At 38.0% G+C, this 131868-nt stretch overlaps 2 protein-coding genes across 4 annotated transcripts; both read left to right on the forward strand.

Moving 5' to 3' along the window:
- The first annotated feature begins 17447 nt into the window (after window positions 1-17447).
- On the forward strand, window positions 17448-93823 carry CD2AP (CD2 associated protein). 2 transcript variants are annotated; one of them, XM_026679085.2, is made up of 18 exons: window positions 17448-18129; window positions 36410-36570; window positions 49929-50076; window positions 54243-54343; window positions 56418-56538; window positions 60341-60522; window positions 66680-66773; window positions 67759-67853; window positions 69044-69148; window positions 70894-70930; window positions 71889-71945; window positions 72827-72986; window positions 73531-73673; window positions 84369-84484; window positions 85716-85805; window positions 87020-87207; window positions 87870-87933; window positions 90652-93823. In XM_026679085.2, the coding sequence occupies exons 1-18, from the start codon at window positions 18126-18128 to the stop codon at window positions 90691-90693; spliced, it is 1908 nt and encodes a 635-aa protein (XP_026534870.1). In that variant the 5' UTR covers window positions 17448-18125; the 3' UTR covers window positions 90694-93823. The 2 variants fall into 2 exon arrangements, 1 of the variants encoding a protein (XP_026534870.1); XR_015746427.1 differs by having other exon boundaries at window positions 17708-18129; window positions 84369-84488; window positions 85725-85805.
- A 16199-nt stretch (window positions 93824-110022) lies between these two features.
- On the forward strand, window positions 110023-123243 carry OPN5 (opsin 5). 2 transcript variants are annotated; one of them, XM_026678994.2, is made up of 7 exons: window positions 110023-110105; window positions 112004-112149; window positions 115812-115931; window positions 119195-119365; window positions 120693-121027; window positions 122301-122545; window positions 123078-123243. In XM_026678994.2, the coding sequence occupies exons 2-7, from the start codon at window positions 112011-112013 to the stop codon at window positions 123139-123141; spliced, it is 1074 nt and encodes a 357-aa protein (XP_026534779.1). In that variant the 5' UTR covers window positions 110023-110105; window positions 112004-112010; the 3' UTR covers window positions 123142-123243. The 2 variants fall into 2 exon arrangements, with proteins under 2 accessions (XP_026534779.1, XP_087805348.1); XM_087949222.1 differs by lacking the exon at window positions 110023-110105 and adding an exon at window positions 111616-111690.
- Window positions 123244-131868: the final 8625 nt, after the last annotated feature.

The following is a 131868-nucleotide window of genomic DNA, read 5'->3' on the forward strand; positions in this document are numbered from 1 at the left end:
GTGGCCTAATTTGTGGGCATGGCTTGGTGGTCATGTGACTGGCTGGGCATGGCTTGTATGTAAATATTATACATATTTATATAAATATTGAATTTTTTATATAAAAAAGCAACTTTTACCCAAAATCAGGCAAAGCAGGAAGATTGAGTTGCTCACAGAATCACAGATTCATTCAGAGATCTATCTATCTGCCATTGGCTAGCTCAGTCTGTCACATAAAATTTGCTTGCAAGCAAACTCACAAAATTAACTCACAGCACACCATGTATGTAAATATTGAATTTTTTTTATAAAAAAGAACAACTTTTACCCAAAATCAGGCAAAGCGGGCAGATTGAGTTGCTCACAGAATCATTCAGTGATCTATCTATCTGCCATTGGCTAGCTCAGTCTCTCAAATTTGCTTGCCATGAGTCTGCACTGAATTTGCTTGCAAGCAAACCTTCAGTCCTAAGGGAGGTTTGGCTGTGCTGAGCCGAAGATCTAAAGACTAGCTAGAAAGCAACAAATGCAACCATTTCCTGCTTCCTAGCTAATCTAAATCTCCCGGCACAGCAGAACAGCTGATGGTTGGAAAAAGGAAAAACAGCAATTTAGCAGGCAAGTTTACCAGGTAAGGAGTGAGTGGGCAGGGAGGGTTCGCATGGGCCACGTGGGCTGAGCAGCCTTGTGTTTCTATGCAGCCGGATTAATTGCTTTGGGGGGGGGCTCTGGGGGTGAGATTTCTCTGCGGCCCACCAAAATTTTCTCATGGCCCACCAGTGGAGCCAAGACCCACTGGTTGGCGACTGCTGCTTTGGAAGGTTTCTCACCTGTTCCCAAAGAAGTCTGATAAAGGGATAGTTGCAACCTCACCAATTTATCATATGGAAAAATGGTGTTGTGTGAATGCTGTGCCCCATGGTATCCCTTTTGTAAGGATGTTGTCAGATCCCTAAAAGTGATGCTGCCATTCAACTGGGAGAATCAATTGAATTTGATTCATTACTATTGCCTGTGACAACTGGTATTTTATAACTTGTATCCTGGTGCCCTAAGCGCTCTGAGATATCCTCACCTCTTGGGGAATGTGGTGGTGGTGGGGGCCATGTGGCTTGTTTCACTTTGAAAGGCAGAGGAAGATGGCCATGGGAACGTATGCTTATCTGTTTCTCAGGTACAATAACAACTTCACACCTGTGGATTAGCTGAATCCACATCTGGCTAAAGAGAGGGGTCTCTACTGCTTTAATTCTGCTTGTCTTGCCTAAAGGTATTCAGACGTTGCTTTGAATGTATTGCTTTCCCTTCTGCTTAATAAAAGATTCCTTTTGAAATACTTCATTTCAAGAGTCTTCCCTTTCTTAAATTAGGAGGAAAGGCACTCCTTATAGATGTCCCCAGTGTGTTGTCAACATTCCAAAAGTGCCCATTTATTCTACCCACTCATCCAAATTCCCTACTTCTGGTTTAGAAGTGCCCACCGCCTTTATTTTAAACAATAAAAAATACGCACATTTGTTCCATTCATATAATTAATGCCAACATCTGCTTTGTCTGTCAGTCAGTTGAAACAGGAATAAACCCTAAGCTAACTTCTTAAATAGAATCCATAAGATCCATAAGAATATATGTGAGATTTTTGTTGTTGTTTAGTAGTATGATTGAGAATTCGAAATGATGAAACTAGGCACCTACAAGTTAGAACAGATAGATCTAGTCATAAAAAAAACATTTCTTATAGACAAAACACAACGTTAAAACACTCATCCCATTGTTTTTGCATCATAGTAGATAGAAATAAATGTTTGTGTTTCGGAAGGTGTGATAGCCTAGAGGTGAAGAAACTTACCTCCCTGCTCAGAAGGTTGAAAGTTCAATCTTCACGGCATAAAGAGAAAATATCTGCTGTGAACTCCCTGTAGACAGTAAACACTTTGTTCCATTCAGATCCTACCCGGATTACAGGGTCATAAAAAGAAAAAAAAGTAGATACAAACAAATGTTTGTGTCTCAGAAACTCTGCAAGATAATGAACCCTATACTGGGTACTGGTGACGAAATTTGTTGTGCTTCTGTATATGAAAGCAAAAAATGGTTTTGGCTACACAGAACGAAAAGTTGTTTGCTGCTTGTTTGTTCTGTTCCATCCTCTTACTTTGGAACTAAATAAATAATTTGATAGTATGCAAAACTCAATCCTAAAACATGTTATACGATGAAAACCAGTCTTTCTTAACTGGGTTCCTGAAAACAGTGGAGATGCTGTGAAAAATCCATGTTTACATCAGATTTAAGGTGCTAAGTACCTGTCTAAGGACTCTAGTCTTGAAAAGAAAACAGAAGAACTAATTAGTATTATGTGATTCAGCTCTCATAATTAAACATAGTTTTTTTTTTTATGATGAAAGCTGGAAAGCTGGATTTTAACTATGGAATATTTATGTTCACAATATGCCATCTCAGATTGTTATCAAAGCATTAAAAACAGGCATTTCTGTCTGATTAGTTCTCATGCAAGAGGAAAGCCAGCTATCATGAGGCGCACAAGAGGAAATTAACACAGAAAACAAAGAAACATCAATAGTGAAGGGTTCCCTTAGATATGGTTCCATAGTTCTGTTAGAAATTAGCATTCCTCCATGTAGTCAATTGTTCCTTCTCATTTCCCAAGGTGTACAAAACTATCTTTTAAGCCAGTGATCCCCAACCTTTTTTATGGCGCGGCCCGGTACCGACATCAGCTGGGCGCCGCCATCTTGTTTTGATGAAAAAGTGCTTCCGGTGAGCTTTCTACCCGGAAAAGCTCACCGGAAGCACTTTTTCATCAAAACAAGATGGCGGCGCTCAGCAAGCCAGCGCCCAGTAGGGACTTGTTCCACGGACCGGTACCGGTCCGCAGGACCGGTGGTTGGGGACCCCTGTTTTAAGCTATTGTTAGATGGGTGCGGTGGAGAATCAGAAGGCAATAGCGAAAAGAGGAAAGTGGGGGAGGGAGAAGATACCATTGTTGGAAAATATGATGAATGAAAGAGCAATTCATTCTTTATTAATGTATAATAAGTACCAAAATAAAATCATTGTATATTTACTGATAGCTGATATCTTCAATACTTCCATTATCTATGTTGACTAAAAGTAAGTGCTACTATAAATATTTGTAAAACAAAGGAGAGAAGAAAATATTTTACACAGTGATTAGATTATAGATTTTCTAATTGCTTACCTATCGTTTCAAAGAGAAATGTAACAAAAAAAGCATTTCAGTGACCTGTTTAACTTATCTAGATTTTTATCCGTAACTAGGTGAAGTGTTTCAAATGAAATCTTTATTAAAACAATTATCAAACTGCCAAAATTTAAAAATCTAAGAGATCATTGCGTTAAAACAGTTTAAATTATTTCACTGTATTTGTCACTTTTTAAGGTCTCAGCGTAGTATATCTCTACTTCCATTTCCCCCATTTTCAGGCTTAAATTCTATGAAAGTGCCAGGGAAATTCAGTTCTTCATGAATACAAAAAATTTAAGAACCTATAAAATACAATTTTTTATTTAATATGTATAATGTGATGGTTAAATCAAAAAGTAACTTTTTAAAAATTGTGTTATTTATATTAAAAGAAATTATCTAAATTTTTATGAAGCAATTCCTTTTCCAAATTATTCAAGAGCTGAATTATTCAATAAAACATACTTCATGGGAACATTTTATTAATCATTATGTGAAATAATTTATATCAATTCAAATCAAACCTTTTTAAGTATAGAGGCCTCACAGGATGTTTTACAAGCACTTATTTCCCAAATACTGCCATTTAAATACAAAAAATATTTCTCGTAATGTTAAAAAAAAAGAATATATTAAAATTACTGCTAGTTGCTTTTCTTTTTCCTTAACAGTGTTTGTGAGAATTGCCCTTTTAAAATGTATTGTTGGTCCCAATTAATTAGTTACCAAATGCCGTGAATTTGCCCTTTTGAAGAAACAGAATTTTCAACTTCCCCCATACCTCACCTGTTTCATTTTTCATCTCTTTATACCTTAATAATAAAATATTGCAACATAAAAATATATTTCAGTATCCAATTTGCTTTTCCAAAATCTGACTATCACTATAGTGACCTCTAGTGGCTACATTAATAGAATAGAATACTTTATTGGCCAAGTGTGATTGGACACACAAGGAATTTGTCTTGGTGTAAATACTCTCAGAAGAAAAGGTACATTCGTTAAGAATCAAGAATCATAACGTACAACAAAAATCATAACGTAATGATAGTCATAGGGTTCAATCAACAATCAAATCATACTAGGAAACAGTCAATATAAATCGTAAGGATACAAGCAACAAAGTTACACTCCTACAATCACAACTGGGAGGGGATGGGTGATAAGGAGTGATTAACATAATGCAGTAGAGCACCTAGTAAGCAGAGATGGAAACAAAACTATTAGTAAAAATGAATTAAATGTAAAAATTAAGATACATAAGAAATAGAAAACACAATGGGTTTGGGAAAGTGACTATGTGACTACAGTAGTGTTTGTCATCTTTAGCAACTTTAAGATGTGTGGACTTCAATTCCCATGCTGGCTGGGGAGTTCTGAGAATTTTAGTCCATTCTTCTTAAAATTACCAAGGATGGGAAACATTAGACTAGACACATCCTCATAAAATATGTACTAAAAACATACATGTGAATGCTAGAAAACTATTTATTCTACTCCTGCCCTTATTTTGTTGCCTCTGTATCCAATCATTGCCAGGTACCTCCAAGGTGATAAGAGGACTAGTCCATTTTGGCATAATATACTTCGGAAAACAGACTGTGATGACCAGAGAATAAGTATGAGTTCCTTTATTGGCTCCAACTTTGCCCCCAATGTCCTAGTTACTCTTCAGTCTGGAGAAAAACTCACCCACGAACCTGCAACAGCCTTTGGCTGCAGATACTTCAGACCAAACATTGTAAACAGAAAAGTTCAAATTATAAATCCAACAAGGCAAGATAAGGTAATAAGTCCAGAAGACCAGGATAAGGAGTTCCAGAATTGAAGTAACATGGCAATAAATCAAACCAGTTGGGAGGATGCCAGGAACTCAGATAACAGCAGCCAACACTAGGTGAGCTCAGTGTTTGTTCCCGACAACTCCTTTAAACTCCATCACAAGTGTGCCTTGTGAAGGAAATCAGGTCCCTTTCCTCCCTCGTAAGCCACGTAACCCACTTTGCTCTCTTCTCTGTTTTTCCCTGCATGCCCTAGGATGAAGAGAGGGTGGGCCTTGGTCTTCATCTGAACCCCCTCTCCCTTGTTCTACCTCTTTCCTACTCTGCCCAGCCTGACTTTACCCTTCCCCAGTTTTCTCCACAGCCAATGGAGCCACTCTCACACTCTCTATCATCTCTTCATCTTTCCCCTCAGATTTAGACTCTGATGGTGGCATGACACAGTCTCAAGATTCAGAGGGGTTGACAAACATGAGCATTGGGCTCTATCCAACAAGATGCAGTTCAATGGAAATGAAATTTAGTCCTGCACTTAGGCAAGAAAACCAGCTGCACAGGGAAAGGCAATAACTAACTCAACAGTAGTGCTTATGAGAGGAATCTAGATATCCCAGTGAACCACTACTTAAATATAAGTCAGCAATGTGTTGCAGCTGCCAAAAAATCCAATGCAGGCCCAGGCTATATTAACAGAAGGATAGCATCAAGATCAATAGAAGTGATGGAGTACTGTTTTATACCACACTGGTGAGACCACATTTGGAATACAGCATCCAGTTCTGGTCACCATAATACAAAAATGATGCTGAAGCTCTAGAAAGAGGACAGAGAAGAGCAATAGAAATGATAAGGAGTCTAGAGGCTAAATTATACAACAAACAGTTAAAGCAATCAGGTATGTTCTCTTAATGAAGAGAAGACTCAGGGACTGATGGCAGTCTTCCAATACTTGAAGGTCTGGCACAATAGAATAGAATAGAATAAAATTATTTATTGGCCATACAGTCATACAGTCACACGTGGGAGGGGATGAGTGATAAGGAGAAGATTAATAGTAACAGTAGTGCAGACTTTGTAAATAGTTGAACAGTGTTGAGGGAATTATTTGTTTAGCAGAGTGATGGTTTTCGGAAAAAAACTGTCCTTGTGTCTAGTTGTTCTGGCGTATAGTGCTCTATAGCATCATTTTGAGGGAAGGAGTTGAAACAGTTTATGTCCGGGATGTGAGGGGTCTGTAAATATTTTCACAGCCCTCTTTTTGACTCGTGCAGTATACAGGTTCTTGATTGAAGGCAGGTTGGTAGTAAACTGTTTTTTCTGCAGTCCTAATTATCTTCTGAAATCTGTGTTTATCGGGTTGCAGAACCAAACCAGATAGTTATAGAGGTGTAGATGATAGACTCAATAATTCCTCTGCAGAACTGTATCAGCAGCTCCTTGGGCAGTTTGAGCTTTCTGAGTTGGAGCAGAAAGAACATTCTTTGTTGTGCTTTTTTGATGACATTTTTGATGTTAGGTGTCCATTTTAGGTCATATGATATAATAGAACCTAGAAATTTGAAGGCCTCTATTGTTGATACTATGTTGTCTAGTATTGTAAGAGGTGGTAGTATGGGAGGGTTTCTCCTAAAGTCTACCACCATTTCTACGGTTTTGAGTGTGTTCAGTTCCAGATTGTTCCAGTTATACCACAAGGCAAGTTGTACAACCTCCTGTCTGTATGTGGATTCGTCGTTGTCTCGAATGACAAGTAAGATACATTGATGTATTCATCATAGAACCTGAGGGTAGAACAAGAGGAAATTGGGTGGGAGCTTGACAAAGGGAGATACAACCTGGAAATAAGGAAGAATTTCCTGGTAATGGAAATGATCAAGCAATGGAACAGCTTGCTTACCTGAGTTGTGAATGCTCCAACACTGCATGTTTTCAAGGAAAGATTTGTCTAGGATGATATGAAACTTCCTAACTTGCACAAATGGTTGAACCAGAGGTCTCTTATAATCCCATAAGCAGTGGTGGGACTCAAAAAAAATTACTACCAGTTCTGTGGGCATGGCTTGTTGGCATGGTGTGGCTCGGTGGGCATGGCTTGGTGGGTGTGGCAGGGGAAGCATATTGTAAATCTCCATTCCCTCCCCACTCCTGGGGGAAAGTTACTGCAAAATCCCCATTCCCTCCCCACGCCACTAACCTGCTTTCCAGCTCCATTCTCCTGTACAGGGCAACAAAAGAAGACCCAGCTGATCAGCTGGGACTCAGGAGACAGAGAATAGATGGGGAGGGGCCAGTCAGAGGTGATATTTGCCGGTTCTCCGAACTGCTCAAAATTTCTGCTACCGGTTCTCCAGAACTGGTCAGAACCTGCTGAATACCACCTCTGCCTGTGAGTCTATATTATTATTGGACAAATGTTTGTGTCTGAGCTTTAACTGTTATATGACTTAGAGGATTTAGAAGATGGATGAGTTAGAACTATAACTTTATGAATGCTCAGTTGGGAGATATCACTCAAGACTTCTATAGGCCATCACTCTGAAGAAGGATGGGAAATTAGAAATGGCTTGGGAGCTTCAGCTCACAATCATTTAAAACTCTGAGTTCAGGCTTCTAATATCCATCAAATGGAGTAAATAGAGATAAATAACAAATCCTTCTGTTAGGTAACAAAGCCAGTGTACTTTCTGAAATCCTTCTGCAGAAAAATATTCTGAATCTCACGAAACTGAAAGGATGTCTAGAGTTGGATTCTTCATTACAAAAATGTGCCCCTTTTATTTCTGCTCTTGTGTTTTTCAAATAGCAAATGCAGCAGCAATGACAGCTCAATTCATGTCAGTTTACAATGGACTATGAAACGTTTTATGCCATTTTTCTGGTAGCACTCATTTTTCTTCCCTATTTTCTTCCCAGATGCAAGTTGTATTCACACAACACACTCCTCCATAGTTAACTGAACTTTAGCATACTAAATTAATCAAGATAATGAGTTTGCACATCATAACAAGTTATAAACCAATATATCTGCCTATCATGCTGTCTCAAGCCACCCATGGCCACCCCACTCTGCTGGAGCAGCTATTTGATCCCTTGCATTAATACATACAGGCATTGGTCAACTTACTCTTTGAAGCAAGGAATTGGAAAAACATGGAGGGAAAGGTTTAAAGTTACTACCAAAGTTATGATGCCACTTCTCTATCTTCTATAGCCTCCTAAGTGTCAGCCCTAAACACCATCTTTTTCTGTGGATCTTTAGGGCTGACATATTTAGTGCCTAGACTTACTGTGGGAAACTGGGAGAGGGTTTGTATGGAGTGAGTAGAGTTAGTTAGTCACAACAATATTCCTTTCTCCAAAAGTCAAGGATGTTCAGCCTGCATCTGGAAAGGCATGACTGGGATGAATCTCCAATTGGGACTGTGGATTGATTGGACCATGTGATGGACATGTGAGGGCAGGGGAAGGGACTTTCCTTTGGGTGGGGAAAACCCAGGGGACTTTCAGATTCGGGTTTTTGCAGATGTGCCACTATGACATATCTAATAAAGTATAGCTTTGAGGAATTGCCTGCCTCAGAGTCTTGCTTGGTTGGGATTGTTACTTGGAACCCTGACACTAAGTTTATATAGTTTCCTCCAAAGAGTTGCAGCTGTGTTACCTGCTCCAAACTCTGATGACTGTCTTTCAAAGCACTAATTACCGTGTTTCCCCCAAAATAAGTCCTATCCTGAAAATAAGCCTTAACATGTTTTCTGCACGTGTGCCCAATATAAGCCCTACCCCAAAATAAGCCCTGCTTAAACACCTGTGCAGCCGGACAGCAACCCATTCCATCTGGTTGCTCATGGTGCCACCAACACAAAGGTGAGGGTGAGGCAAGGCAAGGCAAGGGGGGGGAGTGGAGCCCCTCCACGCTCCCTGCACCAGCTTACATCAGGGCCCTGCAGCCAGGTCATCCTCACCCCAACAACTGCCTCAACTCACAGTGGTGACTCCAACAGCCCCATCCCGCAAGACCCCTCATAGCTGCTAGTCCACTTCTTCTGATTGCTCACAGCCGCAATGGAGCAGGAGGTCGAGCAACATGCATGGATGGCCTTGGCTGTGGGGCCCTGAGGTAAGCCGGTGTGGGGTGCATGGGGCAGCTCCACCACCACCTTGCCTCACAGCGGCAGCACTCAAAGGAAATATGTCCTTCGAAAATAAGCCCTAGTGCTTATTTCAGAGCCCAAAAGAAAATGGTCTTATTTTCAGGGAAACAATGATAACAGTGATCTTCTTGAAGTCGGTGCCATTTAGGAAAAAGCAGCAACCATCATGGACCATTAACCAACAATATGCCTAAAAATGGAATCATCAGTTATCAGCATAATGCTAATTATTTTCTGTAAATGGCAAAGATTCACAAGATGTATTCTTTACATGAAAGTTGTTGATTTGTAAAATTATACAATGAGATGCAGTCTCATTGTAATTATTCATATTTCTTCTTCATAGTCATAAATTATTCTGAAGTATTTATTAACAATGCATTTTCATTGGAGTTGTTACTGCTGTTTTTACTAATGAAAGAATAAACCTGTAAACTACTCTGCCAAGTAGCTAGCGATTAAAACTTGATGTTCATAATTTTAGAATTATTACTCTATAGCATTCATAAGAAGTCTTACGCATTTTATATTTCAAGATTTCTCATGTTTATACGTTTACAGTTACGCAATGTACTAAATGTTTTACACTGCTCCACTTTGAAGACAGAGGTCTGAACATCTGTCTGAAAAGCAGACAAAGGGGATGATAAGCAGAAAAAGGATTTCTTAATTGGCTTCCTTTCTAGCTGGTTTATACCTGATAGTCCAGCAGCTTAATCTTGCAACCAAGGCTAGCCCAGAGTCATAGTTTCCTCAAGGTAGTGCTGCCTTGCATAATGATGGTGTGGGATTCTCCTGAATGTGTAAAATTATTACTGAGTGAACAGTGATAAGAAAAATAAGCTGACAAACAGGTTTTATGAATAGAGTGCTGGTCCTCAGAGGGACTAAAACAGATAGTGTTTTTAATACAAAGCTGTCCATCTATTATTTCCTATCTATTGTGTTTCCCTGAACAACACACAAATGGTGTCCCCAGAAGAGGGAAAAAAGGAGCATCATAAACAAGGGACTAGTTTGCAGTACTAACATCTAAGTAATATCCCTGGCACTTCATAAAGCATCATAAACAAGGGACTAGTTTGCAGTCAAACATCTAAGTAATATCCCTGGCACTTACCTGAAATAAACCACATTTAAATTTCTTAGGTCAATATAGAAGTCATCTTGGCAGCCTACTTCTGGAAGTTTGTGAGGAAGAAATTCAATTGTAACATTTTGTTTTGGAAAAGATTGTAAAGCTTTCAGCAACATGCCCAAACTTGTGTACTTTGTATTATACTTTGCACTTTGTATACTTAACATATCTATTCCTGTTTAGCTTCTGTAGGGGTATAGTACTATTGGGTTTTAAATTATTTTACAGAGTCTAGTGTCTCCTTTCCTGATAAAAACAATCTGTTCATTCAGATAACATTTTGAGACATATCTATGGCCATTCCCCCCACTATGAACCAGCCTTATTTGATTAAGAGCAGGGATCATTGGTGGTGTCCAATCAAGCCATCTTACAACTGTCAAAGATAGCTGGTGTCTTAGAAGGTATTGACATGGCTTGCAGAAAGTCACATTTTTAATTTAGCATGTTCAGTTGAAACACCCTGAAATCTGATGAGCTAATCATGCAACATAGTGTTCTAAGTTCCAGGAGCCATTGCAGCACAGGGGGGAAAAAAAAGCAAAGTGAGGGTAGAGAGAGATGGAGAAAATAAAGAACAGCATCAATGCTCTGTTTAAAAGTATTATGTAATAAAAGATTATAATTACAACTTATTCTGGAATCTGTCTTAAAAATCATCCAAGAAAAAATATGTTAGCTGATTCTACATTTTGTTTTATTTAAAAGCATGAGATGTCTTACTTAGAGCTTGCTTAATTAGTAAATATCCATGTCGATACGATTTTTAAAGATTTTTTTGTTGTAAAGCTGTACAAAAGTCTTTTTCCTACAAAAAATTATGCAGTAATTAGATTCCTGCATTTTCTTGATCCCATAGGCAGTAAGCAATACCTCTGAAAAGTATAGCAAACATCCTGCAACTACTTGTTGCTACTATTTGTTTAATGTGAACCTAGTTTTTAAGTTTTTAAAGAAATATTTCTGTGTATTTTTAAATGTTTTTGTAAGAAATTTGAACACATACAGACACAAATCATACTAAAAAAGATTGATTCATTTAATACAACTGTCAACAGACAAATGCTGGAAATTCAATCAAGGCCAAATTTTGAAATTCTTGTTTTATTCCCCACTGGACCGCTAGGAGGCAATATTATTCCAGTTACTATTCAGGTATCTCAAGAAACGTTTAAACTGTTGGGGCAGATAGCTTTGCACAAAAAGAATGTGTAGAAACTAAGCTACGAGTACTGTATTTGTAGAAACCTCTGAAGAAAAAAAATTCTGGAAGTAACATTGATATAAGAAAGCCTGAGTTACCTAGCGTACCTAGGTTAAAGGTAGCAAGGAGCATCTGCAAAGGGTGTGGGCAGAGAGTGTATCAAGAACCAGGGATTGTAAGTGATGAGATGAGACATCAGTTGGAGGCATATTAAATAAAAACATGTAAAGTAAGCATACCTACACTGTTCCATATTAGCAGGCTTGAAACCCTGCATTCCTATTGGTCCACAAAGCCAACTACCTGATTGGACAGTCAGAATGGCTGTGATTGGCTCGCTAAGAGTTTACCGCGATTGGATGAAATCAATCGCGGGAAACTCAAAGCAATGTCATTGGCAGCCGAGCCACGGCCAGCTCTATAAAAAGAGCCACCGCGAGCGCTTTACTTCACTTGGGACTAGCTTATAAAATCAAGAGCTGTTGTTCACTTAACCCGAGTCTCTCGCTCCTATGCGCCTATCCTGCCGAACTTAACATACACAAAGAGCATAAACCTGCAGATTCCCTTTTCTGATCATCTGTCCATCAATTTACCTGGATGGCCCATGAATCTGTGAATACAAGCTTGAATCTTCTAAGAGCATTCTTCTCTCTTGTTATAGCCACTTCACTGTTATCACTCAGTATCTGGAAATAATGTAAAGTTGTAGCTATGTCTTTTAAAATTCCATATGGCTTGGAACTAGGCAATTTGTAATGTCTGTTCTCCCATACGAGCCTGCCCAAGTTTTAACATCTTGGGAAAATCTCTTCTTGGGCCACATCTTCAGAGAAAACGCAAAAGGGGCTCAGGCCCTGGAATGCCTTATTGTCAGCTGCAATACAAATATTTTAGTAACAAAGAGATGAATCATTGTGTTGAACCATACTTTTAATGGAAATAACAGCTGTATTTTAATGTGCCTTCATTGTCTCTTTGGGAATCTATACATAATATAACACGAAGTATTATATTAGGCGCGAAAACAAAAGATAATTGAGTAGGTAGCAGAGATTTAAGAGCTTCTAATATGCGGACATCTTTTCTTCCACTATACTCTGATCAAAGCAGTTTCACAAGCTTTTGAAGTGGTTCATTTCTCTGAAAAACCTGCTTGTTCAAAACAGATGACCAGGCTGGAGGGGGAAAAGATTTGCTCATCATTAACAAGTTCCTGGAAATCTTCCAGCCATCTTAAAAAATCCTCTCCAATAAGTTTGAAATATATTTTCCATAGTATTTTTTTTTCCTGGACACAAAGCAGAGAACATTGAATGTTGCAAGAATCTATAACCAAAGCTTGACTGAATCCCAAATGCACCAAACATTGCACAAAAAAGTATGCAAATAATCCAGTCACTTTCTTTGTGGTTACTTGTTATCAGCAGTAATAGCCAGAGTGTTTGTAGTAAAACAGTACCTGTTTTTGTTATCAGAAATTCATCTTTCAGCAAATCCACTCCTGCTTTTGAATGGATTTAAGGAAGCTTAGTGCTGGGTGTCAATATTAAAATAAAGCAAGAAAGGTAGATACTTGGCATTCCTGAAGCATAATTACAGAGCAAGACTTTGCCTTCTCTTGTCTTCCTGTTGGGACAGCCACATTTTTCTCCCTTCTAATAAAAGATTCTATAATTACAGTTTGGAAATGTTTCACTATAAACTCACAAACAATTTATTTTTAAAGTCTAGAAAAACATTCTGTAAATTGAAATGCCTTGCATCACAGAAGCTTCAGAATTTTATTCTATAGACCTGTCCTTGAATGTGCCTTTTGTTTGCACACAAAGGAATACCCAGCTGTTTCAAATTATTACATTTAAAATGAAAATATTCAAAGGAAAGCCTTAGAAGAAAAATAATTTTTAATGAAGATTTGTCACTTTAATTTAATTTAATTCAAGCTAGCGAACAGTTCTCAAAGCTGCTGAATGATCTGTATACCTCAATGTAATTTATTTTTTAGAATAATAACACTAAACTTTCTGATCTTTGCTTTGCCTCTATTTTCTGAGATTTATGGCTATATATAGTTATTTCCCACAAATATTAACTTTTTCTTTGATTTATTTACATACTTTTTTTATTCCAAACATTTGATCAATAGATGGGCCAACCAACAAATAGTAATTTAATTGCAGCTTAACTAAAATATATATAATTAACAAAAGTTAAAAAAACAAAACGAAAATAGAGTAACAATAAATGTGTCCAAAATCCAGGATCCATGACTCCCGTGGAACTGAAATTTGACAAATTTTATAAAACATTTTATGATACCAAATTATTAGTGAATCACATAATTCAGAATGTGATATTTCCTGTGCTGATTTCTGACTGTGCTATGGTTTTTCAACACAAATGTATCCCAGTTTTTCCTGTAAAGCAGTTCATTAGAAACTCTGTCCCTGTTGAAGGCACTGAGGAATCTGATAACGAAATACTTCTGAAAGGACGACCCAAGGGGTCACATGTTGTCTACACGAGATACTAGGTTTCAGGAGAAAGTTGACTTGAAGCTTTAGTTTTTTTAAAAAAAAATGACATCACAAATGTGGGCTGGAAATATTTCAAAGGTAATAACTACATTGAACATTTGCCTGATCTGTGACTTTTGAGCAATTCCCTCATGGCGCCATAACTGCTATGCTAAGGAATGCGCCAGAATTTCCTTCTTTCATTTTTGTGAGACGAATTATCTAAATGTGGAGCATCTCTTGAGATAAGAAGAGTGCAGCGTTATCATCAGATTTCAGAGAAAGTGAGCTTCACAGCTCAACTGCTGCTTCTCATGGCCGAGTACATGTTTGATAAGGGCAGGATGACAAAACTGGGCATGTCCTACTACAGGGCTGTCATCCCACAGGCTGGATGCGTCACACTTTGGCCATGCCCAGTTTAGCAAAGGGGTTGCATCACATGAAGATGAAGATGCGAGTTTGACACCCCTGTCCTACTATTTCCTTTGTACCTAAGATCCAGCCTTTTTATTTAGCTTGAAAATGAACAAAGGAGATCTCGAGTAAGGGAAGTATGGGAAGCTTAGGGACTTGCAAAAACCAGTTTGTTATCTATGCATTTGGGGAATATAAATGGTTCTTAATTTTTATTTAATAGGCATAACATCTCTGGAGAATAAACAACTTATCCTCTCCTGATTCCAAACAAAACATGCCTCACTGTTGATTTGGGGACTTCTCAGAAAAAGCTAGGACTGCCCTAGAACTAGCGAAACTGGTTTTTGCAGCCTATATCTGCTAATCAAGACATGGTTTGATTTACTGATTGCTTTTCTTTGGCTGTATCATGCTGGGCATGGCTCTTCTGCTGGTCTCATGATGAAATCGTTGTTGTTTTTCTTCACCGAAAGAGCTAGTCACTCCTGTGATGTTGCTGTTAAGATCTTGCGAGAGGCCCCACAAATTGCTCTGAATCTGCATCTTCATGACCCCCTGAAGATTATGAAGAGAAACATCTGAAAAACAATGAGCAACAGCTGGACCTACTGTTTCTCTGCTTATTCCTTGAGATGTATGTGGGACAGAAAGCAGTTTTAGAGTTGGAAAATATGGATGGAAGGATGGGCAGATAAGGCCGAGAGTGAATTAGTGATGAAGAGAGCATTGCTGCCCTCTCTCCGCCCTGCCCACAGCTCTCTTGATCCTATGCAAATTGGAGAGTTCACCCCTTGGGAGAAGGGTGCAATGACCAAGCTCATTTGTGCATATTTAAATATCTAAATAATTGACAGTTTAACTGTAGAGAGAAATAGTGGGATCAGTGATCCTCATCAAACAAGGTGAGGATTAGAACAAAGACACCTTTTGCTAATTAAAAGAAAATAACTTTGCTAAAGGCACTCCAGGGACTAATCTGTTTGAGGAATTTTGGTTTGACCCCATCCCCATTATTTCTACATACTGCATATTTAGCCAGTGCCTTGGTTTGTGCACCATGCTAAAGATGATTGACAGGATTTTCACACTTATCTGTAAATCATGATTTGCAGTCCAAAATGACTGTCATAAAATATATCTTTATGGTGTGATTTGCATGAACCAGGGTTCTGCATGTAGTATATGATATTGGACAGTGGTGGGATTCAAATTTTTTTACGACTGGTTCTGTGGGCATGGCTTGCTGGGCATGGCATGGTTTGGTGGGCATGGCAGGGTAAGGATACTATAAAATCCCCATTCCCTTCCCACTCCTGGGGGAAGGTTACTGCAAAATCCTCATTCCCTCCCCACCCCACTAACCTGCTTTCCAGCTCCGTTCTCCTGTGCAGGGCAACAAAAGAAGACCCAGCCGATCAGATGGGACTTGGGAAGCAGAGAATAGATGGGGCGGGGCCAGTCAGAGGTGGTATTTGCTGGTTCCCCGAACTACTCAAAATTTCCGCTACCTGTTCTCCAGAACTAGTCCAAACCTGCTGAATACCACCTCTGATATTGGAGCATAAAGCAGTTAAATTTCATATTTTGAAAACTTACAAGAAAAATTGCTCATCTCTCACTTTCATCCAAATAAATATATGCAAATCTAATCTTTTATTAGAGCCATGCTGTTGCAGTGATTAGAATGCAGTACTGCAGGCTAACTTACTGCTCATTCCAGGAGTTTGATTCTGAGTGACTCAAGGTTGACTTGGCCTTCCATCCTTCCTGTCCGTAAAATGAGGACCCAGACTGTTGGGGGCATATGCTGACTCTGTAAACCTCTTAAGAGAGGGCTGTAAAGCAATATGGAGCAGTATATAAGTCTAAGTGCTATTGCTATAAAGTGAAAATGTGAGGGGCATCAGAAGTTATTCAGCAGTAAGTAGTCACTGAAATTTGATGGCATTTCTAATATAAATAGTATGTATGCAATCATATACTGTACAGGCTGAGCACAAAGATTGGCAATTTTAACATTCTAATAGTTTCTGGTTCTGTATCTCCTTTTTAAAAATCATTAACCTCATAAGATTTGCCATGAAAGCAGCTCACTGTCTGCTTTCAGTCTCAGTTCCTCTATAGGTTGTTTTTAAAATTACAGAAAAGGCTAGCCTAATACTTGATTCCATAAGATTTTTATTAGAGTAGTAGTCATATTGGATCTCCTGAGCAAAATGAATGAAATTACTCTACCGAGTTACAGTTTGGATTTCATTAATATCCTTATTCAAATTTTTCATTTGGGGGCAAATGGGGGGGTGGGGGGTGGGGGGAAATCACAGCCCCAGGACATTTTGATTCCTACAACGAAGGCTTCCTTGTATTCAATTTAGAAAAAAAGTGGCTGGATTGGCAGATGCATTTCAGTTCAACACCTAAGCAGTAGGATGAGCTTCTTTATTCCTCTTAGCTACTTTGAAGGGTTTAGAATAGAACATCTGGTGTACACTATGTGCTTTTTTCTTGAATGGCTGGCTGTCATTTCCTGCTCTACGCCTGCTCCTGCCTTGCTTTGTGTAATGAAAGGCCCTACCTACTCTCCTTGTTAAGTCTTAAAATGGATGGCCTCGAAAATCACAAACTGAAGATTGACACAGTGGGCAGGGAACCTGTTATTTATATGCCTGCCCCAAACAGTAACTTCCTGTATCTATCAATCCACACGAAAGGAACTCTTAAGAGGGTTAGTCTATTTTGTCTACTGAGCAAGTCTAAGTGCTGTTTTCTAAGCAAACAGGAAACAGTTGATAGATAACAGGTTGGAGTTTTAGTTCCAACCAGCCCACCATCGTCTTCAGAGACTCATTTCTTTCCCATCGCGGGCTACACCGTACTTTTATTAAAGAGGCCCCAGACTGTCTCTAAAACCTTTCCCGTGCAAATGATGTTACATCCCTCTCGCCCTCATCCTCCCATGCAGGTGGGGCTGTCTCATAAAACCCGTATGGGAGCTCTACGCTCTTTCCCATGCTGACGTTTCACTGGAGGATGTCTGTGTAGCCTCTCAAAACAGGCCCCTTTTGCCAGACAGGGCTACTCTTTACAAAGTTACTTTGAAGTTAATGTGCTGACAGGCTGGGTACAAAATTAGGCTCAGCGGCGAATCGACCCTCGCACGTGCACTTCCTCGTGCCGCTTTCCGTTTAATCCCGAGCGGACGGAAAGGCCGGGACACGCCAAGCGCGCCAAGAACGGCCTCCCGTCCCCTCCTCGCGGAGGCGGCACGGGTTCACGAGCGGGAGGAGCAGCCGGCACCGCCCGCACCTGGCAACCGCAGGCAGCTGGCAGCGCTGCCCGGCGCTACGGGAGGGGACGGGGAGCGGGCCCGCCGAGGTCTCGCGGGATTTGTCGCCCCCAGGCCGGCCCCCATTCCCGTGTCTGGCGGGCGGGACGCAAGGAAGAGGAAGCAGGAGCCGAGCAGGACCAGACCGCCAGCCAGCGCTGCGGACGGCGCAGATTTGGCTGGCGGCTGCTGCTGCCGCCGCCGCCAGCACGAAGCGAGCCCGACTCCTCCTGCCCGAGACGCGCTGTGCGAGTGCCGATGGGGAGCTGCCGAGTCCGGCCTGAGCTTGGCGGCTGCTAGAGCGTGAGGCCCGGGAGGCTGAGGAAGGAGCGGCGGCGGTGGCGGGCTTGCAGCCCAGCCGGGCTCTCACAGCATGGGTAAGGCCGGGAGAGGAGGGAGTCTTCGCCCCATTAACTCCGATGGAATGACCTTTCCTTCCTGGCCTTTGGGGCGGGGGCCGCCCTAGAAGTCCGCCTCGTTTCCTCCTGGGAGTGGAGAACAAATGCCCCGCGAGACGGTCCGTCCCTCCACCTCAGGACTGGTGGGGGGTTGGGGGGGGGGCACAGGAACCCCTCCCGGCGCTCCATAATATGTTAAGCTGGTCTCTTCCCCCCCCCCCCAATCGGGCATTCTTGGCTGGTTTCGCTCTCTCCCCACAAGCCAGACCTAAATATGATGGGGAAAGTGGCTTTTTTTGCGGTTCACACCCCTCCGCCGGCATCAACGGTTGCAACTAGTCCCTGAGCGATAACGCTGGCGGAGTCGCATATTTTCTCATCTTGGAAGACTCCAGAGGGTCCAATTAGTCATAATTACGTGAACAAGTAGGATACGGGACGGGAAGTTTGAATGGGCTTCCTCCCAAATTAAGGCTAGAAAACTGTAGTTGACTTCCTGGTTCTTCTAAACTTTTCCCTATATTTGGAAAGTAAGTAGGAACTTCGATATCCTACCGACTGCTATTGGAAAGTGATGGGAAAGGTAACCCATTTATTCAGGTGAGCGTGCTTTTTAATATTACCGCCTAGTTTTTGTTTCAGGTGGAAGCATGTTTGGACTAGTGAAAAATCTGTTACTGTTTTGCAAGGCGCTATGATGGAGAGACTAGATTTTTGTTGGATTGCAGTTGAGACATTATGTACATTTGCCTTCTGTGCTACGCAGGTCAGAGTTATGATAGGTTGTATGGCTGAGTATATTATGCTTTTATGTATTGGAGGTTTTTTTATATTTTTGTAATCTAATTTATTCAGTGGGACTGTTCCTGAGTATATGGTGTGTTGATTGTGGAAATAAATAAATCAATTGCCAGAAATTACAACACCTCCCCTTTTCATATTGAGGAAGGTGTGTACTGTGTAAATTGCTAAGTAATGCACGCATTTCAAAGTTGATAGAAACAAAAAGTATACACAATTGAAACAATATTAGATCTCTGGAAAGATCTGCAATGGACCAGATGGATTTGTCACTTTATTTTTATTTGTGTGAAATAAAATTCTATGTAGATATTTTTTTCTGATGAATGAAAAATACAATTCATTTAAATGAGAATCTGGATGTTTTTTTTTTAAAAAAAAACCCAAAGTACTTGATTTATTGCTACATAACAAAAACCAACAGTGTTATTATAATTGGAGGAAGTGGTAGTGCTGCTAAAACCTAAATCCTGTTTTCGTTATTAATTAGCAATTGCTTCAGGTCTACTTTAATAGTTGTTTTCTCAGGAAAAATTATGTAATGTTGCTTGATAATATTTCCTGAAGGGTTTTTTATTCCCAGTTAGGAATGACGTGGTTGCCTATGGACTTTACTTTAAACATTACTGTTTATAAATTGGTATTGGTGAAGCAAAACCTAAAAATTTTATGATAAATGCTATAGATATTTGTTTATTACAACAGTAGTATTAAATGCATAAATGTTTTGTAGTTACCTGTTGTTTTTGAAGGGTTTTTTTCTTTGCAAAAACAAAAGTTTCAATCCAAAAGTATTCATATGTAGAGCTGTGTTACAATCCATTTATGGCTTAAGATACCTGGTTCAGAAAAGTCAAATCCTCCACCATGATGATTCTTGTATAATATCCTGTAGTTGAATATATACAGTATGCTTCCATACATGGAAAGAAAAACATTCTGTAAATATATACTGATGGGGGAAGTGCTTTCAAAATGCATTTAAGCTTGTTTGTCTGGTCTCAAAATTAACTTATCCTGCCTTATTTGAAATTGAGTAACATCTGGCTCTTACACTTTCTTCAGTATCTTAAACATGATCATTATTTTGATTGAACACAAAATGAAAAACACTATTCATTTTACCTAGAATATGATATCTCGAAAGCCCTCCTGCTTACTTGTAGTAGCATGAATTGATACATTTGATAAGAAAGACATCAGTACACTTAAATATAAAAGTTGAGGGAACAACAAGGCAAATCCTTTACCCTCGGTGGCAAAGACTAGAATAGATGGTTTGGGATAGCCTAACCCTAACCTATTTTTCTTTCAAGTATTATGTATATATTAAGAACAAGGACGACCAGATTTAAGAACAGTTTTTATCCAAGTGCAGTTTTGAGTTTGAATGCAGGGTCATAAGATTTTTGTGGAATTTAAATGGCTGAGAGTAATGGGGTATTTACATTTTTAAATTGCATAGAGATTATTGTATGGTTGGTTGTGTTTAGTTCAATTTTTTTTTTCTTTTAGTGGTGTTTGTCCAGTTTTACTTTGTGGAAGAGCACCTCATTTCGTTGCACCCGCTAGCGAGTGTAATGACAAATAAATTCTTATGTCTTATGTCTTATATATACATTTTACAATTATTGATTTTAAGGAAGGAAGGTGTGTTTACCGCTGTAAAATTGCTCTATGTCACAGATCTTACCCAAAGCCACTCCTTTAACCCTAGTAAAATGCATGTATACTATTTTCATGAATTTTAACTGGAACCTTTCAGATGGCCATTCAACTTACTCTCTTCCAATGCTAGAATCCTTTTGCCTTATCTTAATGCTCATCAAATAATGATAAATTCCATTCTACTGAATTCAACCCACTACTTAAGCCTGTCTAAATCTTTCTCTTCCAGTTTTGTGTTTAGAAGTAGTTTAAAAGCACGTTATTTTTTAAAGAGTTTTTAATATATTGGGCTTTTAAATGCACTGATATTAATTTAAACCTCTAAATCTATGCTAAGTAATAATGCTGAATTTTACTTTTTATAAAATCGTTGAAATTTGATAAATGGGTTTCTGTGGGAAAGTTTCAGTTACAAAGAAAATTTGTCCCCCACTGTCCCAAATGGTTTTGCCCATGAGGCAGAAGGATGGAGGTCCCAAAACATTGTCTTCCAGAAGCTTTTGGGCCTTTCACATTCTAGTCAACCCTCTTCACTTTGATAGCAGCTAGTGATTTTCTGAAGAAAAAGTTCCTCTTCTTTATTTACTTGGATGTCCTCCAGATTCCTGGAAATTCAGAACTTTAATTAAAGGACATGGGGAACAATAGTAGTCCTATGCTTTTCATATTTTAAAGGGGTCAAACCTTGTTTTATTTCTGTAAGAAGGAGGGACTTGAATATTTTACTATTGTAAATGACCCAGTATCTCCCCTGTGGAAATGTGGATTGGCAATCCTGTCATGAGAATCTGACTAGTGTGTGTTAAGTGATAATGAAATAGAATTTTTGAAGTTTAGAACATGAGACAAAACACTAGGTTTGCAAAATAGGTTAATTTCCTCTGAAAATATGTCAAAAATGGTGCCTGAACATTAGGTATCCAGGAGAATGTTCAAGAACTGTGGTATCACCAGTGTTAAGACTTGTTTCTTGCTATCTTCACAGAGAATATCAGAATAGTTTTCTGATCTCAAAAACATAGACAAATGCACATAGGCATCAGCTTAATAGGACATTATAGGCAGTCCCAATTCAGTGTAGGCCACAAATAGGCTAACTGCAGTTCCTGAACTATCTTTACAATTAGTTTCATGTATCAACATTAGCATTGGACAATTCCAGTGCTCAAATCTGAATAATCAGCAGGAGTTCTGGGAATTTTTTTAATCTAGCAAATTCTGCAACCATCTTGGCCATGTTTATACAATGTTGTAAAGTTCTGGTGATAGAAAATTGTTTACATTTTAATGATTTTTTTATCCCTGATCTTTCAAGTTTTCATGGAACCTTAGTATTCCATAAAACACAATTTAAAAAATGTGTAGGGCCATGCCAGTTTCAGATTTCAAAGATGCTTATATTGAAGAACATCAGTCACCCATTTAATATTCATTGACAGTGAAACTTGAAACTTAATATTATTATATCCAAATACAGCATAGAACAATGCAATTTTTTTAAAAAAAACTTCACCTAGTAAGAAGGGGGAAGGGTACAAAACCGATCACAATTATAGCCAAGATTCCCATAATAGATACTAACATCCAGAATAATAAAAAGTCTGTACTAGTGGGAATATAAAATCCATATTGCTGCTGTGCAGTTATTTTCCTTCTCCATCTGGGCAATATTTGGTGTTTGGCCTAAGTGGGATCCAGTTTCCACTGCCAGGATCAAGAAGGTGAACACCTCAGAAACAGCACAAGAATCAGAAGTAGAGGAAGAGCCTTAGTATTCGGCGAATAATCAGATGTCAGGATTTTTCCTATGGTTTAGGCTTGTTGTAATCTTGTCATACACTTCCCTGCCATCTTATAATTCAGAGGAAAGTTTTAAAAACTTTTTTTAAAAAAAACCTTTCTGCCCTATATACATTCATTTCCTGCTTTTCCTGTTTCTGCGCATGCTTTTATCTACTACTCTCCCCTGTTTCTTTATCGGGGTAGTGCTCCCTTTTTAAGCTACTGAGTTAAGCATTCAGCGATCTGGTGTCTTCATCAGGAAATAGAAAATAGAACAATATAATTAGTAATAGTGGAAATAAGAATAGAATAGTGAATGCCAGAAACTACACTTGATATTTATTTAGTTTCTGAAGTTTCTAGAGAGTTAATACAAAACAAGATCTTTGGGCAGATTGGTAATTGCCTTTGCAGTAATATTAACTGGTTTCCAAGAAATACATTAGCATATACTTAACTGTATTTTGTGGGAAGAAAATTAGTATAAAAATGAATGGGTTCATTGATTCTAGTTGGAGAACAGAAGAAACGGGAAAGTGTGAGTTGGATTTGGCCATATTTAGTCTTAATCAGGCTTATCCGGGAAATATCGAAATGGGAAATGATTGACTTGAAACCAGAACCTTCCTTAGCTTTATTAGAAAATAAGGAAAAAAGAGCACTATTTCTGTTCCTATTCTTCTCAATGCTTAGAGTTTGGTTATATAGAGAAATAAAAATTCCATAAATTGGATGTAAAAAACGTTCTGGACAATATGCTTCTGAAAATATTAATATGGGCTGTGTTGTCTTAGTCCTTGATACTTTCAAACAAATCAGTAGAATATTAGGTTTAAATTGTCTAGGAATTACTACTACAATTATTCCTGTCTCTTTTTGTGATATAGTATAAAATAGATGCAGTTTTGTTCACGTGTGGAGGTGAGTTTATTTTAGGACAACTGTTGGATTATGATACCATTTCCTGCGCTAATGAAAAAATATCTTTTGTTGCAACCCAATGATAATACTCTACTGTAGTTTAACATTGTATTGTAATATTTTAGTTTGGAACAATGACATTTTCAACAGAGGTATTGTATTGTAATATTTCAGTTTGGAACAATGACGTTTTCAACAGAGGTATTGTATTGTAATATTTCAGTTTGGAACAATGACGTTTTCAACAGAGGTGGTATTCAGCAGGTATCTTTCTCCTGCCATGCCTACCAAGCCAGGCCCACAAAACTGGTAGTAAATTTTTTTTGAATCCCACCACTGTTTTTCAACTTTAGAGTCATCTAATTTATTAGAAGTGATCACTTCGTGATATAAAAAGAGCAGATATATATATATATATATATATATATATATATATATATATATACATATACATATACATATACATATACATATACATATACATACATACATACATACATACATACATACATACATATATATATATATATATATATATATATATATATATATATATATATATATATTCTGAGGTTCTATGGTATTTGTATGTGGATCTTTGGTTATTCGGGTTTTCTCCCGCGTAAGATTGGAAGTATCTAGGCAACGTTTCGATGAAGTCTCATTCATCATCTTCAGGCTTGTGTCTTCGGCTCTGTGCTTCTACAAAACCTAGCCAAATTTCTTGCCAAACAACTACAGCCCTATGCAGAATCCATCAACTCACATGTAAGAAACTCATTCCAGTTCATCGAGATCATAAAGAAACAAAACTTACAACCCAGTGACCTACTAGTGAGCTTCGATGTCATATCCCTCTTCACCCAAGTGCCAATAAAAGAAGCCTTGACAGCCATCCAAAACAAATACAACCCCCCCAAGCACATCCTAGATCTGACCAACCACTGCCTATCCAATACATACTTCACCTACAACGGACAAAAATACAAACAAATAGAAGGAGCACCCATGGGATCACCCCTCTCACCTGTCATCGCAAACCTCTACATGGAACACTTTGAAACACAAGCTCTAGAAAAATCTTAGCACAAACCCAAACTCTGGCTCAGATACGTAGATGACACCTTCATAATCTGGCCACATGGGAAAGAAAAACTGAACAACTTCCTCACACACCTCAACAGCCTACACCCCAAAATACAATTCACCATGGAAACAGAAGCTAACAATCAACTTCCCTTCCTAGATGTCTTGGTATACAAAAAACCCAATGGCTCCCTAGAACACACCATCTACCAGAAGAAAAAACATACAAACCGCTATCTACATGCACTCTCACACCATCACCCAGCACAGATCAATTCCGTAGCCGAGACACTCATCTCCAGAACAAAATGCTTAGCCGACGAACAACACCTAGAGACCGAACTACACACTCTCACCAACGTACTAACAGCCAATGGATTCCAAAGAAAGAAGATTACCCATCTAATCCAAAAAGAAACCCCAACCAAAATCCAAGACAGAGAACAAGAGAACGGCAAAGCCCTCCTCCCATATATAAAAGGCACTACAGACAAAATCAGCAAGATCCAAAAACACAACATTAAGACAGCATTCTGCACAAACAGAAAGATATCCACCATCCTAAGAAACCCTAAAGACAAAATCGAGTTAGAAAACCAAGGAGTATACGAAATCCCTTGCACTGTCTGCCCCACCACATACATTGGACAAACTAACAGAAGAATAAGTGCACGCATTGAAGAACATAAGGACTCAATCAAAAAAGAAGAACCGACCTCTTCCCTGGTTCAACACCTCAAAGCCACAGGACACGAGATTGACTTTAAAAATACCAGAACTATCGCCAAAACCGAACACTTCAACAACAGAATAATTAGAGAAGCCATAGAGATAGAAAAACGCCCACACGGCATGAATAAAAGAGATGACACCTCCCGCCTACCAGCCATTTGGAAACCCGCCCTCATGAACAGACGAGTACCTAACATGAAGAATGACACCAGACCCACACCCATGCCACCACCACACTTCCACGTAAAAAGCAGACCCACACCCACACAGAAGATGAGACACGACCACGGACCAGAAGCCGCATTGCAGCTGCATCACTACCCACTTCAAGCCCCTCCGAGCCATACATGATGAACTGACCCCCACCATGAAGATGCGGCACGACCACGAACTCGAAGCCAAACAGCAGGATCACAGCTCACCAGCTCAAATCCCCCAGCAACTAAGACTAACCTGAGCACAACCAAGCCCCCACCTGAACAGAACACGCCTCCAGCCAATCAGAACATGGCCAACCCCCAACCAATCAGAACACAGCCAAACCCCTACCAATGAGAACACACCCCCACCCAATCAGAACACAGCCAAGCCCCCACCCAACCAAGTCACGCCCCCAGCAGTTAAAAGGAAGAAGCAGCTGCAAGCTCACATCACTCTGAGAAGCACAGAGCCGAAGACACAAGCCTGAAGATGATGAATGAGACTTCATCGAAACGTTGCCTAGATACTTCCAATCTTATGCGGGAGAAAACCCGAATAACCAAAGATATATATATATTTATATTTATATTTATATATATATATATAAAATTCAGCTTGTAGTAGCGTTTGAGAATCTCATCTGCCATCATCAGGCTTCTGTATGATGGCAGATGAGATTCTGCAAACGTTGCTACAACTTTAAAAGCACAACTACAATGACATGGGAAAATACCCGAACAAAGCTGAATACCATACATGTAAGTACCCACGAAAACTTAAGATTTTAGTCAGGGTGCATAGTTCAGTCTTCCAGCCAACGGCTTCCACAAAAGCAAAATCACCAACATGATCCACAAAAACACACTGAGACATGATAGAGACCCAGAAGATGAACAGACCCATGGAACAGCTGTCCTGCCCTACATAAGAGGCACTACAGACAAAATTAGTAAGATACTATACAGACACCACATCAAGACTGCCTTCAAAACAGACAGAAAAATAGCAGCCATCCTCAGAAACCCCAAAGACAAAATTGACCTGGAAAACCAAGGCATATACGAAGTCCCTGTGCATCATGCTCGGCCACATACATTGGACAGACCAATAGAAGAATAAGCACCCGCCTGGATGAACTGAAAAATGCAGTCAAAAAGCTGGAACACACTTCCTCACTAGTCCAACACATGGAAGCCACAGGTCATAGCATCAACTTCAATGGCACCAAAACCCTAGCCACTATAGAAAACCCTAGCCACTATAGAAAACCCTAGCCACTATAGAAAACCCTAGCCACAGAATCATCAGAGAAGCCATAGAGATTGAAAAAAGACCAGAAAGCATGAATAGAAGAGATGATTCCACCAGGCTGTCAATCATTTGAAAGTCTGCACTCACAAACAAAAAATCTCCACACCACAAGCCAGGCAAACACCTGGGCACAAACAGATCCCCCCTGATACCTCCAGCTCAAACACATCCCAACCAGGCACCCAGATGAAACCCAGCTTCCTAACTAATGATAGCCGTCCATTTACCCGAAGCCAAGCTGCACTAAAGGCCTCCAATAAAGTAACACAATGCTGCCAGCCAATCAAGATACAAAAGAGCCAAAAACAGACAGAAGATATTAGAGACACCAATCAAGCAGAACACAGCAAACTCCAAGACCAATAAACACAGACCAAGACTCCCAACCAATCAGGATGAAGAAAAAACCATTCTGGCACAGCAATAGGCTGCCCCAAATTTAAATCTGAAACCACTGTAAAAGTCTGACTCACAGACGGACACAATACAGAAGCCTGATGATGGCAGATGAGATTCTGCTGAAACGTTGCTACAACTTTAAAAGCACCACTACTATGACGTGGGAAAATACCCGAACAAAGCTGAAGGCCATACATGTAAGTACCCGCGAAAACTTAAGAATATATATATATATATATATATATATATATATATATATATATATATATATATATATACATATACATATACATACATATACATACACATACACATACACATACACATACACATACACAATACACATACATACATATATATATATATATATATATATATATATATATATATATATATATATAGTTGTATGCTGCCCAAAATGATTTTCTGACTGACTGACCAACAGACAGACAATGTACATTAAATTGATAAGCAAATTTTAACAAACAGCAAAGGGAACAGGAAATGCCATTTATTTTACATAGTATGAAACTGTCTTAATTTAACAAATTGTCTTAACAAAAATTTAAGCAAATCTTATTCAAATAAAATAATTTTAATTTTATTGTGTTTTTATATAAAAGAGGAATGAATAAATCATGTCTTTGGAGATGCAGTGACAATAGTGCTTTATTAAAACATAATTTTGGCTTTGTTTTACGTATATGCACAATAATATATAATAGTGACAAGATTAAATACGTACTGATGTCCAGAGTTATTTTTACCTATGTACCTATTACATGGAAATTAATGACTATGTTCTCTTCTTATTGTTAAGAAATTAGTCCTTCAAAATAGAAAATGTATGGCTTCAATTATTGAATAAATAGAATACAGCATGTTACTTGCCATTTATGTTACTGCAAGGGTCAGCATATAAAATCCTGGACAGTATCCATAACATTCCAATATTAAATAGATGAACATTGACTTTTTTAATGGCAAAAATCGCAGATGTCTGTAGTTTCATATATAAGGATGAAAAAATAGAATATTTTCATGCTCTTTACACAAGATCTCATGTTATTTCAGACATTTTATTATTTATTTGGATACCTAAGAGGATGCACCGAAATCCTGCTAGATTCTATGGTATTTGAAGCATTGCCTGTACATTTACAAGCTCAACTTTGCCTCCCCAAGGAGTAGAATATTACAGTCGTCACATCAATTTTATACCCAAACCAAATAAATCACATACAGATCTGCAGTCAACTGATTTGACCATTGTTTCAAACTATAAACTATATCTCCTTTTTCAATATACTGCTAGATCTTATATATTACTAAATGTAGTGATCTTTTATTTATAATAAGTATTGATGTTTTTGTACAGTGATAAATCTTTAAAATGAAAAGTTCGAACTGTGTGTGTGGTGTTGTTTTTTGAATGACTAGTTTACTCCAGGAAAACTAAGTACAGTGTTTTGCACTGGATGTAGCAAAAGTCATTTCTTCATCCTCCTGGTATTGATAATTGGATTCATGTCTTAATTCTTTTTCTGGAGAAATCTGGCATGCTATATTGTAGGCAAGGTCTTGAAAAAATGGTGATAATGAATGCTGTTGTCATTCTAAGTAGGACTAGTCCACTGGTCAAACATAGCCCGATGGCAGCCCCAAATCTGATTCAAGATAGCCAAATTGTGTTGTTGGGTGGTATAAAAGTTAATGTGTTGAAGTAGCAGAGAGTCTGGAATCATTTTGGGAATAGTAGGTAAGCACATTCCAACCAGAAGCGTTACTTGGCTATCTTAGGATGCATATTTCAAGCTATTTTCAACAAGCAAATTATATAGTTCAATTCATGTGGAAATTTACTAGCTGATTCACAATTAAATAAACATTTCAGCCTTGAGATATACATTAAAAGTATAAAAGACTCACATATTATCTACAGGGAAGATCACATAGGGAACAGTGGAAATTGCTTCTGAGTAAATACAAATAGTATGCATTGCAGTATTAACAGTAATTTTGGAATAGGGTGGAGTGGAGTTTCAAAAAGAGATCTACAGATTGTCAGGCACTTTATCAAGCTAGTTTCTTGGGCAATATTATTTCATATAATCTCAAAGGTGGCACTAACTCTGTGACAGAAATACCTTCACACTGTTGTATTACTGCCAGTGAGTAGTAAATAATCCCTTCAATTAACGTAAGTGGGAGGAAATTCCATGCATCAAACTTTTCTTTGTACAATTTTCTCTCTTTCAAGGATCATGGATTTGTTTAGCTCTTGGTTTTAAATGATTATTAAACGTTATCACTTCACATCTGTACCCATGCTGCTGCTTTCCAGAGTTTGACTTAATCTAGATTATTCCAATGGCATAATTTTATGAATAATTCAAATTCAGTGTAATGGGACTTCAGCTCTGTTGATGGTTTTTCTGCTAGATAATTCAAGTAGAGTTTTATTTTTGACAACATTTTACAAAATAGTGCATATTAATTAAGAACACTTGAATACCAGTATTATTAAGATGCTTGTACTTATGCCTATAACCAGACGTTGACTATTATAGCATTAGTGTTTGTATTACCATTCAAGTTTTAGCAATCAACTTCGGTTGCTTTTTTAAAATTGTGTTTCTGTCTTTTAAGTATGAAAAAATCCATATTTATATAAAATTCCTGGAAGCTTCCTTTAAAAAAAAAAACATTGCTTATTGCTTGAACAGGAAACAGTAGCCTACACAGTTAAATGTTTGTGGCCTATTGTGTGGTAGAAAAATGGCAGATGCTCAAAGACAACTAAAATTAACTCTTGATTATTGACTTCCATAAGCAGAATAGTTCTAAGGCTATGATTTGGAACTGAAGTACCTGCCGATGATGACTTTTGTTTTACTGCTGTACAAAGTTTATCTATAGAATTCAGTAGTGAAGTCTCATGTATATATGATAGAGTTAAAGCTTGCTTTCTTCTTGGCCTTTCTCTATAAGCACAGTGTTGGGCTCTAAACTTGCACAGGGCAATATTTTGAAACCGTTTCCTACTGGCAAAAGTTATGTCAATAAGCCCACACCAGTGCTGTGGCTTTTTTCATTTCCTAAGAAATTATATCCAATAATTTAAAAAATACAGTTTCTGTGCACTGATAGATTTTGAGCACAATAAAAAAGCAGTACTAGAAACATGGGGATCCAGGGGCTAGAGTAAATAACTAGATAACTTTAGGATCATTTGGAGGTGCTACAGCACAGGAGTTAACACTAAAAGATATTTTGTGATGCGATATTCAGTACCAGTATCGTATAAAAGAAGTAGTCATAGCATGTCTTCCAGAACCTTTGCAACATTCAGTATATGTCTTTTAAAATAATTTGGCAAATTCCTTCATATTTCAATGCAGTGAAAGCTATTACAATAGTACACCTTTTTCTCAGTGTTTCAGTTTTAAAAAAAGTTTCCCAGAGCAGTTAATAAAGTTTAGAAATAAGAAGGCTTTGCCTATGAAGGAGAAGAAGAGATCAGTTTTGTACAATAATTTACACTTAACAGATTTCCATAAAGGTAAGAATGTGCACAAATTATTAAGAACTAATGCTTCCCTCTCCCCCCTCCCCTTGCATGGCTTCTTTAATAGCAGATAGTGAGTAGAGAGAGGCTTGACTTTTCAAGTACTTGTTAATACAATGGGAAGGATTTTAGCAGGGACACCAAGTTTTTCAAACAGGTGACTTTGATAATTTTGAATGGGAGAAATAACCTAAAATACTTTGTCTAAAATTCTGGTGTTTTTAAAAAATATTATTTTAGACAAAGAACTAATTTGGCTGAAGTCTTACAAGAGAACAGAAACATTGCAAAATTTTGGCATTTAAAAATCTGTTTTCAAAAACTAGGTCAATGTGTACTACTGCCATCTAGTGATATTGCTGGTGAATGTTTATGGCTGTGGAAATAGACTTACAAAACTTGCTCATACAATTTGTAAATCTAGCTAATATTGGTTTGTTGATAAACTTGAAGCAATTGAAATATAGTTATTGTTAGGGATGCCCAACTCAAAAGAGAACATTTGGACTTTTTCCATTGAAAAAAATAATTTTGGAAAGAAAGTTGAGAGAAAATATACAATTAAAGAGAAATAATTGTTTCCTATTCCCATGTTTATCTTCATTTAACAAAAAATTGCTTTCTCTGAATATTTGCAGAATAATACTATTGCACTGCTGGGAACTTAATTGTAAAGAAAAGAAAAAAACATGCTGTTTTCAGAGGTCATCCATGAAAAAAAGAATCTCAGCTTCCAGCTTGGCCCAAAGAGGTTTTGGCCTGCCTGTGTTATAAGTTCTGAAAGGGAATTGCCCCACAATTTAGTTTGGCATAATGAAACAATGAAAAAAGCTGATTTGTATGAAAGATTCCATGGGTGAAAATAAAGAGTTTAATTTAACTTTCTTTAAACTGTTGTAATTCATCCTTTAGAGCAGGGGTCCCCAACCACCGGTCCGTGGACCGGTCCCGGTCCGCGGAACAACTCCTACCGGGCCGCTGCTGCTTGCTGGGCGCCCATCTTTTTCATGAAAAGTGCTTCCGCCGAGCTTTTCGGGTGAAAGCTCACTGGAAGCACGTTTTCATCAAAAAGATGGCGCCAGCCTCGTGAGCTTTTCCGGGTAAGCGATTTCTACCGGAAAAGCTCACAGGCATGCGCGCCATCTTTTGATGAAACGTGCTTCGGTGAGGTCACCGGAGCACTTTCATCAAAAAGATGGCGGCACCCAGCTGATGCCGGTACCGGGCGTGGCGCCCAGCTGATGCCGGTACCGGGCGCGGTGTCAAAAGGTTGGGGATCACTGCTTTAGAGCAAGGGTCTTCAAACTTGGCAAGTTTAAGACTTGTGGACTTCAACTCCCAGAATTCCTGAGCTAACATGACTGGAGGAGAAATTCTGGGAGTTGAAGTCCACAAGTCTTCAAGCTGTCAAGTTTGAAGACCCCTGCTTTAGAGTATCCAAATAATTGAGGAAAGTAATCAAACATTGCTGAATTCTTTTCCTAATCTCTCATTTGTGATATGTAAACAGAATGAATTTAGAAGTTTTAAATGTTAAAACTGAAATTGAATTTATTTATTTAGTAAATTTACAGGGCCACCAACCTTACATAACATGATTCTGGATTTCCTTTCAAAATTGCCAGGATATATTCTTAAGAAAGTCAAGATCTGCCTTTTATTTCTTTTTCTTGGGAGTAAACTTATAAAGTTATCTTATAGTATTCATTTTCTTGTAAAGTGATTGATTTAGTTTCCTGTAACTTCCATTGGTTTGAATTTGAGTTATTCTGTTATAAATCTAATTAATATGCTCGAAGAAGCTTTAATGAGTTATCACTTCATTCATTCTTCATATCAGGAGGGCCTGCCTACACTGTAAACATCATGGTGGTGTGCATAAGCGCACCAACGTGCCTACCATCCTTGTTCTATTGTTCTCCTCCATGCTGCATGGAGAGTCCAGGATGGGTTGACTCCTTCCTATGATGTCATAGCTGCATTGGTCTTCAAACCTACTCTCTTCAGACCATTACTCAGCAAAGGCTTGGTCACTGCCAAGCTGTCGCCAGAGAAAGTGGCTCCCCAGCCACAAGGAAATCCCTCTAGCCAAGGGGATTCGCTCTTCTCCAAGCCTGTAGTGCATGCAGAGGTTTTGCCTTCTCCCATTTTGTTCCTGGACATGGTCAAGGAACAGTGGGCTTCTCCTTCGGCAGGTCCTGGTCCATCTTCTCTAGATAAGCATTTCTACAATGTCAGCGCAGCTCTGGACAATGCCCTGGCAGTGTCTTATGTTGACATTCCGGTTCTGGCCTCATTCTCATCTTCTGGCACTCCCACGGAGCCAGAAGATATCTTGAAACCAGATGATAAATGTTCCGAACAGACCCTCAAGCGCAATCACCAGGCTGCTGCTTGGGCTGTTCGGGCTTCAACAGCAGCATCCTTCTTCAGCAGGGCATCCATACGGTGGCTGCGCCTGGTTTCACAGGTCCCAGGACATTGTTTTGCCTGACTTCTGTCCTCTCCTGCACCATGACTTAGAGCAGCAGTGGCACACGCTAGATGTAAGAAGGGCTCTTAGAATATACATTAAGTGCACTTCCTCCTTCAGGAAGTCGGAAGCCATGTTTGTTTCCTTTTTCCCTTCTCACTTAGGGCACAAGGCCTCTTCTCCTACTATTAGCAGGTGGGTCAGGTCTTGTATTGAGCAGGCCTACAAAGCTGCGGCCCTTCCAGTTCCCCAAGGTCTGACGGCGCACTCTACCAGAAACGTGGCCACTTCTGCTGCCTGGGCGACCCAAGCATCCTTGGAGGAGATTTGTCGTGCGGCCATGTGGACATCCCCGTCTCCTTTCATCAGACACTACCGTCTGGATGCTTTTGCCTCGGCAACTGCAGCCTTCGGCAGATGGGTGCTTCAACGAGTGGTTCAACAGTCGGTGTGATGAGCCAGACGAGGACCCGCCCATGGACATGCAAGCTTTGGTATGTTCCATCCTGGGCTCTCGATGCAGCATGGAGGAGAATAGGTGTTGGTAGAAGTTATCCTGAATGCCCTTTCTATCTATGCTGCGAGAGAGCCCAGCCCCTCCTTGATTCGTCCGGACAGGGTAAGACATATTTCTGTATTTATTTTGGGCTTTCAGAGACACCTTTCAGTCTGTCAAGTATCTTCGCCAAAGCTGGGGTCTCTCCCGGGGGCTGGCTTTTATATGTTAGCACAGACTCAGCTATGACGTCATAGGAAGGAGTCAACCCATCCTGGGCTCTCTCGCAGCATAGATAGAAAGGGCGTTCACGGTAACTTCTACCAACGCCCATTTCCTTTATTTATTTTTCTTATATGTATCCATGTAATCATAACTATGTTTTTACTTGTACCTATTATCTTGTAAACAATTGACAAAAATAAATAAATAAATAAATAAATGGTGATTGGTGTTTTTTCACTCAAAGATAACAAGATTAGGTGCTCCTTAAGTGTTTTCTGATGAAGCACCTTAGAAAAGTGTGATGACCCAGGTCAAGGCACAGAGGCAACACTGTCAGCTGATAGTTCAAATCGCCCCTTTATTGCTCCAACTTTCCCACAAACGCTCCCATGTTGATGGCAAGTCCCTGAGCAAAGTGATCACACACACACAACACACACACACCCCTCCAGCAGCCTCTGGCTGTAAGTAGTCCAGTGAGCACAATGACTGCAAAGTAAGGAATCCAGTGTGGCAAGGGATAAGTCAATGAGTCCAGGAAGCAAAGGAACAAGGCAATGGTTTCGGGACTCAAAGGAACAAGGCAATGGTTTCGGGACTCAAAGGAACAAGGCAATGGTTTCGGGACTCAAAGGAACAAGGCAATGGTTTCGGGACTCAAAGGAACAAGGCAATTAATCCAGGAAACAAAAAGTAAAGCCAGGAAAGTCCAGGAAATTCCAAATGTCGGCAATGGCACACGGCATTCCATGAATTCAGCGTTTGTTCTCGACCAATGCCCATCCCCACATCATCTTAAAGCTCAGCTCCCAGGTGTGCCTTGTGAAGAGGTGCTGGGCGCTCTCCTCCCGATTTGTCGGGTTAGCCTGTGCTGCTCTCGCCTTCGCTCCATCTTCGTGCTCGGGGAACAGGATGGGGTGGTCCCTGCTCATCGCCTGAACTCTGTCGCTCCTCATGTTCACTGCTTGCCATCTCTTGGTCATCCTGTCCCTGTTCGTCTCTGCCTACAAGCCGTCCCAATCCTGAAAGGCCCTGGCCTGACTCGGCCTGCTTCTCCTCACATTCCTATGAAGCCAACAAAGCCCCCCTTCGATCTCCGTCAGTTTTACCTCAGGCTTTTCTTCCTTCGCAGATTCAGGCTCTGATAGGGGCATGACAGAAATGTGTGCTGGGTTTTGGCAATGGCTATCTTGATAAATAAATGCTTAAAAGAAGAAAACAAGCCAATATTTACCTTCAAATATATACCTATCTCAGGGGAGTAACTATTGAATTCAACTGTATGGTGCAATATTAATGCAATATCGGGTTTTCAATTCAATTGCATAGAATGTGAATGTATGTTTTTGTTGTATTTTTTTATAGTTTTCTTATGTATAATGTACACTGAATATGGCATTTAATTTATACAAATCACATTAACTTTTTTTATTTTGGGATTTTTTTTCTCTTCAAACTTGTCCTTCAAGTTTTCTTTCACATAAATTAAAAGTACCAAATCTATTCCTCATGTTGATCTTACAGTCTAACTACGCTCTAAGTCAAATCTTTCTAGCATATCTACTTTTTCAATTTTCTAAGTTATCTGATACCAATCATTTGTGGTCTGTGCTGCAATCTACACTGGACAGCACCCTGGCTGACTTGATCACACTTTTCCATTTTCTTGATCCAACCTTGTCCATATAAGTAGTGCCCAGTTCCAAAATAACTAGAACAACATATAAACACTGATGGCATTGACAAAATCACAATCAGTTAATTATAAAAGGTAGCTTTACTTGGAACAGCTTCCATCCTGCAATAATACTTTTAACACCATCAGGCAGCAACATCTACCTACCTTGGGTCCTTGGGAAGGACTTGATAGGTGGGGTAAAAACACCAAATCCAGTCTAAACACTTGGCTGATTGTGTGACAAACTATAAAAATAATAACAACTTGTTCATGACAGGCAGAAAATATTTGCCTATCCTCTGTTGGTTTGCCAACTAATTAACAAGCAGCTTATGTGGGGATATATTGAGGAATTAATACAGTAACATTTCTTTTTATATTTTGAATTTTAAAAAGCTATAATAAGGCTGAGATGAAAGTGTTCAGTCATCAAAACAAAATCAAAAGGACTCATGACTGGAGAAGTTCTTTTGCTTATACCTGTGTGATTGTAATCTTTGCAACAGTGATTATATTGTCTCCTGATGACTGTTTTAAAATTTGGGATATCCAAGAAAAGGAGAAGAATTACTTCCCACTCTGATTTAGTTTTATGATTACGGAATAAATCCCTTAGAACAGAAAAGATGTGGCCCTTTCCTTTTGGTATATATTGAACTTCCAAAAAGATGCAGCTGAATGTGTTCTGTGTTGGATAATTTATACAGAAATAAGTTGTACTTTTCTTCATTTTCTAACAACTAAATTTACTGTTGCAATCATAATCTAAGATCAGGGTAATTTGTAAGAGAGACTTCATAAAGTACAGTTGTCAGGGTTCAGGGTTCATTTTCACTTTATATTTTTTAAAATGTCAATTTTTTTTTTACATTTTATAGGTTTTATTTAACTAAGCTGACTTCTTTTTTTTTACCCCAGTTGAATATGTTGTGGAATACAATTATGATGCTGTACATGATGATGAGCTAACCATTCGAGTTGGTGAAATCATAAGGAATGTGAAAAAGCTTGAAGAGGAAGGATGGCTAGAAGGAGAACTAAATGGGAAAAGGGGCATGTTCCCTGATAACTTTGTTAAGGTAAGCATTCATTCTTCATTAAAGTTGTTGGGTAACTTTATTTATTAGATCTATATTAAGAACCGTGGTGGTGCAATGATTAGAATGCAGTACTATAGGCTATTTCTGCTTACTGCCTGCTGCCAACAGTTTGGCGCTTCGATTCTGAGTGACTCAAGGTTGACTCAGCCTTCCACCCTTCCAAGGTCGGTAAAATGAGGATTGTTGGGAGCAATATGCTGACTCTGTAAACTGCGCAAAGAGGTCTGTAAAGCACTGTGAAGCGGTATATAAGTTAGCTATTGTTATACTGGTGAGAATTTAGCTGAGAGATCAGAAAAGGGTATTTGAAGAGTGGTGTAACATAGCATATTTACATAAGATATTTCAGTGTGCTTTTTTTTTTTAATCCTGCCTATTATTTTTATAAATAACTCAAGGCTGAACATACCTAATACTCCTTTGTCCTCCTATTTTTCCTGGAGCAACAACCTTGTGAGGTGGGTTGGGCTGAGAAGTGAGTAACTGACCCAAAGTTACTTAGCCAGCTTTCATGCCTAAGGCAGGACTGATAGCATTTCCTTTGGTTAATATTTCTGTAGTGAGTAATCACTACATCCTTTCTATATGTAGATGCTAGTTGTGCATTGAACGGCAAGTAGAATAGTAGGTATTCAATTCATGCCAACTAGGTCATGATAAAAATATGTGCTTGCCTTCAGTGGCCTTACATGCTAGTCATGACCTTCCCATCTGAAATACTTAATAGAGTGCAGGAAATTGTGACATCAATATGTCCTGGTAGGTAATAAAGAAAATGATATGTTTTACTAGTGGATACTATTTCACTGATAGGCAAAAATTAATTTTTAAAATTGATTTTCTGAGCAAAACTAGAAATATACCCGGATAGCTCCAAATGTTATTTATTCTTTCATAAAAATTCAAAAGTCTATTTCTACAATTTTAAGCCAGGAAACATGATTTATGATTTAGGCTTCTTTGCACATATAGCATTCAAAATATGAACACAGTCACCCTGTTCACATAAATATTGAAAATATTGAAATAGGAGCAACCAGGAGCAAACTACCGTATAATAATGTAATTATTCATTACTTCACCTAAAAATAGTGTAATGAATAACTTAAAAACCAGTGATGTTGCAGCAAGAAAACTCATATACAAAATAATGATGATTATAGCTGAGGAGGACTCAATTCTCAGTCTTGCCTAAAAGACTTCTGAAGAAAGCCATGTCATAATGGCCTTTCTAACTGCCAATAATTTTGGCACTGACCTGATCCAAGGAGGAATGCTGATCCCTATCGGACCATTGTTTTCCAGAGTGGGGACCAAACCTGAGCCCTCAGTCCTTAATCTTATTAGATGAGTAGATACCACTGAGATCAGGTCACCCCAAAAGGATCCAGATAGCTTTAAAGTTGACAAAACAATAAAATGAATGTACCCAGAAACCAACCAGTAATAGTGCAACTCTTGAGTTAAAGGTGCTACCTTAATTCACATAGAATAAATTCTCCATATTACACTGTTAATATGTTTCACAAGCAAAATTGTGCTTCTTCCTTGTAGAGTCCAGAATTTATCAATCTTATTTAGCCAAAGAATCCCTCCCTGTCTTCCAAATTCCAAATTTGTATCATGACAGTAAGAACCATAAAATATATTTGATTTAAAATACAATATTCTGCTTTCATTACTGGTTCTAAAATAGAATTAATTACTATTTTTAATAGAATCCATTTTAAAGAATCCTCAGACTATTATAATCTGGATTTAATTAGATGTGGGAATCTTGAATGTATCAAGAGCATATTATTAAAAATAATAATTTATTAAATGTATATGCCATCCAACTCCCAATGACTCTGGGTAGGTACCATCAATATAAAGCACGTGAATAATTCAGTATTCTCCTCCATGGTGCATCGAGAGCCCAGGATGGGTTGACTCCTTCCTATGATGTCATTTAGCTGAGTCTGTACTAAGATATAAAAGCCAGACCCTGGAAGTTACCCCAGCTTTTTTTTTTGTAAATTTTATTTGAGTTTTCACAAAGAGAAAAGAAATACAATTAAAACATCTTTTTTGAAAGCAGCATAATCCCGGGTTACATTTCTTCGTATAGACACAAATTCAGGTTCATGCTCATTTTTATATTCTATTCCATATCTTATTACAATTTTACATTTTCTACATGGCTTCTCCCCTCTTTTAATTTCCTCAATTTTATTGTATTTAATCTCAATTCAAATCATTATATTTATATTTTTTATCTGTCCTGTTTCAATTGTCTATTATCTTTTCTCATTAAACAAAATTTCTCCTGTAGTTACTGATTGGAGTATGACGCCTTTATATCTTTCCCCTAAAGTTATAACACTCAATATAATACATAACTTCCATTCGGATTCTGCTTGGTACATTCTTAAACTACACACAGTATTCTTTAAAAAAAGAAAGAAAAGAAGAAATTATAAATGTATATAATTAAAACAACATTCCATTCCAATTCAATTCTATCATTAATATTAATATTCATTACAGTCTTAACATTTTTCACGTTACTTTTCAATTAAATATCATACTTCTATGGGAACAATTATAAACTTTCCATAATCAATTCCCCCCCTCTTCACTTATATTTTATAAAACATTGACTAGTTAAAATGTTCCCATTCCTTCCTAATTCAATTTTCTCATTTATTTTATTTCATTTACTTTATTCACAAACATTTCACTAAGTTACACTAATCATTCTATCCCTCATTCTAATCATATGTTGTTTCCAATTTTCTAAAATTATTTCTATTTCAAATATAACAACACAATCTCATGTACCTTTACAGAATCCCCCTTTCAGTTAAATTTTCACCCATTATCTCTAAATAGGTCCTGTTTCTTTATATCTTGCTCCGGACCTTTGTAACTTCTTTTCCTTTCCTTCTTCTCTCTCTTCTTCTCTCTCCCCTTTTTACCCCTTTGTCTCTCTACCTCTATTTCCCTCTTCTGTATTCCCCTCTTCTGTTGCTTTCCAGTATTATACTTATTTTTCGACTTATTTTTCTTTTCTTTGGTTGTTTTTTAAGTCTTAAATTCTCCATCCTCTTCCCCCCCCCCTTTCCTTTTTCTTCCCCATAGAGTTACCGTATTGCCGGCAGTATAAGACGACTTTTTGCCTGAAAAAAAGATGCCTCCAATTGGGGGGGCGTCTTATATGCCGGGTCGTCTTATCACGCCGGCAAATAGTAATTGGGAAGCTTGCTGCGGCTGCCAGCGGCTGAGGCACTTTGCGCACCGTGGTAGGCTGAATCCCGTGAAGCCGAAGGAGCAGCCAGCCTTACTCCCCGCTCCCAGGAAAGCGAGGCTCGCACCGCCCGAGCTCCGCTGAGGTATCCGGCTGGGGCTGTCAGGAGTTGTTACGCTGGCGCGGCTCCTGCGCTCCAGTCCGCGTTGCCTCGGGAAGGGAAAGGCAAAACCAGGAGCCGCTGCTGCCATTGCAAAGCGCCGCCGGCTCTTCCTTTTGCCTTTCCCTTCCCGAGGCAGACGGACCCAGCTGAGCCGCGCCAGGATAACAACTCCTGACAGCCCAGCCGGATACCTCAGCGGAGCCCGGGCGGTCGAGCCTCGTTTCCTTGGGAGCTGGGAGAAGGCTGGCTGCTCCTTTCAGCTTCACGGGATTCGTTTCCATGGTAGACAAAAGTGCCTCCAAAAAAAAAATGCAAAAGTGGAAGGCGTGCGGAAGAGGCGGTATATAAACAAACTATATTTTGAGTGGAAATGTTGGGGGTCGTCTTATACGCCGGGTCGTCTTATACGCCAGCATATACGGTACTTGTTCATTAAAGATGGCTTCTTCTTTGTCCCAGTCTTCTTGTTTTGCAGTCTTTTCTTGTTGTCTCATAGTTCCAAATCTCCATTTCTAGAAAGTGAAAAATGAAGCCAAAGGAACCCTTCCCTTCTTGTGCATCTTCTTTGTACTTTTTAAGTTCCATTTTCAATTCATCCAAAAGTAATGCCATTGTAGAAATTTTTAAACAACCACCCGATTGATTTTAGTCATTCAAATATAATAGCCAAAAATCCAAAAGTCACCAAGTAATCCAAATACACACAAGCTGTTTCTTTTTGCTCTTTCTTTTTTTTCCACTTTCTCTTCCTGGGGTTACTATATAGTTGCAAAGTTTCAGTTAAAATGTATCTTTTAGAAGTCTTATTGAAATTTTACTTTAGATTCTTTTAAAGTCCAGGCAGTCTCCTCCCTCTTCCAAATCCTGCACTTATTCTTTTTCTCTCCCTTCCTGCTTATAGAAGAAAACGTTTTTAATATCCAGAAATCTTTATTGTTCCTTTGGCATTTAGTTATATTTTCAGCTTAATTGCCTATTGATGCCAAAGCGGATTTTTCCAATTTCTTATTCTTAGTTGTCAATATAAGGAAGGAGAGAGAAAAAAAAAAAAGGCAAACCTTTCCCTTTTCACTTTCTTTCGCTGCTTCTGACTCTTCTTTGGAAGCGATGTTATTTCTTGTAAAATTTAAACTCCAGGGTACTTTAGTTATTGCTTTTCAACTTAGCCCAGTCAGCCAAAACTTTCACTACTTATCTTCCTCCTGCACATTTTTTTCCGGTTGAGTTCTTTGAGGCGGCCATTCTGACCACCACTTCTACCGCCTTTGGGAAAGGGAGTAATGGCCAGCTGAGGAGGAGAGATGCGGCTCTCCTCGACCCTGCTGGCAGTCTCCCCCTTCACCACCTCTATGGGGTGGCTTAGCCCCGAAGCCAGCCGGCTCGGGGCGCTCCAGCGGCGAGCCCAGGCAGAAACCGTGCACGATCGCAGATTCCTGTCTGTCACCGAAGCCCTTCAAACCGGAAGTCGGGTTAAATAGAGCACCAAAGAAGACTAGGCAAGCATTTTGGTTGAATTAGCTTTTTTAAACAAATATTTTTAATGCTTCTTTAATAATTCTTCTATATTCACATATCCTAAATTCACAGACATAAAAAGCAAGAAATACAAAGCATATCTCTCTAGGAAAAGAGATGGGAAAAGATCTGAGAGGTATAAATAGCAGGTGCCTCACTGATGATGGACATTATTACTTTTGTAAAAAAAATATTTTTGGAAAAGAGTAATGGCCAGTACAATAAAGCTGCAGATAGTTATTCTCTTAGGAGAATTGTACCACTGAGTACAAAGGGATAATAACTTTTTGTGTGGGGTGGAGGATTGTTGATCTTCCTTAACAGGTATAAATAGGTATTGCTACAAGCGTAGGCGAACCAGGAAATATTTGCTTAGTTAATATTTGAACTTTGGCCACTGCAACAACTAGGTAAAAATTTCTGCAGCACATACACCTGGGTGTGTTGAAGCAAATATGTCTTTAGAGCCAGTAAGTTCTTTTAAAACATTTCTTGCTAGAAGTTACTACCTAAACCTTGTTAAATCATGATGGTTTTATTTTTAAAATGATTTAGGTGATTATGTAATGTTATAGCATTGTCTAAAGGACTGTTTGCAAATAATATTTTTTTTCGGGCTCAGAAAACTGTATTTATTTGGATTTAGATAATGCTATAATTGGGATATGGATTGAGATATTCCATTTTTATGGACTTTAATGAATTTAGCAAGGTAAAATTAAGCTGCAAAATTTAGGTATTGATTATATCGTGCATTTCTTTTTTAGCCTTGCTGAAAGGAAAAAACAAAGCAGGCTATTTTTAAGATGTTTCCAAATAAAAGCTCTTTTGAAAAAAAAACCTGACCAACTCTCTAACTTGTTGCTAAGACTGAAACAAACAGAATACTTTTTTTTTTTTTTTGCATCCAGTTATTTAAATCAGCTTCCTTGTGGTAACTATCCTGGGAAACTTATTTTTGGTGAGGAATTTTTATATTGTTGGTAACTGAAATTAATGTTATAATTTCTAAATTATTTTTATTCCTATATTAGAGATTTTTGTTTATCTCTTCCTGAGCTCTAATGGAGAAAGGCATTGATGATGGGTTTGCTGGTGTCTAATGCACAAAGTAATAGAATCCATACTGTGAATCAGTGTTTTATGTAGGTGATATCGGCAATTGTGATGCCGTCCATAGGGAACAATATTAATTTAAAATAATGCAGAGGAAATACTCAAACGTTCTCTGCTAAACTGCTTACATGCTTGCACTAGGATAACCTTAAATTGTTTTTACCTGCTGTTCGCTATTTGTTACATAGCTTCAATTTTAATAATTCGACTTGGATGTCATGTAAAGATATAAATAGTACACAGAAATGTATAGCTTGAGATGGGGAAAGCATTTCCTATCAGGAAACCCAGATTGTTTATGCAGCCAAAAGAGTAATGCAAAAATATTTGGGAAAGTACTTGCAAATGCTACAGTCAGAACTGAGCATGTATTGCTCAATGACTAAGGAATATTGAATGAAGGTCACTTGAGAACTGGGTTACTAACTTAATACCTTCAGTGATTCACTTAACAAGTGTGGCAAGACAGGTCATAAAAGGGAACAAAACTCACTGAACATCTGTCTCGCCTAGCAACTGAAATTTTGGACTGGATTGTAGTTGTAAGTTGAGAATCTGTATTATTTGAATAGGCCTTTGAGGTTGCCATAAAATACTCAGACAGCATCACCACCAGATGGATTTGAAACTGGATGGTACACCCCAATAATTTGGACATAACAAAAATGATTAAATATAAAGATTTATTAGATCCGCAAGGAAAATTAAAAACTCGACAAGAACTACAGGAACAGGGATTTAAAATTGATCAGTGGTTATATATACAAATCCATAGCAGATACAAACAAGATATAAAAGACTTTGGAATTTATAAGAAACTGCAGTATTTAGATAAAATTTTACTAGGATCAAACAAAAAGAACATATCCAAATTCTATAAATACTTACTGGAAGTAGAATTAGAACAAGAGATAGTCAAAGGGAACATGATAGCCTGGAGCAGGAATGTCGGAAGAAGTATTACATTATCAGAATGGGAAAAGATTTGGAACAGAAATATTAAGATTACAAAATCGGCAGCATATAAAGAAAATACATACAAAATGTTTTATAGATGGCACTTGCCCCTTCGAGGTTGGCGAAAATGAACCCAAACACGAGTCCAAAATGCTGGAAATGTAAAAGCATAGAAGGAACCTACTTTCATATGTGGTGGTCTTGCAAAGAAACCCAGAAATATTGGCAAAAAATCAGAAAATGGTTGGAGGAGATAACCAAAGAACAAATCGAATACAAACCAGAGTTCTTCCTACTAGGGATCTCCGATAAACATTTACCCAAAAAGATGAAATATGTAACAATTCATATCCTAACTGCGGCCAGATTAGCGTTCGCCCAGTGTTGGAAATCACCCTATGCACCTACAGAACAAATGGTCATCCAGAAAATATGTGATTGTGCAGAAATGGATAAATTAACTATAGCACTTAAAAACAAAGAGCCTTCAACATTTTACGATAATTGGAACTCTTGGTATAATTGGTTAGTCAGAGATAAACTGCTTAATGGACAATGGGTAATTAAGCATAGATATCAATAAGATGTGTGTATTCAAATTAAGGTAGGAGAATTGGATCTTGCAGACTGTCAAAAAGGATATTGGCTGTTTTTAACGCATCTTTTTTTTTTTTTTTCTCTTTCTCTTTGTTCGTTTCTTTCTTTCTTTTACATCTCTTCTTCTCTTTTCTTTCCGGTTTGTAAGACCGAGTGTTCTTTTTTTTTTTTCCCTTTTGTGTATGTAATGTTGATATGTTTTTAATTGTAAATTTAATAAAATTTATTTATAAAAAAAGAAACTGGATGACACATTTCACTCAATGTGTAGTCCTTAATGGAACTACATCTACATGGAGGGAAGTAAGCAGTGGGGTTCCCAAATGTTTTGCCTTAATACTCTTCAATATATTCATAAATGATTTAGATGAGGGAGTAGAAGGGGAACTCATCAGATTTGCAGAAGACACCAAGCTGGCAGAAATAGCCAGCACCCCAGAAGATAGGCTCAAGATTCAGAAGGAACTCAACATATTTGAACACTGGACCCTATCAACAAAATGAAATTCAATGTAGAGAAAAGAAAGGTTTTACACTTAGGCAAGAAAAACCAAATGTACAGGTATGGAATAGGTGGAACTTGGCGCAATAGCAGCAACTGTGAGAGGGATCTAGGAGTCCTAGGAGACAGCCAATTAAATATGAGCAGGCTGTATACTACAGCCACCAAAAAAGCCAATGTAATCCTCGGCTTCCTTAAATGGAGGGATAGGAGCAAGATCACATGAAATGTTAGGTCCACTTTATAATTGTCTTCATAAGACTACACATGGAATACTGCATCCAGTTTTGGTCATCACAATATTAAAAAAAATGTTGAGACTCTGGAAAGAGTGCAGAGAAGAGCAACAACGATGTTTAGGAGACTGGAGGCTAAAACATATGAAGAAAGAATACAGGAATTGAATATTTGTATGTATGTATGTATGTGTGTATTTATTTATTTATTTATTGTAATTTGTCAAAACAGAAACGAAAACGGAAATATTTTTTTTAAAAAATGACAGAGACATTAGGCACGTTTTCAGTGCACTTATGCCCCCTCTATGGACCTTTTAAATAAGAAGTGAGGTCCATAGAAGTCAATTTGTGACTAAAACTGTGAAAATTTGTAGCTGAAACAATTGAACCAGATAGAGCATTCCAGATCTTGACAACTTTATTACAAAAATCATATTTTTTACAGTCAAGTTTAGAACAATATGTCTCGCCTAGTGAAAAGAAGGGGTAGCATGATAGCCATGTTTCAATATTTGGGGAGTTGCCACAAAGAGGAGGGGGTCAACTTATTTTCCAAAGCACCAGAAGGCAAGACGAGAAACAATGGATGGAAACTAACCAAGGAGAGAAGCAACCTGGAATTAAGGAGAAATTTCCTAACAGTGAAAACAATTAACCAGTGGAACAGCTTGCCTCCAGAAGCGGTGAATGCTCCATCACTGGAGGTTTCCAAAAAGATATTGGACAGCCATTTATCCAGAATGGTACAGGGTCTCCTGCTTGAGCAGGGGGTTGGACTAGAAGACCTCCAAGGTCCCTTGCAACTCGGTTATTCTGTTACCTGCACTGTGTGAGTGAGGGCTTGTGCTTCCCTGGCTCAAGTCACATAACTCCAGCCAGTGGCAGGAGACAAGCTGGCCTTACTCTTGCCAAGAGACAATAGCATAAAGAAATTAAAAGAGTACATTGTGCTTTTTTGCTTTGACATTATATTAATGTATTTAACATAGTAGACTGTTATTGCATAGCTTTCTTTTTATGTGGCGAGAATTGGTAACTCCTGATGATATAGTCATATATATCAAAAGGTATTTCAAGACAATCTCTGAAATCAAACCACAAGGATTACTTAGCTGCATGATTGCCATTTGTGGGAGAATGGAAATGAGAAGTTCCAGGAATCATATTTTTTTCCTGCTGGCATAGAAATGACTTTCTTCCAGAGGTCAAATGTTATTTAGCTTGCTGCAAGGTTTCCATATTTTTGGGCAGAGTAAAAAAAATTGTCCAATAGAAATAGAGAACTCTGGAAATTTTCTTAATATGCTTAAAATAGTTAATATGAAATTAATTAAGTTTTAAGAGCTTAATTAATACTTTATCTAGTTTGCTAGTAAACTATGATGGTTATGGTATATCTTGTGAAAGGGATGGGGATATATGTCTTACTTTGATTATTTGGAAAGAGTTTGAGCCAGGGAATCCAGAGCAAGTGGACAGGATCCTGGCTCTACCACCTGTGTTCTGGATCCATGTTCTTCCTGGCTGTTTAAGGGTTCCAAGGAGATGACACATGAATGGATCCAAGCCATAGTTAATGCCTCATTGTGGGAGGGGGTTGTTCTCCCAGCTTGGATAGGGGTAGTGATGCACCCCTTTCTTTTTTTTCTTTTTTTTAAACAAATTTTTATTAACTTTTAAAGACATACAAAACATACAAAAATTCAAGACATAAAAACATAAAAAATCTCTTTTCTGAAAGTTGCTTAATCCCGGGTCAAAACTCTTGGTACAGACACACATTCAAATTCATATTCATTTTACATACCATTCCATATCTTATTACATTTTCATTTTTCTATATAGCTTCTCCTTTCTTTTAAATTTTCTCAATTTTATTTTATTTATCTCCTTTCAATTCAAATCATAATATTTATTCTTTGTCTGTTCTATTTCCAACTATCCGTTTATCTTTCTTCTTAAAAGAAAAAAAAAGAAAAACCTTCTCCTGTACACTGATTGGAGTGTGACGCCTATGTCTCTTTCCCCTATATTTATAATACTTGATTTAAAGTACATAACTTACGTTGGGATTCTGTCTGGTACATTCTAACATTATACAATATAATCAAAACCAATACAAATCTATTCATTAATATTAATATGTATTCATATCTTAAACATCTAGCACATTTCTTATCAATTAGATCACATATTTCTATGGGAGCACCTATTTGCATATTAATTCCATCCCCCACATCACATATTATAAATCATTATTACATTACATGTTCCCCTCTCCTTCTTCAAACCTCTCATTTCACGAATAGTTTCACTATTATAACATAGCCTAATCATTGGTATTAACAATCATTTATATCTTTAGACATTTTACACATTTCAATTAATTATCATACCTTTATGGGAACACTTCTTATACTTTCCAAAATTATTCCCCCCACATTACCGATCTTAAATCATTATTTCATTAAAGTACTCCCCTCTCTTAACAAAAAATTTCACTGAATTATACTAAATATTTATCACATTTTAAATTACATATTATTTCCAATCTTCTGTAATTATTTCTAAATACAAATATAAAAATGCAATCTTATGTACCCTTCTAGAATCCCTTTTCCAATAAAATCTATCCATTATCTCTAAAAAAAACTTTTGTTTTTTTGCATTTTGCTCCCCACCATTAAAGGTTCTCATTCCTTCCTTTCTCCCTTGCTTCTTCTTCTCCTTATCCTCTTTACCCCTTTGTCTCTCCACCTCCCTTTTATCCTGTTTTCCCTCTTTCTGTTGTTTCCTAACACGATATCCTCTTTTCACCTTATTCTTCTCTTTTTGGATTGTTTTCCCAGGTCTTAAAGTCTTCTTCTCCTTTTTCTCCTCCTTCTTTTCTTCTCCAACCAAAGTCACATGTTCTTCAAAAATGGCTTCTTCTTTATCCTGCTCACACGATTTTACATAAGCACAGACCGCCATTTCTATAAACTGAAAAAGAGTGCCAAAAACATCTTTCCCTTCTTGCTTTTCTCTTTCATATTTTTGATGTATAAGTTCTAGTTCATCCACAACTGATGCCATTGTACAGAGAATTTTTTTTCAAAACAACCACCCAAGTGCTTTTAGTCTGAGATAATTCTCATAAAATCCAAAGTCATCAAACAGTCCAATCAGCTGATTCTTTTTAATACTTTCTCTTTTTGGGATAAAGTTTGATCACAAAGTTCTCTTTAAAATATATCTTTAGGAAATCTTATTGCTGTTTAATAGCTCTTTAAAATTAGCTCTTTAAAGTTTTAGGCAGTCTTCTCCTTATTTTCAGGTTGCTCCAATTTTTATTTTTTTTTCCTCTCCCTTCCCACTCACTTCATCTTCTCCCCCCCCCCCCTTTGAATATTCAGAAATCCTTGCTCCTTCAATATTCATTTACCTCCAGAACAGATTCCCGGATTCTCTTATGGTTCCACTGCTGTCACGTTAGGGAGGAGAGTGAAAGGCAAGGAAAAAAAACGTACTCTTTTAAAATGTTCGCAGCTTGTATCTCTTTCTTGAAACAAAGTATCCTTAGCAGCCTTCGAGGTTACAGGAACTCTCTCTCTTAACTTTATCCCAGTCAGAAGCAACTTCCACAGCTCTTCCTCTTCCTCCAGCACAAATCTTACCCGGCTGCTGGCTTCTTTGAGGCGGCCATTACTGACCGCCGCTCCACCACCTCAGGAAAAAGGGGTTATTCCGGCTGGAAAGGGAGTCTGCGTTACCCCCAAACCTCTGTCCGGATGCCCTCTCTCTTCGACTGCCTCTACAAGGCAGCCATAGCCCCCAGACCTATTTAGATCGGGGGCACCTTGGCAGCGAACGCGGCCGGGATCGCAGAGGCGCGAATTCCTGCCGCTACCGAAGCCGCGCAAAGCCGGAAGCCCTTGATGCACCCCTTTCTTAAAGAGACCATCCTTGAACCCAAGATCAACGGATAATTTTTGTCCTCTCTCCAATGTTCCATTTTCTGGGAAACCAGCAGGAAGTTTATTTGCCTAACAATTGGGATTCAGTTAATGATGGCAACTGAGACTAAAAGCATTGCTATCAGTAAGCAGTGTAGTCATGCTTGAGGACTGCATCCCTTAATGATGGGAAATCCAGTGCCAATGTCGAGGACTATCTGTTAATCACAATTCAGGCCAGGCTGATATAGCATTAGTGTGGTATATGCAGATGACTTCTGGAAAGGTCAGACTTGGGCTAGTACATCCATCCTGGCCTTTCTGGATCTCTCAGCAGTGTTATGTGCTACGGTAAGGTTGGAGGCCAGCAAATTTATGGCAGAGTGCTTTGTGGGTGGCAGGGCAAGGTGTAGTTTTTTTGCTGTGAATATTATTGAGTGGTGCTGTGGCCTAGAGGATGGTCACCTCCCGCTTGGAAGGTTGCATGTTCAATCCTAGGTAGCAACAGATGTTTCTCTATCACGGCACAAAGAGAAAATATCGGCTGCGAACTCCATGTAGGTTTCAAGAAGGGCATCTGGCCAGTAAACACCCAGCTGCATTCAGTTGCCCTGACTTCCCCCTGATAAAAGAGATTAAAAGGGTCGTAAAAAAATATTGCCCCCTTTTGTGCTTTATTATTGTTGAACTGCTCGGGGTTGTTCTTTACAAGTTAAGAAGCCAAGTATTTTAAACAAATAAAATATATTCATAAGCAAAGTATTAATTTAAAAAAAAAAGCAGTATTCTAAAGCATGTCATGCAAAAGCAATACTCCTTTCAAATGGAATTGCCTTTATTATGAATAAGTATTATATAAGGGAACCTGAAAGTGACTTTGGAATATAGAGACATGTGAACTCAAAATCCTTGGCTAAGTTGCTTCCGCTGAACCTGCTTTCTAGGTGTGTGCCTGTTAAATGGGCTCATTTTTGCAAGTTTATATTTGTATGGCAGGGAAATTACACTAAACATATTACATTTATTTTACTGTGAACAAAAATAGCTAACATGGGCAATTAACTTCCCATTTTATATTTACCAGGAGGTTAAGAGAGAAACTGAATCTAAAGAAGATGGTTTGCCAGTCAAAAGAGAAAGGCATGGAAATGTGGCCAACCTTGTTCAGCGTATGAGTAATTACGGGCTTCCAACCGGAGCATTCCAGCCTCAGGGTAAAGGCTTCAGAAGAAGTATGTATTGCATTTGATTTCTGCAGTATGGTACTTTTTAATTAATATATAAATATTAATTTATTTTCCTGAAGTCACAAAGAAGTGGAGAGAGGTTTAATTTGACCTTTATTGGGTTAGAAAAAAAGTGCTATTGTATTTTTGAATTGATCTCTTTATTCATAAAGTAGGAAATTTAAAATCTCTAATTAAAGAAACCTTTAAGTATCCATCAGTTTGCAGAAACAAACAAGTCGGAATGACCTATCTGCTTCTTTCCTGCCTTCTAGGAAAAAAACAAATGGGATGCCCCTTCTTACAGGGTACTCTGAACTTGCATTATCCTTTGCTAAGGGTAGGTTCTGAGTAGCGATAGCAGTGTGATATTAAACATTCCCGTCAGTCTGTGTGTCTGCCAGTCCATTGAAATGATTATTCTAAGAAATGTAGAGTCCTTGGTGCTCTCTGAGCTTGGTTGTTTGCTTGCAGAATTTTTATTATCCAGCTAGGTAACATCATCAGTATGAGTGAGTGTAGAGTTTGCTCCCCTGTTAACTACATTAGCTTGCCATCTGTCAGGCCCAAACCCAAAGGTTATGCAGCGTGATCCAGTTGAGTCCGAACCTTTATTTCCTTAGATGTAATGGGCAGAATCTTGCCAGACTAAAATTATATATCTTTTAGTCTACTAGACATATCTTGAGAGATTCTAGGGCAGTGGTGGCTAACCTTTTTGGGCTCCTGTGCCGAAAATTGCGAGCGTGCCAGCACCCAGAATGCAATGCGCACCGCCCCTCCCCACGCCCCCTGCACATGCGCATGCAATCCCCACCCCCTTACCTGCACTGCGCCTCACAGCTGATTTTTTGGTTGGTTTGAGTCCTTTTTCAGCCTCCCAGAGGCTTGGAAAAAGCCTCTGAAAGGTTTCTCAGGCCGAATTATAGGACTCTTTCGTCACTTCCAGTATTACAGGAAGTGACGAAACGGGCCCATAATTCGGCCTGGGAAGCCTTGCAGAGGCTTTTTCCAAGCCTCTGGGAGCCTGAAGAGGGCCTCAAACCAACTGAAAAAAAATCAGCTGTGAGGCGCAGGCATGCGCAGTGAGGTAGGTTTGCCTGCAGCTCGCGTGCCAGCACAAATGCCTCTACGTGCCACTTGTGGCACGCGTGCCATAGGTTCGCCATCACAGTTCTGGGGTGTGGTTACCCTCATTCCCTTCCCCCCTGCCCCATCCAGGACTGCATAGTCTCTTCATCTGGGCCTCTGTCTTGGGAAAGCTCTTTGTTTACTAAAACTCCTAATCTACTGATGCGCCAGTGCATGTTCTATCACACCCTGCCAGTTTTGGTGGGAGTATGGTTTTCTTCTTAGTAGTTCCTTGCTTCAAGTATTTTCTACTTGATTATTTGTCTGTTGCTAGTCCTGCTTGTTTATCTGGGCGTTGCCTGCTGGAGAGAATACGTTCTGTTTTTATTGTTGATGTTAATTTTCTTTTTGGTTTTTTTAATTGCTCTTTTGAATAGTGCGTAAATATGGTTTATCTCTACAGTTAGTAGGTGGCTATTGATGGTTCATTTATCTGAATGCCAAACTTCCAGTAATTCGCTAGCATTTAGGGATTTAACTTGGTCCAAGATGCCTCTACAGTTTCTGAGTTGTGGTTGTGTCCGTCCATGTGTTGTGAGATTCAAGAGTTTTCATTGTGTCTTTTGATTGCTAGTTGGTATTCATGGATTCACTCAGCTAGTCTTCTGTCTGTCTGTCCTACACACAGGTAGTCCTTGTGCTACCAGGATTGGGATCAGAATTTAGGTCACTAAACTATGCAATCATTGAGTCGTCATATGACTGGACCTGGTTTTATGACCATTGTATATGGTTGTTAAGCAAATCACCATGATCATTAAGTGAATCATGTGGTCTTTAAATAAATCACATAGTTGTGTGACTCTGGCTTCCTCATTTGACCTGGCTTGTTGGAAGTTTGCTGGGCAGGTTGCAAATTGCAGTCATGTGACATCCCCCAGGCACTGCAACTGTCATAAATGCACACTAGTTGCTGTGTACCCAAATTGCAATCACATCATCACAGGGATAGTGTAAGAATTGTAACTTTGAGGATGGGTTGCCAGTCACTTTTTCCAAAGCTGTTATAACTCTGAACTATATGGGGACTAACTATAGTAGCTCTTGCAGTCCTTCCACTGTATGTTGCAAATGACTCCTGATTTTTCTTCTTGGGCTACTTTCTAAGAAAGGAACAAATGTAAGAAGAAAAAACATTCCAAAATTCATTCCCTGAGAGGCAATTGGTAGCTCTCTTTAAGCTAAAACAAATTGATGAAATAGAGCAGGGCTGTCAAACTCGCGGCCCACAGGCCAGATGCATCACATGCTGGCCATACCCGGTTTAGCGAAAAAAGTCCCTATACGTCACGTGATGCTGGCGTGACGACATGAGTTTGACACACCTGAAATAGAGGGACTTCATGGATATCTGGTAATAAAGCAGACTGAGAGTATAAATAAAATTACTTTGATAGACCTTAAATCAGGATACAAGTTGATAGTGGTAGATTAGAAAATGGATTAAAAGGTGTTTTTTTTGTCAGGACCAGACTTTTATTCTTTATTTTCCTGCATGTTAGATTCAAAATATTGTAGTTGTTAATACAGAATGCAGTGTAAATTTAAATTGGAGAAATAGTATTGGAGTTTGGAACTAAAAAGTCCAGATATGAAAGAAAATTAGCTCTAATACTTCAAATTAATTAACCACGACTCTCTTCAAAATTTGTATTCATGTTGAATAATCCTAACTCATTGGTTTTTGTTTTTTTTAAAAGAACGAAACTGTATTTTCCAACATGTAAAACTTTAGGCACTTAGCCTTCAAATTGTAGATTTCTATGAATTCCCTAAGTGAAATGATGCAACACCACCTTTGCATGGTACGGTGTTAAGCCTTTTTGAATGCATACAGAACTTTTGTGTGAAGTTGTTTACAGATGAAAAACAAAAAAGCAGTGACTTGCAGCAAGTTGGTTCCAGCTGATTCAGTGCTGCTGAACTAAACTGAATATGATCTGTTGAGGTAATTCCCCGTTAGGAGAATGAGCGCATACAGGGAGACGTAGTGAGAGAAGTGTTTGAATAATACACACACAGCACACAGATACACTGTACAGTAAATGTAGGTTTTTACTTTCAGAAACGTTAAGCAAAGTTCAAACACAATCCAAAGTCATTCACACAGTGAGTTTTTAGTCCAGGGATAATCCAATAACAAATTCCAGTATCAAAAACAGTTCAGTAACAGACTTACATCAAATCCAAGAATATAGCAGTCAATTAGGAAAAATGGAAGAACGGCAATACTCCCCAACAGAAGGAAAAAGAGACTCACTGAGACACACTCTCTTCTGAGACTAAGACTAAACAACCCAGGTTTCTGACTCCATCTTATGGCTGTTTGAGAAACCACACCCAATTACACTTTTAGGATTCTCTTAGAGAGACAGTATTAAAATGTCTATCCTGGTTTATATATTTCTAACCGAAATACCTGTTAGGTGATTTATATTCCTAACATGATCCACAGTCCAAATTCTCTCCATACATCTCTGATTGATTAGCTGACATCTCTGGTGGGATTTCAAGAAGGAAAGTCATTCCCTAAAGTACTTCAGTCTTTTTCCTTGCAGAATGAAAAAGGAATTCTTTCCATGTGCCTGAGGTTGTTCTGCCCTTCATTGCTTATATTATGCTTTTCTCTGTGTCTGCATATTTGGGAGTGATAAGCTCCTTAATATATCCTGCATGGAGTTACTTCTCTGGAGGGAAAGGAAACAATCATCCACAATTCTTTCAACACAACACAGAACATTGTGTTGGAGAAAGGGGCTGATACTTCTTTAGGTTAGGAGCAGAAGCCTTTTACAGTACTTTGTACCCAGCTTGCTGCCAAAGACTCTAAATTCCTGTGTTAAATCTGGGAGGATAGTATGCTACAAATTTTATGCCAAAATATATGTATAATTTTAAAGGAATTACAAATCAGTTTATTTGTTTTATATAGCAATGAACATTCTACATCTATTCTTACCATTTAAGTATCCTTAATCTTAAACAATAGAAGATGTTTTAATGAAACTTTTATTTTAAATATCTTTTCTTATTATCAACAGGGTCAAAAAAGCGACCATGTAAAGTTCTGTTTGAATATACTCCTCAGAACGAAGATGAGTTAGAACTGAAAGTAGGTGACGTTGTAGATATGAATGAAGAGGTAAGTTACTTTAAATATTTTTTATGAAAAATCTGAAAGTCATAATTGAATTAAACTCTAGAAATGTTTGTTTTGCTATTACAATTCCAAACTATCGAAAAGACAATGCTTGAAGATTTCTATCTTACAATTAATGACAGTTATTATTGTCCTTATTTATGATATATGCTTGAAGGACTCTGAAAAATTGAAATAGGAAAGTTTGGTCTGATAGTGTTATTATATACAGATTTACTATAGTAATTAAAATACTAGAAATGAGAAGCTTATTAAGACTTACACTTTTTAATAAAAATGTATTAGTCTCTAAAGGTGCCAAACGCATCTGATTTTTGTCTGCCATTGACTTAATATAGTTCTCCTTCTACAATGCCTACTGTTAAGTCTAGGGAGACCCAAATATCTATTTTGACCTAGAAGTATCTCTCAGTTTAATTTAAAGAACCACATAAACCAAATTCAAGTTCATACAGTAGTATAAATGAAGTAAAAACTAATTGTTTTAGATATTTTTCATTTCTGTGTTGCTTTCACTGTGAAAAAGATAAAGACTACAATTGATTCTATATAAATAGCTTGTTTATCAACTGCTTGTGTGACTTCAGAATTACAACGGTGCTGAAGAAAAATAACTTTGTGACCAAGGCACTGACCAACTTTGTGACTAGGGCACTGACCATCTTCAATATGTTTGTCTTGGTCAGTGTTTGCTATTATAGTTAGTACATATTGTCCTGCACCTGATTCCAATCCCCGCCCCCAGTGAACAGATTGCTTAAACAATTGATCTCTTCCTGAGCTGTTTTTCTCTGCAGTGCTTTCCCAAAAGGTGCTAACTGCAACAAGCTCAGCTCTCTTACCTTAATTATCTGGCTGCCAGCTGCTGCCTGTAACTGACAATACATTAATCATTTTCACACCTTGGGCTTTTGTTTGCCTCCTAACCATGGGTACTTGAAGCCACAAATGCATTAGGCAGATAGCTGCTGCTAGCACATTCCTTTCCATGTGTATTCCCCATTGTGTGCCTGTTTACTCTCTTGTAATCCCTTCCTCTCCAGTGAATGTAAATACCAATATTAATTTCCTTCTTGCTAATTATCCTAGTGCTGATTTGAGCATTCCAAAGGGCAGGGAAGTAAGGAAAAATGCAAGAAAGTAAGGAAAAAGGAATGTAAGAAAGTAAGGAAAAAGGAAGTAAAATTGTAAGCACAGAAACAGTCACATACTTTTCTTTTTAGTGACTGTATCACTTAGTCACTGAGTTGCCAGTGTGCTAATTGTGGTCACTAAATTAGGAGTACTTGTGTTGCAGATTTTTCAAAAGCACTAGTTACACATCCTCAGGAAAAACAAACGTGCTACAGATTTTACAAGTCATTGAAACAGTTCTCTTCTCAGCCTTCTAAGAGTTTTCATTAAGCTTACCTTCTAAACGTTCTGCTTAGTAGTTTTCAGCCTCCTTAGAACTTGCAGTCAGTTACTAATCTAAGGCAGGGGTCTTCAAACTACACAGCCTTAAGACTTGTGGACTTCAACTCCCAAAATTCCTCCTCCAATGTTAGCTCAAGAATTCTGGGAGTTGTAGTCCACAAGTCTTAAACTTGCCAAGTTTGAAAACCCTTGATCTAGGGGAAAAGAAAATTAAAGATCATTCTTTTTTTCTCCAATTTTTATAGTAGTATTTTGTCTCTTCTGGTTGCAAGACATTGGCCCAGAATGTCAGTTTTTCTTAAAATAGTCTTTGCTTTGTTATTTGTAACATACTTGGTCATACTTTATGTTCAGTGTAAAGTTGAACAGAGTGGTTATCACCCACTGCTCTGTTTTCTTAGTGTCATATGATTATGTAGAGCAATTTCTATCCATTTGTGAGTGATTTATTCCTTGTCCAACATCACTATTCCTTGCCTCTCATGGTCTGACCATTTAAGTATATATATACTAGTCCTGCATATTCAGTATACTCCTGATTTCCTGCATATCTCTGATGGTATTTTTGCTCTAATGGTGAGAACAGTGAGCTTCTTTACATTTCATGTTAGGGATAATTCAACATCATTTTTCTCCACAGGTGGAAGAAGGCTGGTGGAGTGGGACTTTAAATGGCAAGACAGGCCTTTTTCCTTCTAACTTTGTAAAAGAAATAGAGATAACAGATGATGGAGAAGCACAAGAAAGCTTAGAAGACACAGGTAATAAAATGCAAGCAATCAGAAGATGGACTAATTGTCTGGATTTCTTTTTGTCAGTTTCATGCTGGGATTCAATACAAAGACGGCATTGGTCATACTTGCTGATGACCTGGTGGAGCCAGGATGGAGTGTTGTATGCATCCTTGCTGCCCTTGATCTTCTCAGTATCTTATTGATACTGTTGATCATGATGTCCTTGTGCACCAACTGTAGCGCTTAGAAGGTGAAGGCCCTGTAATGTGGTGATTCTCCTCCTTTACTTAGCAGTCACTTCCAGTTGGCGTTGACAGGAATCATAGCATCATAGGGCTGAAAGAGACCTTGGTGGCCTTCTAGTCCAACCAAGATGGCACCCTCTGCCCCTCAACTATGAGATGCCTTAAGAATCAATACTTTCTCCTTCTGTTTACCATTTACATGAAACTGCACGGAGAGGTCATCTATCAGTTTGGAGCCTGGTACATGCAATACTTTACTGGTTAGCCATTAGGCAGTACAAGATACAGAATACTAACAAGATCATGTGTTAAAAATACAGTAAAATCCATAAGTAAAATGGATCACTGCAGTGTGTTTCAAGGGGCTGCCCTTGAAGACCACTCAAAAGGTTCAACCGGTCCCGAGTGCGGAGATGCACACAGTATTGGATGTTGCTAGGTTTTGCCCACATTGCACCTCTGTTTCATGAACTGAATTGATTTCCAGCTTCCTCTGGGTGCTATTCAGCATGCTGGATATCACTTTTAAAGGGCAAGGGATCTGACCATTTGCAGGACAACCTCTCTCTAAAAAATATTTGCCTCTATCTCCAGATTAGATAGGAGAGGTACCCTCCAGGTTCCTTTTCTGAAATCCTGCCACAGTGGTATCTCAAAAATATGCCTTTTCCACGGCTGCCCTGACCTTATGGAACACCTCCCCCCCGCTGATTATTTGGCAGCCCCCACCCTTTTGAATTTTTGGAAAACTATCAAAATATGGCCTTTTACCCAGGTGCTGAAGTAGAATAGAATAGAGTACATAGAATAGAATAAGGGTAATTGGAATTGGCTGCAGGGCACCCTAAGGGCATGATCAAGGTGGTGGTTTTTGTTTGACCATTTTATGGTCTTACGGTTATGTTTTGTAGTGATTGGATTTTATTGCTGTTGTGACCAACTCGGATTTGTTTAACATGGACAGCCATACAAATCCTTTATATAAATAAAAGAAAATGCAAATCATATTTCAGTGCACCCATATAATTCACCCCAATCACATCCTTCATCAATATGAGTGGTCAATGTCTGGAATACTCTACCTGACTCTGTGGTTTCTTCCCCAAACCCCAAAAACTTTAACCTTAGACTGTCTACTATTGACCTCACCCCTTTCCTAAGAGGTCTGTAGGGGGCGTGCATAAGCGCACCAATCGTGCCTACCGTCCCTATCCTATTGTTTCCTTTTATTTTTTCTTATATGTATCCAAGTATTCCTAACTATGTTTTTATTTATACCTATTATCTTGTAAGCAATTGACAAACCAAATAAAATAAATAAAAAGTTTAAAAAAATATTTAGGTGTACATTTCTAGCCAGCCAAGTGAGTTTCAGTGTCCTGGCCTTGTCTGGATCGGGAAGAAGACATCCAGGCTCCCTTATGCCAGGATTGAGTAGTTGTGGATTTTTCCTTTTCCCAGATCTGGAGTCTTCTTTAGTCTTTTAAAAAAAAAAAAAATTATTGATTTTTTAAACACAAACATAAACAAGTCTTCTTTAGTCTTAAGTAGACTTGCACTAGTGAACAACTTGCGGTTTTCTTGGACTCACATCTTTTGCTCAGAGAGCCAAGAGGCTAGCAACCACCTATATCTGCATGGCATAGGACCAAGTTATTTGAGAGACTGCCTATTTCCCATGGTTTTCTCAGCCTGATTGGATTGATCTCAGTTAATTCCATCTATTAGGACCCATACCTTCTTTGTTGCAGCACCTGTCTCCTGAAATGCTACTCCCCCAGCGATCCCCATAGTTCCCATTTGGATGATGTTCTGGATGTCTTTAAAAGCATGGCCTTGGAGTAAAGTGCTTGTGAGCTCCTGATAGGTGTATGTCTTGGCTATAGAATATGGTTTGTCCAGATGCATATTATTTTTTAAACTGTTTTCTATTTTTAAAGAGTACACTTCATAGAGTCATTCTGGAATTGGGCAGTTCTAAACTACTATTACTCTAAATTAGCAATTGTATCATTTATATGGAGTGCAGTTAAAGAATAATTTTGGTTAATTGCATGTGATGCTTAATCTCAAGCACATTTATTAGTCCATTTAGAGATAGAGTTTGCTCAAAGCTAAACATATGTAGTATTTGAAGAATTCGAATTTATATGAGGTTCCTCATTGTTTGGAAGCAAACTTGCACATGTTACTGTATAGTCTTAGTGAGATCCACCTTTTTTTGATCAACAGCCCTGTCATGATAGCATAATTAAGGATTACTACATTTGATTAAATATGTCAAGGATAGATAGACTCATCTGTGGTTAGGTTATTCCTGGATTGTCTCCAAGCGGCATTCCTGAATAGGTTAATTGCAATTATTAATATTTCTTCCATATCACATATAGCCTTGGGAGGGGAGAATCACATTTGCAGAAGATAATCAAATGGAAGTAAGGGCTATAACTTTATTCACTTTGGGCTCTGGATGTACCAACATATAAAATATGGCCTGTCACCAGATTTAACCATGATAATGAGATTTTAATTAACTTGTGTACCTCTGATTGAATGGCCCTAATGAAATATATATATGTATGATACAGTTACTGCCAAATAAATATGTTTGTGTTAGGGATGTTAAGAATTTATGTATACGCTTGTAGAAATATAGAAATATTTTAATGCTCCTACATCTTTATCCTTACAGTATTTGAATAGTATGTCTAATTTTGTCCTAATTGATGTAAACTATTAATACTCAGATTGAAGACATCAATCAAAAAGCAGAAAAATACAAGTTATGGTGAAATTTTCTCTTCCTGTTATCTTTATCTGTTCGCCCCATTCTAGTGTTTCATTTCTTTGTACAAGTAATAAGGAGAAAGGTTACAGTCATCATGTAATGCAGGGCCCCCCAAACTTGGCAACTTTAAGACTTATGGACTTCAACTCCCAGAATTCTGCCAAGTTTGGAGACCTCTGATGTAATGGAACCTCAACAGTTAGAACTGAGACAAAGCTGGAGATCATGGGCATCCTTGTGAAAAACACCCTGATTGTCTCAGAATAGATAACTTTTCATTCTCATGCCTTATGTAAGCTTTGGTTTCAAACTTCAGGCCTCCCTGCACTTGCACAATGCTGCACCCTCTCCCCTCCCTGTGGTTCTGCATGGCCTGCACTGGGCTTCCTGGCCCCCATACCTGCTTCCCATTTAACAACCTGCACTTCTTGGGGTTACAGTGAAAACTGCCAGGATTGCTACTGAGTGATGCTGTCACCTGATGTGCTTTGCAACCACATCATTTAGCAAAACAATCCCAGTCCCTATTGCCATCGCAACTTGAGGACTACTATATACAATACAAAAATAAAGTCAAATGGTTGAGCTAAAATATGAACATAACAAAGAGCCTCCTTAATAAAAGTATAATATAAACTAGGTACCATAATGAGACCTATAATTAGTTTGTTGAGGTGGTTAATTTACAATGTAATATATCCTGCACTGAAAATCCCAATGCTAACACATACTTAGTGGGTCCTGTGTGGATGCTTAAGCATAAACATAAGTGCTAACCTAATTTTTCCATTTTTAGAATCTGTTTTTCATGGACCACAGTCTCCTGCAACCTCACCAGGGAATGGTAGTGAGTCTCCACAGATAGCACAACCAAAGAAAATTAGAGGAGTTGGGTTTGGAGATATTTTCAAAGAAGGCTCAGTAAAACTTAAGCCAAGATTGTCTAGTAATGATTCAGAAGAAAAAAAGCAAGATAAGGTAATGGAGCCTAAATGATACACATTTAAAAATGGAGCGATTGTATATGTTGTGATAAAAAGCTTGGTACTTTGTGCACTTATAAAAACAAGATTGTTTATTTTTTGAAGAAGTTTATTCTGCCTCCTCTTAAGAGTTGCTGTTTCATAGGTAACATTATTCTGCAGCAGTGGCTGTAAAAGGCACTGATGCCTTTTACGTTAAGCAGTTTGCCATGTTCTCCAGATCTTTAACATTCTATTCTTAAGCATAATTTGGGAAAATTTGAGAGCCAGTATGGTCTTTTTGCTCAGGAGTAGGAAGATCTATGTTCTAGTCCAGCGGTGTCAAACTCTCGTCATCACGTCATTGTCACATGACATATTGGGACTTTTTGCCCCTTCACTAAACTGGGTGTGGGCGTGACCAGCACATGATGCATCTGGCCTGCAGGCCAGGAGTTTGACAGCCCTGTTCTAGTCCATCCTCAGCCACAGAAGCTCTCTTAACTTTGTCACAGTCTCTCTTAGCCCAAACCCTCTTGCGAGTTGCCATTGTGGATCCTACTTTCCTGTGGATACCTATTTCCTCCCTGAGTTAAAAATAGGATACAATTTTTAAAAATCCAGCTGCATAAACTATCATTTGAAAACTTTATCCTAATTAAAAAGAGGTGGTCTGAAGAAAATGGCATGCTGCAGCAAAGAACACATTGGGAGTCAGGCAGCATACAAATTGAATGGATAAGTCACTAAAAGGAAGCAAAAGCTTCCAAATGCCTGTTCATGTCTGTATCAGTAAAATAGCACATGAGCATGGCAGTAGAAATGGCTGGGGGTGGGTGGGTGGGAATCATCCATAGTTTGACTAGATTTTTGAAATTCTAAAGGAAGAATATGAAAGCACTCGCCTAGTCTGATTATATGTTGGGCACTTCAGGCAGCACAGATTTCTTCTTAGATGTAATCTATTTTTTAAATATGTTTAAGTCTTCAAGTATGTTATTGGGATTTATTATATATAAACACTTTATACAATTAAACCAGTGAAGACTTGGTCGGATGAGGCAAAGCTGAAACTCCAGGCCTGCCTTGATTGCACTGATTGGAATGTTTTTGAAGATGCCTCTGCAGACCTAGATGAGCTCACAGATACTGTAACATCATATGTTAGCTTCTGCAAAGACTTATGTGTACCAACAAGGAACCTGCAAATATATAGTAACAATAAACCTTGGTTCACAGCTAAACTTAAGCAGCTGCGTTGTTCCAAAGAGGAAGCCTACAGAAAAGGTGACAGAATGCTATACAACCAGGCCAGAAACATATTAACAAGAGAGATCAGAGCAGCAAAAAGAAGCTACTCTGAAAAGTTAAAGAATCAACAAATGAACCAGCAAACATGTGGAAAACTCTTAAAAACATTACTGGCTTCAGCAAACCTCCTTCCCAGGCAGAAGGAAATCAACAACTAGCAGATGACCTGAATGTGTTTTACTGCAGGTTTGAAAAGAAACTACAGCCACCTATCTCCACAACCCACACCTCAAACACACCAACAACAACCAAGCCTCCTACAACTGGCCCCAATCCATTGGGCTCACAACCTCTGGTGATCACAGAAAAAGAAGTGCAAGATCTATTACACAGACAGAAGCCAGGAAAAGCACCAGGGCCAGACAAGATAACACCTTCTTGCTTAAAAGTCTGTGCTGACTAATTGGCCCCAATTTTCACCCGAATCTTCAATAGATCACTAGAGATGTGCTATGTTACTTCCTGCTTCAAACGTTCTACCATCATCCCAGTGCCAAAGAAGCCCTCCATCGAGGAACTGAATGACCACAGACCAGTTGCTCTAACATCTGTAGTTATGAAAATCTTTGAAAGGCTTGTGCTGTCCCACCTGAAAACCATCACGGATCTGCTGTTAGAACCCATGCAGTTTGCATACCGAGCAAATAGATCGACAGATGATGCTGATAACATGGCTCTGCATTACATCCTACAACACCTTGAATCTCCAAATATCTACGCAAGGGTCCTCTTTGCAGACTTCAGTTCAGCATTCAATACCATCATTCCAAACACTCTTCTAATTAAATTAAACCAACTAGCGGTACCTGAACACACTTGTAAGTGGATCATAAGCTTCCTAACAGACAGGAAGCAGCAGGTAAAGCTAGGCAGAATCACATCCTGTACAATCAGCACAGGGCCCCTCCAAGGCTGTGTGCTCCTCTTCTCCCTATATACCAATGACTGCATCTCAAACGATCCATCTGTTAAAATACTGAAGTTTGCTGATGACACAACAGTGATTGGTCTCATTCGAGACAACGATGAATTTGCATACAGACAGGAGGTTATACAACTTGCCTTGTGGTGTAACCGGAACAATCTGGAACTGAACACACTCAAAACCATAGAAATGGTGGTAGACTTTAGAAGAAACCCTCCCATACTACCACCTCTTACAATACTAGACAACACAGTATCAACAGCAGAGACCTTCGAATTTCTAGGTTCTACTATATCACATGACCTAAAATGGACACCTAACATCAAAAACATCATCAAAAAAGCACAACAAAGAATGTTCTTTCTGCTCCAACTCAGAAAGCTCAAACTGCTCAAAGAGCTGCTGATACAGTTCTACAGAGGAATTATTGAGTCTATCATCTACACCTCTATAACTATCTGGTTTGGTTCTGCAACCCGATAAACACAGATTTCAGAAGATAATTAGGACTGCAGAAAAAACAGTTTACTACCAACCTCCCTTCAATCAAGAACCTGTATACTGCACGAGTCAAAAAGAGGGCTGTGAAAATATTTACAGACCCCTCACATCCCAGACATAAACTGTTTCAACTCCTTCCCTCAAAATGACTCTATAGAGCACTGCACACCAGAACATCTAGACACAAGGACAGTTTTTCCCCGAAAGCCATCACTCTGCTAAACAAATAATTCCCTCGACACTGTTCAACTATTTACAAAGTGTGCACTACTATTACTGTTAATCTTCTCATCACTCCTTATCACCCATCCCCTCCCACTTGTGACTGTATGACTGTAACTTTGTCGCTTGTATCCTTACGATTTATATTGACTGTTTCCGTTGATTGTACCCTATGACTATCATTAAGTGTTGTACGTTATGATTCTTGATTCTTAACAAATGTACCTTTTCTTTATGTATACTGAGAGTATTTACACCAAGACAAATTCCTTGTGTGTCCAATCACACTTGGCCAATAAAGTATTCTATTCTATTCTATACATGTTTGTGTATCTATATTTTGGCAGGTGTAATTGTGGTTTCTAATATAAGAACATTTGTAAAACAGACTTTAGAAGTCTTTCGCAGGTAGTAGAGCTTTGTTGTATTGTCATGTGTAATTTCCTTCCGGTTGTATAAAGGTTTTTTCTACCTTGTCTGTTTTGTATGATTTTTTATATTTAGTGTTCCCGTCTGTCATTAGATGAAGCTGTTGTTATTCTAGTAGTGTTGAAGCTTTAATATACATTAATAACACCTAATGTAAAAAACTTGGAATGCTAATAAAGATGAAATATACTAATGTGCTAAATTTGGAGAAGATGAGCTGATATCAACAGAAATCTGAAGTTTAGCTCAGAAAATTGATTAACGTATATACTTGAGTATAAGCCGAGTTTTTCAGCACATTTTTTGTGCTGAAAAAAAACCCCTCAGCTTATACTCGAGTCAGATTCCCCTCTGAAAAAAAAAATGGTGTGGAGCTCCGGAGCTGGGCAGCTGCTTCCCTGCTTCCGTGTTTCCTTTGCAACTTTTAAGCATGGGGGTAATTGGAAGCAGAAAAGTTCTTGCATGAGGATATATTGTTTTTTCTTTTTTTAACTGTTTTTAGGGGGGGGGGAAGACCCACCGCCATGTGAGAATGCTCAGACACGAAATCTATCCGCCCGAAAATAAGTGTGTGTGTGTGGGGGGGGGGATTTTTAACAGAGGGAAGACGTAGGGAAAAGGCAAAGGCGACGGAAGATCCTTCATGGGAAACTGAGGGGGAGACTCACCCTTGGTCCAGATGAGCCCCCTTCCCCGCCCCTAAGGAAGCAGAGGCAGCCAGCAAGGGCAGGCAAGCCCCACTTCACGGACTCCATCCGTCCTCGCTCCCACCCACCCACCCAAAGCCACGAAATCCTCCAATCGCGCAGCCCAGAATCGCCCTCCCCTCAGGGAGCAGCAAGAACGCCCGGTGTTTCCCGAGACAAGAAGCTCCGGCGTGCAATGAAAGCGCCCTGGCTCTAGGCTCGCGGGCTCAGAAAACAACGCGAGCCGAGGTCGCTTCGGCTCGGCTCAGCTTCGTTTCCTCAGCCCCAGCTGCTTTCAGTCCGCTCGGGAGGAGGGGAGAGGTGGTGGCGGCGGCTCGCGTTGTTTTCTGAGCTCTAGGCTTGCAGGTTCAGAAAACAACGCGAGCCGAGTTCGCTTGCTCTGCTCAGCTTCGTTTCCTCCTCCCCCACCCGAGCGGACTGAAAGCAGCTGGGGCTGAGGAAAGCGAAGCTGAGTGGAGCCGGGCGATCTCGGCTCGCGTTGTTTTCTGAGCCCGGAGCCTAGAGCCTAGAGCTCAGAAAACAACGCGAGCTGCCGCCACCACCTCCTCCCCTCCTCCCGAGCGGACTGAAAGCAGCTGGGGCTGAGGAAACAAGCTGATCGAGCCAAAGCAACCTCGGCTCGCATTGTTTTCTGAGCCCGCGAGCCTAGAGCCAGGGCGCTTTCATTGCACGGCGGAGCTTCTTGTCTCGGGAAACACCGGGCGTCGTTGCTGCCCCTGAGGGGAGGGCAATTCTGGGCTGCGCAATTGGGGGACTTCGTGGCTTTGGGTGGGTGGGTGGGAGCCAGGACGTTGACTTTAAGCGCTGCCGACCAAGTGTTTCACAAATACCAGTGGGACCTCCGTCCACCACCACCCCTCCCTCTTTTGCCTCCTTCCTTCTGATCAATCAGGTTTTCCCAGTATTTGCTCACAGCTGTGTGCTAGGCGTTGAACGCGGGGATTTCTGATTCCCCTTACACGCGCGTGGATATGCCGCGGGGCGTTTTCTTCCAAACGCCCCACGGGCAGAGAACACTGACTTTCATGATAGTGAGATCATTTCCCAAATTAATTGATTCACTAACCCAAAAGAAGAAGAAGATGATGACAGTGGGAGGCAGGGGTCACTCTCCCTTGCAGAAAAAGCAAGAGCCGTTCTTATGATCTCTCTCTCTCTCTCTCTCTCCCCGTAATACAGTCAAGCCCTTTCCAGCACGCGGGATCCGCCGCCGCCGCTTGCACCTTGCAAATACAAAATCCCGGGGTTTTGCATTTGCAAGGTGCAAAGCGGCGGGGCGGATCGCGCATGCTGGAAAGGGCTTGACTGTATTACGGGAGAGAGAGAGAGAGAGATCATAAGAACGGCTCTTGCTTTTTCTTGCAAGGAGAGAGTGACTCCTGCCTCCCACTGTCATCATCATCTTCTTTGGGTTAGGGAATCAATTAAACCTTTCATGATAGTGAGATCGTTTCCCAAATTTCCCTTAAATCAGGGAAGAAATCACAAAAAACCTTTGGACTGAGAATAAGCCTGTTCCTACGATGCCATTTTTGTTCACTGCAGTGTGAAAAGTGTGAAAAACACACTTCTTTTTCTTCATTTTCTTGTTCCCTATTTACTGGTCTCTTTCAAAGAGGAAATTGTGAACATCAAACTTATTCTCAACTGTCCTAGTGAAAGTTTTTATTGGTATCTATTTTTATTTTTGAAATTTACCAGTAGCTGCTGCATTTCCCACCCTCGGCTTATACTCGAGTCAATAAGTTTTCCCAGTTTTTTGTGGTAAAATTAGGTGCCTTGGCTTATAATCGGGTCGACTTATACTCGAGTATATACGGTATATCTAAATAAAATATGCTTTGACTTGCAGCCTATTATTGGTCTTTCCAATAGTTAAGATAATATTTTCATTTAGAAGCAGTATATATTTAATTGCATTGAAATGCATTGAAAATAAAAGAAATGTGTGTTATTAACTTTTTGTTCTGTAATTTTATAAGTTACAATTTATTTTTCTGAGGTGATTCAGACATCACTAATTAAAATACATTTGGCAATTGCCTAATTCTTGTTTTTATTTCTGTGTTCTTGTGTAGCCATTACCTAATCTTCCATCAGGACCAAAAGTAACCTCATTCCACTGCACATCAAAATCAGAAATGGCAGCAGAAATGGAAAGCAAACAAAAAGGTATGATTTTATATCTACTTTATTTTAATTTTAAAACATTTAATATGAAATATTTGATAAAAATTGATTTCTCAGAAGGTAGATAATTCATTACTGGTTTTTTGAAGAAAATATTCTTACAACCAGAGTGAGGAATATATATCCTAAAAGTAACTTTCATATGACTTTGCTATGTTTGATTGGTATAATCCTGCACATTTACCTTCACAGCTGAAATACCTTAAGCATGACGGCATCAAAGCAACAGTCTCATTTTAGTGATGGTGAAGATAGTTGACAGCAATTTCTTTCTTTACTGCTTGTAAATATATCACATTCTGCTGCATAAGACTCCCAAGATTATTCTATTAGCTTGTGTAGCAAAAATGTAATCATGATTTTCCATTATAAATCTTGGTTTATTTAGTAGAATGTTATATTTTCCTTTGACTTAGCTCTCCTTTGTCTTTTCGGAACTAAGGACTTCAATAAATCATTTCAATAACTTAATTGCTATTGTTCCTCAGCCACTTCCTTGTCTTATTTCAATTGCTCATAAGGCTAAATGCATACTCTTCCTATGTCTTCCTAATTATTTTGTGGAGTGATTCTGTATCCTTTACTAGTATAGCTTTTAAATAATTGATAGTAATTAAAGTAATACAAATTAAATACATAAAATATAGTAAACCCTTGATCGTGGTTTTAGTGGACTGTGAATGCAATGGGCAGAATCTTTCCGTGACTCATGTCTGCAATATGCATTACCACAATTTTATCAGTGATTTTATGCATGAGTAAAATATGCATGCATAAAATCCATATACATAACATTCAATAACTTCCATATGCATATGCAGGATCCCATTCAGATTCAATAGACAATCCACTTTAAATGTCACCTGCGCTCCCCATTAATTACTTCTTATGAAATTTAGACATTTGTATTCAAGCAACAACTATTGGAATGTGCTCAGTGTTCACAATTTTCCTTCCTTCCTTTAAGCTAAAGAATACTGCAAAACCTTGTTTGCTTATGAAAGTACCAATGGGGATGAACTTAATTTTAAAGAAGGTGATGTTATCCAAATAATAAGTAAGGTAAGTTACAATGGTCTAAAGGAGAAAGCCTCGGAAATTAAAGTAGCTTAATTTTACCAAAATTGGATCACTAATAAAGGAAAATTAAGTCCTGAGTATTAATTGGCTCCAATTTCCAAGATACAGCTTCAGGTCAAAATTGCATCAAAATAATTCAAAATTACAAGGCTCCATAACTTTTCTGCAAAATGTGGTATAGCAATGAGAATGGTGCCAAATTTATCATTATAAATTTGTCTTTTTATTAATACCACTTTCCATTTGTTTATTGGTTTTTCATGTAACAACATGCTTTTTGCATGAAAAACTGATAAGCTCTAACATCAGATTAAATGACAAGGTTCCAACTTCATTCAGTATCTAAACTGTGCAGTTTGGCTTTTCTCTTGTGAACTGCAGTAGGATCATCCCTGGAGAGATTCCAGCAATAATCATTGGTGTGAGGATATTGCTTTTCTACATATAGTGAGAGAGTTCCAGCACAATCCTTTACTGAATTAGAAATGGTTATCAAAGGAAGTTTTTGGTTAGCTGTTACATTTTAACATTTGAGAAGGAAAGAATCAAGTAGCAAGAAAGTTACTTAAAAGAATAAAGCATTGGCTTGGCATTAAGTAACATGGGATGCCTTCCAACATAGTATAAATATTTGCCATACCTGTGATGAACATTTTATAGCTAAGCACACTAATACAAAGTTAGGGGATACTTTTAAACCATGATTTTTGACCAAGCCATGATCACTCAAGTCAAAAGCAAAGAAACCAAGACAAATCAGGCTTTAGATTTATAGGCAGGCAAAAGTATTCATTATTTATTTCACCTATTCCTTATTTATCCCTTCATTCTATGCAAGGATATGCTCATGGCAAAAAAAGAAAGAAAGAAAGAAACCAGGAAGCACAAACTACGCATAATCATTTGCACTGCTTTCAAAGTAACATTTGCAGCCAGTAAGCCAACATCAAACCATGTCCAATCTGGTTTACGGTCCTAGAGCAAATTCTTGCTTATTCAGTGATCATGCGCGTATCTTATATTATTAAAAACTAGCACATAATTAATGGCTTAGTGTGATATGTAACTCAATTTTTAAAAAACTGAAATTTAATGTAAGCTGGGTTGGTAGATGAAGCCTGAACATTTATTTGTTGTGTAAAATGAATATACATTTAGTAATTTTGTTTTAGGACACTGGGGAGGAAGGATGGTGGAGAGGCATTCTTAATGGTAAAGAAGGAGTTTTTCCAGACAACTTTGCAGTTCAGATTCATGACTCTGATAAAGATTTCCCTGTAAGTACTTATTGCAGTTTTAAAAAAGGTTTAAGCTTTTTTGTGTTTTATAGATTCATATATATGGTGTCCCAGGCTTTTTCCATAATTCGACATTCCATTTTCCTCATTTAATTTTTTTGGCCTTGCAATTGTTCTGTTAATATAGCATTGCCATAACAATGGAGCTCTTTAGAGAAATCTTATTTCGGTGGCATAATGGTCCAGTCATTATCACGTGGTTTAACCTTTCTCATAGGCTTGTTATGAAGAGCAATGAAGTGATCTTGGAAGATTGAGACAAACACTATTACTAACACTGTTCAGCATTTCAAGTTCAGTGTTCAAAAATTGCTTCAAAATGTGCAGGGCTATGGATGCAACCCATCTTCAACTTTTGAAAACAAATGCTCTTGATCTTAAATCATACATCTGTACTGCTTTGAGGTCATGTAGACAAATGCTACATTTGCACTCCCATTACTCTGAAGCTTCTTTTGGAAATGTGAACCAAAATGATGCATACCTATAATAATGTTAGTACTTTCATTTTTGGCTCTGAAATATTTTAATATTTCAAATAAAGATCCTGCTTGGGTTCTTAAAACCCTCAGCAAAATTAAACTTATGAAAATCTAAATTTTCTTCTTGGCTTATTAGTAAGCCATAAGTTACTTTTGAACTGCATGTTTGAGTTATCAGAAGATGTGGTGACTAGGGATTATGGAAATCTTTCTAAAGCATACAGAGCAATGTATATATGTAAAGAATTAATAAATGCAACGTATACTAGTGATGAGAAGTATTTGGTAAAAGTGTTACAATACATATTGTATACCTGGAATTCTATGAATGACTTTAATAAACTTACAGAATTGCAAATTTTGACAGGTACCCCAGAGACAAGTGGTAGAGTAAGAATAAAGGAATAAATGAAAAATAATCACATCAAAGAGAGGTTCAGGGTAATCTCATCCAGGATCTGGTATCAAGAATAATACTAATTAAGTGTTTATAAGCAATCTAAAGTTAGAGGTAAAATGGCATTAATGATACCAAACTGTTCAAGGTAGTTAAAAAAATCACTAAGGGCAAAATGTCTTCAAAATTCTTGATCTTTTAATCAGTCTAATTTGTTCAATTTCTTAATTGCATTTCACCAGCAAGTTGTAGACAAGGCCCAGGAAATGTTCTGAATGTTGTGTTACAAGGGCTTTTTTAAAAAATTCAAATGGGTTTCTAGTTGTTATTGTAGATACAATTCAATGAACTTGAAAAAGTGAATTCATTGTTCTTTTGTTCCTGGATAGCTACCAATTTTTTTGATTATCTTTGTTATGTCAGTTGTACCCTTTTCTGGAGAAGTATAGATAACAATAGTCACCTGTACCTTACCTCTGCAGATACTCTCTTATTTCCAAATGAGTAGTAATAAAATTTCTGCTTATGGAGAATAAGAGATTTCTGAGAAAGAAGAGTCTCCTTTGGCAAGATGGATGGCATACAATTTTGACAGATAAATAAAATAGAGGAGAAAGAGAATTACTAGTGGTTGTTTATTCCTCCTGCCTTCTCTGCTTCCTCTTCCTTCTCAGCAATCATTTTCCTGATCATTTTCAAAAACTTTGGTCTGTCTAAAAAACTATTTGTAATCCTTGCACCAGTAATTTATAGACAGTACAATCGAGTTACCTGTTGCCTTCTGGATCTTAATTCAAGAAATTCTTGGCATGAATATTAGTTATTATATTTTGTCCTCTTTGCAGAAGCCAAAGAAACCACCACCTCCTGCAAAAAGTCAAGGTATGTAAGATAGGGTTTTATTTAACCATAATTGCAAAAGAGAGTGTAGTTGATTGGAAATTATTAATCTATTTTGAGTGAAAAAAAATGTATCAATCAGAATGATTGTTTTTTAAGATGCTGCCTATCAGATGAAATCCATTCATACCTAAAGTGTATTGAAACAGTTCATTATTGAAAACAATGATGTGTCTTCTTGCGAGCCATCACCTTCTGCTATGTATACAGATACTGTAGGTCTCAGTGCAGTTAACAAAATCCATGAAATGGGATTTCACCAAAGTAATAGTTGCATGGAAAATAAGATAATTGGTTCCAGTTCAACAGAAATCACCACTAAAAATTCTAAATATATTTTATATGTTTATTCATGAAACACTATCTAACAGCAAAAGAGAGTAAGCCCATACCCAAAGTATACATGGTATCTCTTGTATTCTGCTGTAATTCTTCAAAATGAGCATTTTCTTTTCTGAGCTTTTCTCAAGTAGAAAACGTCCTCTTCTGTATTTTGCGCACACAAAGATTCATATCTACAATCTCAGTGGTAACTGCTCATATGTTAGTCACAGCCTAGTATCATTTTATAAATTACAATCAAATCGTGCACTATTCAAACTCATATTAATTGTGACTTACCTATACAATAATTTATATATATATGAATTCATGACTTCTATAAGTACAGATGAGATAATCCTGAACAAACTTCCTTGTGATAGTGTATAACTATTTTTCTCCTATCGTTAAAAATATTTTTAATGATACATTCAATGATATAAATTTTAAAAGGCTAAACCATAAAACAATTCTTGTACTTAAGGACTAAAATTCATGTGCTAGTCAGCACTTCTAATTGGATTTCTAGTTCTGCCACATATTTGATAGATGTACAATACATTTTAGTATTATCATGCAGTAGTTTCTCTACTAAAGCAGTATGATTTTTAATCTGTAGGTTCTAAGGCTGATCTTCTGCCTGTGGAGAAGAAGTTTCCTTCATCTCAAGAAAAGGGTAAGATCAGGTTTATCCCCTGATACTAAAAACATAGATGTTCAGGACTGTAGTTTTTTTTTTTTAAAAAAAAAGCAACTTTATTATAAATTAAGCATATGAGTGGTTAGAAAAGAGCTAATAGGAAAACATCATATAATACTTGCAATTTTAAAACTGTACGTGTATCCCTGAAATAGCAAACACTAACTATAAATGTTGTTCAGCATTTATAGACATATGTAGATTAAAAATAGTTTTTGTAAAGCAACTAAGAGTTGTATAAAATTTATTTTGTTGGCAATAAAAAAAATTAAACTCCACCCAAAATAGATTTTTTAGAGTTTTTCCTACCTTTATTATTTTTATAAATAACTCGATATGGTAAACATATCTCCTATTTTTCCCCACAACAACAACCCTATGGGTTGAGCTGAGAGAGAGACTGGCCCAAACCCAGCCAGCCAGCTTTCTTGCCAAAAGATGGATTAGAACTCACAGTTTCCTGGTGTCTTAACCATTAGACCAGACTGGCTCTCATACATTTTAAAGAATATAAATTCATGATTTTCTGCAAAAAAAATATGTTGCTAATAAATCCTGTGGCCAGGGAAAGTTAATATTTTACAGAGTTTATGGATAATATGCTGGATTCCACTTGTATCCATTTAAAAACAGTTTGTTGCAGATGTATGAACCTGAGTAAGTAAACTAAAGGAAGGAAGGAAGATTCCTTGGTCTTGATTCATCCATGTGCTGTTTTTGTCTTTGTCTTATTTGAAATTGCTTTCAGAATGCAAACTGGGGTATTTGTTCAGAGCCGCCTATGCCCATGGAAGAAACTTCCATAAATTATTTCTGCATTATTTTTATTGTTATATTATTCTCTCATTTGTTGCCAGATGAAAAACCAGTGTTGGATCAGAAGATATCTAAACCAGTGGCTCCCCAAGTACCACCAAAAAAACCTGTCCCTCCAAACAAGGCCAATAGCATATTAAAAGGTGGGATGTTGCTTTCAAAATGGCCAGATAAAGCAGTTTTGCAACCATCAGTTTCTAAGTAAGTATCTTATTTTGTGCATGAAATTCTTTGACATGCCATTTTTAAATTGCTGTGAGACAAAGTTTGAACATGATAAGAATTGCATATGTAACTATATTGCAAACTATTAATACATCTTTATTTACCTTTTATAATCCTTTTCTACCAAAGAATCATTTTGAAATTGGGAGAACATGCTATAAGTTTTTACATTCACGCTTGTTTCTGCCATCTCAGTTTGTTTTCTTTATTGTTATTTGCTCAAACATGCAGATAGTGAAATATAATTTATCTACTTTATTTCCCAAAAGTATGTTGAAACCATAAATTGCTGAGTATGTAAATCATAAGTTGTAGTAACAGTTAGATAAAAGAGAAGTGAAGGAGGATACCTGCATGTAAGAAGTGCGTTTCTGCATATATCTCAGCCTCTAAGTCACAATTTGAAAAACTGATTTCTTGAAGAAACTGGTGTAATTTTTATAAAAGCATATATAAAGATTTTGTTACATGTTTTATTTTTCCTTAATTTGTGATAACATTATTTAACTTTCAAACATAGGATAAATGGGGAAATTGCATCCTGGAGGCCAAAGTCCGAAATTGAGCCAGCAGTGAAACCAAAGATAGACTCTGAACAGTTACCATTGAAATCAAAATTAGTAGAGGTAGACTCAGCTGCACTACGGAACTTGAAAGAAACAGGTAAATTTGAAAAGTATACATAAGGAATCTCAATTTTCTGCTACACGGTATTAGAATAAACCACAATAAAGAATAAAGAACATATTCAGAAAGGAATCCTAGTGGATTCTGTTGTAGAAAAGCTCTGTGACAGAGGTTGGTAGCAGAAGGACCTATAGGTATCAGTGCATCTGAACTACTTCCCTTCATGGCCTTCAGAATCCCTTCGTACTTTTTTTCTATACTTTTAGTGGCAAATTTAAAGAGGAAATTGTCTTGCAGCAAAGCAGACAGCTCTAGCATTATTCTATAATCATAAGAATACTTTTGATCACCTCCTAGGATCCCTTAGGCATTGTTAGAAAATAGAAATAATGGATGGTTGCATCACAGTGCATTACTTGGATACATACTCATCCGCCTTGAAAAAGAGTGCCCTGAAGTTTGCCTTTTGATAGATATCTTTTATCCACCATTGCTTCCACTCTCAATTGCAGATGTTTCTGTCGTTTCAAAATTCCAGATGTTGTCCACCATCTCCATATGTGGACTTCGGCTTGCTTATGGCATAATAAATATTCAGTTTTTAAAATACTGGAAGATTTTCCCTACCTCAGACTTTTGGAACTATTTAAAAATAGTTATTCAACTAGACTCTACAGCCTTTTGGAATTTCTTTGTTTATTAATTTATTTTGGAATTGTTCCAATAATTGGAAAGCTGAAATGAGGTGCACTGTATACTATTGATAATGCTTATGTCCATTAAAAGTTTCAAGATAATGGGAAAAATGTTTTTGTATAATGCATTTTTTTAAAAAAGAGAATCATTAAAATAAATGCTTTCACGTTATAGAACTCATTCTATTATTTTATTGTGCTTCAAAAGAAGGTCTCAAGCATCTATTTTGTTAAAGTTCAATGCATGTAAAATTTAAAAAGGAATGATTTACAATATCTTACGCTTTTTAAAATAGTTCACAGGTTTTGTATTACCATTATTTATGCTAATGTCAGAAGGGGTCTGCAGAAGTGAGCGGAATAAATTAGTATCTGATAAGCAAATTGAGGGTCCAGTAGGAATAAACTGAATCTCATATTAGCAAAGCAAAATCAGTATACTGAAGCAAAGCACAAAGCTTCTTTCATAGTTACTAGGTTACTAGTTGGAGTTGGTATTTCCTTCAGAATCTTTATTTTCATGAGAGCACAAGGGCAGCGTAGTAGTTAAGGTGCTGGACTAAGAGAAAGAAGGCCCAGTTTCTAGTTCTTCCTTAGGTGTGGAAGCTGACTCTGTGATTTTGGGCCAGATTTTGAGGATTTCATGTAGGGTTGAAATTGTGGGATATTTCTGACTATTGCAGTTCAAGTGTCTGTCAGTCTGATTGGGGATGTTTGTGTGAAAAGTTCACCTGAATCTCCCAGAGTGATCCAGGGAGATATAAGCAACAGGTTTTGTCTCTATACATCTTTGGGTTGTAAAACTGTGTTTGCCTGGACAAGCTTAAAAAGGGTTTGTAGAGAATCATGAAAACAACTTCTTTCATGCGACACAGGTTCCAATAATTACAGGGCTATAAATCATCTATTATCTTAAAGGGATGTGGTACATAATCTATCTGGCTATATCTGCGCATTTATATTTCTAAGTATATTTTCTTTAAACAAGAAATTATTTTCTTTAAAAAGAAATCCCCTAATCTCCATGTACTCAGGGGTGTAGGTTTTTTTGCTCAGTTTATAAAGTGAAATTAATTTGCCTTTTTAACTTCCTTTCTCCTCTCCTTTCCCCCATGTATTTATTTATACACACACATACACACACACATTTTATCTTAGTGAAACATTTTTTCTACAAGACAACCCTATAAAACTGCTGTTTAGATTACTACAATATCATTTTAAAGGATTTGCTGCTATGTGTGTGCATTCTGTAGTGTCAATGGCACACATCATTTACTACTTTAGCAATAGTGCTGATAACTTTTGATTTGTACATATTTGCAGTATACTTATAATCTGTTTTAATATTTGGAAAAATGAACAATTTTGGTATATATATATTTTATATTTGGTATATTTATATGTATATATTATATGCATGTATCAATCCAATTTGAATATGTACAAAGGACTGAAGTTTTATGAGTGCAGTAGTGTAAATATTTATTAATTTTCCTACTAAATATTTCTGGTTTCTGACTTGCTCTACACCTGACTGGATTGCTCTCTTCTGCTCTAAACCCCAATAATGTCCTTTCCAACTGAGCTTAAGGCAAAATGTACAGCTAGTCCTCAACTTATAAGATTTGATTTAGTGACTATTCAAAGTTATAGCGGCACTGAAAAAATTGATTTATGACCATTTTTCACACTTATGACCATAGCAGCATCTCCAAAGTCATGTGATCAAAATTAAAATGCTTGGCAACTGACTTATATTTATGACAGTTGCAGTCCCGGGGTCACATGAACACCTTTTGTGACCTTTTGACAAGCAAAGTCAATGAAGAAACCAGGTTCACTTAACAACTAATTTAACTGCAGTGATTCACTTAATAACTGTGACGACAAGGGTCAAAAATGGGGCGAAACTCACATAACAAATGTCTTATGCTTAGCAACATAACTTTTGGGCTCAATTGTGGTTGTAAGTCGAGAACTACCTATAGATAGTAGTTCTACAGGCACCGGCACCTGTGGTGGGAGTGTTTTTTGGAGAGAGATTCCTCCATCAGAGGAATAGAGCAACAGGCCTCATTCCTATATAATATCTGTATATAACAAAATACTAGGCAACCCATGATGTATTGGGTCACTCTTCTTTCCACATATAATATAGGCTTGAACAGTTTCCCCTTCACCTCACAACCCTGAGAAGAGTTCTGGTGAAGCCTCCTTTTCCTCCTCCTTTTCCTCCAATCAATTGCCTGCCACTGCTGAGGGGAGTGGAAACCAAGAAAGTCACAGATCACAACGGCAACTGAACCCCTGCTCCCCATTCTGGTCTGTGCCCAAGGGTCTCCTCCCTGCAGGAGAGGAAGGGGGCTCATCCATCAATGCCAGTGCTCCTCCCCAGCCAGTCCTACCTTACCAGTAGGCACATCAGTCCCTCCCTTGTCCTTCCTCTTTCCAGAATATAGGCTTAGGGAAATCTCCAACCAGTCTTACCTTGTAGCAGGCATTCCAGAGTCATTCCCTCATCCTTCCCTTTCTGCCACCGCTGCTAAGAGATTTCAGATTTTGGCCTCACTTTTAACACAGCCAATAGCCATTCAGCCAATTGGGCACAGGGGCCAGAGGAACATGAGAAAGAGGGTGGGAATACAATCTTTCCTTTTGCCACACAACCTATGGGTTTCTGGGGAAGAGTTGTTGGTATTGTAGCATTGAAGCGGCCCCAATTTTCCCATATTTAATTCCCATAGGAGTCAGTTCCTTGGTTCAATCATTGTTGCCATTCACTTTCCAAAATTGCCCAATTAACAGTTAACAAAGTTACAAACAGACATGAGAATGTTAGTAGTATACAGATATGGCATTTAAATACTTCAATCATTCTCATGATAGTATCAGGCACCAATGATCATACTATAGATAAAACCTTTTAAACAGCTAACTCTGCTTTTATTAATTAAAATCTGTTATAAAATAGGTAAATAAGTTTTGCCTATCTGGCAGGCATTGCTCTCCCTAATACATGACCCAAGGAATAATTTGGGTCATGCAATTGAATAGTTTTTAATAATGGATTGCTATCAAATGTCATTCAGTAGTTTCTTTCCTGCTATTTTTCCCATTGTGTATTACAATATAAATATTTCCTTTTCATTCTTAAACTGTTATATAATCTTGCTCCTAGTCTACAGTATATCTTTGTAACTTTTGTAAACATTTTGTTGGTATTGTTAACATTTTAACTACTTTTAATCTCTACTAATTCAGTCTTCCGGGCATTCCAATTAATAAATTATAAACGAGGCATGTTAGAATATTGTTGCATTCATTTTAGTTAAGTCCAACTTTTTAAAGTTGAGATAAATGTTACAAATACTCATACTTCAGTTCTTTATTTCTGTAAATTTTTGATGTTGTGTACATGCATGGACTCTGTTCAGCACTATGGGACAGGACTTCAGTTTGCATAGTGAAATTTTCTATTTGTGGGGAATCAAGAATCCAAATGCTAGCAGAAAAGCTTTGATGTGCTTTTGGAAGATGTATGTAGTACTTTAATAAGTAGAAATAAAAAATCCCTGTCATCTACTTCTTTATTCAGAGATGGCTGAATTTCAACACTTCTGGAAAAAGAGTATCATGGATCTGTGGTTAGAAATGCACCCAGAACAGTTTGGCATATTTTAATAAAATAGCACAGATTCTTCCCCTGAATGAAATTGAATGGATGTTGCTAAAATAACAGTGTCCTGATTATGTGTTGAAGATAATGCTGCCATATTTTTCCTGCAAGATGCCTTTTTTGGTTCAAAATCTTTTCTAGATATTCCTCTCCTTGACTTTTCTTTCCAGATTTTGTTTCCTATCCTGTTTGCCATGTTTCCCTTCTTACGTGTCAGGAAATTACCCTCCCCTTCTCCATTTTGGTAAGAGACTTTCTACATAGCAATCCACATCCTTTGTTCCATATTAATTCTTGAACCTAACTTTCTATTCTTGGATATTATTAAATTATTTTTTAAACTAATGTGTTTATGTTTTCAAGAATTTACACTAAACTGTATCAAATGAAAAATGTTATATTTGGATGATTTTATAACATTACTGCATAAAAGGTAAATTTTGGTAATAGTAGAATACCCCTTTTTTCCTATTTTGTATGGCTAAGGCCAAAGAGGGGCATTGTGAGTAAGGTATTCTTTAGCTTTCCAGCATATGGTTAGTTGGTATAGTTACTAGGCAACTACTTCATTAAAATGCAAAATAAGATATGTAAGTGCTCTGATTTTGAACATGGGTGACTGGCAAAGGATAACAAGATTTAGCAGGAAGAGGAGATAAACTGTACTGCTGTTGGGGCAAATTTATAGTAACAGTAAGTTTGTGAACTTCTGCCTACTATGTAATTGCTATTAATAGTTCAGGTTTTTTTGTACCTGTTATTTCATAATATAACTTGCCTCATTAAATAAATTTGTACTGTGTCAAGGTAAAATTAAAGGCAGTTGTTGCCTTATAACTAATCATTTGATGTTCACAGTCATTATGGCCTTGGAACAAATTCTTTACAGCCATAAAACACTTTTTGACTGTTACAAAACAGGACCATGTGTACCCCTCACAGTCATGTGGCTGTGTTTTAGGTGCTTGCAGCCTGTTTGGATTTTATGACCAAATGCCCTGTGATCACCATTTACAACCTTCTGTGCCAGTTTACCCAGAAAGTCATTGGGGAAGAAAATCCAGAAAATCAACGCAAACAGAAGGGACCTTAGTTTTGAGATCTATTCCCAGCTACGCAGGAAGAGGAAATTATTCTGTGTGCTAGAGGAACAGACCTCTAAAAACTAGTGATCACAAGCATTCTGAGTCTTTCAGAATGCTTGCTTTCACTAGCGTTTTCTCCTCTGAAAGGGAAAATGCTAGTGTACATTATCATTTCTGCTACACCAGAGGGGAAGAAGTTAGAAAACACCAGTGTTTCCACCCCTCTGGAGGGGAAAATGCTAACAAGTGTTTTCACCTTTGAAATGGAAAACACTAGTGAATGCCAGTGTTTCCGCCCTTCCAGAAGGGAAATACTATCAGACAAATACTATTCTGGGCCTTTTAGAATGCTGACATTTGTTAGTGTTTTTATCAGATTTGCGTTCTATTCTTCTAGCATGCTGGGGAATTTCTCCTCCCTTGGTATGCTAGAGGAATGGACCAAATTTAATTATTGTCTCCCTGGTAGGGTAGGGAGAGGGTAGGGAGAGATCCTGGGCCTCCAGGATACGGTGGGAGGCCTGTGCTCTCTCCCAGCACTCCATTAAATTATCACAACTGGGAGAGCTGAGATTGTGGTAGTTCAGTAAAGTGAATGTGTGGTGTCTCACTTAACTACTTTGCCCAATGACCGAGATTCCATTTGAAGTTGTAAGTTGAGGATTACCTGTGTCGGATTTATTGCGCAACCATTCATGTGGTTGCAATGATAAATAAGAAATGTAAAAATAATGCATTTGTGGCTAAAGCTGGAACGGCAGAAACCAGTGGTGTCCAAGCTTGAGAGAATAATATATAATTATGATTCAGCTACCTCCCAAGGCCATCAAGATCCATTAACTTGGAAAAGCAACAAGAAAAGGCTAGGGTTTAAATTATGGAACGTAGACCTATGAAAAGGCTTTGATGTTTTACCCTGTAGTAGACAAACTGTTGTATTACTTTATCTTTCTCTAATAGTAATATTATATTTTAATAATATATATTAGGTAATAGTGTAATCTAATTTTATTTCACAATCTTCAATCAAGTAAAGCCAATTGCTGTACACCAGTAAAAATCTTGTTCCCTAAGCAAAATGATGCATCATAGGGCAACAACGTTTTTATTTATTTATTTGTCAATTGCTTATAAGATAATAGGTATAAGTAAAAACATAGTTATGAATACATGGATACATATAAGAAAAATAAAAAAATATATAAAAGAAACAATAGGACAGGGACGGTAGGCACGTTGGTGCGCTTATGCACACCCCCTACAGACCTCTTAGGAAAGGGGTGAGGTCAATAGACAGACAGTCTAAGGTTAAAGTTTTGAACCAAGATACCTCAAATGAGTTAACTTACAGAATGTGTCCAAATTCCTGGATCCATAACTCCCATGGAATTGATATTTGGCAAATTTTATAAAACAAATTATGACATTAAAAATTATCATAAAACAGTTTATGACGTAATATAAAATGTCAGAAAACATTTCCTATGCAGATATTTCACAGTGGTATACAGTTCTACCTGGGCTATTTTCAAAGCAGATACATCTTTGAATGTATGTATCTTGGAAGGTAAGTACATTAGGAGTTCTGTCATTGTTATAGGCCTTGAAGAATCTGAGAAATAAATACCTCTGAAATGATAATCCAAGGGTTCATGGGTTGTCTAATAAGGGATTAAATGACTGGAAAGCTGAATTGTACTCTGAGTGCTGGTTTGAAGCTTGGCAGTTGATTTGATTTGAATGTATTTATTATATTAAACATATTTATATAGCTGTCCAATTTACACAGTGACTCCAGGTAGGATACAGCATTAAAAATACACAGTTGAAAACTCCACAATTTAAACCCCACCAGTCTATCCCAGGTTTCTTCAATAAGCCTTCAATAAGCCAGGTTACACAAATCATTCATTCCTGAAGTGGCTTTGAAGAATGCTGTTCCATGCAATCTTTGAAACTGTGTGAAAGCATGCCCCAGTCTTGCACAACTTTCAGAGATCCGGAGGTTGTATGAAACCACACCCTATTCTCATGCAGCCTCCAAAAATCATGCAGGAATGGGTGTGCTTTTGAAAATAGTTGTTTTCAGGTGTTGATGAAAAGTGGTGTGTCACTCAAAATGTTGTGGCATGTCACAAGTTTACTATCACTGGATTAGACAGAGATGGCTTAATTTAGTTTAGTATAGTTTGTTATCATTGCAGATCGTACAACGAAATTAAATACCATGTTCAGTGTACATTATGACTCAAAATAAACACAAACATACATCCTCCATATTCTATACATTGAACTGAAAACCCCTGATATTGCATTAATATTGCACTATACAGAAGCTGTTTTTCAACCTATTTTGTCCTTGTTTTTATTATCCTGCACTGTCTGCCAGATGATAATAGTTCAAAAAAAAGGTGCCCAGGATGAAATGGAATTTTGAGAATGTTTTGAACTTTCTTAGGCAGCGGGAGCTATAAAGCTCTTCCAAAGAGGGCAGAGGGCAACCAATAATCTTCTGGGCAATGACATTAACCCTCTGGCATGCTGTCCTATCTGCCACTGTGCAGTTGGCAAACCGTACACAGGTGCAGTAAGTTAAGATACTCTCTATGGTGCAGCGGTTGATTTAGTTGGTTTGTGAGAAGTCTCAGGTTGTATAATCCCTGCTGGGCCCTTTTGATCAGTGCTGCAATGTGAGCGCCCCAGGTCGGGTCATCTTTTATGGTAACACCCAGAAACTTAAAACTGGCCACTTGCTCCACTTGGTCTCCATTGATAAGCAAGGGCTGGATGTCTGATTTGTTCCTTCTATAGTCCACTATAAGCTCCTTGGTCTTATTGGTGTTGAGGACCAAGTTGTTGTCTCCACATCACAAAAGCAATCGATCCACCTCATATCAGTAGGCAGACTCATCCCCCCCGGAGATGAGTCCCACCACTGTTGTATCATCTGCAAATTTAGTAATAGTATTTCTAGTGTGAGTAGGAATGCAGTCATGCACATAAAGAGTATAGAGTAAGGGACTCAACACGCAACCCTGTGGTGTACCAGTGTTAAGAATAAGGGGTGAAGAGGTATGATTACCTAATCTGACACTCTGTGAGCGGCCAGACAGGAAACCCATAATCCAAAGGTAGACTGAATAAGAAAGATTGAATAATCCCACCTAACTTTATTATAGTGAGAGCCCAGGAAAATAAAATCCATCACTACCTCCATTTCTTCCCCATCTATTTGCCATGAATTAAGCCAGGGACGGATGCCATGATCTTAGTTTTCTTAATGTTGAGTTTCAAGCCAACTTTTGCACTCTCCTCCTTCACCTGCATCAAAAGGCTCTGTAGTTCCTCTGTACTTTCTGCCATTAGAGTGGTATCATCTGCATATCTGAGGTTGTTGATATTTCTCCCGGAAATTTTAATTCCAATTTATGATTCATCTAGCCCCACCTTTCTCATGATGTGCTCTACATATAAATTAAATAGGCAGGGCGACAGTATACAGCCTCACCAAACTCCTTTCTCAACTTTGAACCAATCAGTAGTTCTGTATCTAGTTCCTCCTGTGGATGAAGATGTTCTGATGAATGTTATTTAACAAAGAGGTGCTGATGTGGAACTTTGTTACTGGAGCAGTCAGCCCGCCATCAGATCAGTCTAATGATCTGTTTTCTAGATACTTTCTTACACTTGCTTTTTGGTCCTTTTAAGATTCTAGAACTCATTTTCTACTTTGTTCTGGTAGTCTTGATATGAGATCTATATAATCCCTCCTGGGATTTTGTTTTATACAGTTAATAGTCTTAGTAAATGCCCTTCATTATATTTATGCAAAGAAAGATTATCTTTTAATAGGGACTTCATTTCCTTTTTTATAATTATGAGGCTCCTCGTTTCAATTAATCAAAAGCACTTTTGATAAATCAAGTGTCAGGAAATGAGAATTTAGTTTGGGCCCTCTTAGCCATTTGTACAATTGTGAAATAGAAATTTAAAGAAATAATCAATACAGATAGTACTCACTTAGTGATTGCCCTGGACAACGTCTGTTCACAGTTGCAGTAGTGCTAAAAATAATTCGGGATCAATATCAGGATTTTTGACCTTTACAACTTCCCTCTTTCTGTCATGTTTTTGCTATTCAGTCAGTTAGTGTATGCATTGCCCTATACAGTTGTGGTTGCATTATTTTTCATTTAGGAACCACTTTGCTTAACAACTGAGTTACTGGTCCCAGTTGCAGTCACTAAATGAGGATTATATGTGCTCTAGGATATCTCTACTCTCTTCTTGCTGCTGCTATGAAAGAATGTATGAGGGATGTAGTACTATGAAAAATTTGTTAGATGGAGGACTCTATATGAAACTTATGAATTGGGATCAGTAATGTAACTAGCACTGTCTGAGAGTAAGGAGATATTGTGAGTATATAGATGACACTTAGGTTACCACCATTCGTTCAACAAGAGTTCAAACGGTGCTGAATAAGGGGTACTTATTACTGTCAGTATCTCTGTGGTCACATGATTGTGATCTTGGTGCTCCACCTGCTTTGCAATTGTTGAAGCAAGCTGCAGTCACATGATCGCAATTTCTGAAGTTTCCTGCCAACTACCCATAAACAAATTCAGTGGAGAAGCCAGCAGAAACTCAGAAATAGCAGAATCACATGAAATCCTCACTTAATTAGGGCAACCAGGTCTGCTGGAACTGCCACTGCTAATTGACACAACTGTGTGATATCGCACCTTACAGTACAACCGCATTGCTTAGCAATGGCAGTTTTGGCCCAATTGCTGTCATAAGCCGAAGACTACCTGTAATGTGAAATAAAGGATGTGTATAATTGGCTTGGGTGGGCGTAATTTTGATATATTTGATAGAGATGTATAAACAGGATACAAATATTATAAATGAAGAGGTATACATGAGATGAATTGGCATAAAAAAGATACTTCAAGGTCATGTCCAGTGGGAGACATATCACAAACCTGGAGCATGGGAGCTGGCTCAGTAACTTCTCTGTTTGAATTGCATGCTGTTTCAGTGTTTTAAGAAAGATCTATCCTGCATTAAAAATGTGTGAGTTTCTCTCCTACACAGCCTTGCCTCTTCAACATTTTAAAGATGGCATATCCTTTTAACCCATTGATACTCCATTTCTTTTCCATGCTAGAATGTAGAATATTATTGGTAATAACATCTCAAAGTAGATGTGAGAAGTTGAAATCTCCTGAGCTTTCATTATGTTCTCTGCTTTCTTTTTTTTTTATAGAACTTTTAAGTTTTGATGATCTATCACCTACCTCAGATAATTTATCACATCCCACTGCAAATAGGCCAAAGATGCCTGGCAGAAGACTTCCTACTCGCTTCAATGACAAGAATCCTGTGAGTACATGAGCCATTTATATATAAATTACCCATCATAATGATTAAATTAACCATGAAACAGGTCCTCCAAAACACTTTGGGGCCCAAGCCCAGCTCAAAGCCAGTAGCATTGGGACCATTCCATCTCCAAAGAGAGAATGTTCTAGAAGGCAAGTGCTATGGCAAAAAAGACATGTCTTCTAAAGCAGATGTGGCCTGTGTCTTCTAAATGCAGATGGACTGTTGAATCTAGTCCTGATGGGCTTTTTTTTCTATGTTGTACCATGCCTTTATGAAGTGATTGTTTTGTTTTCCCAATGCACAGATCTGCACGTGGCTAATTGCATTGCACTGCATATACCACATTGCTCAGTTTGTGTCTGGGTGTTTTATCCTTGGGGTGGACAAACTTCTGCCTTAGTGTACTCTTGGGTTTGAAGTGAGCACGTATGTTGTGTTGGCTGGAGATCCTCCTGAGCTTTTCCAATATTCCTGCAATGTATGGAATGACAACGTTGCTTCATTTGTTGTTCTCTTCGTTGTCTTCAAAGAAAAACCAGAAAGTCCAGTTGCCTCTTGAAAAAAGCACCTTTGGGACAACCATGACCTGGATGACTGAGAATCTCCATAGACATCTATAAGTAAAATGTTCAGAGACCATATAAATAGATAAACAGGGAAGCTGTCCTTTATTTTTGCTACAAGGTTTGCTGCAAGTTTGCTACAAGGTTTGCTTGTGAGATTCAAATCAATTTACAATAAATATCCAAAACATGTCAAAGTACTCCCACACAAAAAACCCTCCCTCCCCCAATCTTTGCATCAAATCAATTCCAGTGAAAAAGAGAACATTATCCACCAAATGCCTGCTGAAATAAGGTAGTGTCTACTGGCTTCCAAAACCCTAATGGGACGTCACTCACCACATTCCAGGATATAATGCGTAGTAGTTCTCACTTGGGTAAAACTGTAATAACATAAATTTTAGTGATCATTGTCGATTGTGGAGTTCTCTGAAGCAGCAACTCCCATTTGATCTCAGTTCATGAATCACAAGGTGAAAAAGGTGGTTATTAAAGCATAGCTAGCCGTTTTGTAAAGGAATAGTTGCTAACCAACATCTTGAATTTTATTTAGGAATAAAATAAAATGTACTAGATGATTTTATAAATGGCTTTACTAAAAAGCTTTTAGAATAAATACACTTCTCAAAAAATGCTGATTTCTATTTTATATTTCTTCATTAAAGACTACTCAGACTCAAAGCGTAGAAAAAAATGTGAAGGTGCATAAAGAAGAAGAAGAAAGTGCCAAATTAAAATTATCTGAGTGTAAAAAGGTATGTTGACATTGCTTGTGTTTATCTGTATTAAGAAGTCAAAATGATTAGAATATCCTAATCATTTAGTAAGATACATTCTTACTGTAATATTCTAATATAGTAGTTTTCAACCTTTTCTTCACCATGAACTCCCTTTTAAATACCTTTTGTGGCCACGGACCACCAAGACTTAATTCAAGATTTAAATCAAAACATTTCTTCAAGTCTTTGCAGCGCCCCTGTGATGACATCACAACCCCCCAGTGGTCTATGGACCACAACTTGAGAACCACTGTTCTAGTGCATTGGTACAGATTTAGTTTGAGTAATTGTGGGTGGGAGATTATTAAAGTTAAATATTTTTATGTCATCCTGTTGAAACAAAATGCATAAATACTGTTTGTGCATTCTGACTAAACAAAATATGACTACTTATCTAGTTCAGTTGTGGGTAACATTGGAACAACAGCTTTTTGTTTATGTGATGATAATGTTAGTAAAATTTAGTAGTGAATGACAAAACTGCAGTACAGTTTCCTGCCATTTGAGGGGAAAGAATTGAAGGAAGAAAGTGAGAACAATTTCACATCTTTATCAAAGATACTAAAAATATACTGCACAAATTTTGCTGCTGAATTTTGGGATATGGTCTCAGGATGCTGGGCAGTATAAATGAGGTATTTGGGTACTCTTTGAGATTCACAGCCCACAAGTTGCCATATTCCCATCTTATGATTATAATATGTAATTTTTCTAGCATAAGAGACCACATTTTTATTAGAATTCTTTATTCATGCAGCAGATTGCAAAATTTTGGCTTCCTAAGATATAGTCTATCCATAGTTTTATTAATCATCAAAGTATCAGCCAAGTACCATCAGCCATTATTTTAAGTGATTATTCTATATAAAAATATAGACTTCGTTAGTTTTTCAATAAATAGTGGTGGTAATGCAGTGGTTAGAATGCAGTTTAGCAGGCTGACTCTGCCCACAGCCAGGAGTTTGATCCTGCCTGGTTCAAGGTTTATTCAGCCTTCCATTCTTCTGAGGTTGGTAAAAGGATGACCCAGATTGTTGGGGGAAATTTGCTGACTCTGTAAACTGCTTAGAGAGGGTTGTAAAAGCACGGTGGAATGCTATGTAAATCTAAGACCTATTGCTGTTGCTTCAGTGAATAGATTTGTCTGTATTCTCACCATCCTCATTTAAATAACTGTTGTTCTGTTTCAGCCATCAAAACTTACTTCACCAGTTCTGACTTCATTACCACGACCAAGTTCTATTGTAATGAATGCAATTGCTGGAGAAGCGAAGCTCAGTCAGGAAGCAGATGTAGGGGAAAAACATTCTTTAGACGAGCTAAGATCTCAGATCTTTGATCTCCTGTTAGCTGTAGAAACCTTGAAAAAAGAACATGGGTAAGACCTTCTCATTTTTTTCACAATGTCTTTTTAAAGTGATTTAGGCATCATGAAGTCCATCTGGTATTATTGTACTATATCTCCCATCATCACATACTATTGGTCTTGTTGGCTAGGGTTGACGAGAGTTCAACAGCTGGAGAACTAGGTATTGCAATTCCTACTATATAGATAGATAGGAAAAACTTACTATGTTTGTCATATTTTCAACGTTTTTATACATTTCAAGGATTAGTTTCAAAATACTTAATAATGTGTTTGTTGATAAAGGGCTAGCTAAAACAACTTTACTTTGTTCATAAGTGAGAACTATGTATATAAGTACTGCAACAGGAATAGCTGAGATGTTATTTTTGTTTGCTGGTTTCATGTTTTATTGGTAATATATGAGTGCATACCAGAATATGACAAGATACTCAAGATACTCCTTTCAGTCTCCTCACTGTGTGAGAGATTTTGCACTCAGATAAAAATGTTCCTTCTGGTTGATAGAGAAGTTTAAAGTAGTTAATACTTGCTCATATTTCTGCTTTCAAGGTAGGCCAGTCCTCTTCTATTTGGAAGCTGCTTATCTTTTAAATCGAGCTCTAGGTAGTATACTGCACAAGCTATGTAAGGATGGTTTTTCACTGCAATTTTTGTCTGTGCAAATTTTAAAGGAAACAACTGGAAAAACTGAAAAAAGACTTGGAAGAAGAAAAGCAGATGCGAAGTAACCTAGAGGTAAAATATTTAAATAGAAGCCCAACAGATCCTATTACTTTCAATAAACTAATGCAAATGCTTAGCAAGAACATAACACAGCAGCTATATTAAAGTACTGCATACTTTGACTTCTTTAGGCATCTAATTTCAGGGAAAGGATGGTTTGTTTGTTTTTTGCCAATTTTCCTCCTATTCCCTGAGATTTTCTGGGGAGATTTGAACTAACGGGATGGAAGCTCCTCTGAAGCTGAAAAGTAGCTGGTCATAAAATACAAACACAAAATCGAAGGCACAATGGACTGCTATATTGTGTGAATGGCTCTGTAAAACAATGATACTTGATATACAGGTCCTAAATGAGCCCAGAAATATGGTTGTAAGTTATATCACTCATTAAGCAACCTAATTTATAGCATTTTTGCAGCTGTTGCAAAGTGAATACAGCAGTTGTTAAGTAACTCATAGTTCTCAATGGCTTATTTTGCAGGAAAGCAAAAGTCATCACCAATTTTCAACAAAAAACAAAAATTGTGTTCACATGACCATAGGATGTTGCAAACGGCTATAAATGTGCATTGGTTTCTGACTGTGGGGGAGTTAGATGTTGGGGAAGCAGATGTTGGAACTTGAAATAATCGCTAAGTGACCAGTTGTTAAACAAAGACTACCTGTACTTTATTTGAATTTTGCCATTTAACTGTACTTTCACTGAAGCCTCAAATTCAGACTACTTGGTACATATTTGAATTTTCACTTTCATTGTGGCAAGATTGCAATTTTGGAGAAAATATTTTAAAGAGTAAATTGGTAAAAAACTAGGTAAAAGTTCATGTTATCTCCAACTTTACTATACAAATGACATTCAATTTTAATTTATGTATTTAATCTCCATTTTGTAAACTATTTTATATGTTTGTAGAAAATACAATTAGTGTTCTGTAGACTGTTAGTGATTGATCTTTTCCTGGCTTAGAACTTAAGTGGAATAGAGTCTAATTAGTGCTTGAATGCAAATTGACACAGAACTGCCAAGGGTGCAGCTAAACAGAAACTTTAAAACACTTCTACATGTCTGCATAGTGAATTGGAGTTAAATTTTGAGAAAATGAAGATGTTTCAAAAATTGTAGGCAATCCACTTGTAGTTCCCATCAAAACTGCAGTCTTACAAGTTTGCAGGAGGAAAAAATCCTCTCCCGTAAAATATGGTATTGAGGGCAAGCTTAATCGTCTATAAAACTGAGGTAGTCAGGACCACAATTGAAAGCTAAGGGTAGAGAATAAAATGGCTACTTTAGATTTAAGATTTTCTCTAAGATTGCATCTTTAATTGATATTTATTACAGGCAAATATTATACTGTACCATAGAAAACTGAGGTGTTAACTCAAAATTCTCTGTTGTTCAAATTTATTTTGTTATTTTCATGCATTTCTAAGACAACCAACTGAAATATTTGGCAGACATTCAGCTCAAGCAATGGGTGTCTCTGGGCAGCACAGACCAAAAGTAAACAATAAAAAAAAATAGGAGGAAAGTGTACTATGTGTGTTTGTCACCTTGAGTTATTTCGAAAAATAATAAAGGTGGAATAAAATAAATCAATTAATAAAAATAACAACAAAAACATGTTAAAAAAACAATGTGAAATGGTAACCAGATGTCATAATTAATAACTCAACACCTGGAGGAAAAGCCATGTTTTAACATTTTTTTTAAAAAAGGCAAGTCGTGTTAGAGCCCATCATATTTTGGAAGGGATTATTTCAGAGCACAGGAATAGCCACCAAAGAGATGGACTTCCTACATCCCATAAGAGGGCAGTGTTTAAGCGAGGGAACATGGAACACGTTCTCCGTGTTGCTGTTTTGGGGAACAGACTGTTCCACATATATTCTGGTCCTAAGCCAAATACAGTTTGAAAAGTCTTAATCAGCACCTTCAAGGACACCCAGAAGCCTGCTGGGAGTCAATGGAGTTAACGTTGTGGCATCCCATGGGCATAATGAGTTCCACCATAATTTTCTGGGCTGCAGCCTTTGGACTAAATTAAGACTTCAGATAGTCTTCAGAGGCATTCTCATTGCAGTTAAGAGATTACTAAGGCATGGGTGACTATAAAAAAGATCTGCTGATGCAGGATCAGGCGCAACTGGTGCACATTATGCAGTTGAGTATACAAGAATATATATCTGAGTATTATCACTTATTGATGATATTTTATTCTGTATAATCTCACCCAGTGGCTTCATGTAGATATTAAAGAGGGGGAGGGAGATTAGAGCCATGAGGCACTTTTCAAAACACTCATTACCAGCAAAGCCTTGAATCACTGAATTCAAACCTTCAGAACCATATAAACTGGGATTCAGTTTCTTGAAATTCCTTGAATGAATTTGTTCCTGGTATCCATTTTTGCTTATTTTCTGATGTGTTTTATTTATTTCATCCTTTTATTATATTTATGCCTTTATTGCATTAATTGCCCAGAGTTGCTTTATGTGAGATGGGCAACAGTGTGAATCTAAATAAATAAGTTAAATGGTAGAAGCTGTTGTGATGTTGCTGCTGCATGAGACTGTCATGGCAGAGGATAATTTATGCCAGTAATAAATTTCTAGAATATAATAGAATGAAGAGCAGTACTAAATTTAATATGTATTTGATGGGTTGTAAATGTGCATGAAATATGAAACATTCTCTATTTTATTAATGTTTACTGTTTATATCATTCGCAGATGGAAATAGAAAAACTCAAGAAAGCTCTTATAACTACATGAAAGAGCCGCATTCCGTTGATCCTTTATGTGCCAGGATTTCAGAATCAGAAATGAAATTGACTTTTTTAAACCTCAAGCCAACGGATGATAGCATTCCATTAGAAAAAAAAATCTGAGTATAATCTTATTTATATTCTGTGAGGTATGAGGAAAATAATGGATAGCTTTTTTGTTTGTTTCTTGCCAATATAGGAGAGGCCTTATTTCTTACTGTGCAGTATGGCAGGGTTTGCTTGAGAATACTACTGAATCTGTATAAAAGGGGGGCTCTTAGTATATTTTTATTGAAATTTTAAGAGATCTGTACTATAAATAAGGCAATATCTTTGAAAATAAACTGTAAAATATATAGTATAGGAGAGAGGCAAATGGTATAGTTTTGTATGTTTCAAAGTCTTTTCACTTTGCTAAAGGGAATATGATGTTAATCCTATGCTGTTTTATTGTTCAGGTCTTTTGAGTTTGTTCTCACTATGAAGCAGGAGGATCACCAAACTCTAGCACCATGATATTGTAATATTTCCTTAACTGAGAATCCAGAGTATAGTACTGTGGTTCTTGCACTATAGAATTTATAGAAAGGATCTATAACTAGGACATCTGGACACATACAAACACATGAATACTTAGAAAAATCAAAGCATAAAATTGAGATAATCCTATAGGATGACGTTTTTGCTAATTACTACAGAATGTGACATGTTAAATATTCTCCTGAGTATTTCATTTCTTTTTACAGATTATAAATCTAACACTACAATATCATCAGCTTTTAAATGCTTTGCACTAATAATTGTAACATTTTAAAAACCTACATATAACAAAATATTTAAAGCTACCAGTTTTCTAAATGCAGTCTTAAAATAAGGGTATATAATCTACCTAATTGTTAAAGTATTCAGTAAATCCATAATGAGTTTCTAGGTAAATATTTGGCTTATGCTTTAGAATTCAAATTGAATTACTGTATATTTTAACAAGGTTTCTTTGAGTCATCTTGTTTAAGTTATTTCTACAGCCTAAAATCCCATTTATTTTCTGTAAAGAAGAAAAACTGAAGTTATTCGATGCTCTGTTCAAGCCAAAGATAAAGATATAATTCAGCCTTTTTTCCTTCTAGCATTGCTATCCTAAAACTTTATAGAAAGTGGGAACTGTTTCATGATTTTAGGCTTGTTCTAAATGATTGGAATGTTTTGATGCCTATGTCCTGTTTTACATGGCATTAATATTTTGTCTTATTTGGATGTGAGCAAACCATGTTGGTGTTTTTAACATAAAAAAAGTTAATTCTAGTTCCAAATATAAATCAATGGATTAAAATTGGAAATGAAAACATGAGCATATAAAGTTATGATGCCTGTTTGCTTATTATATGGATAAAAAGCTAATAACATAAACTAATATATCACACAACGATCATCCTCTGTTGCCAGTTTTCCTTAGTAGTCATAGTATATTGTATGTTCTCAGTTTATTAACTTCAAGCTCAGTGAGATCCATTTCATACTAATTTATAAAGAGATTAATAATTCTTGACTTAGTAGTCAAAATCACCATTTGTGGGCTTATTGGCCTCCTCATTTTTGCATAGAATTCAGAGGTGGGAGGCATGTTTAGTCTTAACAGATCTTTTGCAAGTAATCCTCTGCAAAACTCAGGAGGAATAGAAATAAGCCATCTTCTTCAACAAATACGGTGGACTGACAGACGAAAAAGTTGCCTGTCTCCCAAGGTACCTAAAGTACCATCGTATTTTGTTGTTGCTGTTCTATCTAAAAAGTAGTTAGAAAAGCTTCCTGCGCTTTTCTTTGTCATAGGAAAAACAAGGTTTTTTTCTATTTCCTTGAATAGCAGCAGTTACACCTTCTAGCTGTCCTTTCAAAATCAAGGTTTTGCAGAATAGAAACTTAGAAACCATCTGCCTTTCTCTCTCCCAATGTTCATTAAAGTATTATTTTTTTGCCCAGTAGGAGGTAGCTTTTTGATAGCACCTTCAAGTCTGACTTTCTATTTTCTTTAACCTACACACGTGCACGCACACGCACACATTACACAATTGAGAATGCATGAGGAATTTTACAATGTGATTTTGGGTTTACCAAAAAAAAACCAAAAAAAACCACCCCTCAAGCACCAGCAATGAGAGATAGTTCTTACTTTCTTGGGAACACTCCAGCCACCTTTTCTTTATTCCATACCCTGCACAAAAGGAAGATACTGTTTTTCCTCTTGCAGAGGGATATTTTTTTTAAGCTACAAGGATTTTTTTCACCAAAAATCCACCTCTTCCTTCTGGTAACTGAGCTTGAAGGGAAAATGGCTTCTTCGTTCTTCCTAGGAAAAGAAAAGGAATGAATTTCCTCTTACCTTCATACTTTTGCGGAAGCACTAATACTAAGTAAAAATGGTGCCTTAAAAAGAAAAACTTTACTTGCACTAGTCAAAACACATTTCTGTTCCTCTTCAACGCTGTACTATATTGTACCAAAGTAGAGGTTTTGGTGCAGTACCAAACTGGGCAGAGTGGAACAGCACACTCAGTAAGAGGAGATAGATATATGAACTGACCTGTCTTAATTGATCAGATCCATCCTAAATTAAACAAAATGGCCTTGAGTGCTGAAATTCGAGAGAGGTTTTTTTTTCTGATTCCAGTTTCTTTACACCCTACTGTGATTATGCAAACAAGATTTGGTTTTGATTAAAGAAAAGTCATTTTGTATACACCTTATTTAGAACCTGAATGTGAGGCAAAATAGGTTGCTGTAAAACAACCTTTTTTTAATACCTTGAAGTATATAGAGGACAAATTTAGGACAATCATGGAACTCAGAAGTGTTAATTATTATATTGTCTTTTTTCCTGTAGCAATAAATAACCAAGTGCAATGACTGATGTAATAACAAATCCTAGAGATTGCCACTATGAAGGTTTTTTTTTAAAATGATGGCTATTTTCTCTAATGTCTGTCTTTATGCTCTGTGATGGGAAATGGGACTGGATGCAGACATTCCAAAGAATAAAATTTATTTCAAGCAGGAATCTTTACTGATTTGTTTACCGCTGCTGCAAAATTATGTATGCTACCAAAATGTCACAAATAAAATTATATCCTGTTGATATGAAATGTTTTTTTGTTCAAAAGCATTTAAATACTGTTTATGTGATCCATCTGTATTTGTGTACAAAGAGAAATACATTTGTGTGATTACAAAACAAATAATTCAATTTACGTGTGAGAGATGAGAAAAAAATGTATTTTGTCATCACTGATTTTCAGTATTTAATTTTTAAGATGCCAATACAATATAGTACAATCAATTTTTTATTAGGTGGAATAAGGTAACATTATTTAATAATATCGTGGTTTTGAATTCAAAACAATCATTGGGGAGATGAATGGAAATATTTGGGAAATCCGATTAATATAAAATTGATGAGGTAAATGCTGAATACTTGGATGTTCTTGCTCATTGTGAAACAAAGTAGGAATTAGACAACTGAGACGATAGAATTATTTCCTTCCAAAGTACTAAATGATCCAGTTAATGACAGCATCTCCTCTCCAGAACCAAGATGCAATCAGTGGCACAGGAGTGAAAAGCCAATTCGTGGTTAGTATATCCCCAGTCCCAATTTTAGGCAAACAGGGATTTCTTAGTTTCCATTTAGGGACTGCTTTTTACAAGGAAACACATCACACCAGTTACTCCGTCTATTGTGTTTGCAAACAGTGGAATATGAACAGACACAGAGTATCTACTTGTGGAGAACATTGTTTGGTTTTCTCCCACTACCTCCCAAACCTGTTCTTAATGGTACAATAGTAAAAGATGATACAAACTAAAAAAAAAAGAAAGCAAATAAAATATGCCAAAGAGAAAGAATAAACTTTTTAAAGAAAGCAACTTCCTGTTATAACAAGTGTAAACAATTCCTCTTCCTTTTTACCTCTTAATTAACAGATACAAAATTCTTCATCCCATAATTCAACTATAAGGAAATTCAGGAAGTAATGTTTTTTCCAATCCAGCGGTAAAGCAAAAAATTCAAACAGAACTCTAAAATAATACTACCTAACAAACATGACTCCTCATTTTATATCTTGACTCTTAAAAAAAAAACCCACATAAAGGAGGGTTAAAGTAGACATAAAGTAGTCCCAGGATCTTAGTATAAACCAAAGGCTGAAATTGAATATGACAAGGGGGACAATATCTCCTTTAAAGAGCACAAGCTCATAAAGTTATTTTAATTTAAATGAAAAGACAAGCCAATTTAGAGGCTGCCAAGTTAGGATATATAACAAACATGTTTAAAGGCTTAAGTGTTTCCTCCCTTCCATTCAATTGTCTGCTTGAACAAGTTACTGCAATTTTAGGGGCAGTTTTTCAGAATTTCACAATTACCCAGCTAGCTTTGTGCCTCAGGCAGGATTAGAACTCATGACCTCCCTGTTTCTAGCCTAATGCTTTAACCACTATACAAAAGTGGCTCTCCAAACACCATATTAACCATAAGCAAATCCAGTACACAAGATTTTTTCCAGTTCAGATGTCAGCAAGTCCAAAAAGAATCACCCAAAATAATATGTCCCAATTTTAACCCTGATTGAATAAACTAACTTTGTGTTCTTACTTTTTGCACAAAACAATTGTGCTCTTTAATCCATTCAAATGATTGTTGATCCTTGTCTCAAATTTCTTCAAAAATTTAAAAAGCTTCTTTTCTAATCCACCCAAAAATATTATACCAATTACTCTCTGGGGTTGGCATTCTTGTTTCCTTTTTTAAAGCCTCATCTGATATTTTTTTATGTCTAATGACAAATTCTTGTTCACATTCCCAGATAGATTTTGTTGCAAATCTTTTTCTCTAACAGCCTCATCTGGGAATAGAATGTTGCTAAGAACAGACAACATAGCTCTCATCAATGATTCAAGATCCCAGTGCAATTCCTCAAAAATGTCTTTGAACACCAAGTTGCTTATCTTGTTATTTCTAGTGTCTCCAATATTGAAAATAACTTTCCCACAAAAATACTATTATTCTTTAGAATTTATTTCAAAGTATTAACATTCAAAATCAAATATTCCAACTTTTCAGAGCCCTTAATCTGTTTAAAACTTTCTAAACATCTTGGTTTTTGCTGTTTATTTTATATTCTTAAAGCTTTTAAAGTAACCATTAAGAAATATTAAGGAGCGAAGGCACTCATCTTGTGTTTCCAGCCTTGTTATTTTGAAGGTCTCTAACCTTTTTAAAGTTGTTAATAATCAATTTCTAATTGGTGATTAGCAGAGGAAGTGTGAACTAATATTCCCTTGGTTCCTGGTGAACTTGCATCCTCTCTTTGCCCAAAGTGGGTCAACAAGGTGCTCATTCACCTGCCTGTTTTTAGTTGCAATTGTCAACTCCACTTACATGGATCTATCTTCACTGCTTCATTTTTTTTCAGAAGTCATCTAGCTGTTATGGTTCTAATGTTACACCCAAATTTCACAAGACACAATTTCTTTGGATTTTCATTGACTGTTGATCTGCCAGAAGATCATAGTTCCTCCAAGTAAGACTTTCAGGTTTATTTAAATAATCTTTATACAAACTATGGCTCCAAGCAGTCTTACCTAGATTTAAATTTAGAGAATTCAGGTTTCATTTGATTCTGGTTTTGATCATATCTGATCCTCCGTTCACAGCACACTGGGGATTCTTTGGCTCATTCGATCTAGACTTTAATAGATTGTACCATTGTCCCACATTTTTTTCTTCAGAGCATCAAAAATCAATCTGTCTAGCTGTATGGAACTTTAATGTATAGAGCATTTAAAAAAAAGATTTCTAGATTTATTTTTTACCCAGTTCAGTTAACTTCATATCTTATATGTGAATAGAATCATCCTAGTTCTATATGGATATTAAGTAGTGTCATGCAGATAAAACTCTGGCAACCTAGAATTTTGTTTGTGACAATGTTTTTCACAAAATTTGGTGCTGTATACTAATTAGGTGAATGGAGTCTCACTATTGCTTACATGGAACACACCAATTACTACTTTCTTTTATATGCTTTTAAGAAATTGAAATCAATCTTCAGCCTTATTCTGATGTTAATTAGTCAAGCACTAGAAACCTACCCAAAATCATAATCTTAAATAAATCTGTCAGTTATCTATTTTTGGAAATAGCAACTTCCACATAATTCCTCTTTGCAATTCTCCTTTGTCACTTGAAGTTGATCAAGACTGTCCCTCTGGGTACGAAAGCAGAAAGGATGTTATCTCTTCCATAAAAGGTTACCACAATTTCAGCTGGCTGTGAAGATCCCCAGGCATCAATATATCCAATGAAATAAGCACACCATAAAGCAAAAGCCTAACTTAACTATGAAGAGTGCTGATGAGAAAAAATATCTCTAATTAACATTCTGCATTTTTTTTAGCACTTCCAAAATGCTGCCTTTAAAGCATGAACATAACTTTACTAATTTTGTCCATTTAACTTCTAGCTTTCCACAAAAAACACACGTTATGGGTGTCTAATCGTGTCAAATCTGATTGAAAGCCAGAACACTAGGGTGTTATGATGAATTTCCCTAAATCACTGGAGTGCTTTTCAAGTGCAAATACATCTTACATTTTAAGCATGCTCAATTAAGAATCCTATCTCACTGGATATATATATATATACATATATGTATATGTATATATATATACACATACATATACATATATACATATACATATACACATATACATATACATACACATACATATACATACATATACATATACATATACATTTATATATATATATATATATATATATATATATATATATATATATATATATATATATATATATATATATATATATATATATATACACACACACACACACACACACACACACACACACATACAGTTCCCAATATAAAATACTGGGGACAGAGAATACACTGGCCACCACCATCATTTCCATTCCATTCCTGTCTTGTCAAATGTTGATGGTAGGCATTTTCAAGAATGCCTGAGTCCCAAATGGTCCCCACAGAAAAAAATGATGCTGGGGTGCTTTAGCTTAGTCCTGGACATGGGTTTATCTGCCCAGAAAATGAAGTAGGTAAGTAGAAGTAAGAAGCATCCTGCAGGGGCAGGAGAGGAGCTGAAGGAACAGCAGAAGGCATTCTGATATTGTGCCCACATCTTCTACCTGTTGCTGGATCTAATTGTAAGTGTAAAGTTTCCTAGGATTGTTGCAAATTAATAAGTAGAATAGCAGGTCATTAATGGAAGACTAGAAGACATCTATGGTCCCTTCCAACTCTGTTAGTCTGTTATTATGTCATTCCATCTGACAGAAGTTCACACATTGCATGAAGCCTAGGTTTGTTTTATCTAGGTTCTGTTGAGTAAACTAGAATAGTTGGGCTTTACCATAATATTAAATTATAAACCAGGTTTACAATCTATAGTTGCTGAGTCCATATAGTAGCGTAAGCTAAATCAAACAAATTCCAATAGTGCTTAATGTTGGAGTCCTAGTGTGATGTCACTGGGACCAATGTGTCTCTTGACACACTCCAATTGCCCTCCCCCTAATCTGACACTTTACTTTGTGATCTCTCTCTAGTACCTTCAGTCTCAACATTTTCTCAAAATCCAAGTGTGCCCACTGAACAAAATAGTAGAGCAATCTATGATATTTATCAGCCTTAGCAATTATGTGGCAGAATCCAGGAATAGATCTGACCTCATGGAGATCTGAACATACCACCTATGTTCATGAAATAGATTTGACCCTTTGGCCAACTTCAGCAAAACCACTGCTGGCTAATTCCAGATATTGTTTACGATTTTTCACCACAGGTACTCTTCTGTTCTGAATACTGCAGTTATTAAGTGAATCACACGGTCATTAAGCAAATCCAGCTTCCCCATTGACTTTGCTTGTCAGAAACTGACTGGGAAGGTTGCAAGCGGTGTTCATGTGACCCTGCAACCATTGTAAATACATGCTGCCTGCCAAGCTCCCAACTTTCTGATCACATGACCATGGGATGCTGTAAGTGCAAGGACTGGTCATAAGTCACTTTTTTCAGGGCCATTTTAATTTCAGTCACTGAATGTGATGCCGCCATGATGTGAGTTTGACACCCCTGCCATAGTACACTACTACTGTTTTCATACATTTCAAATCAAAAACTGCGATTAAATCATACTAATATATATTTTTTGTGTGTAAATTTTATTTGAGTTTTCACAAAGAGAAAAAAAATACAAATAAAACATCTTTTTTGAAAGCGGCATAATCCCAGGTTACATTTCTTCATACAGACACAAATTCAGGTTCATGCTCATTTTTATATTCTATTCCATATCTTATTACTATTTTACATTTTCTGCTTAGCTTCTCCCCTCTTTTAATTTTCTCAATTTTATTTTAATTATCTCATCTCAATTCAAATCATTGTATTTATAGTTTTTGTCTGTCCTGTTTCAATTATCTATTATCTTTTCTCATTAAAAAAAATTTCTCCTGTAGTTACTGATTGGAGTATGATGCCTTTATATCTTTTCCCTAAAGTTGTAACATTCAATATGATACATAACTTCCATTCGGATTCTGCTTGGTACATTCTTAAAATACACACTGTATTCTTAAAAAAAGAAAAAAATTATAAATATATATAAAACAACATTCCATTCCAATTCAATTCTATCATTAATATTAATATTCATTAAAGTCTTAACATCTTTAACATTACTTTTCAATTAAATATCATACTTCTATGGGAACAATTATAAACTTTCCATAGTTAATTCCCCCCCCCTCTTCACTTATATTTTATAAAACATTGACTAATTAAAATGTTCCCGTTCCTTCCTAATTCAATTTTCTCATTTATTTTATTTCACTTATTTTATTCACAAACATTTCACTAAACTACACTAACTATTTTATCCCTCATTTTAATCATACGTTGTTTCCAATTTTCTAAAGTTATTTCTATTACTAATATAACAATACAATCTTATGTACCTTTACAGAATCCCTTTTCAGTTAGATTTTCACCCATTATCTCTAAATAGGTCCTCTTTCTCTATATCTTGCTCCGATCCTTTGTAACTTCTTTTCCTTTCCTTCTTCCCTCTCTTCTTCTCTCTCTCCCCTTTTTACCCCCTTATCTCTCTACCTCTATTTCTCTCTTCTGTATTCCCCTTTTCTGTTGCTTTCCAGTATTATACTTATTTTTTTAATGTCCAGAAATCTTTATTATCCCTTTGGCATTTTGTTTTATTTTCAGCTTAATTGCCTATTGATGACAAAGCAGATTTTTCCGATTTCTTATTTAAGTCTCTTAGTTGTCAATATAGGGAAGGAGAGAGAAGAGAAAAAAAAGCCAAACCTTTCCCTTTTTCACTTTCCTTCGCTGCTTCCGACTCTTCTTTGGGAGCGATGTTATTTTTTGTAAGTTTAAATTCCAGGATACCTTAGTTGTTGTTTTTACAATTTAACCTGGTCAGCCAAAACTTTCACTTCTTATCTTCCTCCTGCACGTTCTTTTCCGGTTGAGTTCTTCTTTATGGTGGCCATTTCTGACCACCGCTGCTACCGCCTTCGGGAAAGGGAGTAATGGCCAGCTGAGGAGGAGAGATGCGGCTCTCCTCAACCCTGCTGGCAGTCTCCCCCCTCTTCACCACCTCTACGGGGTGGCTTAGCCCCGAAACCAGCCAGCTCGGGGCGCTCCACCAGCGAGCCCAGACAGAAACTGCGCACGATCGCGGATTTCTGTCTGTCGCCGAAGCCCTTCAAACCGGAAGTCAAATCATACTTAATATTTTGAAACACTAACGATTTTCCAGTTTCAAATATCTTTCCTCTTACATTAGGGATTCTAAAATTGTGTACTTCCTACATTGGCTTGTCTCCATTTAACCTTTTCACTGACAGATACTAGGAATAGAGCCTTAAAATGTCAGAACTGTGCTTGTTACCCTTTTTAGCGAGCTGATAATTTAACTGAAATCAGGAAGTCAAATTGTTACCTCACATTTTAGCCGTCAGCCCCTTCCTTCTCCAAACTCTTGTCTTCCTTCCCAACCTACTGTATTTTCAGAGCTGTTAAAAGTCTGCTGTGTTTGATCTCCTTCCTCCTCTACATGAAGGATTTTTAAAATATTTTTTGCCCTTAGACGCTTTATGTATTAGTCTTTTGCCCTTACCTTCTCCTTTCATAGACCCCACTTAAACTGGAATCCTAGTCAAAATTCAATATTTCCTTTTCCTATTGAGATATTGAAATGTAAATATATGGATTGGGATTCTGCATTAGCAGTCCAGTTATCGGTGATCTCATGGAAAGTCAACTTCTCAGTCAGAAGGACTATAAGAAAAATAGAGCATAGATTCTCAGAGAATTTTTGTTAGTTTTGCAAGAACAGTTTAATTGCTGTGTGGGAATGGAAGCATTTTGATAAGGGCAAAACTCCAAAATCAACTAAATATATTAAAAAGCTATTTCAAATATAAAACTATTCAGGTATCAAAAAATTCCTACCAGGTACCAAGATCAGCAACCCTGCTATTTTTTATATCAAATAGATTTCACCTCATCTGCAGACTATAAGAACTTGTCTGGAGCACCTTTTAGATGCAAACACTGTACCATGTTGAATGGCATTTCCCTACATTTTGCTTTGTAGCAAAATGGGACTTTCAGGGTTTGTTCTAACCCATTTGTGCTCAATCACCATTTTTACACTGTTTATCTTACTAGTTTTGAAGGAGAAAAAATACTTACAAATCCTCTGAGTGGGAAAGAACATTTTTATCAGTGGTGGGATTCAATTTTTTTTTTTACTACCGGTTCTGTGGGTGTGGCTTGGTGGGCATGGCTTGGTGGGCATGGCTTGGTGGGCATGGCTTGGTGGGTGTCAGGGGAAAGATACTGCAAAATCCCCATTCCCTCCCCACCCCACTAACGTGCTTTCCAGCTCCGTTCTCCTGTGCAGGGCAACAAAAGAAGACCCAGTCAATCAGATGGGACTCGATGGGAGGCAGAGAATAGATGGGGGCAGGGCCAGTCAGAGGTGGTATTTGCTGGTTCTCCAAACTATTCAAAATTTCTGCTACTGGTTCTCCAGAACTGGTCAGAACCTGCTGAATACCACCTCTGGTTTTTAGGCACTTCCTGCTGATTACCACACAGAATGTAGCTAGAAGTGGATTACTTCCACATCTTATTTTTTAGAGAATCAACTAGGAAGAAGGATGACACTGATTAGTTGGGCAACTATTTCTGGATGAGTAGATGGGTTAAAGCAGGGATTCTGAAAGTACCTGACCCAATTACCCCTTTCCTCAGCCTTTAATAATGTCATTAACATGATCTCCATAAAGAGAGAGTAAATGCTGTTTTACACAATTTTCTCAGCAGCAGGAGTCAATGCTCAATTTACAAACAAGCAATTGCAAATTGCACCCAGGACATGCCCTAAAGATACTACCCCAGTTTAAGTAGGTTCTAGGTTAAAAAGCCTGACTACAGGCAAGGAGTCAGGAACAAGGGCCACTCTTTTGAAGAGGATTCTAGTGACTACTGAGATTTCTCTACTTTTACCACTTATTTACCAACTACATACTTCTCTGCTGGGTTGAGTAAAATAATCAAATTGCTCTTGAAAAGCTACAGGCTGTGGTTTGTGGCATCTCTTAAAGACCACACATTTTAATTATAAGGTTCCAAACCATCTGAGGCTAGGATAGTTGAAAAACTACCTCTTCCCATTTAGAGCACCCCATAATTTCCTGTCTTCCTCAGAAGCTTGTAGTGTATGTCATTCCCCTCCTCCAAAGGGATGAGGTTGGGGAGGGTGTAGGAAACTGAGGTTTGTGGAAGCAGCAAAATAATACACTTGGTCTTTATCTTTACTGTTGCAGATATTGTTCATGCAGACATTGCAATTCTTCCAACTGCTGTACACCTTCTGATCTCAGGAATGCAATCACCACGTTGATCAATGTTAGAGCCCAGGAGGATGAAATCCTTTACTATTTCTCAGTGTCCAGCTGCACTCTGGCCTGTGTATTCTCTGCCGTTGTCTTTATCTTTGTTTTCTTGATGTTAAGGTGCAGTCCATTTTTTTACTTTCATCTTTGACTCTCAGGATTAACCATTCCAGATCTTCCTTGCTTTCTGCCAGCAATGTTCTATCATGTGCAGGTTGGAGATTGTGGTATACAATTATAAAAGTACACATGCATATCGACATTTTGTGTGTGCACATTAATGTGTTTAGATTTAACAGAACTTTGGGACTAATGGAATTATTCTCTTGAAGCCTGCCTCGCTTCCAAGTGATTTATCTTTCTCCTGGGCCAACTAGTAAGAAAAGGAATATCTCATCCCTAACTGTGGATTTCTTTATAGAGTCTATTTATCTCCTTAGGACAGAGGTCTCCAAACTTGGCAACTTTAAGACTTGTGGACTTCAACTCCCAGAATTATCTCGCCAGCTATGCTTAGGATATGCAGGTACATAAAAGGTATAGCAGGAACTGTACAATATTGTATTCAACAGGCAGCCTTGGGAGCACTCACTCTCTGGCCCACTCTCCAAATGGGCACTCCTGCCTTCTGCTATAGTTTCCTATAGCTGCTCCGTGGCTGCAGGGCTTCCGTCAGCTTCTGTCTCAGGTCCCAAGATCTTCCTCTCCAAACTGCTGCCCAGCGTCTCCTCACAGGCGAACTTTCAGCCCTTCCCATCGGTGAGGACTCCGCTGCCTACTCTCACCCAAAGCTTCCCTTTGCTGAGTAGCTGTTATGCCACAAGGTGGAGGGGTGTTAGTTGCTTTCCTTTCTGAGGGGTCCTTGGTGCTCTCTGAGCTTGTTTATTTTTTTGCAGACGTTTCATTACCTAATGAATGAAATTACCTAATGAAATGTCTGCAAGGAAACAAACAAGCCCCAGACAGCACCAAGGACCCACTGAGCCACAAATATTTTCCATTATTGGGCTTTTCTTTCTCTCCTATCTCAGCCCCCCTCCCCCCCCCACCAAAAAAAAACCTTGTGCCCCATCCAGAATCAGGTTCTTTTACATGTTTCTGAGATAGTTCAAATGCTCTCTGCCTTCTTCCAAATTAGTTCTTCTACCACCTGTCCCAAATTGCCTGGGCTTTGGGGGTTAATTAAACCCTAACCTGGCAGCCGCCTTTTGCAGGAAATCTTCCTGTCTCTTCCTCTCCCCAAGGTATGCACCTCTGCTTGCTTATGAGGATGCTGCAATCCGGAGACCTTGGCCTTTATCCAGCATACCTTTGCCCGTTGTGACCTTTTCCTCCTCCCCTCAAAGCAAGGGGCTGCTCGAGTTACAGGAGCTGTCATCCCCATCCCTGTTTCCCTTCCCGCAGAAACAGGAAAAGAAGGAAAAAAAGGAGAGGGGTTTATCCTAAACAGAAGAAATGAACAAAGCAAGGAGGAGATGAGAAGGGAAAAGGGAAGAAAAGAGAAGTTGGCTTCCTTAGAGGAGAGGCTAATGGTCTTTAGTGGGCCAGGAGAAGCAACTACTACTGTTATTATTCTTCCCTGCTTCTCTGCCTCTCAGAACCAATGTATAACTGAACAGTGCAGAAAAGTTAGAAATAAGTAAATAAAATCAGCCTGTTTAACAATAAAGAATTGAAAAATGTTTGAAGAAGCATGGTTTAATATATAGGTTCCAAAGATTTTTCTGCTTTCCACAATAAAGCAATGTTACAATAGCTGCTCCTTTTAAACAGTGTTTCCATTCTGCAAATCTAAAGCAATCCCATCTATCTGCTTTAGAGATGATCTGGGAGCAATTGTCTCCTGTAAATACAGCATATGGATTGTGATGCACTTCCAGGTTTCTTTGTGTGTTAAGGAGCACAATTTATCCATTAGGGTTTCAATTTTATCGGTCTATACTCTCACGCAGCAATTTTAATAATCAAATGCATTAGCTAAATTGTTGCATGTTAGCCGTTTTTGAGAATTAAGCAACAAGAATCAGAATTACAGAAGCGAAGGAGGGATGGGCTATTTAGGGAGAGGGTTAAATGATTAATACAGTTGTTCACAGATTTCTTCTTGTGTAAATTTAGTTTGCACTTTACCAATGCAAGCAATAGGTGTTAAAATGTGAAGTGTCTCAGTATACAATTCTCCTTAAAGAATTTATTCTCCTTAAATACTGTACAGTAAAAATACGTGCAAAATCAATGGTGCTCAGTTAAAAGTTTGAGTTGCACTCTGACTTTGATAAAGCAATTGGAAAGTCAACAGTCTCTTTGCATTCTCACATTCTTTGTTTATTCCAGATTGCTTTGGAAGGTGCAAATGTAATGCAAACTGTCATTTCACTTCAGTGCACTTTTGTCCTCTCATGACAGTATGCATTGGCCCCAGAGAATTTAAAACTCTGACTGGAGGATTTTGTGTGAAGTACTTTTTGTTTTCCAAGTAGATTTCTAATTGATATCTTTGGGGTTAGAAAATGCTATATAACAGAAGCTCTCTAGTTAGAAAATATATCAGTTGAACAGAAAATCCTACCCTTGCATATTGTACATTTTAAATAAAATCTAATTCTTAGTTTGCAGATAAGAAAAAAAAGGGAACTATTTATCTGCTATAACATTCTTAAATTTCATTCGTCACATGCCTTAGCTTTTGAAAAAAGAAATAGAGCTCTAAGAGAAAGAGAAAATAATTCAAAGTCTACTGAATATATTAAAAAGTCTATAAATTTGTTCTTAATTTGCTAAGTGTGCTTCCACACAAATTCTAAGACGTATTTACTTTGATAATCTTATTTCATGATTAATTAATTACCTTAATAAGCATGCAAAAAGTTAATATCTTGCTCTGAACATTACTGAAATTGTGGTTATTGTGCTTTAATCACAGAAATCTAGTCACTACTGAAATAATGATGAAGAGTTTAAAGATTATAAATGCTTCTGACAATCTTAAAATGAGACTAATTCAGCCAAAAAATCATTTCATGTTTACCAGATGCCTAGATAATGTTTTAAAAATGGTAGTTGTGTTCATTATGAGGAAAATGTAAAATGATAGAGAGGACATAATATGGCTTGTCTTGTTACTGTCACATTTTGGTTAATATGCATAAATAGCTTCGTATTTCAGAGAGAAGAATTATAATGTTTAAAATTGTATGTGTAATTTTGGACAATGTATTAAAGACTTGAACTAATATATGAAGAACTATAAAGAAATAAACAATAGATTTTTTTTAAAAAAAGCATTCAATTATTCCTTCTGCCCTTCTTTCTGTTGAGTAATTATCATCTTAAAACTTTTCCCAAACCTCTTCATATCTTTTTAATTCCCAAGCCCCCAAAAATTCATTTTTCCTTCTTTCAACAAAAAGTACTTACAGGTTTTCCAGCCTTTCAAACAAAAAAAAAACCCTGACATTTTTTTTCTCTACTGAAACTTGTCAGCTCCAGTATTTCTGTAAGTCTAGTTAATTTTATAATCCAACCTTCGACTTCAGGCATTTTATTGCTTTTTCAGCTTATTTGCATACAATAATCTTGTCATCATTACCATATTACAATAAAAATTTCCCATATTTTTTTTTTCTAATCCCTTATCCATAAAACTTAGTAGGAATAATTCTGGTTTTGTCATGAAATTAGTCCATCTCTTTTGCATCACTATATGGATTTGTACCCCCTTCTTTCTTTCTTTTTTCAGACATGCAGACTGCCCTCCATACCACAAAACAATAATGTCTATGGCAAAACACAAGAGAAAAGCTACTGCATCACCCACTTGGGTTTGTTCGTGTGGGTTAGGTGTGACAGGGATGTTACAATTTGATGCTACTTGGGCACAAACCTCCGGGAATAATTGGATAATCCCCCAAACAATGGCACATGGGGTTTTTTTTTCTTGTAAAAATGAGGCATTCCCAGGTAGCCACCCCAAGCTTCCAGAGATACAATATCCCCTCCCCAGCACAGCCCACTTTGTGTCCCAGCTTGACTATTTGATTTAGGCCAGTTTGTCATTTATTGGCCTTAATAATGACTCTGGTTTTCCTAATGCATTGGACCACCAGCATTAAGTGTTCCAGATACTGTTCTCTGACGGTTGAAAAGATAACTACATCTTATTTATATAGGCCATAGGAAAGTCAACAAAATCCATTTGCCAGTCTTTCAAAGTTGTGAGAACATTTTGAAGATGAAGGTAACTTGTGATGCATGACAGCAGCTGATTTCTTTCTTTCTTTTTCCTACTGAGGGCCCTTTCCATTACCTTTTTGTGGAGTCCAGGTAGAAATACAGTATCTTGACTGCCATGTGATCTGTTCCATCATATCAGCAGTGGGACGGATAAACAGTTAGCCTGGCTCTGTTTTTCTAGGTTCGCAACAGACCATGGAGAAAACTACTCTGCCCCACTCATCAAGCATAGCAACCAAGATGCCTGGGTAGACCTATGCACTCCTACAGGGTCAGTTCACTCCCACTTCCTGCATCTCCTCAGTTTTCTTTTTAAGTGTAGCTATGGGGCTGCTGAGTAGTCCTTTGTGTACTCCATGTCCATAATGGAGACGACCAGATTTATTAATTTCTTAGTCATATAGGCCACTTCAGTTGTAGCAGATGCTGAGAACTCCAGTTTTATAGTAGAGGCTAAAACAGTACGTCAGAACAGTTTTAATAATCTCATTTGAATTTGACATGAAAGTAATCTCACATATAAACTGCTTGCTAGGAGATCATCTCCACTTCAATCTCTGACCGGTCCTGCTGGACAGGCAGAGATATTGCTGGGAGCAGGCAGTCTCAATGATAGCCAGGTCCACTTTGGTGGGAAGGTAACAGTATTCTGTGCACCTTTGGCGTTTAGTCATGCTGGCCACATGACCATGGAGACATCTTCGGACAGCGCTGGCTCTTCAGCTTTGTAACGGAGATGAGCACCACCCCCTAGAGCCGGAAACCACTAGCATGCATGTGTGAGGGGAACCTTTACCTTTAAGCCAAGATTAATATGTTCTATGAATACCTTAGCATACTTGCACTACTGCTAGGGAGCCTCCTTCTGTGAGTATCAAAGCAAGAACCAATGACATATTTTCTATTCCAATCCACGGCAAAATCCCCAACGGGTGTCTGCTCGTATTAAGCACCACCGAATACTAGGGTTTCAGGATATCCACGAGCCAGCCTGGATCCTAGGAACTCTATGTCATAAATTCAGCTGCTCTACCTTTTCTTTAATGTGATAACAACACTTCCATACTGCTTGGACCTTAATTGTGATGACATGTAGTCTCTCAAAATAACCCAAAACCCAAACATATATTAAGGTCCAGTAAAGCCTTCAACTTCACTGTTTTATTAGGCACAGTTTAAAGTAATAAAAGTAAATAAGGAGGCAAATAGAAATCCAAAACAAACTGCATTGATGAGAATTCCAAAGCAAGCCAAGATAACTAATTATAAACTCCAGGAAAATAACCGAGAAAAGTCCATGGGAAGAACACCAGCAAAGATAAGCCCCTTTCAAGGTAAACACTAACTGACTCCAGCAATTCTAACTGCGCAGTTGAAAACCTATATGCATAGCTCCCACCTGCAAGCCACGAGGAGGATCATGGTAATCTCCTGTTGAGTAGACCTCGCTTTTCCCTGATCCTCTCCTCCCTGCGTGACCTAGGATGGATAGGGGATGGGCCTGGATCCTCCTCTGACTGCTCAGCCGGCCTCTGTCCTTCCCCAGCCTCCTCCACCACCTCTGGAGCCACACTCCCACTCCCTGTTGGCTGTTCCTCCTCTCTCTCAGAGTCAGACTCCACCAGGGGCATGACATTAATAATCGGTCTGAGGAGCAACATCTGATTTCCTGGCTTAAAGGTGTTCTTACAAGGTGCTCTGTAATAGCCCTGCAAAACCTTCTACTCTTGGAGGAATTTCACCTCTCTATAAACAAATCAGGTCCAGATCCCATTGGTGAAGCCATACTATTTGATGGGCCTTAGGAAGCATCCCTTCTCTGTCATGGTGCCTGCCTTGGGGAATAGCCACAGGCCTGATCCTGCTAGCCTTCCTCCAGAAGGCAGTTTTTCTTCCTCTTGTTCTATCATCTCACCTCAATTTAAAAAATCCCATGAAAAAAAAATCCCCTTTCTACCATTTCCTACCTTACCTCACCTCCTGGAATATCTTTGCTTCAGAGTATGCACATCAGGATGAAGCATTCATTCTACAATTAACACTAAACATTGAAGCAGGATTATTTTACAAAACTAGTATAATTCAGCAATTGCATTCAAGAGACTTTATGCCAAACCCAGGAACAAAATCAAAGAAAAGCATACTTCTCTGCTTTTAAAGTTTGCTTTTTGCTTTTGGAATAAAATTCGTCCTAGGCTATTTTTAGGACTTGGAAAAGAAAATCTCCCTCCCCAGCATTAAGCAACCCCAAAGAATCCATCCACCATTCAAAGGCCAAGGAAACCACTAGCATTTCACAGTATGTTACCAGTGAGGCACAGAAAATGCCAAACAAGGCAAGATCTTCCTCCTGCGAATCAACATCTAATACTCTATCAGCGCTGCTTCCAAGCTCTGCCTCTGGCTTTAAAAGGTGAGAGGATTCATTCATCCGCTACAAGCATTTAGCCTTTTTCAACTCTGCCCAGAACCTTTGTATGCCAGTTGCTAGTACGTTCCTGTGAGAATAGTAGTTTCATCCCCTGGGAAATAAAAGTTAATATTCCAAGCAGATGATAGATTAAACTGGCATTTGGATTTGATTTAACAGCCATGTAGTTTTGCTGAAGTTGCATCAGTTGTTCAGCTGATTAGAAGCTAGCTGCACAAGTGGCCACTGGCCTTTATCTATGGAGTTTTTAAGGCTATAAAACTAATGTACCATTGATTTTTTTTTTGAAAGCTATACATTCAATCCTTATAAAAGGACTTGTCACTGGCAAACTCTAGGACTGAAATTAGTTTTGCCCAATGTGCTTGATGCCCAGCAGGTGCGCTCTTACTGTCCCTTCTGGAAGATGTAATTGGCTCTTCAGAGATCTGGCAGATCTGATTTTCAGCTGTTCTCGGAGATAATCAACTCCATAAGTCAACTACCAGGATCTCAAGCAATTCCAAAAGAAGGAGAGAGATGAGGAGAGAGATGAGGCAATAAGCAGAGTGAAAACAGCAGGATGTATCTGAAGAAGCCTTAAGATTGGGTATTTCAACTACTAGTCCTGTTGGCATATCCAATGGCAAAGAATCTTTTCCTGGGCATAATCAAGACTGGAAGAAATAATTCTAAACTGGAGATCAAAGGCAGAGTTTAGCAAGAAAGCGTCGTGGAGAACTCCAGATCTAAGGTACATTTAGATTCTTGCTTTTATCATTAAGAAAATGTTGGATGATTATAAATACATGGAGTTTCTGTGGAAGCATATATGGATTTTGGCTACTGTGTGATTGAACTCTTTTTTAAGCATTATTATTTGGGGAATATTCGGCTTGTTAAATGAATTCTTCATTGAAGGAAGATTTTTTTTTTCACAAACTTGCTAACATGTATTACTCCAGAATTCAGTTTGGTACAGTATTTGACAGATAGGATTAAAAATAAATCACAAGTGTGAAAAATATTGAAAATTGCTAAATGCATATTAATTGCTGGATCCAGTTCAGACCAGGAGAATAAGCAATATTAGCTATATTGACTATCTAAGATAAACTGGGTTTATACCTTGGCAGTGAATAGCAGAATTTTTCCTTGGTACTAAACTATGTTTAACTTAAGGAGAAAATGATGACATGATAGCTTAGCTATCTTCCAATACTTGAAGGGCTGTCAATTTATTTTTCAAAGCACTTGAAAGCAGGATAAGAACTAATGGGTTCTTATCAGAGGGAGATCCAACCTAGAACTAATGGGCTCATCAGAGGGAGATCCAACCTAGAACTAAGATTTACTCTCATTTCCTGACAGTGAGAACAAATACTTAATGAAACAGCCTGGGCAACCATTTGTCCGGGATGGAATAAGAGCTCCTGCCTTGGGCAGGGGGTTATAGTAGAAGACCTCCAAGGTCCTTTCGAGCCCTATAATTCTTTGCTTTATAGGTGATTTTTTCAATCCAGCGGTAAGCGGTACCAAATCTTACACTGTTTGGGAACACAGTTCTAAAGTATAAGTGATAATAATGCTCTAATATTTTTGCTTAAGACGGGAGTAACAGGTTTTACCCTTTCCTCTATAATGTCTGTATATGGGATAGTTTGTTGAATAGTTTGCTTTCAACAGCAGTTACTTCTTCAATTCAATTAGAACCTGCAGTTTGTTGACCAGACCCAGCATAGGAATGCATGAGAAATACAATGCTAGTCATATATGTTGGTCGTGGTTGAGATTTGTTTCCAGTCTGCTGGCTAGCCACCTGAACATAGCACTGCATGTGTATTTGAAACAAGAGTGATAGATTAGCACCTGTTTTCTTACTCACTTGTAAAATTTCATCCTAGTTCTTCTATGCATGCTTTATTGTCTCTTGCTAGTTCTTGAGATATGATAGCAATTTCTAAATACTTAAAATGTCTAAGTATCAACAAAAACTGGGCACATTAAGAAGACCACCTTGTCTTCCTCACACCCACTGTTCAGCAGGAATGCCTTTTCCATACCTCTCTTTTCTTTGCAGAGTTGTCCAGAGTTGTGTCCATCCAACATCAATGCAAACCATGTGCTCTTCAGGAGAGAGACTTGTGGTTCTATTATTGATTTTTGCTTAATGTTACACTGCAGTAATAGTAATGATCCAATCTTTAGTCCCCCCATATCCTAGGTATACCTCAGAAACGCTAATTGAAATCAAAACATTTTATTTTAAAGTTAAATGTGGCAAAATTATTCTTGATATGATATTATCAGCAAATTTAGGAATATGATAAGGTGTAAAGGTAATGTGGCACCAATCTTTTTTTGCTCTTAAGGACTTTGAGTATAACATGTAATGTTTAATTAGTAATCTGCATCCAAATTTTTAATGCAAATCATCTCTTTGCTATAATGCAGAGGTGGATCATAGATTCATGGCCATAAACTAAAATTATATAATTTTCCATGCATTTTAAAATCATAATGGAAGCATGGCTGAGCCAGAATATTTTTTTATTTTATCCCAATAGTGTATATTATTTGAATCATTTGTTTTCTCTTTTCCTGTTTAGATAAATGTGATTAAGTAACCTTCTTTTATTTCTTTGATATCAGTTTCAATATGACTGGAATGTACTCAAGGCAAAATACTTCATCCCAAGATATTAATCTTCCTCACAACCAGCCAGATGGAGACCCTTTTGCATCAAAACTCTCAAAGGAAGCTGACATAATAGCTGGAATTTATTTATTATTAATAGGTAAGATTGTTTTATTTTAGCTGTTGTTCTGGTAGGAGTTGTAGAAATGTATGTTTTGTGATAAGACTCTGCTACTGTTGATTTAATTTTGAATTTTATACAATAATATTCCTTGTATACCATAATCCATAAAGCAGTACTTTTTGAATTGTACTTAGTCTTCAAGGAGGATAGAATTGCCTTTTAAAAAAGTATGATACCTATTTGAAAAGTAATGTGTAAAATGTTTAAGATTTAAATGAATATTAATATTAATGATAGAATTGAATTGGTATGGATTGTTGTTTTAATTATATTATATATGCATAATTTTTTCTTTTCATTGTGTAGTTTTAGAATGTACCAAGCAGAATCCGAACGGAAGTTATGTATTATATTAAGTGTTATAATTTTAGGGGAAAGATATAAAGGCGTCATGCTCCAATCAGGGATTACAGGAGAAATTTTGTTTAATGAGAAAAGATAATAGACAGCTGAAACAGGACAGACAAAGAATATAAGTACAATGATCTGAATTGAGATGAAATAAATAAAATAAAATTAAGAAAGTTAAAAGAGGGGAGAAGCTATATAGAAAATGTAGAATGGTAATAAGATATGGAATGGTACATAAAAATGAGCATGAACTTGAATTTGTGTCTGTACGAAGAGATGTAACCCGGGATCAAGCTGCTTTCAAAAAAGATGTTTTATGTTTTTATGTTTATGTTTTGTTTGTTTATGTTTGTTTTTAAAAATCAATAAAATTTTCAAAAAAAAAAAGAACAAATTGCCTTTTAAAAGAGTTCTGTGATGTGTCACGTTGGATTATTTCATCCTCTCAAAACTATTGGCCAAAGTTAGAAATCTTGCTACCGATTGCCTGGGGCTGAGACAGGTATGTCACTTTTTTTTAAGGCTTAGGGAGAGGGTGAATGTTAATTAGATTTGGCTTGTTAGCTACCATTTATCCTGCCATAGATTCTTCTAGGAGAAAAGTTATCAGAGGAACTAGTGGAAGAATTTTTCTACATTCTTACTTATCTCTCTTTTCATCAAAAAAAGAAGAAAATTTGTCCAGCCATAGCTTTTTCTATCACCCTGCTGCTGTGATAAAGATTTTCCCTTCCATGCAATGCATAGGGTAGGAATTTTTCAAAAAAGCAGAACATCAAGACAAATTGAAAGGAAGATTGTGCTTAAGGAGAAATTATGTTTGCAGGATTCCAATGAGCTGTTCCTACCAAGTCGTCCAGCAGCCAAACTAGAGCCGGCAAAAAGGAGAAATGCAGAATGTCTAGATATTGTATTGTACAGTAGTTGTGACCACAACCGAGCTCAAAATTTCTGTTGCTAAGCAAGGCAGTTGTTAAGTGAGTTGTGCAGTCATTGAATCTGGATTCCTCCACTGTCTTTGCTTGTTGGAGGCCAGCTGGGAAGGTTACAAATGGTGATCATCGAACCGAGGACAATGCAATTATCATAAATACATACCTGTTGCCAAGTGCCCGAATTTTGATCACCTGGCCATGGGGATGCTGCAACAGTCATAAATGTGAAAAATGGTCATAAGTCACTTTTTAAAACGCTGTTGAAACTTCAAATGGTCACTAAATGAATTGTTGTTAGTCAAGTACTATCTGTACTTGAAAGGAACCTCTCCATTGCTACCTGAACAGAGGTTCCATGGACATTTCTCATGGAAATGTCCCACATACAATGTGATTTCTAACTAATGTGCATCATGCATATATAGACACACATGTATACCCATATTATAAAGAAGCCTATACAAAGAGGAAGAAGATACTACATCAGGGGTGTCAAACTCACGTTGTCATGGCGGTGTCACGTGACATATTGGGACTTTTTCCCCCCTTCGCTAAAGCGGGAGTGGCCAGCACATGACATATCTGGCCCACAAGCCGGGAGTTTGACAGCCTTGTACTATATCTTTGGGAGAACTATTGTAAAATATTGGATTGGTTTATTTTACTCAAGATGCATCAGGAACTGCAATAGTGTATGTCATAACGTGCCAAGATTGGATTACTGTAATGCACTCTACATGGGGCTGTCCCTGAAGACTCTTTGAAATGATATACAGCTGTTCACAATGCAGTGGCATGAGTAGCGATGGGTCTGTTGCACTGTTTCATGAGCTGCACAGCTTACCAGTCAGCTTCTAGGAACTATTCTAATTCTAGAAAGCCCTTCATGACACGGGCCCTAGTCAGGCAGAATGGATACTTTCCAAGTTTCATCAAGGAAAGACCCAGCAAGCATGTCTCATCAGCCCTATAGAATGGCATCAAATAACTCCCATCATTCAGAACATCATTAAAAACATGGTTGGAATAGGATGGTTGTGAAGTCCCCACAGTTTCTTAGGTTTTTTTTTTCCTCAGTTGTGTGTAGTTTCACAATTGATTTGGGTTTTTTTCCCCTCTTTTAATTATAAGCAGCCTAGAGTCATTAAGAAGTCAGGCATCCTTGAAATTGAATTAAATAAGTTTTTTTTTTAAATTGTACAGTTCTCTCCTCTGAGCTCATTCTAGCACAGTAAAACAAATTCTTGGGGGATCATGAGCTCAAAAGCATTTTGCTTCTTTGGTAAAGTTGCTACTCTTTCCCTATAATTATCACACATCTTTCCTTAGTTCAGAAATTCATTCCCCTTCATAGAGCTGTTCCCTTTCTATTGTCTGTCTTTTTTGAACTACTTGCCTACCTATTTCATGGGAAATAGAGAAGAGTCAAGAGGGAGGATAATGTTTGACTCTAACTATATTCCTCTTCTGGAGGAAAGGAGAGATACAAAAATTATGAATAAAATATAAGAAAGAACATGTGAATATATTTATGCCAGCAGTTGCATGCTGGGGTAGCCTACTTTACATATGAGCAAGAATTTGAAAAAGAGGAGAGATGGAGATTGTTTTAAAAGCAAGTTCATCTTTAATAATGTAGTTGTTAGGGCTTTGTCATGTTTTGGATGGTATGCTTTTAAAGAAAGTTCCATTGAAAACTTTTCAGAAGTCTTTAAAAGGGTTTCTTTCTCCTCAAGAAAATGTGACCTTCCACTGACAAATTCTTGTCATTGTATCTTTATCTTTACTCAAAAATGTGATTTCCCCTCCACTAAACTAGACTATTGAGGAAAGGTGTGTGTGTGTGTGTGTGTGTGTGTGTGTGTGAGAGAGAGAGAGAGAGAGAGATGCATCCTTATTCTGTATGAGGGAGAGAAAGGAAATGAACGTTTAGAGGAGGTATACATGAAAGAAAGTGATAGAATATTTTACTCCCAAAACTTTGGTTACAAAGGAACGTAGCTTTTCAGAGGGAGAAAAGGGTTTATGGGTTTGCTGCAGAGCATTCTTGTTCTCCAGATCTTTTAATCCCGTTTATCTCTTTTAAGATCTTCATGTTTTGAAAATGAACATTCATTTCTAGGAAGATGTCTTCTCTGTCCACTCTGATCGCACTCTTCTTGTCGAATTTTAGACTGTCTACTATTGACCTCACCCCTTCCTAAGAGGCCTGTAAATGCATCAATGTGCCTACCGTCCCTGTCCTATTGTTTCTTTTTATTTTTCTTATATGTATCCATTTCATGTATACCTGTTATCTTATAATCGCTTGACAAAATAAAATAAATAAGATAAAATTTTACTTTACTGTAGGGGTCCTGTCCACTTTAGGCAACGGATATGTTATTTATATGTCCATACAACGGAAAAGGAAGCTCAAGCCAGCAGAGATCATGACGGTAAACCTAGCAGTCTGTGACTTGGGGATTTCAGGTAATTCCACTTCAGCTCAGCTGAAAATGAAAATTTGGGGCCCTGTAAGCAGCATCTAGGCCTATAGTGATATCTTCTTGGCACCACTGCCATTTTTCCCCCTGTGTTTACAAATGATTAATGCCAATCAGCATGGAAAATAATCATTGAAACAGTACATATTTTAAATAATAATATGGAATTTAGTAAAAGCAGTATTTCAGTTGAATGCATTATATATCAAACAGTTTTCCTCAATTTGGTGTCCCCCAGATGTAATGGATATACTCAAGGCTTAGCTAGGAATTTTAGAAACCATGGTTAACACAGCACCAGAATGGGGAATGCTGTTACAGTATATAACAACATGTGGATGATCCTTTTTAAAAATCTAAATAATGCTGTACAATAAAATTTATTTTTACTCTTTCTTCAGATATATTGATCATTTAGTCAATTGAACCTTACATTTAAAAAATTAATGATGAATAAAATGTGATCAATTTAAAAAATTGGAATGCTCTGCTAATTTGATAATAAAGATTCAATAAAATAAACATTGCATTGTATAATTCATTCATATCATATTATACTGATGGCTTTTATTTTAAAAATGGAATAAAAGTATGTTTAATTTTGTGGATTCGGTGTAGTGCAATTTAAAGAAACTTACAAACAGATCATGAAATTATTTATAATTTCTTTTCAGTAAAAAAAGGAAGTAGGAGAAATAATTATAGCAATTATTTTCTAAATTCAATTATTTGCAGCCAGTACCAAATGTATTCATGTAGTCATGTAGGACTCTTTTATATAGTCAAAAAAAATCTTAGTTTTCTTTAATTTCAATAAAAGCAATTCAATATGAAGTCCCTCCATTTTGTATATTAAATACCATATGAGGAATTGGCTTGAAAATTATGAAGTGTGCCATGACTTTGCATAGAGTTGTTGAAATGTTACTGATCTTAATACTACTGGAAAAGAAAAATTCAATGAAAAACAGACCTATGCAAAGGTATGTTCATTGTTTACCATAAGCACTTCTTGTGATGGAATCAGATTTTCCATTGCTGTTCTCCCTCATAACACTCCAGTTGTTTGCTCTGAAAATCCCTGTTTTCAGGAACAGGTTTGAGGGAATATGATAAAAGATGATAAGAGGGTGGAACCCCTTTGCCCACTATTGCTTATCTCAATCCAATCCGATCCAATCCAATGTCTTTTCAAATGTTGAATTGAAATCTATATAGCATGTTGTTGTTTTACTACCATTGCTGATACATTCTAGCACAGGGGTGGGCAAACTACGGCCCGCGGGACACATCCGGCCCGTTGGTCATTTTAATACGGCCCGCCTCTGAAAAAAAAATATTCCTCTCTGAAAAAAAAATTGGGGCCGGCCAAAGAGACCCGCGCGCGCCAAAAATTGCACACACAACACGGAGCTGGGCAGCCGCTTCCTGGTAGCGGGGCCAAGGCCACCGCCCGGGGAACGCCCACTGCTTTCCCTCGCCAGGGCTGGGCGGTGGCGTGTTGCCCTGCGCTGCGTGGCCCCCGCCTGGCAGCGTGCTTCTCAGCTGGTCTCCTCCTCCTCGGCCATACAGAACAAACAGGCAGAGAAGGAGGAGACCAGCCGGCTGGTTGGGGGAAGCTTTCTGCGCCGAAAGAGGCAGCTACTAATCTCCGGCTTTGCTCCGCTTCTCCAATGGTCCGGCACCATCCTGTTCTTCTTGTGCTGTGAAAGAGGCGGCTAATGATCTCGGCTCCGCTCTGCTTCTCCAACATCCGGCGCCACCCTGTTCTGTGTCAGGCCCAGCAAGTCCGAGCAGCCGGCGCACAGAACAGGACAGCGCGGATGTTGGAGAAGCAGAGTGAGCCGAGATCATTAGCCGCCTTTCGCAGCACAAGAAGCCTCCCCAACTGGCCAGGTGCTCTCCTCCTTCTCTGCCTCCTTCTCTGCCTCTCCCCTCTTGCTCCTCACAGTTGCCCTGAGCTGGTGCGGTTCTTTACTTGGGCAGCCAGACGCCCGCAGCAGCGCCCGCAGCAGCAACAGGCAGTTCTGCCCGGGCTCTGCTCAGGTGTCCAGCTGGGGCTGTCAGGAGTTGCTACCACTGGCACAGCTCCGCGCTGCTCCAGTCCCACGTTGCCTTGGGAAGGGAAAGGCAAAACCAGGAGCCGCTGAGCCTGAGCCTCCGCTGCCGCTGCTGCCGTTGCAAAGCACCGCCACGGCTCTTCCTTTTTGCCTTTCCCTTCCCGAGGCAACGTGGGACTGGAGCCGCGTGGAGCCGTGCCGGCAGTAGCAACTCCTGACTCAGGGGGCCTCCGAGGGGAGGGGAAGGAGGAGAAGAAGGGGGGAGGGGGGGCGATTCCCAAAAAATCTTGTGCTGACCCGGCCCGTCTGTCAAATTTTAAAAGTGAATGCGGCCCCCCGAGCCAAAAAGTTTGCCCACCCCTGTTCTAGCATGACTCTGTTGGATATATAAACATAGATATATCTCAGAAGAAACTTAGGTAGTCATGTTGGACTCAACAGTTCAGTTGAGTGAATAGATCTCAATCATAATTTATGACCTGCAAAACATTGGCTGAGGCACATCTGTAATTCCACTGTCATCTATCATAACATTCATTACTTTGTAAGATAGCCATCACTTTAATTTGCACAAGTAAAGATCAAAATTAATGTTTCTCCACCTTTCAGTTATGAATAGAAATAAACTAATTGGAAGAGTGTGAAATAGGTACAACAGCTCATGTAATGAAAGCATCTTGACCTCAGCAACTTTTCTAAACTTTGAAAGCTGAAATTTACCACTGATCATGAAAAGGCTTTTTTAACCACTTCTTCATTGTGGTCAATCCTATTGAGGAAATCATCAACTTACATGCAGAAAATCTGGAAATTGAAATGTTTGGTGGACATGTTATGGCTGTTAAATTAGATTTTGAAAAATATTTGAAATATTTTCCAGCATGAAGTCTTATAACCTTTCTTGATCTGTGAATGAATAATGAAACTATTAACAGTATCTTATCTCTCTTCAGTTTGATCCTTCCTTCCTTCCTTCCTTCCTTCCTTCCTTCCTTCCTTCCTTCCTTCCTTCCTTCCTTCCTTCCTTTGTCCTTCCCTCCCTCCCTCCCCCTCCTTTCCTTTCTTTCTTTCTTTCTTTCTTTCTTTCTTTCTTTCTTTCTTAATTTTTATGTTGCTTGAGGGGGATTAAATTCATTTTTCTTTATTCTTTCAGACCTTTACCTGCTTCTGTTTTTCTTTTCTTTTACAGTAGCAGGAAAGCCATTTAGTATCATTGCCTTCTTCTCCCACCGTTGGATCTTTGGTTGGAGTGGCTGCCGCTGGTATGGATGGGCTGGCTTCTTCTTTGGAGTTGGAAGTCTTATTACCATGACTGCAGTCAGCCTGGACCGGTATTTCAAAATATGCTATTTAGCTTATGGTAAGTTGAACACTACATACAACTTTTCCCTAGATGTGTTGACGTTTGCACTCCAGGGTTCCCAGTCAGCTCTGTGAGACAATGTCTGAAATACATCCATACTTGAGTGATTTATCAGGTCTTAATTATTAATTTTTTTCATTTAGATTGCAATTACAAATTGTCCATCCTTGAATTCCTGGACATTCTTTGACTCACTACTTCTGTTCTGTGTGTCTGCATATATATGCATGTGCAGACATAATTTACAGCTGCAGATCTCCATAGTATGGTAGACCTTCAGATATGACTATAATGGGGCCTACCTATTATGGTCGTAGGTCATGACAGCCATTAGGAGAAGCATCTCACTCAATGACACCCCCCCATCCCTGCTCTTCCCAATGAATCATTAAACAAACATGCAGGTAGAGCACGAGGTGCCTCAGGGGCAGGGGAAGGCCTTGGGAAGCCTAGCACAAGCCTAGGCCCATCTGCCTCAGCCCTTCCTGAGAGTTAAGGCCTCTCTCAACTCATGAGACACCCATGCTCTGCTTCCCGCTCCTTGGGTACCCACACAGGCCTTTTCCCACTCCCTACCAGGTCCTCACTGGCCTTAGGGCTGATTCCCACCCACCAAGCCCTACCCACTCCTCCTCACTTAGTGTTTGAAGCGCTCCAGAGCCTTCCAGAGCACTGGAATGGGCAGCTTTGTTGCTCAATCTCAGAAAACAATTCTGGAATTGTACCACATGAGCGAGGGACATACTGCTCCATTTTGCTATCTAATGCAAAGCTAATGTGGTCTGTACAGGCATCTGGAAAACTTTGGGCTGTGTAGAGATGGTATTAGGAATAGCTTACCCCCTCCCCCCAAGGCCTGGATAAAACGTTGAAAAACAACACATCATATACCTCCTGTGCTGCTCTTCAAATTCTGCTCTAAACAACCCGTTACATGCAAAGCGGGGGGCGGGGGGGGGGAATTACAATGCTGCATTTTCAGACCTGCACCAATGTGGCATAGTATATTAATACTATGTCATATTGGACTAATGTGGCACAACACTGATCTTTCAGCCAAACCACGCCATTCCCCAAACCTTTCCTAGGAAGCATTAGTGTGTGTGTGTAGTTTTACAAAAAACATAATGCATTCATGTGTGTGGTTGATTGTAAAGCCGAACATCCACAGGGGCACTGCAGCAGCTGTAACTTTGGGACTGGGTCATAAGTAGATTCTGGAGGTCTGCCATAACTTCAAACTGCCATTAAGTGACCAATGATAAGTTGAGGATTACCTGTATGTGCATACTTAATCAATTACAGCTTCAGTTTTCTCTCCTAGGAATCTGGTTGAAGAGGCACCATGCTTTTATCTGCCTAGGCATTATCTGGTCTTATGCTGCCTTCTGGGCCACGATTCCCTTTGCTGGCTTGGGGAACTATGCTCCTGAGCCCTTCGGCACGTCCTGCACCTTGGACTGGTGGCTGGCTCAAGGTTCAGTAGCAGGACAGGCCTTCATTCTCAACATTCTTTTCTTCTGCCTTGTATTCCCAACTGCTGTGATCGTGTTTTCCTATATTAAAATAATAGCAAAAGTCAAGTCATCCAGCAAGGATGTAGCTCATTACGACAACAGGGTTCAGAATAGCCATGATCTAGAAATCAAGCTAACTAAGGTAGGTGCATACAACCCCTAAATTTTATTTTATTTGTTTAAGTATGGGCTGAATAGAGGGGACGACTCAACAAAAAAACCATGCATGAGAAATAAAGGGATATTTGGGCAACCAGTGGGAAAATAAACTGAACTTGGCAAATCTATCCCCCAATTCCCTTGCCTGCTACTAGCCTTTCACTTTAGGTCTTTGTGTCTTTTCACCTAGATTCTGGCTTAAAAATAGATGTTGAAAGGAACATTAGTCAGAGATGTTTTTTCTGCAGAGTTTTTCTTTGGGGAAAAACAAGTCAATATCTTCTTAGTGCTTTAAACCATGAGGTTGATTGCATGATATTAAATTAGCCTGAGAGTCTCCCCAGCCCTAATGTACCATCACCAACTGCTGGTCATGTAAAACTAAACCTCCTTCAAGCTGATTTGCAGTGGAGTAAATACATCACATTTACAGCACAGTGTAGTGTCACACAATAGCGTACTGTATAGTGTATAATGATGAGATAGGAGATGAAGTATGAAATGGGATGTGTGCTACCACTAATTACAACCTGATCTAGTCTATCAATGATACTCTTTATTATATCGTATCTGTTGGTATGTTTTTTTACGTGATGTACAGGCTCCCAGAAATGGCAAGCATAATTTCTTCTACCCCAAATTTCAGATAGGCCACCTAAACTAAGCACAAGTAAAATTATTTATGTGGTTCTTTCCCATTTGGGACAAATGTGGTAGGAAAAACAATGAGTCCTTATATCCACATGTTTCATCCCTTTCCAGAACAACATAAGAAACCATGAAGATCTCTTGCAACTTTAATCTCATTTGAGGTTGTTTCACTCTTGTTGCATTGATTGAATTTATTTCTCTGCCTTCTTTCATTCATAAACTTTTAGGCTGAAGCCACATGTGTGCTTAGGAATAACTCCTGATGAATCAAATAGGATTTATCTCAGAAGGAATATATCCTAGGGTGTACTATTGTTTTCCAATGATTGCCCTGGTTTTCAGAGGCCCTATGCACCTCTTTGTTATACCAAATGGAAATGGGTTTTCACAAACGTTGTCACTAATTCTGTGGTTATTTGCTCTGCTGATTGAGAACAGTCTCCAATAATACAGTGTGTTCTATATGATAATTGAATTAATTTTTGTTATAGGGACATGATTGCTTGAGCAGGGGGTTGGACTAGACTAGAAGACTTCCAATGTCCCTCTTGTTATCCTCTTATTCTGGTTGTCTTGTTCCTCTGTTATGCATTTCTTCTCACTAGGTGGCGATGTTGATCTGCGCAGGATTTCTATTTGCTTGGATCCCATATGCAGTTGTATCAGTATGGTCAGCTTTTGGAAAACCAGATTCGGTTCCCATAAAAGTTTCGGTGGTGCCTACTTTGCTTGCTAAATCAGCAGCCATGTACAACCCTGTTATTTACCAGGTCATCAACTGCAAATCAGCCTGTTGTCAGCGGGGGGCTCTTAGGCCACTGCGGAAGAAAAATTCCTTGAAGAAATCCAGGTAGGGGTATCCAAAAATGGCCTGAAATATTTGAAAGGCACTAGAGATGTCATGCAACGGACATGTGCAGGAGTCCTTCCCCAAAGAGATAAACAAGGAAGCTCTTATCCCAAACAAACCTTCCTTCCCTCTTCACTATAAGGGGTTTCTGTCCCGAAGGTTGATTGTGAAAAGTGCCCAAGAAGACAAGATGTAAGAAGGGAAGTGGCTACAGAGAAATCCCTCTGAGTTTGTTTCCTTTAAATGTCTTTCTCTTGCTGAACATTCTCTCTCATATTCACTCTGCGGTGGAGATATTTCAGCAAGAACTTTTGGGGTAAGATGTAGCCCAGCTACAGTGACCTCGCTGAATGGCCTCAGGGCCTGATCCTAAGGTGGGTCTTTGAAGAATAAATAGCCCTCAAGGAACAGGATTGGACAGGACACTCAAGATTTGTCCTTCAAGATTAGGTATTTGTATATGTTGTCAAGCATCTCCAGAAGAATTCCGTATAAAAATATCCTTTTTTTTTTTGGTTGCTTTTCCTTGCAGGCTCTATATAGTCTCTACAGAAAAGTCTGAAGAAATGACTGAAACTCAACTGGATGTTGCCTGAGAACTGGGAATCCACACCACTCCAGCTGACCAGCAAGTTTCTTCCTCAGTTGCTTCTGCTCTAAACCACTTTAAAAGTATGCCAGCTCCATCTTAAGGGTTATTTTCCTGGCTTGTATTTTCTCACGGGGTCCTAATATTAGTTTTAGCTATTCTAATCAATTTTTTTTAAAGTAACCATTTTGTTTGTATTTTAACTAGGTAAAAAGCCTCCCTGTATTGTTCTTATTTTACATGATCATAAAGCGATTACAATGAATACAAATAAATCGGTGTATAGCACATAGTAATAGTATAGTAAACAACATGGCAAATTGGTACTTAGATTCCATATACTTTACCCTGTTGATCCCTTGTCTATCCTCTCAATGAAATGCTGCCGCCTGTCAGCAACAGTCACATGACACAGAGAAGCAACGGGTGCCTTTGGCCAAGAGCTGCAGAGCGAAGAGAGAGGCATTTCCACACATTCTGCTTGGCCCTCCATTGGAATCCCAAGGCAGGAATGGAGGACATCCTCCAAGTGGCCTGCTCCCATATTCTCCCAAACTGTTGTTTTCAACCAGAGCATAATGATCTCAGCTCTTCAGAGCATAATGATCTTGAGCGCTTTCTTCCATTCTAGTCGCAGTCCCAGTTCTGCTTGGCTGCAATGCCTGGCATGTGCCCTCCCCTCTGCCAGCTAATCACATTTTGTCCTGGCCTGCTACTTTCTCGCCATTTTTAATAAATGCTATTTCCATTAATCTATTGAGGGGGCCCTTAAGTCAATGAGCCACCCTCAAACCTAGAAGCTTACAACCTTTATCTCTCTGGGTAAGCACTTTTTGGTTTCTGCCAGGCTGGGTGAATCATGCTTCCCTTGTTTTCCCATCCTCTGCCCACAGTTTTCCTCCCCCTTATGTTTTTAACTTCTTTAATTTACAACAAAGAAAATATTGCTGTATATTGTTTGTATGAAACTGAACTATCAGTTTTTCCTTGCTAATCAAGTTTCTGTAGAATCAATCCACCCACCCTATTCCCTATTGTTTTTATTGTAGCCTCAATGCTATGTTAATACTTTAAGGGGGAAATAATATAATATAATAATAATATAATGGAGCGCGCACCAGAGGTGGTAATCAGCAGGCTCTGATCAGTTCTGGAGAACGATAGTGGAAATTTTGAGTAGTTCAGAGAACCAGCAAATCCCACCTCTGACTGGAGATTTTACAGTATCCTTCCCCTGCCACACCCACCAAGCCACATCCACAGAACCAGTAGTAAAAAAAATTTGAATCCCACCACTGAGGGGAATGCCTGGTTGTGCAGGGCTTGATCTGGACTAAGCATCATCCCAGCTCTGACAAATCCAATTTTTGTAGTTGCCTGAAGAAACAATCACCAAGAGCATGGGGGACAAGCAGCTAAGGCAATAGTGCAAAATTACCCAGAGCTAATGGCTTTTAACTACCTTCATACTAAAATCTACACAAATATTAGGTCCGATGTATATTATCATGCCATGTTGGGAAAGGAAGTGGTTTCAAATAGCTCAACCAAAAAGTGAAAAGCTTGGCTTCAAATCTTTCTGTACCCCCCCGCCTCCCCATTTGTTTAAATATGTTTAAGTACAAACAAAAGATCTGGTCAGAACAGTTTTGTAAAATATTTTCACACACAGAATTGGTACTCTCATATCAATTGTCAATATATGCCTCCTAACATAATTATACTGTGTATATCTCCCTTGATCTAATTTGGTTTGTGATTTGTGAGGAACAGGAGTAGCTGGACATTGGCCAGGATGGGGCATCCTCTTCTAATGCTGTTACACTGCACTTATCTTGCCTGTGCCTGGGGGAAACCCACAAGGAATCACCATGTATATAATAAAAGCTCAGTTACACTTAAATTTAGATGAATTCACCTGGTGAAAGGAAGTGGTTGTGCAAGCAGGAAGTGACTGCTGGGAAGAAGCGAACAAAACCTGCACAAGTTTCAGAAAAGATGCAGCTGTTTTAATGGTTTATGAAAAGGAGCATCATATAGGTTCGGAAGCACCACTTTTGAAGACTGCATATTTGCATCAACCTAACACAACTCCCACACTACTTTAGCATTTGTTGGGCTCCTCACCTTCCTTCAAAATCTAGATTGCTTCAGATATGGTGTCTCAAAATTGGGGAGTTTCTGAATGTGATTTTTCTTAACATTGTGGTTGTGGGGGATTAGGTTGGAGTGTCCTTGGGTGCCTTTATGCTATTATTGTGCTGCTGCTGTTATTATTTACTTACTGTAAATTTACTAAGTGTAAATAACTTACTGTTATTGATTGATTTTGTCCTTTGTTGGCTTTACTCCAATATTCATCACACAGACTTGCAACAGTGGGATAGGTAGCTGTATAAATCAATATAACAAATAATAAATGCTAAGTTAATAAAACATGGAGGGGAGAAAACCTTGATACAAACTATGGACAATTTACATCAAGGTTTGGTTTTGGTTTGCATAGGGTTTTTGTTTGTTCCTTTTGCTATTTTGTTTATTAAGAGTGTTTGAGGGAGAGAGAACTGTAAACTAATGTATTGCAGCCAGTATAATTTCAAAATAATTTTTAAAATGAAGCAACAGAGGATCTCTAATGGAAACATTTTTTGAAAATAAGATAAGTGTAGAATATGACTTTAAAAAATAATGAGTATTTGGAAACATACTTCAGGCAAAAAAAAAAATCTGTGGTAAGTGCAAATAGCCTAAATATAGTGCTAAGATATGCTCAATATTCAATTACATTACTAAGGTGTCATCTTTATAGTAATATGGCTGTAGTGAACAGTTTTGCTCATTTACAGGTCAAGAAAGAACAGAACAACAATACTGCCCCAAGAATATTGCAACATACTGTTGTGAGAGAAGATAATACTGTCTGCAGGAAAAAGTCTACTTACTGCTCTCCTTTGTGCTCAAGTTGGCCAGGGCAGAAGGGTATAATTTTATTCCTTTTTACCATTTTTTTTCTCTCTCTCCCACACCATATTTTGAGTTCATGTTTGAGGACCAAACATGGGATCTGCTAGATCTAAAGATTGCCTGAGTTGGCTACAGCTCATCTACAATGAGCCTTTCATTTCCAAGTTGAAGGGCAGCCCCACTGACAGAGTTTTCTGCCACTGGGCAATTAATGGTTTCTACAGCAGCTCCCTCTCCTCATTCCTCATAGAGGAGAGTGTCTCTAGCATCCTGTAATTCCGGGACAATAGGATTGCACAAGTTAGTGAGGGTGGATTTAAACAGTAATTTTTGCACACGTGTCTTCTGTGGTAGAATGGTCCAAGGTATCTTATTTTCTGCCTGTCTTAAATAAAAAATATGCAATTTCAAAAAATACAAAGCAGTTTTTAGATTCAGTTAGATAATATATCTGACTTGACAGTAATAAATTCCAGTGAATTCATCTCATTGCTGCATTGAATAAGAGGGTTATTTTGCTTTCTTCTTGGCTTTTTCCCCCATCTTAAATGCAGATGTACTTCTGCAGCTTCACTGATAGGTTTTTGGATTTTTCGTTTCCAATGTATTGTTTCTGTATAATTTTAAATAAAATAGATGCCATATTCCTGTCAATATTTTCATGTATTTTATTTCTTATGAAGTCTTAGTCCTCCATTGAGTTCTCAATATGTTACTGCAGCTGGAGGCATAATTTCCGTGGATTAGCAGGATGCCCCCAATGGATCTTTTCTTCTTCTCCCACCTGTCTGGGACTCCTGCTGAAAGTGAATCAATTCACAGATACTCTACTGAAACCTGGAGGAGAAGGAAGTTCCCCATGCTGAGTCCTTCCAAGTTGTCCCTTTTCCAAATTTATACCAGTTTTGGTAGCTTCCAAAACTTCAAGTCTAAAAAAAATACAAGGAAGGGGGAAGGAGTGGAGATAGAAGTCAGGCAGGGATAACATTGGAAATAGCAGAAAAATACAGAATGTTTATTCAGCTGGTCTAAACTTTTCAAGGCAACTCAAGGTAGATGAGAGAATCTCCCCTCTCATTTCCCATAGGCTCAGTTCTGGAGGTCTACAAGATCCAGGTATCAATGGCTTTGCCTAGGCATTTCCAAAAAGCAACAAAAGTCTTCTAGGTTGTTAGGGTCTTTTCCAGTCGGGCCAACAGTGGAACAAACCACTAGTATATAAAGTTCAAACCCTCCCTATCTCTTCCTCATCCATCTCCAGGGGCCAGCCACTCTGCCAAAGAATGTCCCTCACCCCTTTATCAGTTTCCTCTTTTCCATTTAATTCATTTTATTGTCATCCCTTTTGAATTTTTTTTTTCATGAGATTGACTGGAAGTGCTACCCTAGAGGTTGTAATTGTAGAAAGGATTGTGTCTTGTGTGCGAGATCAAAATCAAAGGACAATCCTGTTGGGAATCCCACATTCCTTCCTAGTAGAATCAAATGTAACCTGTTGGGTGAATGTTTAAATTTGCATGTGCATGTGCTAAATGGTAGCAGGAGATTGGAGTTTTCTATCTCCCTTTGCTGCTGCCCAAGGGCTGGCCAAGGAAATGCTAACAGTTTCTTATTGCTATCATACGCAAAATTATTTCAAGTTTTGTTTCGTTTTTTCATTTTTACCCAAAATTGATTCAAACTGTATTCCATCAAACTGCAGCCACAGTGGAACAGTTCAGCATAATTTCTGGAAGACAATGTTTTGCTTCAAGCTTGCAACCAAGCACATTTTCTGATTTATTTGATTTGATTGATTTAGACTTTAATTTCCTTCACTGTGCACAATACTGCTTCTCTCTGTTGCTCTGTCTCTGTCTCTCACCCAACACCCCAGAAGATAGGCTCAAAATCCAGAAGGATCTCAACAGACGTAAATAAATACTGTGCCCTATCTAACAAAATGAAATTCAGTGGTGAGAAAAGGAAGGTTTTATACTTAGGCAAGAAAAGCGAAATGTACAGGTGTAGAAAAGGTAGAACTTGGCTCAGTACCAGCAGCTGTGAGAGGGATCTTGGCGTCCTAGTGGACAATCAGTTAAATATGAGCCAGCAGTATACTGCAGCTGACAGAAGAAACCAATGCAGTCCTAGGCTGCATCAACAGTGGGATAGAATCAAGATCACAAGAAGTGTCACTACCACTTTATGATGCTTTGGTAACACCACACTTGAGATACTACATCTAGTTTTGGTTACCACAATGTAAAAAAGATGCAAAAATGCAAGCTTGGCCACCATAGCCAGCCCCCATTTATCTAAAGCCATCTACTCTAAGATTCCCCCCCCCCCCCAAAAAAAAAAAAAAAACCCCACCTACAGAAAAGATGTAATAAATCATTTTTCCCTTGCTGGCACTGTGAGATGCTCAGAACAGAAAGATATTAATGCAGGAAGAGTATCAGTTTGGTCAAATTTGTCTACATTTACTTCAGATATTACCCACTGTAGCTGGTATAATTGTCTTGAACCATTTGCATTTTTCTTTAATGAGGTAAAATCTATTAAAAAAAACCATCCAGTTTATAGGCATCATATATGATGATAATTGTGAACACACTGGGAAATTATACATGAGATACTGAGAAAAAGTTCAGCTCCTTCTAATAAACCTTTGGTTGCTGAAGTATCTTAGCTGGGCAGGAACTGATGAGATAATTAGCCAAGTCCATAGCCATGAAAGGTTTTAGCAAAATGTAAATGTAACAATAAAGGAACACCTATTCTGTTGTTTTTGCTTGAGTTCTTTCTGGAAAATTAGAATTTTATCTATAAATTGAGTTATGTACCCACACTTGGCAGAATTGGTATTGATTTAGATTTATTTATAATTTCACACTTATAGACTTGGAGAAATTAGGTAAGGACTGGAGTGGATTGTAAGGCATATGCATCTCTTTATGTGTGCATGGGTGAATATTGATTATTGTGCTGGGAAATATTGTGCTCTGTAAACAGAATAAATAAAGCAGGATTTAAAAAATATTTTAGCAAAACCTGTGTCATAATGGGGGCCACCAGATTCCAGGGATTTGGCACTTTAGTTCTGGATGAGGCAAATTAGGGGTCCTTTTGGACTTGTGTGACTCCAGTTTGAAGAATAGGTGGCAGCCATGGCCAGGAAGGCCTTTGTACAACTTAGTATTGGGTGCAATTGCATCCATTCTCTGGTCCCAGTTACTCATGCATGGATCACTTCCAGTGGTGGGATTCTGTGGGCGTGGCTTGGTGGGTGTGGCAGGGGAAGGATACTGTAAAATCTCCAGTCAGAGGTGGTATTTGCCGGTTCTCTGAACCACTCAAAATTTCTGCTACCGGTTCTCCAGAACTGGTCAAAACCTGCTGAATACCACCTGTGGTCACTTTCCAAATGGACTAAAGCAATATGCTTTACACAAGACTTCCTTTGAAGAACATCCAGAAGCTCCCACTGATACAGAATATAGCTTTGAGCAGGTATATGTACTCCTTGATCTTATCATTTCTGAGCCTAGGAAGTTTGTTACCACTTCACCTTCTTCTCCACCTATTTACATTGAAATGTTGACATATAATCTTAGTTTTAAGGAGGGAGGGGAGACAATGAGCAGCACATTGGCATTTTTATTCTCTTCTTTCAACCACAACAAAAGATTATTTTCTCTTCCCAGCTTCTAGCCACCAAAGTAATAGCTCAGCATATTTGAAGTAGTTGATTATGCTCCCAGAAAATTTAATTCCAATTTATGTTTCTCCAAGCTCAGCAGTACTTGTGATATATTCTGCATTTATCTTCACTTTCCAGAATTTCTGGCTCTAAGTGAACAATCAAACTTTTGCACAAATTATAATGTGTGGCTTTCTTTTCTATAATTCTTGTTTCTGTAGTTTTCCTCAATAATTTTTTGCCTTTCCCTTTGATTGTTATCTTCCTTGTTTTTCATTACTTATCTAGAAACTAGCTCGATACCCATGCTTCGCTATGTGGTCGGACTTAGTTTTGGGGAGGAAAATAAGGGGGAGAAATTCTGCCTCTGCCTACCAGCATCCATCGTTATTCATCTGGCTAGTGTCCTGTCAGTGTGTGAGAGAGTTGAAGGCTGTTTGGAAACTGAAACGATTTGCTGTGTGAGCAAGAAGGAGACAGCAAGGAGCCTGGGCGTGGCTTAGCTCAACTGTTCTGTACTAAAGCTGCTTGGTGCTGTGAAACTCTTCTGCTTGTGTTTTGCATTTGGAACAGATTTATTTTCAGGTGGGGAGGGGGAGTAGAACTCCTTAGCATCCGAGCGTGTTAATAATAATATACAAAATACTAATGCTCTGATGGTCATCTTGAAAAATCCTTTCTTAGTGAGCACCTAGAAGCCAAGAGGAACATACGCGCCAAATTTTAAGTTTGTAGGCTTTACGGTTCTGGAGATTTTGTGATGATGCGTGACTGGTATTTTGCTTTTATATATAGAGAAGATTACATCTTGTCTCTTTTTTAGACCGCAATACTGGATTGGGCAAATGTTCTTTTCTGTTGCCTTTGGCTTCCTTCTGTTCTTCAATCCTTCTGGATGTGTCAGCAGAGCCATTTTTGCTTTTAGTGTTTCAGCTGCTTTATCTTGAATTACAACACACATTTCGGTCCTTTAGGCACACTATTGATCAAATCTAATCCTTTAAATCTATATTTTACCTCATGATCACATGAAATTCGACTGAAGGTGCATATTTTTAGTCTGATGGGTTTACATCTGCTTTTTTATTTTAAATTGTAATTCATCTGTTATCATGGGGTGAGGTATTATCACTATTCTGGTAACACCTAATTACACATCCCTGCCCCTGGTGAATTAAAAGATGCTATAAGCAATTTATCCTGATATTTGGAGACTGTGAACAAGAGGCTTTAGTTTAACTCTGGTAAGACGGAGTGGTTTTGGGTTTGTGGGACTGCCGATTCTGGGATTAATGCCATCCCTGGTGCTGGATGGGATTGCTGGATGTTCCAGAGAGAACTGTGTGAAATGTGGGTTTCTCTTGGACCTAATGGCTCCTGCTTGACGAGCAGGTGACAGTTGTGGCTAGGAGGGCCTTTGCACAGCTTTGTGTTGTGTACCAGTTGTTCCCATTCCTGGATCAGCAGGCTCTGCTCACAGTCATTTATGCCCTAGTCAGCTGCAGGTAGTCTTACTGTAATGTACACAGGTTTGCCCTTGAAGAGCATCTGGAAGCTTCAGCTGGTGCAGAATGTCACCTGGGCAGTAATATCTACCTCTAGTGTGACGTGTGTCACACCTCTGATCTGTGAGCTATATTGGCTGATAATATGCTTCCAGTTCAAGGTGCTTGTTTTAGCCTTTAAAGCCCTACATTGGAATGGGACCAAGTTATCTGGTAGATCTCCTTTCCCCAATTACATCTGCCTATCTATCAGGTAGATTACTGAGACTGTCCGATTCACTTGATGGCTGCCATGGTTCGCTTGACAATCATGGCAAGAAGGGTCATGAGATTGGGCATGGCTCACTTGGCAACTGCCTTGCTGGGGCAATGGACATTCTGCTCCTGGTTGCAGTCATAAATCACGGACTATCTATATAGTTGTCCAACTTACACACAATGACTCTGGGCGCCATACACCCTTAAAAGCCCACCGTTTACCCTTTTAACTCGGCCCCACTTTTCCTGCCATTCTCTACTTGCATTTTTTTAAAAAATTCTGGGAATCAAGTTATGTCAGTTGACTTCTCCGGTTATTGCT

Source organism: Notechis scutatus, chromosome 1, assembly GCF_049901735.1.
Source record: "Notechis scutatus isolate UNSWTSFEM ecotype Mainland chromosome 1, rNotScu1.2, whole genome shotgun sequence".
Taxonomy (NCBI): domain Eukaryota; kingdom Metazoa; phylum Chordata; class Lepidosauria; order Squamata; family Elapidae; genus Notechis; species Notechis scutatus.

Excerpts from the sequence above, each read along its gene's own strand:
- OPN5 (XM_026678994.2), top strand. The coding sequence starts at position 112,011 with ATGACTGGAATGTACTCAAGGCAAAATACTTCATCCCAAGATATTAAT. Across the intron at positions 119,366-120,692 it reads AATATGCTATTTAGCTTATG|GAATCTGGTTGAAGAGGCAC; the intron begins GTAAGTTGAACA and ends TTTCTCTCCTAG. Across the intron at positions 122,546-123,077 it reads AATTCCTTGAAGAAATCCAG|GCTCTATATAGTCTCTACAG; the intron begins GTAGGGGTATCC and ends TTTTCCTTGCAG.
- CD2AP (XM_026679085.2), top strand. Across the intron at positions 66,774-67,758 it reads AATGGAAAGCAAACAAAAAG|CTAAAGAATACTGCAAAACC; the intron begins GTATGATTTTAT and ends CCTTCCTTTAAG. Across the intron at positions 70,931-71,888 it reads ACCTCCTGCAAAAAGTCAAG|GTTCTAAGGCTGATCTTCTG; the intron begins GTATGTAAGATA and ends TTTAATCTGTAG.